This window comes from Mizuhopecten yessoensis, unplaced genomic scaffold (genome assembly GCF_002113885.1).
Source record: "Mizuhopecten yessoensis strain PY_sf001 unplaced genomic scaffold, ASM211388v2 scaffold401, whole genome shotgun sequence".
Taxonomy (NCBI): Eukaryota; Metazoa; Mollusca; class Bivalvia; order Pectinida; family Pectinidae; genus Mizuhopecten; species Mizuhopecten yessoensis.
Window position 1 is genome coordinate 623,939 of NW_018403528.1, and position 121,223 is coordinate 745,161.

Here is a 121,223-nt window from a genome sequence, read left to right on the forward strand (position 1 = left end):
CCCCCCCCCCCCCCCCCCAATACAGACTGTTTGGACTTAACAACCAAAGAACTGTTTGTTCCTTTTTTTATTAGTTCATATTTACAAAGCACCGTGAACAAAACAGATTATATGTGGAGGTGGTTGCCAGGAACAAGAAACAATATTTCCAGCCCCCTCGCCCCGGACTGTCTAGTCCTGACCTGCTATTGCAAGACATAACAAATAAAATATGAAATTAGCATTTAGGTTTAAAGTTATAGAACACCGAACATAAGACTAGCCCCTGTCTCTAGAATATTTAATTCACAGAGAAATATGTGAAAATAACACCAGGATACAGCTGTACAGTTTCTTTACAAAGACGTATAGGCTGGTAGTCAGTCCAGCGTTACAGCTGTAACTTTGAATAGAGTTAAGAGTGCATGCTACCTAACATTTATATCTATTATTTGAGTTTGATGGGCGAAGAAAAAATAACGACAGTGCAGACAAAGAAATGTGTCACATTGTTCAGGGCAGTCCGCCCCTTTATTTGCACATGTTACGAACCCGCAATCTACCCAAACCCCTTTCTAAATTGCACCAGGAATTAAACCCCCATACAGACTGTGTTTGGACTTAGCAATCGGAGAACTGTTTGTAAAGGGCGGGTCGCCCTGAAAATTTGACAAAGTTCTTAGTCTGGACTAGTTTGCCCATATATCAATTTAACATGTGTTTGTGCGGACCCAGTGCCAATTTTGGATCGTACTGTCGGTATTACTTAGTGAGACCTATATATCAACTGAGCTTGAGTTATGATTATATACTACCTAAAGCTGACATTTTCTTTTTTAGATTGAGTTAAGGTTATGCGCTACTTAGCACGTGCATCTTTTGTTTGAGTTAAGGTTATATACTACCTTAGACTAACATCTGTTATAAATACGAGTTTGAGTTAAGGTTATATACTACCTTATACTAACATCTGTTATATAAGTTTGAGTTAAGGTTGTATGCAACCTAATACTAACATCTGTTATATAAGTTTGAGTTAAGGTTATATACTACCTTATACTAACATCTGTTATATGAGTTTGAGTTAAGGTTATATACTACCTTAGCCTCACATCTGTTATATGAGTTTGAGTTAAGGTTATATACTACCTTAGACTCACATCTGTTATATGAGTTTGAGTTAAGGTTATATACGACCTTATACTAACATCTGTTATACGAGTTTGAGTTAAGGTTATATACTACCTTATACTAACATCTGTTATATAAGTTTGAGTTAAGGTTATATACTACCTTAGACAAACATCTGTTATATGAGTTTGAGTTAAGGTTGTATGCTACCTAATATTTGCAGTTTGACAATTGAGTTATCGCCCTTGTAGAGAGAAAACATTATCAATTGTTGACCGTTAATTGTTTCCCGGAATTAAGTCATCATTATGCAGATGTCGAACATTTTGAGAATAAGTGACACGTGAAGTCGTTAGTTTGTGCTACTTATTAAAACGTACATAACTGCGTTTAGTTGTCAAAAGTCTAATCAGATTTACTAGTCGCGAATTGTAGTCAAAATGGCTTTTCAAAAATATATCAAAATTTTCCAATGACCAAAATGTGGAATGATATCTAATACACTGTATACGGGTTCATACAGCACAGCCAGTGAAGTGTTAAAATGTGTGAGGTTTTGTTGTCTGGAACGTTATGTGCTCTGTCACCTTTATCAGACAAATCTGATTTAAGTCTTAGTTTGATACTGATGCATGTTACAATATAGAAGGGTGTTTTAAGGAGGATATCCGCTACCACAAATTGCCTTCCATCTCCATTACAGAAGAGTTACACATATTCACAGATTTGGGATAAAGTAATATTAACCCGGATTTGTTTTTTTGAAATAACATTTGATGTTGTCACTAAAGCCAAAAAACACAGATAGAAAATATGTAGGGTGAAAATAAAATGAATATGGCAATGGGTGCAGCAGGAGATCACTTCTCAAAGTCGAGGAAGCATACACAAATCCCCTTTTCTGCAGGGAGATCCCACATAGTAGTCTGTTACAACATACGGTGGATAACAGCATACAGTACAATATATTATTCTATCAATCCCCGACCTGCAGGCGTGCAAAGCATAGACATAGTGACTATGAAATTGGTGAGGTAGTATACAAACTTGTGTTGGTGATGTGTGTCTAAACGTCATTTTCATAGACCCGATGATATTGGTGGTAAATCAGTATCAATTTGCGTTAACATTAATTCAATTCAAACCACTTTATATTGACGTCATTATTCCATTTTAAATAAATAAACTTGACTTTTAAGGAACCCGGATTTCCTGCTGTGTACGCCCCTCCCTCGTATAGCCGTGTATAGTCCTTGATGCCTACAATGGAGTGCCTGGGAGTGGAGTCATTGTGACGGAGTGTTGGTATATGGGGATCGTAATGGCTGAAAGTTAGTATCGGGCTGAGGGAAGATATGATCTAGGATTGGTATGGGTGAGGGTTGGTATATATGACTGATGGTTTGGCGAAGGTTAGTATTGGGTTGGGAAAGATATTGCTTGGTGTTGGTATGTGTGAGGGTTAGTATGGGTGAGGGTTGGGTATGGGTGAGGGTTGGTATAAGTTAGGGTTAGTATGGATAAGGGTTAATGTTGGGTATGGGATAGCAACGATTATTGCTGTCATGTATGACTGAGAGTCTGCCTCAAAATGGTTTGCCGAATTAAGGTTAGTTAGCATCGGGTGCTGAAAGTTGCCGCATAGGGTTGTTATAGGTGAGGTTGCTATGACGTTGGGTTTGACGAAGGTTAGTATTGGGTTGGGAAAGATATGGCTTGGAGTTGGTATGTGTGAGGGTTGACTATTGGTGAGGGTTGGGTATGGGTAAGGGTTGGTATGCGTTAGGGTTGGGTATGGGTGAGGGTTGGGTATGGGTAAGGGTAAGGGTACGTAGGGTATAGGTGATTGTTGGTGTATGCGAGAGTTGGGTATAGGTGAGGTTTGGGTATAAGTGAGGATTGGTTATGCGTGAGGGTTGGGTATAGGTTAGGGTTCGGTATGCGTGAGGGCTGGGTATAGGTGAGGGTTAGGTATGCGTGAGGGTTGGGTATAGGTGAGGGTTAGTATGCATGGGATAACGTTTGCTAAGGGGTTGGGATGATTATTACACAAAGCTGGTATGACTGAGGAGTATTGGGTCGGGTTGGTACATGTATAACTGAGCTTGGTGTGGGTCGGGTCGACATGGCTAAGATTAAGGATTAGAACAAGTATAGATAGGAGCAAGCTATACTAAAGGTTACTGAAGATAAATATTTGAGACATAAACATCAAACAGTTTACAAATCATTGGTGGTCGTTATTGAGATCAGAGAAAATGAATTTGTTTTATTTCTTTATTTGCTGAAGTTTAAATGTTTATTAGAAGGGAGTGTTAGGTCTACATTTCAGTGACGGTTGATCGCCTTGCGCAATTCGAAACGATGTCGCTCATCTACTAAACATGCATAATTTACGTGCCTTCGTCGGACTACAGCCGACACAGCGTTTGATGCTTGTGTAGTTAGGGTTCAATATTTTATCTCTATGACCAGTATCTATGTTACGAAATACCAAACTCTGGTAACGACACGATGACGAGGACATTTCAATCACGTGACATCACTACACGTTAAGTGTAATGCACACTGTCAGTGGAAATGTGACATATTGCTTACAAATATTTCATGAGCAATTGTATCGGATATCTGTACAGGATTGTGAAGCGACATATCACACTTTTGTAACCCGTTCCACCTGTAAAGGCATGGCTTAAAACATTTTTTCCGCATGCGCAGTGAGGGAAATTATAACTCCCATTATATGAATAATAAATCATTAACCAGATATTCCGATAACATACACACTTTACTAGATGTTATCCGAGAGATCAGTTATCTAGTGGGTGGGTTGTGGGTTATCATGCAGTATTTGTTCAACCTTCGCTTTGAAACATTTGAAACCTGTCAGACAACATGGTACAAAATTATATATACACGAGTATATACGTACGTCTTCCAGGTAAATTATCTAGATTACAAGTCATGTTTTAACACACAGTGAGTGCAGTATGCAGATCGTCGGGCTCCGTGGGACTTGCTCCGTGTGTGATCGGTACACATATCGACATTGAATGCACTTTGCAGGGTTGCACTACCAGTTTTACCCACTGCGAGAGAGTACTTAACAGTAATAAGCACCAAGGCCATTCATTCTTACGGGTCTGATCGTTTCCTGGGTGTCCGCCAGGCGTATCTTACACACTAACCTGCAGGGGGACAGTGATCTCTGTGGCGGGACATGACACATTTGGATAGACGATATCTGACGTAGACGATATAACGATATCTGAATTTAGATCGACAATATATTTCTGAAAGAAAAGTTATTGTCTTAAATGCATTTCCTTCCCGAAGGAAGTAAACGGTCTCTCTCCCTTGGGGCAGTTTCTTTGGTAAAGTCTACCGATAGCGCCCCAATGTTCGTTAGTAATTTTTTTTTGTAAAACAACCGGCTTGTTTAAAAAAACGTAATAGAACCTTAATACATACAAATATCAAAGAATCATTTTGCATCCCTTTTCTGTCAAATCATCCGTAAGAGGGCGTCTGTTCGTATGTCTGCCTTACAACGAGAGATAGAGATTTCCCTACATTGAGAGTAATAAAAAAATCAAACATCATTCGCCTTAATTAATTAAGGGGTTTGTTATACCGTCTTTGCGTTTTGCAGAGTTATCTTCTCTTGGGAGCAGGTATTGATTGTTACGTCATTGATTTGTGTGAGAAAATTACGTCGTTTTCTCGACAATTGATGACGTTACTCTCACAAACAATTGACGTACCAATCAATACCTCCTCCCAAGAGAAGATAACTCTGCAATATGCAAAGACGGAATAACAAACCCCTTAATTAATTAAGGGGAATGATGTTTGATTTTTTGAATACAGTTATTTGGTATCTGAGTAATTTTAGTTTAATGCGATGTCCCTAACCCCTCCTGCATTCACTACTCACCATATATGAGACTTGGGGTGAGGGGGGTTACGAAGTTTTAGGACCAGATGTAAAAGAAAACTGATAATATACCTTAACACTCTAACGGTATTCCTGCACATAGTTCTAACTCATTGATATTATATTACTAGTAAGGATATTAATTTCTTCTCAAGTCAATCCAAAATGCTATCATCAATCTTCAAACATACCAGAGAACGCTGTTATTTTACTGACTAACGAAGAAAAACAATGTTATGATATATTACATAAAGATTGAATCATTAAATAGCAGTTCTATGGCTACTTTTAACTTTGCTAATGATCATTCGAAATTTTATATCAGAAAAAAAGGAAAGGGCTCTATCTAGCATTTCAATCGGTTCTTTTATTCTAAAACTAACTTGATAATTATGAGTTACAACAGATATGGTATGTGAAATCAGAGACATATATATCTGCAATTAAAAAATTGACACAGGGAATTAAAACTAGCATTTTTAAAGAATTTTAAACTAACTTTTTCAGGAAACTACAAGCGATGACAGATACAAATATATTATTCTTGTATAAAGATATTAAAAAAAATATACACACAAGAAAAATACCTATCTATCACTTATAAAAACATAAGAATGTTGTATACAAAATTCAGATTGTGTGAGCGTAACCTTAAACTGGCAATAGGAAGATCAAGAAAAAAACCTAGAGAGCAAAGAGTATGTAAAAATATCTTGTTCTAGAAGATGAAGAATACTTCTTCTTCAGGTGTGGCTATAATACACGGCTGAGACAGGAATATTTTTAAGTATAAATATTCAAAACTATGCTATACTTGACACAAATACTTTAACACATATTCTATCTTCTGACAATATGCAACTCACCGGCCACTTAAACTGAGGAGTGTGGGCCTGGCTTCTGTGTAAGTTTGTATATTGTTCACCCTTGCAGTTATAAATGGGCAATAACATTATTTAATTGAATATACGTCTCTGGTGATATGATACATGCAGAACAAATCAACTCTGACGTGCAAACACAATCGTGACCGATTTGAATTTGAAATTTATTCAGGTTAAGATTTCAACGAATTTAGTTCTGGTTAGCTTGAAATTCATTTCGATTTCTACATTTCGGAATAATAAATATTTTTAGCGAAAGATAGAGTATAATAAATGTATTATTTTAACAACTCAATACAAATTCCGATTTATTCATTTCGGAATAGTAGATATTTATAGCGAAGGACGACAAAGTTTAATAACATACGTTTTTACAACTTTAAAACACAAATAATGAGAACAAACAGTCAAAGTAACGACGTATCATGATCTATCTGTATTTGTGGGCTAACAGTGCTCTATCAATTTAGACCAGAATTAATCAGCAATCGACAAAAAAAAAAATCGAAATGAGAAGTTACTTCTCTAATATCACAGAATATATGTTCAAGATAAATTAATTAAAAAAGAGCTGTCAGCAGCTGTACTGCCTGTAGCCAGTGTAGGCCTATAATGGGATATACCACGGAATTAGTTATCCGAGTCCGTGGCTAACACTATTAGAAAAATAACAGAAAATCTAGCCGGCGGGACAGCATTTAGTGATTACGTTTGTTACGACTGACATAGAACTAGATACGTATCGTATTTTGTTTACTGAATTGAAGTTTCCAGTATAACCGTGAGTATGACGGTGTTATCATGAACCCAGCTAGCTATCTACGCTGTGTTAGCCTAAATAACGTGTGACCACGTACATTTAAACAGCCCTTTGTTCCACAATGAAAGCGATGTTCATTTAACTACTGAATGATTCCTATGAAAACAATGCTAGTTTCACATAATTGATGTCGTCTAGTCTAAATTTGATCCTCAAAGAATGTGAAATTATGAATTTCCCCGTGCGACATGTGAGTATGCTGCCTCTCCGGAACTCTCCTCACAAAATAAACATCCATCTGCCGCAGTGCGCGTTGTCGCATTGCAGGTGTAACCGAACCAATGAGCGTTACCGTTACAAACGTTTCCGTGGTAATTTAGGGCGAGATACGAGCCATTTCCGCGATGTTGATGGAAGCTGAACTGAAAATAGTCCATTCTTAATTCAACGATTCCTAGTTTACACGTACATTTTCTGCTGTGGAATTATACGATATTTGTGAATACAGATAGTTTGTATAAGAACCAAGGAAGCCATTTGGATTTATCTACAAATACAACACAGCGGACTAATATAACCGACAGGACTACCGGTGTAAACTAAACACGGGGAATATAGAGCATCTGAACACGGCAGACAGCTTAGTTTAAAATCCACAATGGTAAGTGAATTTTTGTGAAACATCAAATCAAAAACTCATATTTTGTTTGAAGACAACATTACTTTTATTCTTGTTGTATATGTATTTTTTATTTTGAAGCGTTATTATCGACTTTAACCGAGCTGTCAACCGTGACATCAAAGGTTCTCCAGAGTTAAATATTATTTTGAAGTGACAGTTTCTTGGCGCGGCATTTTCATTCGCTGTAGGCCTAATGTGAACGATTTAAGAAAAAAGACAATAGTCGTTAACATTTGTTTGAGATTCGTTATTATCATTAATCGTTAATTGATAATATCGCAAATTTGTTGGCATAGGGTTTTATTACTTTTGGTTTTTAAATAATTTAACCGGGTGAGATTCAAATATAGAAAGGGAAAGCATAGGACATTTATTTATTTTTACGCGTTCTGGAACCGCGATTGGCATATTTTGTTGCAAGTGAAAAATGAAATGTATAAAATTTGTCAAGTTATACTAACTTTAATAAACAAACTTAATGACGTTAAACAAAATTAAACCAAACCAAACTAAATTTCAAAATTAAAAAGGTTCCGTTCNCCCCCCCCCCCCCCAACGTTGCCTAGCAGCCTACTATTCAATTTGAATGCTAATGTACTTATGTATGCATGTTGTTGTGTAGACCAGTTGCTATGAAGTAGGCCCCTAAGTACATGTTTTCAGTTTAAAAGAGGGATAAAACATATTCATAAACCAGGATAAACTGGAACGGAAGTAGTATATTAACTGTTGTTTAAAATTAGTACGTAAATTTGCGTTGTTTTGATGATCAACTAAAAAATATATACTTCCCTACCATTTAAAATAACCTGTTATTGATTAAAGGCATGTCCAGTGATATTTCTGCATCTTTTCAACAGGGGTATATGTGTATCGTATTGTCACTCTGAAAAAATGCCCTCACAGAAGCATGACTTTTAGGATAAAAATGATTTTGTAACGCTTGAAATGACCCCAAATTCACCCTTAACAATCAATGACATCTGACATAATGTTTAGTCATTATCAAAGTTCTCTCAATTGATAGCCTGGTTACAAAGGAAGGTAATTTATATAAACCTACTGTAGCTATGATATTTCCTTCAATTTTAACTATTTTTTTGGCATAAGTTCTCTCAAAAGTGAGTGAAAACAATCTTGTCATCAGTGATTATACATTGACTAACAAATAATCATTGTTTTGGGCAATAATAAGTAATTTAAAAAACATTTTAAACATGATTTCAAATAACTTGTTGTCCAAAATCGTAACGCCTGCGACAAAAAATACAACACATGGCCGAAAATAACAACACAAGTTATATAGCTTGCTTCAGCAAAAAGTTAAAAATGAAGAGTGATGTCCTTTTAATTTGAGGTATGAACGATACATGTGACACCTGTACAAATATAGATCAACTTTAACTCGATCACCCCTGAAGACACATTTGAACTCGTCCAATTCAAAGGTTAGAATAGTTCATTGAGTTCAGGGGTGAATGAGTTAACAGAAAAGGTGGCCGAAAATATCAACACCTTCCCCTAATCGACGCAAACAACTTTTGATAACTAATATATTATAGCACCTTGGTATTTTTCGATTATGTATTTCAGTGTAATAAACTAGTGTAAACGATACACTGGTTGTCTCGATATAATCTGACAGGCCAATTTCAAGAAAAAAAATATTCGTACAAATGAAACCAAATTTTCCCCAGTACACCTTGGCAACAATTTGGGAACTTTAAATGTTACAAGAAAATAAACTATTGCAAGTTGTCTCCCTTCATACACAACACTTGTAATAATTCAAATGTAGGCGTACCAGCTTGACGAAGTTGAATTGATTTTAAAATATTGTTTAGGTTATGTATGTCTGTTTCTTGATGTCGCTTGTGTAGTAAATACATGCAAAACAATGTTATCTGATTGATAATCGGATGGCATAATCGGTCCACGCTTGTTCCAATTTGCACAAATATATGCTCGTAGACTTATAATTTTTCACTCTTTGTACATTTCAGGCAGATCAACTAACAGAAGAACAAATAGCAGGTATGTGCAGATTTGAACATTTTGCTTGTATAAATTAATGGTATTTTTGCAGGAAAAAATGTACATGTCCTCTGTCTTCAATATGGCTAGGGTGTACAATTTCAATATCCCGGCGTAAGACATGCACATTTTTGTCTGCCCAAAGTGAAAGTTTTCAATATTTACTATGATTTTATAGGTCGAGTTAATAGCATTCTGTCTGCAGGCTAGTTAGTAGCAGGCTACTATAAATATGAAATAGTTTCTTAAATCAGGAATTATTTTATCATAGCGACGGGTTGTCAAATAACAGTGATCCCATTTAAACTCTGTAAAATGATGCATGATTCATGCTTATGTAAAAGGTCCCATTTTAAGATTCATAGCTGGCCAGCACAACACGGTCATCATTTATTTTAGAATCGTTGCTCAGTTCAGCTACAACAATGAAATATGTTATTTTTGTCTTTTATTCAGAATTCAAGGAAGCTTTCAGTCTGTTTGACAAGGATGGAGATGGTACCATCACAACAAAAGAGTTGGGAACAGTGATGAGGTCACTAGGACAGAACCCAACAGAAGCTGAGTTACAGGACATGATCAACGAGGTTGATGCTGATGGTAATACTTGGGAACAAATAATGAATTTTAAATGGACCAAGGGGAGACAATTTCAAATAAATAGGAAATATTTTGAAGAGATTTTAATTTAAGCACATATTCAGTATAAATCTATACATTACTCCCTGAATGGGAGTTTTGATACAACTCATTCACCCCTGAAGACACATTTGAACTCTTCCAATTCAAAGGTTGAAATTTCAGGGGTGAATGAGTTAAACTTAGTGTTCCACCGATATATGATGTTTAGTATCAAAAGATAGAGTATTTGAATTGGTGTCCTAGGGGAGAACAAAATAAGAATTCAGACAATTTTCAAATATCGTCCCAGAATATTGATCAGGAAACAGCATGACATTGTCCATTTTTGAGGGTACCATCAGGCCACCAACTCAATTTTTTTGAAGCAACAGTCCTTTTTCCATTGGATTAGTAGGGGAAAGCTCAAAATATTCAATTTGCTTGAAATTTGTCAAAAGTGTTGTTTTGAATCATGTATATATATTTTTGCCCATTTTCTGGTAAACCATTTCAATATAGAAGTATTTACGGAAACATCTTTCCGATGTTTATCAAATCATTGAATTGCCTACAGACTGCAAAAAAAATGCGTAGTGTATGCTTTCGCTATTATTTTGTTGCATTGAATATAGTGACTGCCAGATAATGGATGCATTCCTTTGAAATATTTATCAACAATTTGAGATTACAGGGTTTTTGCCAGCTGTTTATAGGGTCTGGTGCAAGGACCCATTCCCAATTGAAAAATTGCTTAAATTACCCTGCATTTTCCCAATTGCATTCTTTAGGTTTCAGGTTTCAGTTTTTCCAACCCTACCTGTACATGTGGGAACACTATGTTTCCCAATTTTTGCCAAATGCTGATGATATTTTCCCAATTCCTGCTCAGCGGCCCTTTCCCAAAATGGCTGGCAAAACCCCTGGATTAGATCATTTTGGGTCAAATTTGCATGGGGGGGTGAGGTCGATGAAATAAACTTTAAAATAACTAGTTGGAATGTGGTAATCAATCGACAAAATTAATGCTGCATTAACTTTTTGGTTTGTGTAGTCTTAAAAACTGGGTTAAGTAATGACATTCATATTCATGTAGACACAACAAATTTCGGGGAATTCCAAAGATTTGAAGAAGTATTTAGCTGCATTGCTATTCATGTTTCATTATTGCCTTCTGGGAATCGTACTATTAATTTTCAAGCTTTCGCTGGATGTTGTATGACTGAATTGATAAATTAAGCTATACATGTACAAACAAAACTTAGGGAATGGCCTAGCAGCATTTCATGCCTCAAAGTTTTCTGTCTTGGTTTAAAAGGGTCGAGAAAACCATTGACAGCTGACATGATTTACAATAGTTGAAGTACTTCATAATTAACGGCAACTCATTTCTCCCCCAGGAAACGGCACAATTGACTTCCCAGAATTCCTCACAATGATGGCACGGAAAATGAAGGATACTGACAGTGAAGAAGAAATCCGTGAAGCATTCCGTGTATTTGATAAAGACGGTAATGGCTTTATCAGTGCAGCCGAGTTACGACACGTAATGACAAATTTAGGAGAAAAACTAACAGATGAGGAAGTTGATGAAATGATCCGAGAGGCTGACATTGATGGTGATGGACAAGTCAATTATGAAGGTGCGTGTCTATTCCTGAATGGTCATGAAGATTTGCTTCATACCACAACAAAGGAATTTATGTTAGATGACTACGTATGGTTTTGCATTAAAATAATTGCTTGGAATTTTTGAAAATCTGAACCACTCCCATCATTGTTATATCGGGTCTGATAATACGCCAAGGTTAAAAACAACTTTTAAGTAAGATCAGCTCGGAGCCTTTCAATATTTAAACCTGAGGCCTTGTCAAGTCTTTTTTAATGTCAAATTGGACGTAATTTTGTGATAGATTCATCTTTCCGTTCTAAAATTTCTAATTTGCATGCTCTACCACTACCTGCTGTGAATTGGGATGGGGGAGAAAAGAGCCAGAATGTGTTGCATTTTAGAAATAGTTTTGGATGTACTAAATTGGGGAGGGGGGGGTGCAACTCTCCTAAGATGCATTCAACATAATTCCTAAATGATCAACTCCCTTATTACTTGGAGTTTCTTTATAGGAAAGATTTGACAGATGTGTTGTGGAGTAGTGTGCAGCAATCTTTTTCTGCAAAAAAAATCTGCCCAAATCTCTCCTAGGGAGCGAGATATTTTTGCCTCCTAAGTAAGCAGGAAACCAACTTGCATACTTTGAGGAATGGGCTCGATAGATTTTAATAGGAAATGCATTCACTGAACAGCCTGAATGCAATGATGCATTTAGAAAAAAATGAGAATGATTAAAGGTAAAAAAATGATTATTCCAAGACTACAATCAAAATTACAAGTCGGTTGCATGATATTGCATTTAAAAGTTTGGCCCCATATAAAAATTGCAATGGAAATTATTTAAAGTGTTGAATACTAGAGAAGTTGGTTTGGTTCTGTGTTCAATTTATGTGTAATTAATTTGAAATGCATAAAAAGGAGAAATGGTATATAATATGAATAGGCTGTAAAAAAATTACTTGCTTGTTAATGCCTTGCTTTATATCAATCCTTACAGTGATGTGGAGTGTTCTGCTTTATTTATAATAATTGGTATAATTCTGCAAATGCTCGATCAAATTTTCTTTTTAAATTCAAATGCAATGTTGACAAGGTAAACTAAACCACTGCTTTTCCCTACCCTTCACACATGTACATAAGGGGTGTCGCAATACGCCAAGAGTGTATCGCCATATATTGCAATACAGAATGAATATATTGCGTTACGTATCCCGATATATTGTCATAGGAAGGATGTGCTCAATTTTATAATAAATTGTTGTCGGAATGTTATCGAACTTAATCATATATAATATGGATAACATCGATTTAAGATTTTTGTTAAACCAACCATCGATTACAAAATTTGAACAATTAAAAGCCTGCTTTATTCTTATTGGCATATGTTAGAATTTGTAGTAATTTGCAAAGTTAAAATACCAAGCAGATACCTAGAAATATGCTTTTGAAAAATATTGCGATACAGCAATATTTCATCTCTGTATTGTGGTACGATACGATATACCCGTGTATTGCTATATACCGTTTTGCGATATATTGTGACAGCCCTTATATACATGGTCTCTGAATTTGAAGAAAAAACTGCCAAACAATTTTCTTCAAACATGCATGTACATGAATCCTGAAATCCTGAATGAAATTCAGATGTAGGATGCTTGAATTATGAAGTAATTCTCAAAGCTGTGATGTATTTTTCTTTCAGAATTTAAATCAATGATGCTATGAACATACGATGTAGATATTGTGAAATCTACATTTCCTTGTGACTGCATGTGATTATGAGATCCAGCAAACAATCAGTATAAATTGATGAAAACGATTGTAAGGTTTAAAACATTTTGGTAATTGAGTGTACATGTATCTAAAACGGAACTAATATTTTAACTTGTCGGAGCCGAGACGGTCTCAAAAACTAACTGTTTGGCCTTATCTAATCAGATATTTTGGGTTTTAAAATGCTGTCTGATATTATTTGTTTTGTGCAGCTTACTATAACACTAGTGATGGGCTCGCTGATGATGGACTAGAATCACTTAGGCAGTAATTGGACATTGTACCCATTTCATCATAATCTATGATCAGTTAATTTCAACGTGTTTATCTTTTGAATGCCATATTAAATATTTGCAGGTTAAATGGAAATTTTGACGTGTAGGTTTTTAGCCAGGATTTCAAACCTGCCTCTGTCCAATAAGTTTGACTTGACAAACTGCCTCTTTGGAATTTTAATGCAAGGATATGTAGCAAGAAGTTGCTTTTAAGTAAAATTCTTATCAAAAAAGAAGCAGACAGATGTCTGGCTATTGGTGTACATCCAAGTAAAACAAAAGTATAGTAAAAGTTAAATTGGCTATATTTAGTAAATACTTCAGGAACAAACAAAAAAATAGATACACTTGCAATTACCTGATGATTGATAAAGTAGGGTCATCCAATTCCATCCTGTGATCTGTGATGGCCTGGTTGCTTTTTTCAACTGTTCCCATCAACTAGTATCGGTTAAATAATACAAACAAAATTACCCAGGTACCGGTGGAGTTTTAGCAGAAGAGCATACTAAACAATACTCATATATTGTGTGCAGTATATAACATATTTATGGACATTGTAAAGGTTGAGTTTGTATTTTGCTTCGATTTCAACTAACGTATCTGGCATGGAAGTCTTCTTGTTGGTTGCATAAATGCATGTTTTTGATCCATTCATTGTGTTTCAGAGGTTTCCAAATTTAAAGATATTTACAGAACTTTTTTTAAGGAGGCATAACGTTAGTTACACCCCTATGCTGGTGAAGACAATTAATTTTGATGCTGAATGATTCAACCATCAAAGTAACGATAGAATACCACAGACCCTGAAGATTGTAAAATATATAGTTTAACACAAATGCATTTTGTATAACTGTCTTTGATTTATTGATTCTGTTTTTGCATAATGTTTTATTCGCATATTTCTAATGTTTTGTTTTTTTTCATTTTGCAGAGTTTGTGACGATGATGACCTCAAAGTAATTACGGACTATGGACATATTAGATTTTTTCATTAAATTTGTTGTCATTAAAAATCACGTGGAATGTACGTTGTTGGTACACTTTTGTGACCAAACTGGGGGATAAATGCAGTCAATATGTTGCTGATGGAAGCCAGACTGGATGGCCGAAGGTTGTAGGATCCCTTTGACAGCGACACTGTATTTCTAGGCCAAGGGATGATGAACAAGACTCCTGTGGGATACATGTCCCAGTTTTTGTTGTAGAGCTGCTATTTTGCTCTACAGATGCTATGGATTTTCAGGCAGGGAGATTTCTAGTTGTTAGTAAAGTGTAACTAGCTTAGACACTAAAGTATTTGTAAAAAAAAAAAGATGGAAAAAGTTGTATGTTACAGGTGTCTATTGACTGTTGTTGTTGACAGACGTTTCACTCATCGACATTTTTCTCATTACCTGTTAACATTTGTTGTTACATCCTGTGCATTTCTCTTCATTATCCATTCTTCAGGAAAACATTAAGGGTGTACAAATCGGTAAATTCACCTTTCATCGTGAGATTATATGGATAAAAGATAATCATGATTGTCTCAAAATAAATATTATTGTAATTTTTCAGAGTTCTATTTTGTCATCCCTTCTTCGAAGTTGTTGCTAAAATCTTTTCAATCTGGGTTGGGAGCATGTAGCTGCACAGAACTAACCGTACATGTATGTCTGGTGGATAGTATTTAAAGATGTTTATTTATATTTCAAAACTGTTTACTTTCAGGAGATATGTATATATATTATATATATAGTTAATAAAATTGAATATATGTCAAGATTAATTGATTTCCAACAGTTCCTTTCTACATGTGTTTACACATAATTTACTAAACTGTTTCACGGAAGTCTACCTACATTTAATACATGTGGTAGCAGGGTTTTTATTAAGACACCAATCCTTATGGAAACTATTGCTATATTCTGCCAAATTCTTTTCAAAATTCATTCCTATTGGGAGTAAAATATATAAGAAAACAAAAAATATATTCTTCAATAGGTCAATACGGTCACTATTTATCAGAAAAATCTGAAATTAAATTTTCTGAAAACAAATAAATCAGGGGGTTTGATGCTTCGTTTAAAAAAACTTGTTCAAAAAATTTACCATTTGGGCTACTATTTTCCTGAATTCCAAAGTCACTGGCCGCATTTCCAGAGTGGGATAAAAACCCTGGATGCACTCGACTAACAAAAAGAAAAGATAATTGAATCAATACCATAGTGTCGCAAACACCAGACGAAATCAATCTATATAAACATGAATAACGATGCTTCCCTGTAAGTATGGGGATAGATATAATACCATGGGAACGATATTGAATTATTTTTGAAGAGTGGTGCAGCATTTAGAAACCACTGAAAATTTGTATAAAGCAGGATGGATCTACAATTGTGAGGAGTGTCCGCCCGCCAACACTTTGGGTTTACNGATCAGCTCATGGTCCTGACAAAGTTAAGTTAACATTATACTATTTTTTACTCAAATTGGTACATATTTCAACAACAAAAATAAATACTGTAGACTCAGGTGACCGTTAAGGCCCATGGGCCTCTTGTTTACATGTACACACTACATGAAGATCTAGACTGAGGCTACTTCCTGTTCGAACTTGAGCAAAAACTGCATAATTAATTGGCATACTGTGCTCTGATCGGAAATTTTCCTAAACTTCAGTTTCTGCAAGATAACTTGCTTAAGTATCGATCATTTTTTATTAAACTTTTTGCATGCACACAAGTTGAAGAACAAGTCTTATTGGAAGTTGAGCAAAGTTCATGCATGATCAATAAGTATGATATGCTCTTATTGGCTGACTAGTTTCTGCACATAAACTTCTTTAATTATGATGGGAATCTGATGAAACTTTGTCATTAGCTCGCCTGCCTAAAGAGTATGTGAGCTTATGCATGTCATGGCACGGCGTCAACCTTTTTGTTTTAACAACTTCTTCTGAAAGTCCGAAAGTACTACAGTCTAATATTTGGCCAGTTACATTCTATGATGGAGTCCAAAATAGTTTGGGAATGAAAAAGACTCCTACTTTCAAGGTCACAGGGGTCAAATAGGTTTAAACCTTCAAACAACTTCTGAATACCATAAATGCCTGTATCATGATCGTTGGCCAGTAGCATCCTATGATGGAGCCCCATCAAAGTTTGCAAATGAAAATGACCTTGACCTACTTTCAAGGTCACGGGTGTCGAATATCGATAGGTCTAAACCTTCAAACGACTTCTGAAGATCCGAAAGGAATCATGTTAGGCCAGTAGCATCATTTGATGGAGCCCGACAAAGTTTGTGATTGAAAGTGACCTTCACCTTTTAATTGGGTTGGATCAATGTCTGTATAATGTAACCAGTTGTGGTATCATTGCTACCATGCCTGCGGCCTCTCGCTGTGGTGGCACCTTTTTTTTTAATTAAGAGTCCGTCAGTGGTCGCATCATTCTTGGACCCCATCCTTATATGACCTTGGCTGTTGCTAAAACGATAAACAAATAACAACATCCGAAACGTGTCGAGTCCTGCTCCTATTCCCCCACCAGCAGCCTGTGTGTTACAGGGGTCAAATAACTCCACCTTCCACCGCTTCTGAATATTTGGCCAACAACTCCAAAACAAACAGGTGAGCGATGCAGGTCCTTATACAGTGCAAAGGCTCCACTTAAAAATAGAAAATGAGCAATACCTGCACACAATTTACTTCGTTAATGTTTGAACTTCGTCTAATAGTGAAATCCGTCTGTAATTAATAAACAAGATTTATGGTGTAAGAGCAATTTTATCGAAATATACACCAAGGGAGACAATTTCTATGAAAATGGGGAATCCATAAATATTGCTTTAGCTTAGTTGGTCAAGTGCAGTATGCTTTCTCCTCATTCCACAAATAGTTTTTCAACTTTAATGAGTTATACAGTACAAATGTTTCTTGCACATGTCCGTTTCTTATATTGATTTTTGGAAAAGGGAGATAATGACATAGTAGAAAATGCAAAAAAAACTATGTCGGTGTGTTCGTTTTTGTGCTATGATCGGTCAAAGATACCAATTTAACGCAATATGTGATTTTAGGTGAATTTTCGGGTTTTGACCATTTGCAGAACAAATTCATACAATTTCTTCCAAGTGTGTTATCAGATATGTATGAATGTTTGTAGAATTGATAAAAATATTATTTTCTTTGAAACTATGTAAGTAAAATGTCTTAAACTTATTTATTTTACTCAGAAATGCGATTTTAGTTACCCCTACCCCTTATTTTTTAATGAAAAAATGCACATTTTTCACCATTTTTTGCCGATTAAACGCTTGATATAAAAAAATCCTGTAATCAACTTTTTTTAGTATTCAATGAATCAAAAGAAAATGTGTTTCTCTTTCTAAAACAGCCACAAAAATGGGGGGTCGGTGTGCTTCTTTTTTTGTCCCATTATTATTTGTGTTATTTTTCACCTTTTTCGGGGTCAAAAATCAAAAGTGCTTCAGTTACCCTAATATGTAAAAATAATATCAATAATCTATAACTTTCCACTTTTTTGCATATTATTTTAATCATATTGAACATTATAAAGTTGTACAGCAAAATTGAACCTGCTACAATTAAAAATGGTGACACAATGACAATTTAAGTGATCGATCTAGTGTCAAAAAAGGAGAATTTTGGCCCTTTGTGAAGCGCAAGAAATTCACATAAATACACTTTTTTCAAAATGGCCGCCAAATTGGTCATTTTTTAAAAATTCTTGTAAAAAATGTTCTACACGCAACAGACATCTAGTTTTTTTTACATGTTTTTCAGATGTGTGTTTGCTATTATACCTATCATAATTTGTTAAATATTACAAAAACCCATTACACCAGATCAAAACGAGACTTGAACGTGACTGAAACCTCAGAAGAGTACATCCTTAAGGGACTGATATAGTTACCTACCAACCATCAAATTATTTTGAAATGGTTTTAACAACACGAAAATAGATTTAGATTTTAAAAAAGCTCGTTTAAAAATATCCAGAAAATAGGTTGATATAGGTAGGGAAAGCTGAACACCATTTACATGGTCAAAACTCATTAACCCGTTTCAAGTTCTAACAGAAACTATCTGCTTCGATGACCATATAATTCAACTGAGAGCCTCACAAAAAAGCTTCTTGAACTGGGATTTTGTGTTGCTGTGATTTTTTTGAACATAAGTAAGACCGTACAAAAGGTTATTAAGAAACCTGGAAATAACCACAGCATACAAAGGACATTCAAGCTGTTTATTATTAGAGCGCTGCCATAAAAAAAAAAAATTCTCACTTCTTAGCAGAACAGAATTGCACAAACCCATCACTTAGCACTTGCCCTGTTGTAAACATCCAAACGCCCAAACGATCCCTATGATCTAATAGATTGATCTTTGGGTGTCTACAGCCACCAACTGATCCATACATGTAGCTTCTCGTAAACTAGCGTAAAAGCCGATAATATAAATTTGACGGGGGACACCATTAAATTGCAACGAAAATACAGTAAACTTCATAAAAGTGTGGCAATGCCTTGAACAAGTTCGCGTTTTGGGTTTCTATGTTGAATGTCGAGGTCAATATTTACTATTTTGTCGCTCTATCGACTTCATTCCTCAACGGAATTTTATGAAACTTGATACAATTGTTTGCCATGACAATACCTTCAACAGATGCAATCGCTACAGTTACTGTTACATCATTGAATTTTCTATTCATTTCCTCATACATATGGCACACAATGTGTTAGTCCGAATTATTCTGACGTTTTATCGACTTTTTTTATATCGGTCTGTCGTCGATTATAAAAAAGCCGATAAAACATCAGAATAATTCGGACTAAATGTGTGAATGCGAGGGGATTTTTATCACTTGTGATGCCTTGTTTTGATTTTGTGAAATGTGTACGATTTCGGAAATATAACATACCTATGGAACCCAACGATGTTTTAAGTATAGCTCAAAGGAGGTAGATTCCAGATGTGTTACTTTGCCATACTTTAAAAAAAAGTATTGCCAATAAAATTGTACAAGGGACGGGGCACAAGTTATTACAACTTATCACAGCCTTCTCCCGTCATACAGTAACAATTACATGTCAACAATGATAATAGGCATAAACATGAAATAGATATACACAACTTTAAAAGAGCATCGTTCAAAAATCTTGCTGGATTTGATGAAGTGATGCACATGTCTAGAAACGTAAGAGTTAAGGTCCACCGAAAGATCTGAACTGCCAAACAAAATCAGCTCTAAATATAAATCTTTACCTAAAGCATTCAAATTTTGAAACAATACGCCTTTCATTGCTAAAAAGTTGACACTCAAAGAAAAAGTGAAAGGTATTCTCACATGGATGTCCACAGATGCAAAATGGACTTTCGACAAGATTAACTATGTAAAGGTCATACTTAAGGGAACTACAATTGTGCCTCAGTTTAGTATGTATGATATTTAATTTACGTTCTCCAAACCTGAATTAGTTAGGAGGGGATGGTTGTACAAATGTATAGAAGGCATCGATCGTACTGATAGATCTATCGAGCTCCAGCTACGAAGAGTGGAAGGTATAAAGGAAAGATTGGTAAGAGAAAGCCCAAATAGAGGAACTCTATAATCACTGCTATTTCTAAGAGGGTACCTGTTATTTTCTGCAGTAGAAATTGTCAGGAGATCGTTTACATAATCTGGAGTTAAGTTGTTTTGCATTTTATATAAAAGTTGGAGTTTTCTACGTTTTCTACGATTAGAAAGAGTTTCTAAACCTGTTTCAAAATGTAAATCTTCGATACGGGCATATGAAGGAAGGCCGGATATAATTCGAGCAGCTTCTCTTTGGGCTTTCTCTTTCTTTTCTGATTCAAATTAAGTACCACCGTCCCATAATTCACAAGTATATTCTAAAACTGGTAAAATGAAATGATTTATACATTTTTAAAAGACTATTCCTATTTAGCAAATATTTCAATCTTCGTTAAACGTTAATTTTCTTCATGAACTATACATGGCATTAACATGATCCCTCCTCTCACTTAGCGCTTGAATTAAAAACTACTCCCAGATGCTTATGATGGTCTGTAAAATTCCAACAAATTTCAAATCCAAATCTTCATCTATGTCAATAGAATTAGAAATAAATATTACCTCAGTTTTGTCTGGATTGAATGTTACCAACCAAGTTTTAGACCATACGTTTAAATACTCAAGATCCCTATTCAATACTGTTTGGATTTCATGACAAGATGAAGAAGACTGTAATAAAGAAGTATCATCTGCACATCGGCAATATCATTAATGCATATTAAAAACAAAAGCGGTCCAAGAATTGAACCTTAAGGAACCCCTGCTTCGTTCAAACCTAAATGGGATTAAGAATTATTTAAGAAAAGTTTCTGTTGCCTATTAAATAAATAATTTTCTAACCAGGTACTCACCAACAATTCCGTAAGATTTTAACTTAACCATCAAACCCTGATACCAAACCCGACCAAAAGCCTTGGAAATATCACAAAATACCATACATTCGTATTGTCCTTGAAGAAGGAAAAATATGTATGTTGTGATAAATTTCAATAAAACAATGAGTTTTCTAAGAAAAAAAATATGTAGGTGTTTGAAGATAACTCGTTCCAAAACTGTTCCGATAGTAGATAAAAGTGAAATTGGCCTATATATATATAGTTAGAAGGAGAATGACTGTCACCTTTCCCCCCACATTAGTCGCCTCTTACAATACATGCAGTGGGTAACAGCAGATTTGCTTTTCTCGATTCCCGACCTGAAGGGATAACTTGGGAGGAATCCACAGAAGACTTTTTCATTGACAATACAAAAGTAATGTCTCTTTATAACGCCAGCAATAACCGCAAAGTGAAAATAGCATACACATATTGACCTGAAGTCGGGGGTAAAATTAGAAGTATATTCGGGGTCATGACTATGATAAGCAATGCTGAAACCTCATATACATGTGAAATTGGCGGTGCGCTACAATGTTCTTACTCCAATGACACAATTGTTGACTATGGTAATTTTTTATACAAGAAATAATAGCTCGTATTTAATTTACTATCATTATGTTGTATGATAGGTGTAGGTATCTGGACTCTGCAGGAGAAGGTCAACATTTATGCATTTCTTTTCTAATGTTCGGTGTTTTTCTGAAAGTATTTTATTGATATTGTACATATAGATATACTATTATCAATATAGTGGAACAAAATGTGTTTTTAAAGGCAGATAAATCAAGGTTATAAGTTAAAAGTTTGTGTGATCTCAAAGGAAATCGGATAATTCATTTCTCGTATAAAGGGACGTAAATCGTACTCTTTCTGAACGAAGAAAAATATATAGAGAAAGAGGGGGAAAAAGACACTAATTCTTAATCCAAAGTCATTATTATGAAACATAAAATAAATGCATTTTAGATGTTTAAGTCAGATCCTGGGGTAGAAAAAAATTGTTTCTACGTCTTAAATACTAGAACGCCAACGTTTTGTGTATCTCACCAAATGATCCCGTCTTCCTTGATTTCACTGCAATTAAAGGGGCATCACGTGAAGTAACTTTATTTTTTGTCTTTTTTTCAAATACTACATGAACATATCAAGTGAGACTTCTTATGGAAAATAACGATCGGATTTGGCTGAAATAGATTCATAAAAATGATTAAATCTAAGAAAATCATCGGTTGTTCAGGGATTTCCGGATAGCCGGTTCAGCTGAAATGGAATCGACAGAAATGCTAGCGCTGTTTATGCAATGAATAAATATCTAAAACTATTAAGCTCGCTAGTATCTTTGTCTGAGTTTGAACACAGATGAACTTAGTTTAATATGTTAATGGGCATGTATTGGAGAGAGTAAGGAAGGGATAAGTGACTGGTTAGTTTGATTTTTCCATGAGGCCCTCCAAGGGATAACTGTTGTGATGGCCCACGGCGTATTTTCTGGGTCACCAAGATACGTGTTATCGAAGTCCGTGGATTTACATAATTTATAATATTACCGGGTTCAATAAAATGGTATGATTTAATTACATTGCTGAATTAAACGATTATTTTTGTTTTTACATGCAAGATTTAAATTAGTACTAATATGAATACCCGGCCTCCTCTGCCCCGGCACATATAAAAAAAACCCCAGAAAGGTTTGTCCCTTGGTGTAGGGAAGGTGTTTAGCCACGTACCATCTGTACCGGACACATTCTGGTACTATATTCAATATATATTTAAATATATCTACTTTATGTTTATGCCTATTATGATTGTTGACATTTAATTGTAAATGTATGACGGGAGAAGGCTGTGATAAATTGTAAAAACTTGTGCCCCATCCCTTGTTTAATTTTATTGGCAACACATNCATATGATTGCATTTGACAACGCTGAAATAGCGTGTGTATTCAGTTAGTGATGGTCGCCATCTTGGATTGTGTAAAGTACAAACCGGAAAGGGGAATGAAATTCCGGATTTGTCGTTTTTAATGAAGAAGAGCTCAAATAAAAATGCTGTTTTAATCTTTGATCACATTTACTGACAGCAGTATTTAATATAGTTTTAGAGGAAATAAAAACACTGTACATTTTATTAAAACATTTTCTCTTACAATAATAAGAACTATGATATAAACTTGTTCATGTAAGTGTTTCCCCCTATAGCTTTTAAATATTTCTTCTTTAAATTATTTTAAATGGGGATTAAGTAAGGGATACATATGTAAAGATAAGAGACAAATGTCACAAATGTCATACATTGTATCTATTATTCAATGTACAAAACTCATCCACCTTTCTATAAATTGTATTTTTTTTCAGAATATATTGCTGAAAATTCAGACATAAGAAACACTTATTTATTTCCTTGGTTTTAATGTTCACCAAAAGAAGTTTGGTAAATAAAAGTAACTTTTTAAACATTATATTACACCCCCCACCCCCCTTAGGTTTGATAAGGTATTATAAGGTATTATATTAGCGTGTCCGTCGTGAATGTTCGTTGCAAATGAAACATATCAGCTTAAAAAAAATCTGGGGAGAACCCTGAAATCATATAACTTGGTTTCATAGTGCGGTAAGAACCGTTAGTTGCCTGACGGCCCCTCTCTGGGGGCCCCTTTGGAAACCGTTTCATCTCGCTCGCACTGTATCGGCTCTATTTTTAGCAGGGCTTTCCCGAACAATTCAAGTGGTCAAACTGGACATTTGGAACGGACTATGAATATGGGGATAGCGTGGTAACGTAAGTGGAAGTGCATACAATACATACATTCATTAAAAAAAAAACGCCTTTTCACGTGATGTCCCTTTAAGGTCTGTCACATCAATGATCAAATTTGCGTAATGCTTTACCTGTTTTGAAATCAATTTTCAGTCTTTTGTTCAGTTGGGTATACTTTTAAAGGCACATTTGCAGAATTTTAATTTTCGCGGTATCATTTTCCACGAAAAATTGTCCTGTGTCCTATAGATCTGTCTGAAAACCGCGGAAAATAGATCCTGCGAAATTGACCATTGTAGAAAAGCAGCGAAAATCAAGGATTGCCAAAACCCCCCACAAAAGTGGGGTTAAATTTGACCGTTATCTTGTGTGCTGTAAATATCGCATGCTGCATAGGATATTTATTTTCGATAAGACAAGTTTGCTAAATATATCGCGAAACAAGGGGCCGCGGTGGCAGAGTGGTTAAGGTGTCTGGCCGTCTATAATCACTAGCCCTTCACAATTGCGTCGCGGGCTCTAGACTTACGTGGGGCAGTCGTCATGCAGGTACTATCCACAGGTCGGTAGTTTTTCTCCGGGTACTCCGGTTTTCCTCCACAATCAAATGACCAGAGCTTGTACTAGGACGTAAAACACAGACCGAAAACCTAAAATACTTTAAAACAAAGAACAGAACTGTCGCGAAAATACATATTCCCGACAATTAAGCTATTCGCAGTAAATGCATAATCTTTGCTTTCACTTAAAAGAATAATGTTTGACGTCCACAATCGATGTAATTAATTATGTTGAGCTATGCATTTTATTGGTCAATGTAAGTGATATTGTTGATCCTTGTAATATATTTTTTTGATCCATATTTTTTTGATCCATGTAATATATTTTCTTGATCCATGTAATAGATTTTCTTGATCTATGTAGATTAATTCAAAATGAGAAAACCTGTTTTGTCTTTCATTTTTTTCCACCAAACTCATGAAATACAAAAAGAAAACAATGCAGAAATTTCGATTTTTATTGATTACAAAAAATCATCTAAAAAATCTGCTTGGAAAGCTTCGTTGTTGAGGTGGGTAAAATAAAGATATTGTTCATAAAGATACATCATTATTATAAACATGAACATGGATTTCAGTCGCCATTTCGGGAAGACCTTGGGTACACCAAGAATTGAAATCACATGACAGCTCCACCGTTGGATCATGAGAACAGGGTGTGTATTGCACAGTTATCAAAGCGGAAATGTTTGACAAACTTTTGGTTGAGTTAAACATGCATTGTACCTTTTACGATTACCATTCCTCACAAAACACGTCGTTTGGTGTAAGGAAGAAACCTGCTACATATGTATACAGCTATTACGCTTGATGTAATGAAAAGATTTGAGACTTGATAAGATTTGATGATTCGGGAATGAAAATAGATGTAGCATACGAACATTTCTAACATGAAATTTCACACGAGAAATTTATTGAACAAAATCCCTTAATTGGGACGAATAACAGGCAGAATATTTCGTTAATATAAATATCACGTAACGAAGGTGCTACCCATCTACGGGGATCACATCAGTTTTCAAGGTTTATTGGGGCGTAATTATAAACTAGAACTGATCATGATATCAGTTCAGGTTTTGTTGTTTGTATTGGTTGATAATTTGTTTTCGTCCGTTGAGCTTCAAATAGACGCAGTATCGCTTTTCACGCTTCCCTTCGAGTCTGTTCTTTTGAACATTTTTGTCTCAGGTTTTATATTTCCCTTTGAATTTCTTCTTGTTTGGGGTTTCCCATCACTTTTTATGCTTCCATCAGAGTCTGTTCTTTTGAACATTTTTTTCTCCGGTTTTATGTCCCCCTTTGAATTTCTTCTTGTTTGGGTTTTCCCATCACTTTTTATGCTTCCATCAGAGCCTGTTCTTTTGAATATTTTTTTCTCAGGTTTTGTGTTCCCGTCATCACTTTTTATGCTTCCTTTTGAATCGCGTCGTGTGTACGATTTAACGTCCCTTCCCTTTGAGTCGCTTCGTGTGTGCGATTTAGCGTCACTTCCCTTTGAGTCGCTTCGTGTGTGCGATTTAGCGTCGCTTCCCTTTGAGTCGCTTCGTGTGTGCGATTTAGCGTCACTTCCCTTTGAGTCGCTTCGTGTGTGCGATTTAGCGTCACTTCCCTTTGAGTCGCTTCGTGTGTGCGATTTCATGTCACTTTTCATGTTTCCCTTGGAGTCTGCTTTTATTTGCAACTTCAGGTCGCCTTTTGATTTTCCAGCAACCGATTTTGTGTTGTGTTTCGAGTCAACTTTCGGACTGGACTTCCCGTCCGATTTTGTATCACTTCCGGTGTCACTTTTTGCGCTCAACCTACTCTCTTTTTCCTTGGCATTCTTCCCGTCTGATTTTCCTTGAAGTTTAATGACCGCTTTTATGTCTCCTTGCGCGTCAGATTTTGTCTCACTCTTTGCGTCATCTTGATTTAAACTACTGTCGGACTTAGAATCACTTTTTGTACTGTTAGATTTAGAATCACTTTTTATACTGGACCCGGCTTCTGATTTCGAGTCGCTCTTAACGTCCCTTTTCGCACCAGATTTACCAGTTTGTTTTGCTTCGCCTTTCACGTTAGACTTGTCGTCCGTTTTGACGTCACCTTTCACGTCACTTTTTGCGGCATGTTTAGCGTCATTTTTCGAATTTGTTTTACCGTCAGATTTCGTTCCAAATTTGCCTCCAGTTTTATTACTTCCCTTTGTTTTGCTCTTCCCTTCTGATTTGCTATTACTACCCTTCGTTCCGGATTTTCCTTCGGGCTTTGCTTCACTCTTTTCTTGTGTCTTCTCGTCAGGTTTCTCGTCAACGTTATTGTCCGTTGGCGCGTCGGCATTAGCCTCCGCCTTCGATTCGTCTTGTTCCTCCCTCCCCTCCTCATCAGCATCATTGCCCCCTTCCATCATCTTTGCGAACTCTGGATTAAAAACCAAAACAATGCATTACATGATCGAGTGCTCAGTTGTGATAAAAAAACAAAAACAAACTTTTCACTTTTTTAAAACTATTTTTTTTTCAGCCGCTCTACCTACTTTAGAATATAAGGTGTTACACATGGCAATCAAATAGTAAATAACACATTTCTGTCAATCATAAACAGAAGGTTGTGTTTTTGCTATAGTGCTTTGTTACTAATTTCTCGGGTTATATGTATATAAATGAAATTTTGAAGTTGGGACACCAGTCATGTTAGAGTCTGTAATGAATACGATTTACAATTTCTCTTCAATCTAGACCGACTTGGAAAAGAAAATATTCAACCGAACAATATTCTAAGTTAAGAGATTAGAAATCATTGTGATATTTTAGCAACGATCGACAGGTGGTGTCACTATTTCAGCCTGGTGCACTGGGACGAGTTTGAAATCAGCAATGGTAGGTTGTACATATAAAAGCATTTAGAAAGCATATTTTTATGTCAACCGAAGATGCTGTGTTTGTCTTGCAATGGTTAATTAATAGAACTTTAAAGAAGAAAAAGAAGCTATATTGTTGTTTCATAGATTATAAGAAAGCTTTCGTTTTTATTAACAGACAGGATGTATGGTTTAAACTAACTAAGGAAGGAGAAGAAGGAAAATTGTTTGATTCAATACGTTCTTTTAATAACGTATATAATGTTGTGTTTAATTCAACAACTCAATGTATACTTTCTTCGAATGCAGGAACGGTTTGTTCCAAGCCGAAATATTATCACCGATTTTATTTTCTCTTTATGTGAATGATTGTGACATGCATGTTTTAACTGATAAGTGTCCTTCTACAGAACTCCAAACAATTAACTTATTTCTTCTAATGTACAGTACGCAGATCATATAGTTTTGTTAGCTGAATCGGTAGAGGGATTGCAGGTATTGTTGGACACATTGTTACAATACACTAAAAAATGGAATTTAACTGTTAATGTTGAAAAAAACTAAAGTCATGATTTTTAGAAATGGTGGTAAGTTGAAGGAGGTAGACGAATGGTTTTATGATGGTAATGTTTAAGAAAATGTTGACAGTTTTAGCTACCAAGGTAGGAAAGCACTATATGCTGTATTCAATGTTTGTAAAAAGAAATATTTTGATATTGAAACACAATTTAGCGTTTTTGATACTTTTTGTGTGCAGTGTCCTAAACGAAGGAGCTGACGTTCACAAAGCTCCAGATATTGAAAAAGTGCAGTTGAATTTTTGTAAACGAATTTTGGATGACGAGAAAAACACACCTAATGTTATGATTGATCAAGAGTTAGGGAGACTTCCTTTACATATACAATTAGAAAATTCAGATTTTTTAAATATTGGCTTAAACTTAGAATTTCGGATAATTGCATTTTAAAGGCTTGTTACGATGAGATGATTGAAAAGGGCAGCGACTGGACAAATAACATAAGAAATGAATTGTATAGGTTAGGTTTGGGACCTTTATGGCTAACAGAAGGTAATGAAGGTCAAATTCTGAATATTATTAAATGTAGAATGCATTACATTTTTCAACAGGAGTGTCTAGATTTAATTAATTCATCTGCTAAGTGTTCTCTTTATAAATGGATCTGTGGTATTTTTTGTCTTAAACAGTATTTAATTGAACCTATTGGATTACAAAATATATAAAAAATTGCTAAAAGTTCGGTTGTCATCGCATACGTTGAATATTGAAACGGGTAGATTTCATGGTTTAGAGAGAAAAGCTAGAATTTGTATATATTGTAACACTGGCGATATTGAAGACGAATATCATTTTATTATTAGATGTAGTCATTATACTGATTTAAGTAACCGTTTCATTAAAAAATATTATCATGTAAAAACTAAAATATGAAAACATGAAAAGAATAAAGAACTGTCTATGTTCGCAAAATATCTGAGCCAAAGTCGAAAAATGAGATGCAATACTGTTTAAGGTGAAAGGAATCACTCCCTACACTGTCGCTGTAGTTCTATCATGTAGGCATGGTCGGAGTGTTGTATACTTTGTTTGTAATAAAGGTAATAAAGAATGAATGAATGAATGAAAAAAAGCTACGCTTTATACACCAATCTCAATAGAACCTTCAGTTCAGCACTGGGACTGTACTATTGCTTTGCGCATGTCAACATGATTGACGTCATCAAAACTACTAGAAATACTGAACGGGTATCCAGCTGTGTGGAAAATTGTCTCAAAATGGGACAGAAAACGATATCAGGATTTATTTTTGTAAACAATATGAATTAATATGTAATCAAATTGGAAATCACGTAAGGTGAAAGACTAATGAAACATTGCGCGCTAACAAGAGTGATTAATAAACATTATAATTTGAAAAAAAAACCTTGTTCCATAAATAAAGTTATATTTAGGTACGATGAAAGACTGGCTTGACATGACGTCATACGTACCTTCATATTGTATGACGTTGTCGTGGTTTTTGTCGAACTGTTCCATTATATCTTCTACGCTTGATATGCCAAGTTTTTCACCCATAGCGGTTACGACCTCCGCGAGCTCGTCTCGTGTCAGAAATCCGTCCCTGTTTTTGTCAAACTTCCTGAACACTTTTTGAATCTCTGATTCATCGTCTGATAACTTCTTTCTCTTTACTGTAATCACCACCATCTCCTCAAACGTCACCTTGCCGTCACCTGTGGACGAAACATCAACGTTACCACGTGTTCGTAAGGGCGTCACGAAGGACGAACCGTGCAATTTTAAAATGGCAGTTTTAAAAATGACCATTTATAGAATGTTAACTTCATACTATACTGTAAAAATGGAAATTTCCGCAGTGTGGAAATGTTTGCACTTTTCGCGATGAGTAACTCCGCGCGAAAACATTCACACGCGAATATATATTTATAGGTGACATGACTTATAGACATATAAATGAAGTAAATAGAGATTTCTGAATCATTATCAACGCAAAATGTCCACACCGCAATCTGTTTAGACAGACGTAACACGAACATTTTTTCCACACCTTGTTTTAACTCCTCCTCTGCCCTTACCGTTGACGTCGTGAAGTTTAAGCAGAGCCTCGGCCTCGCCCTCCGCCGGGGACTGGCTGATACATTGTAGAGCCCTAGCGAAGTCCTCCACTATCAGGTAGCCTCTGTTGGTCTTGTCGAAAAACTTGAATACGTCACGGTACACTGCAATGAAATCATGTTAATCGTAACTACAAAAATAAATCACATAAAATAAAATATTCACAATTGCAATCGCTTAAAAGTCACAACATATCCCAAACCCCGTATAACCACCTAACTATGTCGTATCCTAGATACTACAGGGGGTTAGACCGTAACCATCCCCGATATCCAGGGGTAACGTTCACTTTCCCTTTGCATGTGCAGAGAGCGAAAGTGAGCGTAACCCCTGGATATCGAGGATGACCATAGCCGAAAAGACAGATATAAGCGAGGTAACTCTGGCAAAAACACATATGTCTCCACTGAACGCATGAGAGAACTTCACTGTAGTTTTCAGTCACACAATAATAATAATACTCTCTTTATTTCGATCTGGATATAAATTTAGCGGGTAAGGACACCGAATCCCGGTTTGACCAAATGCATTTTAACCAAAAACCCTCTTTCTTTTTGTCTTATAAGGAAAATACTTTTTTTTTTTTTTTTTTTAAATTCCGCAATATGTTGGTTTCTTTAAAAAACATATTTTTTTTCTCTCAAATTCATGGTTACAGAGAAACAAATCGGCTCATTAAAATCTCAATAGAATCACACCAGCCAGTCCTAAACACATTCACTACCAAATAAACGTATTTTACTAAAACGTTTCGGTACACACTGGAAACTAACTAATCCGACATCGAAGAGAAAATACGGGTTTCTGAATGCTTAATCAATACATAAACTGGAAAAAAATCAATGACGCTTTGTCCTTTTTTTTAAACCCGTGCTTTTTTTTAAATTCCGGGAACCTTTTTTTTGGAGTGTCTTGATTAAAGACATTCTTCTACATGAATATGTAAGTACACTGTACTTGTTTGTGCTGAAGGTAATAATTCTTTAATATGTATGTGTAAAGGTATTTAACTGTGTAATTGACTGGTAGGGGTAGGTAGGACATTTTAAGGTAGAGAGTCCAAGTGTTCTGTCCGGTGTATCTTCTACGAAGAAAAGTTCTAATTTGTTCGACTTTTTTTGCTTGAAGTTGTTGCTTGACGATTTATGAGCCAGTAGACCCCTCCTAACCCAGAGATGACGAATGTGTCACCCTGACAATCTTTTATTACATTTTTTCCTGCAAAATTATAATTCGCTAAGTAAGTTTGAGTTGTACTTGATTGCTACCACAATAGCCCCTTAGACCTACCGGACATCTTTTGAATAGTTTTCGGCAGTATTTCGGACAAAACACAACCCTCTTTACAGTTAGCAGCCCCCTCATTGCCTGTTTCGTTGACTTTGCTGTCGTTTTAGATTGCTTGTAAGCTATTTCGTCCAGTGAATTGTGTCGGACGCCATCTTTGCTGTTATGAAGAGAGATTCTTGTTTGAGTTGTCTCCCATCGCACGTGCTTCTATAGACCCCGGCAGAGCGGGGTTTATAGAAATATAGACCCCGGCAAGATGTCCAATCAGAAAGAGTGTTTAAAATTAGAAGGGTGACACATATATATATTGATATTTAGCCATCTTATGATGTATATGTTTTATTAAATTGTAAGGAAAGGGTGATTATAATGTTTATGTAACTTGTGCCATATCCTCTTGCTTACAATATGTTTAAACCACCTACTTCATGTTCTTCCTGGTGGTGTTTTCAACTATAATTTATCTCCATATGAACTGGAGGACTTTAGAATAAAATCCATTGTTATTATTACTAAAATTCCTCAACACAGTGGTATTATGTAATTTATCCTTAATTAATTGAATGTTGTATATACTGAGAGATATGTATGTGACTACCATTTTACAGTGTGTGTACCTCACGCTTCAGCAAGATTAATACATGAAATACATATATTTCTGTATTCATATTAGTAGGCAAGCATTTCCTGCGTCTTTCCTGTTATACCATTGCACAATTAGGCTGCATGATTATTGCAACTTATTACCATTCATAAAATCGTTTGCATTGTATGAATTAATCTTGTGATATGTTTTACTACAACTGAAATCATTGCTTAGTTGCTCTGTTTGTTTAAGTTAATTATTATATTGTATGTTGTGTATTTCACACCACTGTATGACTTCGTGCAACGGGTTCTACTCAATGTATGATTGTATTGTAAGACTTATGTAACAGTAATACTGTCTATAATAATGCTGTATAATTTATTATGTGATGCTTGTAATACTGTTTATTACAATGTTGTATGATTGCTTAGTACGAGAAGTGAATTACTGTCTATACTATTATATGATAATGTAGTTTGAGGAGTGTAAATATGTCTATTATATCAATGTGTGATTTAATGTGTGATGAGTGTTTTACTGTTATCACCGTATAATGACTGTAATAGTACCTTATAGTATCATTGTGTTGTGTTTATAGTACTTTATGGTATGATGCGTGTACTATTAGTATTCTCTTATGTGTGTGTGTGTGTATGTCGTGTCACTATGTAAGGGTGTGACCATGAGTGTGAATGCATTTTTTTCTCTTTCAATAGTGTTGAATTGTACGTGTATTGTTCGTTATTTCTGTAACTCTTCATGTTTGGAGGAAATAAAGGAAATAATGATATAAAGCAAAGAGTTAAACAATAATGAAATTCAACGTACAGGTAAGTCTTATTTCATTCTTGAATTGCAATTCACTTTTCACAAAAAAAACTTTACCGGGGATTCAAACAAGGAGCTTACTCACTACCCTACTGAACATGGTATTTGTTATGTTAGTACTTTACGCAACATTACTGATAACGGTTTCGAAATGTTAAAAAAATTCCTGAAAAGACCCGTCAACTACATAGTTTAGTTGTTTCTGTATATAACATAAATTGAACAGGAAAATAACTTGTTAATGGCTCTTTACGGTAAAAGTGACGGGACTCTCGTACTTATAAGTTAACGTTCTGTCAGTATAATGTGACCGGATTGAATACCCGGTACTAGGGTAATATGCTGGGTGCTTTCGGCTTGTATTTCGGGTGAGATAGCACTCTAATGTAGGCATCAGATCTTGGCTATCACAAGCAGGCAAACATACCAACATATCGCCTCCTGGACACATACATCACACAAATAAAGGCACGCCAGCTTTTAATAGCACGTTAAGAAATTAAACGTAACAAAACCAAACCATAATACACACCAGAAGAAGAAGAGGAAGCAGAAGAAATTCACTTACTGTCTATTTCCGCCTTCTGTAGAGATGAAAACACTTTCTTGTAGCGTACATACTTGTTGGATGCCTGCCAAAAGGAAGAAATCATATTCGTGAAATCAAAACCTGGTGTTGATTACAAAATAACGTTCGCCTTTCTCAGTCGCGACTAGATTATGAGTATTCCTCGAAGACTGTCGGGGGGTTGTCACATGTCCTGTTTTGTTTGTGTAAGCACGGAATCTTAGTCCGTAGTCCGTGTTGTTATCTAAGTAAAGGTTATCGTCTAAGTAAAGCTAAGTCGTGTAAGCTGCTTGGCGTCTATAGGACGGTTCAAATCACACTTTCAGCTCGTGTTTTGTTGTGGGCAATTAACACTTTTGTTGCTAATTTCATTTGATCAGGAGTGTCACAGAATTAGATTAGTAGACAACTCAGAATATGTCATTTAAATCGTGGAAGGTGAGAGCTCCACCTTGGTGGATGTGGAGTCCGGAGTCCCCCAGAAGTCCATGGTAGTATATAGTCAATAAATACAAAAATGGAAGTCTCTTATAAAAAAATAACACTTTGTTAGGATGTATGATTAATCTTTGACATGAATACGTAGATTGATGTTACTTTCGACGATACGGGGGAATTAAATATTTAGCTCCATTTTGGCACTAAACAGGTAAAAAGTGTTCACTTGTCGTTCGGGCTGTCATTCCATAAGTCATTAGATAATCTAGACCGTGTTAATTTCAGTATGCGACTCATCTTTGCATTGCTAAATCTATCATTTAAATAACAAGTGACGGATTTTGGGAAACTCATGATGACTGTTTATTTTTTTCATGATCAGACAATAAAACAGCATTTGCATATTAATGAACCTAAATGCAATATGAGAAATAGTGAAAAAAATCCTAGTAGAATCATATTAAGATAATTGAAAAACATATACAAAGAAAAATATATAACAAATAAACGATAGCAGAATATATTGCTGCCAGTCAAAAATTTTAAAGCGACCAACGATCTACGTTAATCAACAGCTGCAAATCTGAATGATAAGACTGAGAAAATTCAATTGATCGAGGGAGATAATTCTGGCACAGTTCACAAAACATTGTGTAGAAATACAGCATATACCCTTAACCCTATTATAAATCACCAGGATACTTTATAAGGTAGCGTGTAACGTTCACTCCAACACAAATCAAGTGTTTAATATGAAAGGTAGCATACACCCTTAACCCTAATACAAATAGCATACATAGTGTAATTGCAGGCTGTGATAATCTCCCCCTATCATACCACGCATAATACTGATACCTCTATATGAGCCCGAGGGACGGCTGGCCCGAAGGCTTATATCGGTCGCTGGAGCATCCCAACGAGGTGGCCCGAAGGCTTATATGGGTCGCTGGAGCATCCCGACGAGGCGACTAACGTGCAGCGCTAAAGGATTTGACGAGGTCATGCATCAGGTTTTCATCTTCGAAGTGAAATAATATTTCGGTATGATACTGTCACATGTGGACATCGTCAGTCATGTGACACGGCCATTATTTTCTCTTTTCAAGTATTGTGTTGACCACGCCCGGTAGACAGTTACGTATATACTTACGTTAATCTGTAGAGGACTGAAATGTAATGAGGATTTCTAATATTATACAATGTAGTGTAACGGGTTTAGCCGTGACGTAATTTTAAGGCGATACTATAAGGAGAGAGCTGACAACAAGTCTGTTACGAATGGTTGACATGACCCTTTCAACGAATAGGATAAACAATTATGAAACAAGTCATTTGCCCCGATGGTAGCACGCAGACAGATTAAGGTCTATGTAGACGTTTTGTTAGAAAATAAATGTATTGACCTTTCATGCACTTACATTGAATATCTTCATTTGGGCAATTTATCTAATGAATCTGACATTTTTTTTCAATCCCGGAGCTCTTTTGTGAAAAAAAACCCATCAATAACATCAATGACGCATACATACTATTATTTACTGTGGTCGCTTTGAATCAACAAGTTGGGAAATTAATTTCACGAAGTGGTGTTGATATCGGCTTCTAAAATCCGTAAAACGAAAGTCGTACAACTGTTGTCATAGCGTCGAGAGAACGTGCCTTTTCTGTTTAAATCCATCGAGAAAAATATAAATATTGATTCAATGGGTTAAATTTGTTTGAAAACAATATAATTTCATTTGGTTTGAAAGGAAAACGATAACATGATTGTGCAATGAAATTCCACCTGGACAACAGAAATAACCGACGCAAAGTTTACATAACAATGTAATATATGGACAATCAATTTAATGTGTAGTAAACAGTGGAAAGTTAGGTACACAACGTATAATTACCTCCCTTTACATAGCTCTTCGGAAAGCCACTCGGCAAACACAGAACGTGCCACGTGTTTCCCCCCCCTTCATGCTAATGCACGTAGTAGACTACAGGCAAGGGAAGTTTGACTTAACAGGCAACATTAAACATTAAGGATTGAAATAAAAATAATGAGAGAGACTGGACAAAGAATTGATTGCAAGAACTTGTAAGTAAATAGGTACATATATATCTAAATCGGGCCCTGTAATCACATCTATCTTCTTTTTACATGTTCAACATAGCGATTATTTTATCAGATTTTTACTCGATTTTTTTTCAAAGCAGACGTAGTTACTTTTATACGATAATTAGTTACATGGTAAATATAATCTAATTAAAATAGACTTGTAATTTCGCTCTACCACCAAGTGCACATTGTAGGTAGAAGAGAGAAATTGGAAGTCTCGTTTTAATTAAATAGGATAAATAGGATATATGTATCATAAAGAATTTTATGATAAAAGTGCTAAATTTGAACTTAAATTTAATATATCATTATATTCGTTATTTGGCGTATTTTAAATTACCAACTTTTCAACTTTCATTTAATTTAATTAATATCCTGGAACTGTTTTGTGTAAATTGTTTCTCCTTATCTAATTGTGTCAATTTAAATAAGTTCTATTCACGAAGCTTTTTCTTTGAAGTCGACATGCATAATTCGTTTGAACCATTGTTGTCAAATTAACTTTTTACTTAATTTTATTACGTAACGGGATTAACTGGGACAGCCACCAGATCGGACACTGCATTCAGTCTCAGACAAAGGACAGCTAAATTGACTTACCTGGTCGGTTACGGCCCGTGTCTGAAAGTAAAGGTTATTGCATGGTTTTTCGAGTAACAAGGGATTTATTACACCCGAGCGAAGTGAGAGTGTAATAAGTCCCGGGTGACGAGAAATCATGCAACAACTGACTTACTGCATGCTTCCAAACTCGAACACAAAAAAAAACATTGAGTAAAAGATTTTCACCTGGACAATCTTTTTACCTACCATACACTGCAAACCTTATAATTAGCCAACAAATATGCATATCTATATAATTGGTCTCTTTAAATGTGGTGGCTCTTATATATTTTAATGTATAGTATTGCCTTTTTGGAGTCTCTAAAGTCAAATTTACTTTGACACCAATGTGTAAAAGTGTTATAATATATTTTACTATGACACCAATGTGTAACAGTGTTATAATATCTTATGATAACCTACAGCAAGCTGACAAAAATATTGGTCTTTTTAAATTTGGTGATATTTATATAATATATATTATCGCCTTTTGGAGTTGCAGATCTAGAAGTCTAAATGAACTTGGACATCAATGTGCTAGAATGACTTATGGAAAGTTGTTATAAGTATTGTTCTCTCAAAATGCGATGACACTTGTTCTCTGGTATTTTGTCGCATTTTGGAGTATCCTAAGTCATAAATTCACGAAATGTTATACTTCCGTGAAAATCCCGAAATATAATCTCTCACGAATATTACCCATTTAAAGATCCCTGTCCCTTTGTAGGCAAAACACTAAAGAATTCCACCGGACATTGTAAAAACAATAATCTCCCCTTAATTTCATTTTGGATACAATTGTAGACACAAATGTAGACGCGGCTTGGCCAGGTTTTTTTCGTTGACCAGGTCGCTCAGTCGGGAAGAGCGACGGCATTCACATCTCGTTAACATTCAGCAAAGCTTGGCTGCTATAGCCTTTCAATGAAAATGTTTCCAAATTCACAATTACAGTTTTTGGTGCGTGTATCCTTAACGGTATGCTCATTATATATAGAGTTTTAGAGGTAGATTACTTCAGGTTTGAAGGTAAAACAGTTTCCTAGTTAAGCGTCCGCTATTTCTCGTATATATTTCTAAAGAAGTGTATGAATTACTGCAATTACCGGACTTAAGGTACATGTAAGTATCGTTTCCTTTTGGAATCTATTAAGGGTATACACTACGTACATATCATACACCTGTTGTGTGTTAGAGTTAACTCCCTTTAAACAGAACAACCTTACAATCCAGAATTTGTTTCCTTTTGGAATCTGTTAAGGATATACAATACGTTCACATCATACACCTGTTATGTGTTAGAGTTATCTCCCTTTCACAACGTTATAATCCAGAATAGCATGAGTGTCATCGGTACCCGCAGTCGTACATGTCGTTTAAATGGGAGTATAAACTAATCAAGATGACCAATTACATGTACTTGATTTTTAGAGTGGAAATATTTTGTATGGGAGGTACAGGCCATAGTTAATTAGCATACATTCTTAAACTTATCACTTTTCTTTAACTTTACTTTGAAGCTATACACATCGTCCATGCTGGTTCAGGTGTGTACTGCTATAGGTATCATACCAGTGTTTATTTCACATAGACCTCTATGTTTTGTCAAACCGTTATATTTTTTATATATAGCAATGGGCTACCTACTATATAAAATTTACAAGTTTTCTCTCGATAATCTTTAACTATATACACGGCAAACAGTCGAGTGACAGCAAAATAATAAAATAAAACACCAAAAATTTGAATAAACATGACCATATAAAAATTGCAGAGAAGAAAATATGAATGTTTTCCAGTACTTCAAACAATAGTTATAATTATGGTTCTTATAATGGTATTGTTTCTTCGAGTTACTTCTTAAACCCGGTCTTAACTTTTTAAATGTATTTATCTCCCCTTTACTTTCAGTCAAATACATAGCCCTGCTTCTGGTTTGAAGGCGGCAGTACGGAGATGATAGCGCCCTCGAAGCAAATGGCTCTGACAGTTCGTGATGGATCGCTTGTTTGTCATGTCTAAACACTCGCGCGGTACTAGTTCCGGAATTTTAAAAATTGATGTCAATATCAGAAACTCGAGCGAATACACTATTATTGTTGATTCCTGAATCACAAAGCTTTATTGACTAAAACAAAAGCGGATATTAGTATTTTAAACATAAATTTGATAATGGGCGTTATACTTTAGGCTTCTAAATTTGATTTACACTTTTAGTTGGATGTGAATCGATAAGAGTTTGTACACTATACAGGAGAGCTTTTTACAAATACGACAAAATGGCGGCCGGGATGCGTCCGAAACGGAGCTGGCATTACAGACTTTGTGGTATTATTTTTTATTAATAATTTATGGCACCTTCGATCGAATGTTATCCTCGTTTTTTTACAGATAGACTCGGAACAGTACAATAAATTGATCGATATTTATATTCACACACATAGACACAAATATTATTGGTGGGATGGGCTATTATATGACCATAGCGATGCCTAATTCATTTGACTTATATATACTTTAACATTGTCAGTGTGTGTAACTATGACGTGAACTGTTTCCCTTGGGGCTCTTAGAATCCTGGGCAATTTAGACCAATAAAATAACATGGCCACCGTATGAAGTTATATAACACAGTTACTGGGGCCTTTTATCATACTTTTTGTGTTGTACTTGAAACCCTACCGTTGTCGGCTCTGATCGATTGAGTACGTTTCAGTACTATAGACTCTCCGTGTTATAGAAACGCCACTGTAAATCGGCTGTATTGTATGTTTAACGATGGGTTGTTTTGTTGTCGTTCCGTTTATCAAAAAACTTTTCAAAGATGATAGCTGAATTTTACAAATCAAAAACGGTTTCTGAATTGTACTGTCCAAACAGTTTAAAGACGTTTTCCATACAATTATAAACATAAACGTTTTCCTAATTGTACAAATCAAAGACGATAGCTGAATTGTATACTTATTATCGAAGACGATATCTGAATTGTATACTTATTATCAAAGACGATATCGGAATTGTATACTTATTATCAAAGACGATATCGGAATTGTATACTTATTATCAAAGACGATATCGGAATTGTATACTTATTATCAAAGACGATATCGGAATTGTATACTTATTATCAAAGACGATAGCTCAATTGTATACTTATTATCAAAGACGATAGCTCAATTGTATACTTATTATCAAAGACGATAGCTCAATTGTATACTTATTATCAAAGACGATAGCTCAATTGTATACTTATTATCAAAGACGATAGCTCAATTGTATACTTATTATCAAAGACGATAGTTGAATTGTATACTTATTATCGAAGACGATATCTGAATTGTATACTTATTATTAAAGACGATAGCTGAATTGTATGCTTATTATCTAAGACGATAGCTGAATTGTATGCTTATTATCAATGACGATAGGTGAATTGTATACTTATTATCTAAGACGATATCTTAATTGTATACTTATTATCTAAGACGATAGCTTAATTGTATACTTATTATCAAAGACGATAGCTGAGTTGTATACTTATTATCTAAGACGATATCTTAATTGTATACTTATTATCTAAGACGATATTTGAATTGTATACTTATTATCACAGACGATAGCTGAATTGTATACTTATTATCAATGACGATAGCTGAATTGTATCCTTATTATCAAAGACGATAGCTGAATTGTATTCTTATTATCTAAGACGATAGCTGAATTGTACACTTATTATCAAAGACGATAGCTGAATTGTATTCTTATTATCTAAGAAGATAGCTGAATTGTATACTTATTATCTAATACGATATCTTAATTGTATACTTATTATCAAAGACGATAGCTGAGTTGTATACTTATTATCTAAGACGATATCTTAATTGTATACTTATTATCTAAGACGATATCTTAATTGTATACTTATTATCTAAGACGATAGCTAAATTGTATACTTATTATCAAAGACGATAGCCGAATTGTATACTTATTATCTAAGACGATAGCTAAATTGTATACTTATTATCAAAGACGATAGCTCAATTGTATACTTATTATCAAAGACGATAGCTGGATTGTATACTTATTATCAATGACGATAGCTGAATTGTATCCTTATTATCTAAGACGATATCTGAATTGTATACTTATTATCAAAGACGGTATCTGAAGTGTATACTTATTATCTAAGACGATATCTGAGTTGTATACTTATTATCTAAGACGATATCTTAATTGTATACTTATTATCTAAGACGATAGCTGAATTGTATTCTTATTATCAAAGACGATAGCTGAATTGTATTCTTATTATCTAAGACGATAGCTGAATTGTATAATTATTATCAAAGACGATAGCTGAATTGTATTCTTATTATCTAAGACGATAGCTGAATTGTATGCTTATTATCAATGACGATAGGTGAATTGTATACTTATTATCAAAGACAATAGCTGAATTGTATACTTATTATCTAAGGCGATAGCTGAATTGTATACTTAATATCAAAGGCGATAGCTGAATTGTATACTTATTATCTATGACGATAGCTGAATTGTATACTTATTATCAAAGACGATATCTGAATTGTGGTTATCAAAGACGTTTTCCTAATTGTACAAATCAAAGACGGTATCTGAATTGTACTTATCAGGACAGTTTCCAAACAATTTAAAGACGTTTTCCATACAGTTCTGATCAAAGACGTTTTCCATACAGTTCTGATCAAAGACGTTTTCCATACAGTTCTGATCAAAGACGTTTTCCATACAGTTCTGATCAAAGACGTTTTCCATACAGTTCTGATCAAAGACGTTTTCCATACAGTTCTGATCAAAGACGTTTTCCATACAGTTCTGATCAAAGACGTTTTCCATACAGTTCTGATCAAAGACGTTTTCCATACAGTTCTGATCAAAGACGTTTTCCATACAGTTCTGATCAAAGACGTTTTCCATACAGTTCTGATCAAAGACGTTTTCCAAATTGTACTTATCAAAGACGATAATTAAATTGTACTTATGAAGGACGTTTTCAATACAGTTCTGATTAAAGACGTTTTCCAAATTGTACAAATCAAAGCAGGGACGTCCATGATTCGTACTTATCAAAGCAAATTTATCTTGTTTTTGTACGTGGTAAAATAGGGGTAACCAACCTGTATATGTCGAGTCATATTGTCAAAGTACCCAAAACGGGACAGTGTTTAGATGAATATCAATGTATTTTATACCAGGTCGTCAATTTCTAAAAATGATTTTTTCATAAATAGATAGCATCAACTGCACTGTGCTATTACAAGCTGATATCTGAGCACATGTCCTATGAATAGAATGCATTTGAGCAGGTGTAACTGTCCCCTGAAAGGGACACTTTTGTATTTTGGCTAATATTGGGGGATAAACGATCAATATCAGCAGAAAATTATACAAAGCTCATGATGTTAAGAGTCAGAGGATTAGTTGATTTTTCTTCTCCAAGCTAGCATTAATTATTTAAAAAATATAGACTTTTGAAAATGATGTTCAAATAAATAGCGTCGCACGACTCGTAAATTAAGAAAGGTTTGTTTTCATAATTATTGTTACCTATAAATTGTCCATGTAACCATAACCGGAAGTTAATAAAGCTTATAGCAATTGACATGGAAGTATCATCAAGTGAACACTTCTCCCATCAGAACACGTCTTTGTACTGTATGACAGTTTCTTGGGCTGTTTCTCCACACGTATACCGTGGTTGGTATCTTCGCATTTTGGGTAAAATGGCGATAGGTGTAAAAATTGCCACTTGTCAAAACAGGGATATCAATAATGTACTTTCAAATTGTGTAAATTGTGCTTGTCAAAGCATTATATCATGTAATCTTAGTTAGATATCCAAATCAATGATACTTGGATTGGTCTACTCATCAAATACTGAAATACTGGGTGTTTGGCAAAGTGAACCTCACTTATAAATATATCGCCATCACAATAACCCGAGGATATCCGAGTTGTACAAGTCCAAGGACTTCCGAATGGAACACTCTTTATATTATTGGTACGCATGTATGTAAGTCTGTGTGATTTTACTCTTCTCGGTATAATTGTCGACATATTCTGATGATCATTTGCGATTTGAATGTTCATAAGATGAAAAACAAATAGATGCTATTATTATTCAGTCCTAATTAGGGAAATATTCCGCGAGCTACACGTGTTCATCCTGAGCATGTGTTGACCACAGTAGGCTACACAATACCGGGGTTGATTACCAATAATCAAAGTCTAAGGGTCCACCCACCCTCTGATGGCTCGTCTTTGTCACCGTTTAGTTGGACTGTTTGTTTTCTATATAGGTATCAATGGTGTCTGTGTTTGTTTTCACATTGATTATAATATTCTGCGTCATTTTGTACATTCCGAAAGTCCTTTGATTAACAATAACAAAGAAGTAGAAGATAAAATCCAACATGTCTCCACCTTAGAATCAATTGTAGTATCGTACTAGAACGATCCTTATAGTTTCTGCCGACATGTTGCAGAGTGGCATTCCCAAGTATCGCCAAGTTTCAAGAAAAGTTTCGATTTCATTTTCGATAAACAACATATTATAAGCTAAATCTGTTTTTTCTATAACTAGTAAAACATGTCTTACCATTTAATGACGCCGATGGAAACTTCTGTTGCCTTGGTTACGAGATGGTTCCCTTCCTGTCAGTCCTGTCTGTTATATTTCGGTGTCCTCGCTGCAGTGCCCACTCCGTGACCGATGTCCTAGTACGGTCACTATGGCTTTACATTAAACGAACACCCGACAAATTATTATTTGATTTTCCAAATTGTGTGTTGATCTAATAGTGATGTGGTTTTCAATGTTTACCTTGCTGTTTCAGCTTGTCAGTTAAATAACTCATCCCATGTTCCGGTCCGCCATCTCGGATACCGTCTCTACCCCGGGATCTCTCTGTCGTCGTCGTCGTCGTCCTACACGGAGTACATAATGGTTGTCAGGCTGCTGTTACCATACGACACATAGTCGAATATTAAGTAGACATGAATTATTCACAGATAACTGTTTTGGTTCCAAGCGTGTCGCCCTGGTCCATTGGTCACCATTGAACTGTCTGCAATGTAGATGTATCATGGCGCTTGACGTAGTCGCTTGTCTTGTTTAACGCTTGTCAAAGGCTTAGACGCGACTCTCTGAGAACGAGAAGCGTTTGCTAAATTATACATGAACCAAAAACCTTTAGAACTGAGCTGGATTCTCACTGTTACCGTTTTTTTAAATAGCTGGTGTTTTCATTTTTGTTTTTTAAATTCTTGTAAAATAATTACCGCAATCAAAAGAAAAAGGCACTCAATAAAACTAGATTGGTTTCGGTGTATGACACTCAATATGACATTGTTGGCAATAAAATGGCTTTGTAGTCGATTTACAATGAAATGTGTGTATTTTAATTAAATCATACATCGATATTAATAGCTATGAAACTATCGGCTGCAGTGTGAGAGTACGGGTTAGCGGTGAACGGCATGGTCGACGTGCTCCAGTAAAAAGCCGAGATGTGTAGCTCTCAACATCCCCGACATTATAGGGAACTACTCGCCGGAATCAATCATGGGTTCTGTCGATCTGATATGGCAATCAAATTATGAATCGATAAATATATGTCATTTAGCCTTACCGTAAAATTAGTTTCCTTTTAACATACGTCGATGTAGTGTATTTATACTGTACAACTTTCAAGTATATTTAAACACAAATATTTTTTAGACGATTTTGTACATTTCGTGATGATTTAAATAAGAAATTACATCTTACATATATATGGAACGCAATGCTTGACAACCGACGTATATAGATAGCAGTTAATATGCTATCTATGTAGTCTCAGTCATAGCGACACATTTCCTCTTTTATGTCGATCAAATGAGTTTTGGAACTGTAACTACACGTGTGTGATCAGCAACCAGACGGTCCGTTTGAAGTTTTCTGTATGAATTATATCAGTTCATTTAAAAAGACATGTCTTATCGCTCCATCAGAACACAGGACTATGAAAGAAAATACATTTAATCTATTTAGTTGCAAAATGATTTAAACGTATGATTTTTTTGTTAACGTTTTTTTTTTGAGACATCAATGTACCGACCGACATTAACGCATAGTATTATTAATGTAAATAAACATTACATGTTAATTTCAGTATAAATCATCTATCTCAAAAACAAGCATTTCATACTTTTTAACGACCCGCTCGACTGTGACGGTTCGTGTCCGTGATCACGACAGGCAATTTCTCGGGTCTGTCAAGCGTAGAGCAGATGATCAGATATAACGATCGTAGAAACGGTTTTATTTTTTACTGATATTTTTTTTCTTCTGTCAGATGAATAATCGTCAACGTCTTAAGATACATTCTTAATTTTGTTTTTGTGGATTGAAAATTATCGAACAAAGAGTTACACTAGAAATACATTTTATAGAAAGATTTCCAACGCGAACATTTTCATTGCGAAGATAGCTGTTCGTGAGTGTTGATCAAAGACTATCACAAGAACCCCCAATTGAACATGTCCCCCACACTTGTCGCCTCTTACGATACAAATACACTTAGTTACAGCAGACTTATTACATTTTGTATTTCCTCGAACATCTAGAGGCAAAAACAGTCGACAAATGAATGTTTTGACCCGTTTATCTGCCACTACACTGGTTGCAACGTTTTTCAATGATAAAAACAACATTTTGATTTGCACCATATAGAGTAAAGACTCGTGTCATATCAAATTTTCGAACGCGTTTAATAAATTCAATACGACATGGACACGAATGTAAGATTCTAATTTTCACATAACATTCATAATATAAAAAAAACCTCAAACGCAATAATGTGTAACCAACTGACTCTATTTTGGTAAAAACCAAAGTTCTGCGATCCTAAAAATGTCGTTCCGCAAAATGCAAAATAGTTCCAGATATTTGTTTTAATCATGAACAGTTTAAAATGTAATGAAAATAGCAAAAACTAAATAAACGTTTCAAATTTTATTTAAAATAACAGTAAACGTTTGATGTTGTATAGTAAATTAAAGTAGTACCTGTAGTCGCGGAGGAATATGCTCCAACGATTTTGACCAATCGCAGCACGTTTAGGTTTTATTTCACGTGAATAATACCATATTTGTGATGTTTGACCGCTTACTGTTTTAGCCATCACTGACCGTAACAAACTACTGCCTACCGGACGACTTGTAAAGGAGTGAACATTTTCGTAGAAACAGACATGTGTCTGTTATTTTCACCATATTTGTCGTTTGAGATAGCTCTACCAACTGTCTTACTGCACAGTAATACTATTTGATATTTTTGAGAAATGCTTTAAACATGTATACTTTTTGTTAATTTAATATCCTCGAGACTGTATCAAATATGACGGACACAGTGCTTATTCTGACACCTATCCAACGTTAAGGTTTCGACAAGTAGCATATTACACAAATACAAAAGCAGGAACAGAGATACAAAATACCAGAGGTAAACAAAATACTCCAAAAGGAAAGTATTACATGTTTCGGTATTACACGTGACAACCGCCAGGAGATCTGGTGTAACATCAAGGGAAAGATCAAAATCTGCTGAATGATCAAAGACATCTGGCACATATTTATCATAACATTTTCTCAAAACATACATATGTTTATAATAAATAAGTTTGATGCAAAATTTTAATATACAATTTTTAAAATAAACTGCCACATACTAACATCAGTGTTACATTGGCGCTTTCATTTGTACGCCTTACTCCTTTTTATTTAGATATTGAAATATTGTTGTAAAATGAACTATAATTCTGGATCAAATTAAAATTTTACTAATTAATTGTCACATTGTATACTGCAATCTATACAATATAGAATGCACTCTATCAACATATTTCTTTTCACACTAGACTTAAACTTTAATTGTTTAGATCAGTACTTAACTTTTTAACTTTACTATGAGAGACGCTATACCATGGCTATTTTAGATGGTTTTAAATGGGTTTTCATGTAAACAGATGTTTTTTGTTACGATTGGGTGATTAACAAATAGGCGTGCAAAAAGATCTCCAAGTTTCTTATGGATATCTCTAATTTAAGCTTTCTACGAAAACAATCGCTTAATAAAGGCATACAATCATCCTCGATATCCAGATGTTACGCTTACTTACGCTCTCTGCACCCCTGGAATATGTCATAGCAAAATTGACGGCACAAAGATAGCTGTTTAATTGGTCTCAGGTAAAAAAAAAAAGCCCTGACCAATCGCTAAGCTGATACCTGTCATTTGAAGATTACAAAGGGGCGACACCCGACTTCAAGTCAATCAATTTTTACCGTTACGTGACCGCGAGATTCTCTGATGTACATCGAAGGATAGAACTAGTCTTCTTGTCTCATCAGCAAGGTGGTGCAAACTGAGCCTTCGATTTTGCTATGACATATTCCAGGGGTGCAGAGAGGGTAAGTGAGCGTTACCCCTGGATATTGAGGATGGCAGTATCAAAGCTACGGTGGGCCTGTGATATTTGCGTCAATAACGAGAGATCCTTTGATGCTCCTAACCAGCGACAGTTGTGCAATTACCATTTAACTAAACTGACGATAGCAACTATTTCAAAAGAAAGACTACTTTCATTGACGCTTTAAAAAGTTGAGAAGCAAGAAAACAAAAAGGAATACAGTGAATATACGCTACTAGAAATGTACTTTACACATTGACAGATATATAAATATGCAGACTACATCTTCGTTCTTTATATGTCGTCAAATCAATTTGAACGGGAAAAACAAATCTAACATCATGAGTTAAGGATAATGCTATTGGTACTTGTTACATCCTCGATACTCCAGGGGTTACACTTACGTCGTCTGCGCCCCTGGATGTGCGCTACCTTGTGGATGAGACTAGAAGGCTAGTTTAATACGTTGCTGTACACCAAAATAATATCAAGGTCACATAACGGTGAAATTGATGTCGCTCCTCTGTAATCTTCAGAGTACAGGTATCGGCTCAGCGAATGGTCATGCTTATTTACCTGAACCCAATCAAATTTCTATCTTCGTGCCTTCATGCTACGACATATATCAGGGGTGCAGAGTATATACGAGAGCGTAACTGCTGGAATATTGATAATGGTTAATGGAAAGGAAAGCGTAAGCTATACAAAGGTTACAGATTAAAATATTGTTATAAATACAACATCAACTAACAACTACAAACTGTATTGGTTTAAATAAAAACAACAACTGAATAACTGGGGATATAGCAGGAGACGCTTACCTGGTCTTATTCCCTAGCTTCATCTATTTTGCGTACTTACACTTCAATATTGTCTTCTGTTCTTTTCCATTATACAAATTGCCAGTACTTACTGAATTAGTGCATCGCAGTGTGTCATTACAGGAGTTCTGCATACACATCGGTTTCAGTGTGTCCGCAACGTAATCCTTTGTAAACGGGCTCGGATAAACGCAGGGTCCCTCCACCTGTTACACAAAATGATGTCGTATATCTGCGATGTTAATGTAAGGTCAGTTGATAAAAATAAGTTGTTCAGATTTATCTTGATATAAGTAACACGTACATCAGTGACGCAATACTTTGTACTGAAAGTGTTATGTTTACTAATTTAAGAAAAGAAAGCTGAAACAAATCATGGCTACGTTGAAAGTTAGTTAGATAATGTTTTATTGAGTTACTTCAATTGTATATATTACATTATGGATTAATTAATTATGACGATGCATGTATTAGTTAAATAAAACGGTATGCACATACTGGAATAGCAATATCGTCCGTTCCAACAGCATGCTCCATTATATTTTCAACCATAATTCACAAGGTTGAGAATGTTAAATCGTGATATCATTAAAATAAAAAGACGGAATTTACTTATCTAAGAAAACGCATGCAATGTAGTTATAAGTAATAAAATAGAACTAATGAAGATTACCTTCTCGGTGGCTTTGCGTATGGAATACCCAGAAAGACATTGACCGCATCCACTTCTTCCCCGATGATTTTACCCAACATTGAATCAACGGGAACGGGTATAGAACGATTGTACCCGGCAGCGACACCAAACAGTAGCAGATATCTCAAATATATGGTTACCAGCTCAGACATGCTGAATGATCATTATCTTCTTAGTCAGTGGAAGACTTGTCTGTTGCCGTTGGAGACTTGTCAGCAAATCTTCGGTTCCCTGGTCAGAGATCAGGATTTGAAGATGCACCGTAGCACGTGAAGCTCCCTCTTTATATCAGGTCCTAAGTGTTTTAAAAAACGTCCAATTCCAGCTGAAAATAACGACATTTAAAGAGATCATGATGCGAATGCACATTCTATTAACATTTATTAACACGTCGTCATCATCATCAATTTGCATCTGACATCTTTGAATTCAGCAGTAATTTCGTTCTTTGATTGATGAGGTTTCTGTTACATACACATGTTTCGGCCAAAACACGCCAATATTTCATTAACATGCCACATTTAGATAAATTGAAGTAATGCAATTAGGAAAACTGTAATTGAAGTCATAGTTGAAAGACGAATAGGCAAATCGATTTCTTTTGATTTTTTTTTTATCAAACCACAAGCTACAGGTTCCAGACTGGACTTTGCTGTATCCAAGCACATGCTATTATATTATTACGTTTGGACAAAGTTTGACTTTTCATATTTCGTTAGTACTCATGTATCGGTGTTACTCTTTATTATGTCTAATTACCGAACATCTGCAATATTGTTTCATTTTAAAAATGTATGTTGTCTTTTTGAAGATTTGAGAAACAGATTTTCTAGATGTTGACTTTTAATACCGCTGATAAGGCCTAAATGTAAATATGATGACTCTGTATAGTTTTCTGTATCAGATTGCTAAAAATGAAAAGACATATTTCCTTTCTTAGAATTTCTTGTGATAATTTTTAGGGTAAAAGGCAGAAGATACGGAAGAAGTCCACTCATTCCGCAATGGGTGGGGAAGGTGGTGGCGGCATATAAGTCGCCGTATTCATTAACACGCAATTGGCAAAAAGAGATATATTTTTTCTGTAGGACTGCAGGGGAACTAAAATGTTTGTAACCTGCATGAAATACAACTGTATTCAATAAGTTAGTTTAAAACTTATCATACGACCAGTTTGTAAAATAAATATAAATCGTTTATCCGGAATATACCGGCTCGAGATGTGTAACGTTTTCCTTAACGTGACCTTACACCTGATGCGTAGATTCGTTTAAAAACGGAGACAGGTACCATTAGTACGGATAATATCGACAGATATATTAGGGGTTCATTCTCATTTCTGCTCTTTTGCTATTTTCAGCCTCAGGTTTTACTACAAGAAGTTGTTATATGTCACATAACACGACCAGCCATCTGAGTTAATGATTTCAGCACTAATTCATTTACACTTGCTGTACTCCTGTACCCATCAGGTACATGTATATTAACATATACAAGAACTAGCTATTAAAGTTTGTTAAATATAAACCTTTGTAAAAACCAATGAACATTATGTTTTGTTTTCCTATAAAACTGCGTAAAGCTATCAAAAAAGAAATGCATTTAAAATTGACGAAATAGCAAGTGAAATTGCATGCCATTTCATAAACGTACCACGACGGAGACATTTGAATAGAAGAAAATGGCAAATGTTTTCCTCATAAAGTTATTAAAGATGTGTGTTAGAATCGAAGGAAATAACAATGGGTAGTATTTCTCCCATAGTTCTATCACTGTTTGGGCCCCTAGCATCCCTGATGAGTCCTAGAAGGACGAAACATCTGTATCTTGCAATATAATTCATTTCTTGGCATGCTGTATTTATTTCCGAATTTGTATATGTCCAACGTCTGTTCTATCTATGGCATTACATAAATATGTCAAGATAGAGACTCGTTAGAGTTGAGGAAAATGTCAATGGATTTATCAAGTTCACGTAAAATTACGCAAGGTATCATTAGAAATACATTATAATTAGGGAAATGACAATAAACATTAGTTATTGCACGTAAAATTACGTAATGTACCATGAGAAATACATTTAATTCAGAGAATGACTATGGACATTCCGGTTTCCCTTAAAAGCTTGTAGAGAAACTCATACAGGGGGTAATGATTATACAAACATAAGGCTATGACAATTGGACTTTTGGGTCTAATTTCTCATAGACATTGCTAAGACAAGGAATGTACTGTTTCCACGATAATCGTATTTGTTACAAATAAAGAAATGTGTCATTATGATAATAGAAATTATTTCTTAATTGTTTTGCTCGACAACAATACACTAAAACTGAGGTAATGACAATTATGCATTCTTTAATTTAGTTATCTAAGTATCGAAATTATCGCGTTTTAGATCGAACGCTTATTATACTCTAGCGCTAAATATCATCACAGCTAAATTTGTAGATTTACAGTATATGTTGTATGTGCTGAGGCGTAGAGGTATTTAACTCTGATTAATATTTCCTATTGACTGTTTCTAATTTGCGTTTGATGTAAAACACGAAATAATAATCACATCGAAGAACAATCACACATAGGAGAATGATATAAGTCACATTACTCAGTCAACAGGCCAAGCGACAGTATATCAGGACACTATCGAAATAAGATAATCGAGAACAATACAATCATGTTTTACGAACAAAGAGTTTTTGAGTTATGCCTCAACAAAAACTGAGCAAGCAACATCTACATCAGAGGTCATTCCCACGGTAAAACAGTTCTATATACGTACGTTGGGACTAGTTAAATAACCATAAAGACATATCAAAAGCCTTCCGTTTAGCTGATGTACATGTATGATAAGTCCTTACAGCATCCAAATACCCATTTAGTACTCACAACAGCTATCTCTCCTTCCTCAAGTTCATCAATCTGATCAAATATTCATATGTTACATGGATTCGTTAACTTCGTACTACGCCTGAACATCTGAGTGTACCGCGGTCAGAGTCACGTTCAGGTGACCTTAATATTTATAAATACTCATTAAATTTTGACCAATCAGAGACACTCTTTCAAAAGGGCTCTCGAGTTGTAACAAATATGGCGGACATTGATTAGAATGATGCGAAAGTTCTGAAGTTATTTGAGATTGATCGTCTGAAACCCGAACAGAAAAATATATTCGAAGCTTTATTAGAGAAGAAAGACTGTATGGCGGTGTTGCCTACGCAATTATTACCCAATGGGTACGTTTTCCTTGGCGTCGTAGAAACGTCAACCATGATATTCCGATTCGCTGGCAAAATTTTGCCAGCGCGCCTCTGATTGGTTCATCTAAAGGTCACTTGAACGTGACCCTGCCCGCGGCACATTCAGATGATTTTAATCAGATTGCAGGTTCATACGTCGACATGAACATACAGAATGGGAATTTTGGTCACCCAACCTTTCCTTACTTTCCGACAAACTTGTCAGTACGCCAATTCTGTCTGAAAATATTATGATAGAGTTGGCCTATTAATAATTTATTTCTCATTAAACCTGGGTCCATGTTCATGAAACAGTTCTCATGCTGAAGCATGTATTTTGTGCTAAAACCAACTTTCTTGTAACAAGCTGAAATTATTTCAAACAATCACAAAGTCAAATGTAAACATTGAAAACGGTATTCTGTTTAAGTATCTTCAATTTTTCTCTCTCCAAATCATGGACAAAATAAGATTTGTTTATTAATTTACAATTTAATTTACAGAAATTAGTCTTCAGCACAAATTTCAAGCTTGAGCATAATAATCAGTTTCATGAATATAGGCCCAGGGTTTTCTACCGGACATGTTTACATCTACGCTGCATACGTTTACTACTGTCGTCTTAACAAGATCTCATTCTATAGAACAGTACTGCCGTGATTCATCTTTTTTTATCATTGATCTACATACGTTCCTGGAATAGAAAGGTGATGTCTTTATTCACAGGTGTTCGGTTGTTGACTGCTGACACATTGTTGGTTTGTTTTGGGGGCTCCGTGTTTACTGTTGTCTTCATATCGAATTCCATTTCCGATTTTTCCGGGTGTGTTGATTTATGGTTAATTTTCCAGCTTTACTTACTAAGATAATACTGTTTCAGGGAAGACATGGCAAAACGTAATTGCATGGACAATTTTGCCTCCAAACAAAAAACCCCATTAATATTAATTAGCTTATGTTGCGTAACAACGCACATAATATTGCGTTTGCAATATATTTCATGTTTTTCTATTTATCACATGTTCTTTCCAAGCTACCGTAAGATCACATACGTTCTGTAATTACATTTCTATTGACATCTACCATCAGGGAAATTACTGACGCGATTAACTTTATTTTTTGTTACTTATATATACACGTATAAGTTGCTTTATTAAAATGGGATTAAGAATCAATAATACCGGAATGTCTTCGGAACAGGTGTATCTATCAGCAGGTAATAGTTTTTTTTATGACTATTGACCAATGAAAACCGGAATTACAAGACACGTGATAACAATACTATTCTAAGGTGTGTTGACGGATTAAAAAGTCGCCAAGTGTTAGAAAAACTAGTTCATCGAGTCGGGATAGCAATAATTTTGCAATGATACGTGCATGGCAACACCAGCAGTCGTGACACCTTTGTTATGTAAATCGTAACCAACATAAAAATGATGTCTGTTCGAATTAACATGATTCAATATGCTATACAAGCAATGACATAGTAATTATCCAGCTAGTCACAACGAAATCAGACACATGATGAAGTACAGCCGCCATTATATACCTTTTACACTACAGGGAACCGAGCTGTCTCCAAAATGCATTTACATTTATCTAGCATGTTGATGTGGTTAAATAAAAAATGAAGGAAACACAATTAGCTTTATTTAGCTGGAATTATGGTTTCCATTTACAAATACGTGTTCCCATTTAGACCAGATGTTTCAATGCGTTATATAAACGTCACATACCTGAAATGAACATCTGGCGTTGTTGTTACTGTTTTCTAATTATACATATATACTCTGGGATGCCAGCAATTAATTACAATGACGTGTTAATCTTTATTTTAACAAGATATAGTTAATATAGGGTTATTTTCAAATAAATAAAATATAAACTTTATTTATTTTACAACAATTATGAAACAAGTTATTTCAACTTATATCAATCACTCTTGTTGGCCCGGGTGTTAGCGTGTGGAGGGTCTTAGTGAGGGAGAAAACCCACGTGGTCGGGCAGGTGACCCCAACCTTTTCACCTCCGATCGAACCCCGGCTGTCTTGGTGAAAGTCAAGTGCGCTATCCACTGCACCACCCGACCACCCACATATATTTTCAAATATCATAAAGTCATCTCGAATTAAACTTCTTGTAAAACTTCTAAGAACCTTAAAAAGACAGGAGCCATACCAGAGATGAGACAAACGATCATCCTGTTGACGACAAGGTGGGGCAAGCAACCAATTGAATAGAGAAAGGTACATTTGTCGAATCTCGTTCGTCTACTGGCCGAGTCAGAGATGGTCAGTATGTATTTGGGATGTCTAGTGTGGTTTGGTTAAGCTTCGATATTCGATTTCTCTACACCCGTTAATCTTACTCCAGCAGTGGGTACGGTCATCAGGGAAGATAAGTATAGCGTCAATGTCTTTCAATGAATTCGCAGCAGCAACACATCATCGGAGCGGTAAGGTATATTGGTCTGTGAAGCTTTTGAACTACGAACACTACCGTTAGCTGAATGTGTCGTTCAATATATCTAACTAATCATTCAATTTAGGTTTAATTTGTTAGTAATTATTATAGAAATAACTCGTTTTTATTATATTTATTAAAAGAGATTGTACAGTAAGATAATAATATTTTACTGTTACAGTGTAACCCGTCATAGCCGTCGTGTATCTGTAATCACCAACAAAATATCAAAGAAAACATGTTTATTCGGAACCCTCTTTCTAAAACAATTTGTTTGATGCTACATAGTGTCGGACACATTTCTGTTCTTGAAACTGATTACAGTTTGGAAGGTTTAAATGCAATATGCTCTTTTCCTTGTTTATGTGTATTGTGGTATTTCAAATCGTAGATATCTCTTGCTTGTAACAGGAGCCGTCATAAAGTGTGCGCATGTGTGGCAGAAACCGTTTCCGGTACAGATCCAAACACCATTACTTTGTTCTGTCGGTCATAATCTGTTTGATCCAGCAATGTCACATTTCTGTGTTTTACTCTGATTCTCAAATTAATTGATGTTGGTGGTCAAAGCGGGGACGGAAGAAAAATAATTCCTCTGAAATCATTTCTCGTCACAAACTGACGATGTGGTATATTTTACCCATGTGTGTTTATGTTGTTGAGTAGTTGTCTTTGTGTGTTGACGCTGTGGTAAACCTTGCCCTGGTGTGTTGACGCTGTGGTAAACATTGTCCTAGTGTGTTGACGCTGTGGTATTTTTTGTCGAAATATGACTGTGGTAAATTTTGACATTGAGTGTTGACAGTGTTGTATATTTTGTCCAAATGTCATGATGTTGAAATTTATATTCCGTCTTTTTCAGTTGACGTTGTGGTATAGTTTGTCCTTATGTATAGACGCTGACATAGTTTGCATGTGTTGGTTGATGCTTTGGTATATTTTAAACGTGTATATTTTTTTCCAGTTGTTGACGATTAGATATGTTTTTCCAAGTGTTGACGATTAGGTATGTGTTTTCCTGGTTGTGACGATTATATAATATTATGTTGTTTCTTGGTTTTGACGATTAGGTATGTGTTTTCCTGGTGATGGTGTTGACGATTAGGTATGTGTTTTCCTGGTTGTGACGACTAGGTATGTTGTTTCCTGGTGCTGACGATTAGGTATGTTTTTTTTTCTGATGATGACGATTAGATATATTTTTTCTTGGTGTTGACAATTAGGTATATTTTATTCCTGGTGTTGATGATTAGGTATGTTTTTCCTTGTGTTGACAAATAGGTATGTGTTTTCCTGGTGTTGACGATAAGGTATGTGTTTTCCTGGTGTTGATGATTAGGTATGTGTTTTCCTGGTTGTGACGACTAGGTATGTTGTTTCCTGGTGCTGACGATTGGGAATTTTTTTCCTGGTGCTGACGATTAGGTATGTGTTTTCCTGGTGCTGACGACTAGGTATGTTGTTTCCTGGTTTTTGACGACTAGGTATGTTGTTTCCTGGTTGTGACGATTATATATGTTGTTTCCTGGTTGTGACGACTAGGTATGTTGTTTACTGGTTGTGACGACTAGGTATGTTGTTTCCTGGTGCTGACGATTGGGAATTTTTTTCCTGTGGCTGACGATTAGGTATGTGTTTTCCTGGTGCTGACGATTAGGTATGTTGTTTACTGGTTGTGACGACTAGGTATGTTGTTTCCTGGTGCTGACGGTTGGGAATTTTTTTCCTGGTGCTGACGATTAGGTATGTGTTTTGCTGGTGCTGACGATTAGGTATGTTGTTTCCTGGTTGTGACGACTAGGTTTGTTGTTTCCTGATTGTGACGACTAGGTATGTGTTTTCCTGATTGTGACGATTATATATGTTGTTTCCTGGTTGTGACGATTCGGTATGTTGTTTCCTGGTTGTGACGATTCGGTATGTTTTTTCCTGGTGTGTAAGTTCTGTGATGATCAGGTTAAATCTAACATCATAGAAATGACTTCACATTCGCATCAAAATTATCAGGAGTTCATTCCATGCAATACAAAAATTCAAAACAAAAACAACATTTTAAGAGTAACTGGAATGCCATTTTATTGGTAAATCGTCTACGGAAGTGTAAAGGAGCCATGACGAAATCACGGTCCCTCTCCTCCATTCGGCTTTACAAATCAACAAAAGTCAAAAGTCAATTACATTGTATCTTTCTGTAAATAAAAACTTGCCTATGAAATATTTTTTGTTATATTTTAAAACAATTTTCTCATAATATTTCCCAAATATAATTCGAACAAACATTTGTTTAAGTTACCTCCCTTAGCAAGAGAAATAAGAAAATTAATTAGACTGACGGAGAGTCTTGTTTTCAAATTGTGCGCTACCTTCCTTAGTTCAAATAAATTGTTTTTGGAATAATTTATAAGAAAACGATTCACAGTCTGACAAAAAAAAAAAAAAAGTACTAAGGTATTGCAAATCACTTCTCGAGGTTTGATTCAGTTTTTCGTTGACAGCATAATACCATACTTTATAGGATGGTGACAATTATAACTTAAACTAAATAATAAACATTATGCTTGTCGCCTTGTTCCTTCGAATCGGGCACAGCACGGGGAAGACAGACATATCATTAATACAGGATCTTGCTCATATAAAGCGCATTCCTTTGGCTCAGCACTCAATCGCCAGTCAGCTGAACACACAATTTGCGCCCGGAATTACACAAACAAAATTGACAATATCCAATAAGACTCGAACCTTTTTCCTTATTTTTCCCATTTTTTTGATGGGGACATCTACCGGAATGAGATATACCAATGGTCTGTAACTCAGCATGTCAAAACCGGAAGTTATTGAAGAATTGGTGTTTTTAGTAATGATTTAACATGTGCAAATATTTTGAAAATTCAACAACATTCCGATAATAAAAGGGTTCCATCGGAATGCTCAATTTTCACATAATTTCAAAATTCAAATTTCAATGTTTAATTAATGTAGTGAAACATCTAAAATTTAGGTCCTTGCTTTTTTAGCAACTGTACAGACAATTGTGGACAAATCCAAAATGAAGAATGGTTTGTTCTTGAACTAAAGGTCCAAGATGAAAATCGCTTTAGAATGGATGTTTACGCTTCCACAGGCTTGAGATGATGAGAGTTATTTCCCTTGGAATGACACTCTTCTGTCTCTAATAGTAAAACTATATAATTATAAAGGTGAAAAAGTCCTCGTTTTCCCAAAATTTGTCTATTGCATAGTATCCAAAAGGATGAGATAATTGCGTTTAAATAAGATTAAAACATTAAATCATATCCGAAGAAACGTCTAAACGGTCCGTGCGATTGTAAAGATATAAGAAGATCAATTGAATAGAGAGAAAGAACGATGGATAAAGAACACTATGATGATAAGTCTTTGAAAACCCTAGACCAGGTAACGGAAGGTCACGTGATGTTATCCTGCAGCATTAGCATTTTGATGTGTTGTGTTACCGGTTTTTCATCATTTGGATAAACTCTGAAAGTAAAATTAACATAGATTATATTCATTCATGCGGATACAAAGACTTACTGTAATTCACGCGTTTCGAGTACTTTTCGAGATTACAGTCTACCATTGAGAATGAGACCACGAATAACTACGTACATTTTATAGCTTCTTTCTTTATTCAATTTTACACTCACAGACCGACCAAAAAAGTGTGTAAAACCCCTGAAGAATCTTCCGAATGAGAGTACGATGTTAATCGATGTTATTATTCGTGGTATCTTTCAGCAATTTTGTATAAATCGGGGATGCACCTCCAATATCAATTCATGACTTGGTATAACATGTGACATGCAATATATTACTTTCAAAACTTTGTCGAATACATCATTGCCTCAAGAGAATGACGTCACCATGGAAATATAAGCCAATCTTAATTACGGTAAGTTTATATCAAATCAGTGATGTAAATATCAGATATATACACGTATAACGAGGACAAATCGTTACAGTTGAAACAACAAAAAGTATCAAACTTTCGAGGGCAGTCATCCCTTCATCGAGACACAAACATTTATCAATATCATTTTACACAAAACACAACAGGCAAAAAAATGTGTATTTCTTGAAAACCGGCTGAGCATTTAGAATAACACCTAACACAAACGTTGCTAGAAATGTAAATGATTTGACAAGATTTGTGATGAATGTTTCCTTTATATATGTATAGTTCTATTAATTATTGATATCTTTCGAGAACGTTTGACTGTATACGTATGTTTAACACTATCTGAAATGATATCTTACATATGTCGATACTCGACTAGACGTACAAATGGAACAGACATAGCAGGCGAGATAAGCCAGTTAAAATGACAACTGTTGGGATTTGTGACTCAGACATCTACACACATCTAACATCATATTGTCTTACTTGTCATGCTGACGTCGTTACTAATCATAGATACCGCGGAACCGTAAATACGGAATTTAAGAATCCGGAAGATATCCACATATTTTGCTTGTAAAAAATTACAGATGGGTTAACGTCCTTTTTTGTTAATATTTCACTCTTTCAATGTATATAAAGGTTATTTTTGAATTTCTGAATGTTCAATAAATAACAACACAGGAAAGTCGTTGAAGACTAATTAAATAAATTCATTTTTTGTGAGATATATAAAGACTGTAATTGTTGCAAAAATAACCTGCGATGCTACCTACACGATTAAACACAACGCTAACCCACCTTTACCACTAAACCCCGTTCGTTAGAGTGCCACGAATTCCAGAGAAACGTTGGCGTTATGAAGGGGGTTTGGGTATGGTGAAATTTAAAAGAAGTAAAAAAAAAAATGAATTTTCGAATACGTTGTCTATAGGCGTGATGGCAAATAAATTAGGCCCGAGGTGTTTCGGATGAATTTTAAGTGATTTTTAGTGTAGATGGTCACGTGACACTTACCGACATAGTTGATTTTTCCGTCTCCGTCCATGTCGGCCGCTTTCATCATATCGCCGATGTCCTTATCGTTGATGTTTTCGCCCATGGATTTGAGTACTTGACGGAGTTCGGAAGCACTTATCACTCCGTCTCCGTTCTGGTCCATAGCCTTAAAGGCATCCACGTATTCCTGTTTCTCCAGGTCGGATGACAGCCGTTTAGACATCATCACTAAAAATTCGTTGAACTCAATCGTCCCGTTTCCTGAAAAGAAAATATTTTCAAGATCTATAGAATAAAAAGAAATAATAAAGAAATAATTAAACTAAAGTTTGTACCATAACACGTGCTATTAAATGAAATTCGAATTTTTCAAACAGGAAAAAGAAAAAAATCATTTTCACAAAACACACATTTATTTATAGATTGCCAGGTGACCACTAAAAGAAACCGACCAAAGACTTGTAAAATCTAAATGAGTCAATCTTTGGTAGATATAACAAACCACATGTTCCAAAGAATGATTAAAGTTAAAATCAATTTTATTCCACCAAAAGACAAATGGATTGGACAAAAAGTTATTGCAACTTACTTACGTCCTTTCCGTTACAAATAAATATTTTTTATACAAAATCATTGTGTCACGCAATAGCCTTACCACGTTGTTTACATATATATATAAGAATTCTTTGAAGAAAACAAGAGACCAAAGAATGGTCGATTAGATAAGCAATTTAAAAAATCAAATCAGATACTAGATGTATAAACACTAGAAAACTGTTTATATTGGTCGAAGGACGGTATACCTAGCTGATAAGTCTAAGTCGATGTTCAAAGTGATATTTTCTTTTAAAACTAATAAGGTACAATACAGCTATCTTCATTGCCAGCTTTGTATTCTTTCAGTGTTTGTTTTTTATTCAAATCTTCAATTACACATTAGGATAAATTGGAGGACTAAAGTCAATCAGTTTATTTATCTTAGAATATATCGCTTCGCAGTATTTTTTAAAAGGAAAGGTTAATTTCCTTCCAGATTTTTGAATGTCGTAAATACGATATAAAAGTACACTTGGGAGCACTGATGTCACGTTTGTTTATACGAAAAATCCAAAGGTTGTAATGAAATAGAGATTACCTGTATCGATTTCAGTTTATTTTGTGTCAGAGTACGTTTTAAAATACAATTAAGTTGCAGCTATCTATTTAAAAAAAAAGAAATAAATTGTACACAAAAAGGCATTGCATTTTCTCTGTAAAAAACATACTCCAGTGAAAAGTGTAAAGTGGTCCTCTGGCGCCACCTATAATCTTCGGTAAAAAGAAGGGGAATCAACTCTAATCAAGTTACAGTTTTTTTCCCGCCATGACGTCGTCGTTTGTGCTAATTATAACGACGTATATATCTCGAAGGATCTCTCATGTTCAAAATAACACGAGAACACTTTGTGGTAATTTAATTTCGAGTGTCTGTGGTGATACTGGTAAATCCCCTGTGACTGTCTATCATACGTAGTGTCAGCGGCGCCGACCTTGTCGGGAACAGATCGACGTTGCAACCATATTCTTCATATCATGTTTAAAACAAACAAACATTTAAGCGAGGTCTTTTTAGCTAGAAATATATTTTATCGCATTCATTCAAAAGGCGATCATGAATTCAAATATCTCGTGAATGTTCATTCATGCACTTTAAAAAAAATGATGGTTTGATTCATTTATGGGGCATTACGTCCTTTTTCCGGTTATCATTATAAATACAGTTTAAAAGCAATGCTCTCCTTTTTATAGCGGCACCTACCGTCAGCATCTACTTCGTGAATCAGGTCCCGTAACTCTGTGTCGGTTGGTGTGTGACCCATGGATTTAAGCACGACTCCAAGTTCTGAGGCGGTGATTCTGCCATCCCCATCTTTATCAAACATATAGAAGGCCTCACGGAGCTCTGAAACAGAAAATTATAATCATAACAAAGAACTTTCTAAATTCATCTTCCTTTTTCCGGATTTCTAAATATTCAGATTCCGAATGATCTTCCTTCCCTGACGCTGTGTGGTAGCCATTTTGCCTCTGTTTAAAGTTTGAATTATTTCATCCATATTAACTTTCCTTGCATCAAAATCTTTCAGACAAACAAGTGACCACTTTGTACAAAAAAAAATAATATCAAAATAAGACGAACGTATACGCTTTAGTCCATGTTGTTTAGGAAGATTTCACAATATCCATAACAATATCAGAATACGATGTGTTAGAGGTTAGACCGAGAAGCCTGCGGTGTTAATATTATCAAATTTAAACATTTCTTGTCAAACATGATTGTGTCGTTGTGCTGAACACAATGTGTTTTGAAGGATATTTTTGAAGGACATTATTTTTATTAGTCTTCCTAAAACGAACATGCGAAAGCTGAGAATGAAAAACAAACACATGAAACGAACAGTCTTTTCGACACAGAGTGACAATAATTCACTTTGGTTGTCATGTTATATTACAATCAAACAAGAAAGTCATTTTAAATTAGATAATTTCGACTGAAGCTTTTATGGATATATGGGCGGACTGACAACGGCATTCACGCAACAGTCATCAGCAGACACATGCAATTTGATACAAACACGATAAAATAGTCCACTACATATGAAAACCGCTTTAGTCGAGACTTGCTTGATGGGATATAATGTTGGTTATACACGATATTGGTTCTAATACTTATCCATGATGGACCTTTGTTGAGGTGTATACATGTATGTAGTTATATGAACCTGGAAAAATAGATGTAAAAACCGAGACGAAGACGAATCTGATATCTCTTTTCAGGTTCATGTAACCACATATTCACAGAATTAAAGTCCTTAATTATTAAAATTAGAAAAGAAATTATCATTAAACACGGTGCAACTTAAGAAAATCGCAAGAAGAAAAGTATCGAATTGGGCTAAGAGCATTATGACGCTGCGATTGAAGTGACGTCATTATACAATTCTTGTTTTGTTTTAAGGTTAACATGATTATTTGTTAACCCCGGAAAGATGATATTCCTATTGACCGATGGTTGTGTTCTCTCTCCTGTAATCATCTTTATTAACACAATACAATGGATATACCTATACGGGACGGCCATATTGCCGGTACAAGTATGGTAACACAATTCAAAACGGTTTCAATTCTAAACCTTTTTAATTACTGACAAATTTTATAAACGGTAGATAGTATCTACCTGTGATTTCCAGAAGCATTTCCTTGGAAGCGGGTTACAACAAGTGTAGTGCCGATACTTTTCAGCAGGTAATAAATAGATCAAACTGAAACCAAATTACTACGCGGCGCCCCGTGAATAGCTACATTGTACCTTGGGTTATATCTCCCATTATGGTAATACCAACAAGCTAGTGACCCTAAGACTGCCGTGGAACCATTTGAGCTCAAGTGGTTACCGAATTTAGACTTGATTGGTTAATGTTTCAGATGAAGATCGTGCTGGAATTTGAGCCTTGTGACATTTCCCACTGTAAGTGGAAGCTAAAAAAAAAAAAGGTTTCAGTCTAAAGAAAATAGTCCATAAAAGACTTGGACCAATTCTCCCCGATGAGAAGGTTACATTAGAAATAAACATTCGTTTTGAAACATACGGGTTTTGAGAACCTGTATACGGGTGCTGTATACCATGGAGATGATTCAACTTTTAGGGGAATTATTATGTAATGTGTTAAAGAAATGTTGTTCAATGAAACGTTAAGAGATTAATAGAATTCCAAGCTCGTTTTCCAATTCCTTCCATTTTATATTTTGTATTGTGACCGGGTTTATTTGGCGTGGGTTCTTTACTTCTCCACACAGCGCCAGTAAGAGACAAAAACCACAAACACACTTTTGCTGACACACGGCTTTATTGGGGGCCCAACCGGAAAACGATGAAACAGACTAAAATGATATGATCTAGAACCCGGTATCGGGCAGTAGATCCGGAAACATACTCAGTAGTGGCGCAGGTTAAAACACCTACACTCTGTGTGTGGCACAGAGCCGTTTCAACCATACACAATCGGTCACCGCTACTCCGTCATTCCATATGTAAGTGATAAATCTACAAATTCTCTGTCCGTCTTTCAGGACTTTGTTCCAAAATGTCTGATCAAAATTGGTCTGTTGTGTTTTGCATGCTATAGAGTACTAACTTTCCTTACAAGGAGATTCCAGCCAAACTGGCCAAAGGGTATTATAATAGTTGAATCAAAAACAGCTGGACAGCTATCACATGCAAGTCATGTGATATACAATCTAAAAATAGAACTGCAGGTAAGTAATTAAAGGATCACTCCCCGTAACCTATAACACACATAAATCTCTTTCACACACACTTAACGATGTGGACACAGACAAATAGACATGTATACATACAAATGATGTAGAACATGAAATATTACATGTAATCACCCTATTACATCATGGTATTATTATTCTGGCCTATTGTATGACTTATTGCTTCAATAACAAATCTTTGGCAATATATTTTCAATATGCCAGCGTCATGTCACATATTGCATTGCGTACAATGAAATTTTAGAAACGGAAAATATGACCGCATAATTATGTAACATGTATGATAAAATAAGGACAAGAGCGACACCGGGCATATGGCTACAGACGTGACAACAAAACCTCATTTGAAAACCCAAAACATTTGAAATTATATGAAATTGTATTTAAATATTTAAATTTGCAAGTAAAATGTCTATTTAGCTATAAGGAATTAGGCAGAAAATATGGAAATCTTCGAATTTGAGAAATCTAAAAGTTGAAACACTGTGTGTTAAGGACACCGGATACTGCTACCAGGTAGGCAGTGATCACACGAGGTGGACTGCAGTTAAAGGTGAGTTTTTTTTTCTATATTTTCCTTACTACAGAGGCTGTCGTGTGCTTGAGTCTTTTTGGGCCAATACCTCACATTTTCAGCGTTTACTTAAACCATAGAAAATTTACGATCGATAACTATCACGTGTCTGAATTAACATTTGTAGTACACTCCACACATTTTACTGCCTACAACTAGATAAAGATCTATCTACATTACACACATTCATTGTGTCAGTGAAAGCATTGTATTAAATGAAATATCGTCAAAATTATTTCGTCGAACTGTACAGCAACTTGAAAGTTTGTTTTTAGATTACTCTATGACATCACGCAAATTACAAGTCGCCGTACCATGCTATGAACTTATGTCAGCATATTTCACATAATTTAAAACGAGTTCGAAAATACGATAAATGTATGTAATGCACATACATATTAATAAGTTATAGATTGTGAAATTTGTTTAAAAAAACCCACTACAAATATTAATTCAGACACGCGATAAGTATCACTTTTGCCGATACCAGGCGGCGTGCGCGCAAGTATAGAAGAAATATTGACCCACATAGGAATGTTCTTTCTGGTTTAAGCCATTGCTGAAAATGTGAGGAATTGATCCAAAGAGTCCCAAGAACATACAAGCTTCTGAAATAAGGAAAATATAAAAAAAAACTCACCATCACCGCCAGCCTGGTAGAAATATCCGGTGTCGTTAACACACAGTGGAAAATGTAATTGTCAAGTATTAACAGGTTGTTATATTACATTTGAATAAACGGAAATAAAAGACAAGTGTTGATGATCTGCTAAATTTTATTGACGCAACGTTATCCAAAACAGTTTTAGCATTCCAACAACAAAATGTTTCCGACGATGAGTTCATTGTCACCAAAAAGCTCCATAACCAACACATTTTAAACAAGGATTTGAAATAGCAGTATCGGAAAAATCATGAAATCAATCAAATAACTAGTAAGAATTCAATACGCTAGATATCCGTTCCAGTTATACGCTGTTTCATGAAGCAGACAGATATTAACGGTCGGATTCACTTCACAATTCAAATTGTAATCGAAAAGTGTATTTTGAAAAGAATGAAATTTACAATTAATTTAATTTTGAGTTTAAGAAAATTACAATATAGTCTCGAAACGTTCTTTGCATCCAGTCTGTAACATTTCAGTGACCCGGACACTAAAACAACGGAAGCGTCTTTATAAATTTATTCAAACGTTAAAAGGAACATGACCCTAGCATTGCAATGTGACACGTTCTTTAGTCTGGTTTCCTGGTCCCGTCATTTCCGGTAACACTTCGATATTGTTTTGTTGGACAACCGGAAATGACGAAGTTAGGGAAGCATATCAGTACGTGCTACGGTAATTTGATATGGTATTTCCGGGTTAACGCCAGTTCAATTCATCGCTCAGGTGGGGATAAAAAGCTGCGCATGTTTTTAATTATGGGACACATTTTTTAGCCAATCAGTGCATATAAAAATCTATAACACCCTGACAACAGGATTACCGTATAGTTGACAGCAATCCCGAACAACGATACCTGACTCTGCCTTTGACCCCCCTCCCTACTCCCCCACAACACATTCTGTCCTGTCCCGTGAAGGAAGGAACATCCATGATCCAAGTCAAATACTCATGCAGCTTTCATTAACTATTATTGTATCGGGTCATGCTGAAGTCGCATGCATTCCCGATTGCCTCCGTGAATCAATTAAACGTAAATTGCCCGATAGACGAGTAGCGTCTCGCTAGTAATTTCACACCATGTTTTCTCAATGGTAGCGCAACCCGCCTCCCCCATATCGGTAGACAGTGACCGAGTTTAGCTCACATTAAACAACGACTATGAAATACAAATGGATTCCATGTAGAAAGAAATGGTTGCATTAAGGCGCGTATACAGCCTGTCATTTCCTCCGGAACGGGGGCAGCACGAGCCTTAGGGGACCAGAGTCGATATCGAAATGAGACCAAAAGGGTCAATCGAGGTAAGCACGGTACCAGGAGGGTTTTAGTTAAATGACTTGCCGATGGCCGAAGCAACGTTGATTATGAAAAGTGTTTGTCCTTTTGCTAGCTGTCGAACCGTTTTCCTGGTATATATCAGTGAACGAAATCCGTACATTGACTAGCAAGAACCGTCAAGTACTTAGAACGACTACAAATATTGTCACCTAAAGAGGCCGGGGCTGACCTAAATAAGATTAAAGATTTTGAGATAACAACAGGGAAGCGACAAACAGTATTGTATGTTTAGAGATCCTGTTGTACAACAGGGTTGGACGTACTTTAATATAAGTTAGTAATACCTTCTTCCTAAATGCATTGATAACATTCAACTAAACTTAACGTGATGGTCCAACACATGGTGTATATAAAGGCAGACATTGACCATCTAAATGGTATAAACTATGATTGTTCGAAAACGCAAGATGAGTATTACGGGTGACAATTAGAAGTAATTTTATGTAAGGGAAAAAGTAAAACATTGAAATGAAAGAAAGGTTAAGGGGTTGGAGATAGGTCAAATTTTACCGTAAAAGTCTATTTTTCATGATCTCTAGATTTTGCGGAATAAAGTCTGTTTTTCACGGTCTCTAGGTTTTGCGGAAATAAGGTCTATTTTTCATGGTCCCAACGTTTTGCTGAATAAAATCGATTTTTTATGGTTCCTATGTTTTACGGAATAGCCAGAATATTCATTGGAGAACAGCTCCTTAGTATTTAAAGGAGCTTGTCATCCTGTATCAGCCGTGACGATCACTGCAATAGGAGACCGACTCCTTGTTGTGTTCCCCGAAATCTCGTACAGTGACCTAGGACAACAGGTGCTTTGGGAGGGTTCGGCCACCTTATGGAATGGCTTACTATCTGCTACCAGGAAATCAAATACTCTGACTATTTCAAGAAGGATATCAAGACCTACCTTTTTACGTCTGAATGTTTGGCCCTTTTAGGCAGGCAGGCAGGCAGGCATGATGTACACACCACCCTGGAACGTTAACGCTAGTATAAAATTGACACATGTTCTCGATGCGGTCATGTTCAGAAAGGTATAAGGGTATAGTGTTATATCGTGGTATCCTGAAGTTCCCAAACAGTACAACACTGGGTTTCATTTATCCAAATTAAGCATTTTTTTATGTTTTTTTTTTTAACTCAAATGACTTACTAATTGATATAGTTTACTTATATAGAACACATATGTATGAACAAATATGACATATTCAAACCTATTATACTATCAAAACGTTCTTATTAGTTTTAAAAACCCATACATATCTGACGCCTAATACTATCTAGTTTTTTGTTTAAACTTTAAAAGAATGGATTTTTGCCAAAAAAACAACCGCTTCACACTGAAACGTCCATATATAAACGAAACACAAGTTGTCTGATAGACATCACGTTAGAGCATGTGTTTGACGTCGTCAGGACCCGTGTCATATCCGCGCTTGTACGTAACAAAACACATGTACGGAAGACGCATCTCTCGATGTCCCGGGCGTCCTCAGGCGGAGACGAACGGCAGTGCCAGATCGCTGTTTGGCGCAGTACCACCATACTGGCGTGCTCCCTCGAGGCCGCGCAGAACCAGTTGCGTAGCTATGTCTGTCCTACGAGAGCATTCAATGGGTTGTGTTTGATCTCAACCAGATACTTCCCGATCACACGAAAGTGTACTCAGAAGTAAAATAAATGTACAGGCGTGTTGTTTGGAACTTTTAACGGTTTCAAATACTTGTTAATAACAGGAACATACAATGTAAATTTATCCAATTTGAAACGATTTAACATTGCACAGAATCACTGACTTCACACGACAAGGTCTACATTCCTATTCACTATTTCACAGCTAAGTTTATAGGAAATCTCCAGAAGTTAGTTTCCTATATTCAAAATAGAATCAGAAAATGTGCAATTTAGGTAGATGACATCAAGTTACCTCTCATGGATCATGGATTGCCCCCCATTCCGAAGTCTTCTTGCTTCTTGACATGATTGCGAAAGGCTTCGAGATTTCCCATTCCTGTATTTGGAGCTATCTTTTGTTAGCGGAAGCCCTACGAGAAGACGTAAATAGTGCTATGGTGATCAATTTGTCTTCATGAGCAACACATCCCTGACACCTGCGCGCGCGGCGTCTCCTAATGACCTCAGACAGCGCTCATAAAAGCCTCGCCCTTTGCACGCGAAGTCATCGGTGACCTTCACATAACTTTCACAACATTGCCAATCAGTTTATGCGGAATTTTTAATACAACACCTAATAGTCATTGTAACTGTTTGGCCTCCATTTTGTGACAACAGTCGGTCACGTGGTTTTTGCTGATGAAGATTTATTTTTGGAACCGAGAGATTTTCATCGTAAAAGCTTTTGTTTTGGTTTCACGTTTTTTGTCACTAATTCTGTAACAGTGAGTCGGTCTTAATTGCTTGGAAAAATGGTCTATTTGTCGTAGTTAGCATTGCTGCATACGACAACACCACTAATAACAAACTGATCTGCGGGCGATACCACTCTCTTAAATGTAGATATTTCAAATATTAGGATATGTTGGAAGATGTAATTGGCACTGTTTTCTGAAGAAGTTTTTGCTGCTGGGAATTTACAAACGTGATCGGCAAATTGTATAGAATTTGAAAAAAAGTGTTCAAACATTATATACACAGACACTTCAAGATTAGTATTTTCAGTAGACAACGTTTGGCATGGTTTTCAAACAATTGATCTACAGTTTAAACGTTCCAGATAGTAACGCTCGGCAACTAAAAGGGTTTATCATTCAAATGCAGTTCATGTTTGGCAAACAATTTTCAATCATTGATGATCTGACAAATTTTGGATTTTCGCATACAACTTTTTATACGCATTGATACTAGAATTTGGTCACTCTTTGTTTTTGAGCGATATTTCGCTGATAATGTATCACGAAAAACGACATCTTACTCTAAGAAGTTTTTGTTTGTTCAGAATGAATTTTGACGTAGTTCTGGAGTATGTTTAACGCATGCTACTGCAATACCTTACCGGAAAATCAAGGACGTCAAAATTGCAAGTTGACAAGGAGTTGGCAGAATTTGACTGCATTGTTTATGATTATTCGGGAATTTTCGGGACGAGAGGTCGGAACTTCCAGGAAGCTTTCCGTGGTAATGGAGATTTATCAGATAGCGAGTGTGTACCGATAAACAAAACAGTATGCGATGAAGAGACATACCCTGAATAATTAATGGCACGCGGAACCTGCCACACAAAGGCTCCGTCACATTGGATGTTCGGTAGGTACGCAACACGGCAGGTCGAGTCTGTACTCAATTAAACTGGGACCGATACGACGATGTCCATGATTTCCTGCAGAGTGGTTCTAAATCAACCAAATATCATCATTTTTTAAAAATGAAATATGTTTATTGTCCGCTTTTCTTCACGTTTCTGTTGTACTGAACGTATTTCCCTTAACTATAGCTTCTGTAAAATACTGAGATTTTTCCGTATCAATATTTTCAATTTAAAAAGGTAGGAAAGAGATTCACGAATTCCAGCTATCATACAAATGTTTATACTAATTCATTTGTTTCTACACAAAATCAAATCGCTTCTGAATTGGTTGTTCTCAACACGAATAGAGTAAGCGTTTTGCTGCAAAATGTTAGTTATTTCAATGTTGGCATGAAGAACTATTTGTAAACGTTGAACAGATCGGGTCTGTGTACAAGGTGTAGTATACCTCTAAATAGTAATATATAATTATACCGATATCAATCAAAGGCGCTTCACGAGATAAAATACACGCATAAACATTATATTTCGCCTTTGCGTATTGCAGAGTTATCTTCTCTTGGGAGCGGGTATTGATTGTTACGTCATTGGTTTGTGTGAGAAAATTACGTCGTTTTTCTCAAAAATTGATGACGTTACTCTCACAAACAAGTGACGTAACAATCAGTACCTGCTCCCAAGAGAAGATAACTCTGCAATACGCAAAGACGGAATAGCAGTTTGTTGGCTCACTACCAGGTGTTTAATGACCGAATCAGTATCAGAATTCAAGATTTGGTCGTATACTTAAAATTGTATATCTGTAATATACAGCTTGTCCATTAGGGATCTTAAAACGAATTTTCGTTTGGAGTATCTGTTTAACAAATTACAAAATTGCATAATCCTATATAAATACCTATCCATGTTTTTAATGATCCGTTTTTGTATCAATAAAACAAATAAATGTTCATTTAAACGTCATTTGACCATACCTGCTCAACATTTCGATATCGTTTAAATAATTTCTGAGACTTTCAGTATACAATCAAACGTGTTAGGGAGCATATATTTGACGTGTAAATTTGAGGAAAAACGATTGGCGTTTGATTGCATTCATGGTCTAGTAATTACAGCCCGTTGAGAGGCAAGATCTTTCCTGCATTTTATCGAGATAATGCTTTATATGAAAAAATAAAAAATTACCAAACTACTAGAATAGCCACCAAACGCCATTTCCTAACACAACTTCCTCCCCCGACACACCCTTCCTAAAAAACGCCCTCCCAAAACTAAGCCATTGTGTTTGGTCGCGGTCCTTTACATTTAAACCAAAAATGGCTAATGGATACATGCTTTGATAGTTTGGTCGTTTGAGTATACGTGTATTAGGAAATTGACAAGCGCGCACTGGAATAAGTTTCAAATAGCGATATCACGCATGAAACGGCGCCTGTACAATTACATTGATGCAATATATGTGTCGACTGATAAACATCTACTGGGCCGTTTGATATGTACAAATGTTATTAGACAAACAGACACAGCTGCAAAACTACATAACTAATATGTATTTCAAACATTCGTGTATTCTATTCAATTTTACAGCATCGATGTTTTTTTTTAAAATTTTGGGATTCTGCGACTGAACATTATCATAATGTTATCATAAAAATATCAATGGTGCTGCATGCTGTCACTCAAAGGGTTTGCAAAAGTTCGTTTGGTTGAAGTAATTGCATTTTCAGTGGTTGTAATGCAGTTTTCACTGCAATGGAAAATCGTAAGATATAGCATAATATATCGTTAATACTACTTGCTCCGTATCCGTATCTATTTCTATTTTGTAATTAACATTTATGATAAAAATTACATTAAGAAACTAAGAAAACGAATACTTCTTATTCTTTTAAACCTGAGACACAGGACGATAGTATCAGAGAAAGCATCAAGCGTTTATTTAACCCTTCTGTAGAGTTAATGTGGCTCCTGATTCATAAATTTGAAGCCTTTATCTTACCTCAATCATCAATTTTACTCAAAGTTATGCCTCCCGTGGAACCTCTGGTAACTCCATTGACAGAATAATGAGACCGGTTTGTGTCTGGTTTCCGACCCAAAATTTCGATATTCAGTGGCGTGGTGCTTTAAAATGGCCGTCGAATGGCCGCCAAACCATCAGTGAACGACCTTCTCCTTTGGAAAGCAGTAAAAAGCCAAGCATTCAAACAACCGAGACGTAACACTATCGACAGCACAGGACATGTTCCTCTCATCTGTAAACCACCATAGCGAACACGTTCCGTCAACAGACACTTTTAAATTCCCGCATCGACCCGGTTTCCATGGTAACTCAGTACAAAAGTATCATCCTTTAAAATTTAAAAGGCATGACAGCGGATGAGGCCAAGTCATTGTAATATCAGCATTGTTAGTACACGGAAGCTGATATTTCGTTTTCAATCTTAACTGTTTGTTTCAAGTACCATTGCAAAAGTAACTCTTGCAAGAATTCGATTGACATTAAAGTTATCTTTTTCTTTTTTAAAGAAAACTCTTATTTCATCTAAAAGAAATTGGTCTTTTATATTTCTTCAAGTTGCCACAGTGTTGTGGATCCAGACCGTGAACTATTGATTTTTTTTTATCCAAAACCTGTAAAAGCATCACTTTGGTTTTCAGAGAGGAGATCCGACCGAAAACGATGGTAATTGTGATAGCTTTGTAGATAGTAGGAACAGATTATGGGGTCCTCTGACAAATAATAGACGGTGCCGTTCATACAGCTTAAGTAGAAGCGCAGTAAACACCCAGATAGATTCAACGAGTGCTAAATAACTGAAGGTCCAATCACCTGTGTGTGTTACAATGTACGTTTATTTTTAAAACAAAAGTTGAAATTTCAAATTTGTGACTTAAACAATTCTTCATCTTCCAAAACGACACAATTTGGAATAGAATTAAAAAAGTTAAATAGTAACATTATTTATCATTAAAAGCGAATTTCACTGCAGCATACAGCAGGTCCGTCCTTATAAAACAAATCGTTTATGATAGACGCCAAACAGGTGCAAGTCAAATTTGGTCGAAACTACCGTTGATATAGCAGAGTGGGTGATAAAACCCCCTTTATTATATGAATTTAAAATATTAAACGAGTAAAACTTACTTTAAAAAACTAGTCGACGCGTAGTAAATAAGAAAACAATCTCTACATCTATACCAACATCAGAAAGCAAACTGGAGCATATTTTATTAATGTTTTAAGATAAAGGTACATTTTATTCAATAGATATTGCAATTCTTAATTATGAGGTTAGTCAAAACAAGATCATTAGTCGACATCTAACTTTGCAATTAAAACATCTTTCTTAACCTTCACAAAAGCTGTTAATATCAAAGACGCCAATTTCGAAACCATTTTCATCGTTTGAATATTTTTGGAACTTTTCCCAAAGTTCTGTGGGTTGTGGAACGCCTGTTCAATATGAGCCTGTTGAGGCATCACCCATGGGACTAGTCAAATAGTTTTAACGTCGGTTTTACATGGACATACATAGTTCTTTTATTCACACATTGGCAAGGTCATGCTTTACAATGTACAACCTTCAAACAACCAATCCTCTTGTAACCTGAAGGATGTGAAAGCGAACACTCCAGTATCCATGGCAACTGTTCAAAGAAATATACACACTGAATATATCACACTTTTACAGAAAGTTATGTACCCCACCCCGAATCACGGATCACGCTATCCACTTACATGTTGCGTCCATGAGGAATGCAGTCATTGCGCCCTACATGACACCCTGCCTCTCCTTCGACCATTTCCGATGTAATCATATACACATGAGAATGTCCTATGGTAGACCTAGAAAGATACTTTTGTACGAAGTCAATCGATACGTGACTCTAGGTCGATGTTAAACCAAGACGATGCTCCAATTTTGTACCTCAACATGTTCACATTTCGAGATAAATCATCAATGGAAGCCAGGTCATTTTTTTTTTATCTCCTTCTAGAAACTGTAACACGGCATCTTTTGAAAGAATGGCGTACAATAAGATCTACGAGAGATATCTTTTAATTTTATGGGTTCTGCTATTTTGGCCTGTGTCCCAGTTTCTAGCAATTACATTGCATTAAGGACCAAAATTGGGCTTGTCTTCCCAGGCTGGCAATGAAACAGCCACACAGCACTGAAAGTTTTTATCGGCCTCTTCTTCTACTACCAGTATAATTCCCTACATCAGTCAATCTCACTCAATTTGGTTTCTCGATTTTGGAAAAATGGAACGAAAGATCCCAACCTATTGTAACAAGTTGTACATATATTATATTTTCTCGCCGAAGAAAAAGCTAGTTTAAACGTCATCGCCTTGTACATTATTGTTGATGATGTCGCGCATCGATTTCTAACAGTCAAACTTATAATCTTTAATGCGTGTTTCAATGTGTGTGCATGTGTATGCTTGGAATTCATAATCTCAAAAACTGAGAATGGGATTACGATTTGTAAGGGAAATACATGTTCGTTGAGTTTATTTAATGCTTTAAGGGTGACGTCCTGAAGAACAACGTTTATCCAATTTTGCTATCGGTATTTGTATTATACTAATATAATTATAATATCATATTTAGGTCAATAAATATATATAACGTGCTAGTGCAGATGCAACGTAGCATCATATCATAATGTGTGTACAATAAAACCGATGTTATATATATTTGATATTATTAAAGTTTTCCAATGTTATCTTTTTCAGTTGAGTTTAATAATTCAATGTAAATATGTAAACTACAAATATGTCAGACAGGTGGATCGAATCGCTACCTCTCTAGAACACATCGACCGATAAGCAAGTTACCAGTCTGCTGCAATCTAATAGAGGACGTCGCCTATAATAATTCATTATTCATAACGGAATCAGTTTGATGCGTTTTTTTGCAATATGGACCAAAGAATCTAACTTTATTTACATCTGTTGAAATCAATATCAATACTAAAAAGATAGATGTTACTATTGATGTAGACTGAAAGAAGAATCGTTTCTCCGGCATCTGAACCAAACCAGACCACAACAATAACTGTTTCTTTGTGGGAATCGTTAAAATGACTAGTCCATTATGCTGTAACATTTTCCATGGAATATACTTTTTGGATACGAAAACAAATGCCTGATAGAATTTGAGTTTACATAACACATGTCTATTTACGACGGCCAGGCTCTCTTTATAAACCAAATTTGGTTTATAACTGCAGCCATGATGATAGGCCGTTATTCTAATCACACGATCAGTTTTGGCGTTTTTTCAAAACCGGTAGGACACTCACTCTTTTTGAAATTTGCATAGTGTATCATCATTTACATTTTGTTGAATCGAACACTTTTCCTGATATATCAAAGTCCTGTTTCGGTTTATTAAATATTCTGTATGTCCTCCCGTTACGTTATTTGTTAATAAAATGCGTCGGAAATTGTCAGCATGTTGTCGCGACTGGGCTGCCAATTACCGTTATTGGGTTACTAGCCATACTATCGTCCTGAAAGTCAACCTAAGTAGGTTAAAAGGTTTACTGTGAACATACAACTTTCAGATTACCATACCACTCACTCTCCGACTTCACATTCTTCGCCGAACACACGTGTCGATTACCAAGAGGAAGTATACTATGAAGATTAACAGGCAACACCTCGTGTCATCGACAACAGATGTACACGACATGTCGGAGGGAAACGCTAATAAACCCGCTAAGACACTTCCTGACAATGATCAAATTGTACTAAAAAAAATAGAATTGCACACTAAATACGTATAATATGTTCATGAGATTGATCCATGATTTTATCGTAAAAACCAAGAACAATATCAACTGAAGATGAGGTCGATATTGACAGAAACATTGACAGACGATGAAACCCACCGTTCAGGTACTCCAATATGACATACATCATTTAATGCTCATAGGAATCCCCACACAACTACTAAAATGATTAAAAACTGTAAATATCCAACGTTTTTATCGGCATGATAATAGCTTCAATGAATAATTTCTGATAAGAAACCAATCACTTTTGAAAAAATAATACAAATGAAATAAAAAAAACCCCAACAAAAACAGCGTTTCTTAAAGTAAAAAACGGTCAGATTCGGATTCCAACCCTGGAAAACTGATTGCTATGTGATCGCTCCAACCAATTGTTCTAAACCTGATCAGCTATAGATCCGTCGTCCCGTCCGGCTATAGTTATATGCATAACGAAACTAGAGGGAGGTTGCCGTAAACATGACATCACTATAGTGGGATGTTATAGCGTGTAGTGGGACAGGGATCCTTAATAAAAGGTCTTTCCACAACCTGAACAATGGACATCTGTTTCTGTCATGTAAATGTTTTATATTGATGCAACCTAATCTTTAAGTCACACAAAGAAAATCCCATAAACTAATTGGTCATTGGGGAGGCATTTACCGCTTAATTCTTTGGTTACGTCATCTGCTTCATTAAGACACGACCGATCTTGCCCTATCTAATTGATTGCCGGAGGTCACTATAAATAATAAATAGTTTTAGCTGTTCTTGGAATTTCCCTGGACGATGGCCTCCATCGCGAACGTAGTGCTATACCATCAATAAAGCGTGCGACCATTCGCAGTATTGGCATCGTATATGACGTAATATATTAAAAGAATCCAGTGACGTCATGAAAATGCACCAATTAACCTGGCCTTGCAATGTGGCATTAATTCATTATAACGTGGTTGGTGTGCAGAACATGTGCACGCGCTATCTGGCAACTAAGATACAGTCTAATACTGTCTTCGTTCCTCGCGTGGTAGAAATGTGATTCCAGAATCATGTTCGTCACAAAATCAATGGAGTACCATCCTTTTAATCATAGTTAAACTTCTATTAGTTCAAGTTAAATGTGTCAGAGCCCTGTGCAACGAACGGATTAGTCACCCGACATGACAATTTAATGACTGAAACAAGGCCAGTCATTAAGAAACGCTCAGCTATAAACATCTGTTTGCGGCGAAGCTCCAACTCCCGATGAATTTGAATGTCCTTATCTACATATAGAAATTGCCTTTTTGTGTGACATTGTTTTCGGCGTGATCCCTGTAAGTATAGGATGGGTGTCTTTGATTGTGGATTTCTGATGTCATATCATTGTTACGTGATACGTCACAATGTGTGTTATTGCACAAGCTATACATTCAAGTAGTTCAAAGATATACTTCCTGACATTGCAAAATGAAGCTTGAAAATGAATCCTTAAGCGTATTGAGAGGATATTTGATGGTTTCCCGTTAAATACGATATATATTTCACTAGTTTATGGCCGAATGTCAATATTTCGTACTCGTGAAAATATTGCTATGATTTGCCATACGGGTGAAACATAATGGTATTTGACGGGAAAACCATTAAATTTTCAATTTTAAAGTAACACGACGCAAATATCGATGCAATATAACCGCGTGGAAGTTTGTAGCTTGTTTTAAATTTGACACCAGGTTCTAATGACGTCACGCTTGACAACAATGCAGAGCGTCATTGTTAACTAAAACAAAGTCTTTCGTTTGCTGCTGTTATCTGGTAAGATTTCCAAACAAACGTGATATCAATTGTGTATCTATTTAAATACCATACTGTGTGTTGCAAAAGTGTACCAAAGCAACCACTCATTCTGCCGTCGCTTCATCTGAACTTGAAACTGAAAATCGACGCGGTGAATAAAAAGTGCCATTCAGACAGGACAACACTAAAGTTTTATCTTCACATGTGAAGGGATAACTTGTCCTTTATTACTGCAGTGAAGATATCAGTTATTATAAAATCGATAATTAATGTTATAAAATGTCCATTTCTCTCGTCATATGGTCTTCCTTTCATTTAAACTAAATGTTTTCTCTACGATTTTGAGAGACGAATGTCTTTGGTTTATGTGTAAGGAACAGGGCCTGCAGGTCGTCAGTAACCAATTATCAGTGTTTTATTTATATACAATCGTTAATACAAACACTGTATATCAAATATAAATATATAACTATATCGGAAGTACGATGAATGCCTACTTGTGAATTGCTCATTTACGGTCTAAGATATAACAATAGATATGGAGTTTTACAATTTGAGGAAAGGATATGTCAAACGAATACTTCACTGTACACTAAATAGTATATCAAATAAACATAAACTCGTGTAAGTCTTACCTTCACGCTTTTCTTTTGTTAGTGCGTCTGCCTGCAAAATGAATAAAACGAAAACATTAATTTCATAATGTATAATTGATATTAATATCACGTTTTCAGAAGATTTGTTCAATGATAAAAAAATCGATGAATATTAACTTAACTCTAGATGTCCTGTAAAGAAGAAAGAATTTCTTGGAGCGTTAAAATGTCGTACAAACAATTCATCCCGTGACGGTTTTTAATGGACTAATGTATTCTAAACTAAAATAAGCAACAAAGGTGTAACATATATCAACATGATCTATAGATTTTAGTAGAGTTTCTGAATTATAATATAGAATGTTATCGGCTCAGTGCCGGTCCTTGGTGCAGTCGTTTCTACATTTTCAGATACTCTAGCTATTTTCAGATATGTTCTACTTTTGTCCTGCACTTTTGAAACTACAGCTTTACGACCTCCAGTGTGTATGATGAAGTTGCATTATTATTATGATCAAACATGAATGTATGGCGTACTAATTATTTCTACTTATGATTTTTGTTGAATATTTATTCAGTTTAAGTATTTAAATGTTATTATTGTTAGAAAAACTGCCGGAAATTACTAAAGTGCATTGTGCTATTCGCAGTTTTAATGATTTTTTTTTTTTGAATGATGGAGCTACCCGTTATCGAGTTCAATTTAAAAACGCGTTATTAAAACTACTGGTACCAATACAAGCTAAGTTAATAATAGTCCTGCAACATTCATCTTTATTTTGTACCATGAGCACAAAACCAGAATGTGTCTTAGTGAGATATAAATCATAATTACGCTGGTCTGAAATACCATGTTTGTTATTTATATACCCCCGTGAAGTAGTGCAATCCAATGTATGTGTTTAAGAAGGGTATAGGAACCGAGATAGCAATGGTTAAATGGATAAATGATGCATATTAGGATGTGCTCAGAAGTAGATATCACACGTTCGATTCATCATCCATTGACAGAAACCCAATACCAATGTACCAGGCCAGGATTTGCAATCGAGTACTCCACCGAAATGATATATCATTATTCTGGTAACTAGTGATTTGGAATAACAATTTATCAAGGATTTTAAGCAATCTCCACAAGATGCCATGGCGTTTAAACATTTAACTAAATCGATTCTTCCTAGCGAATTGGAAGTATGGATGAGTAGCGAGATTTTGTAAAATACTTTTGTATACGTGTTACAAAATACTTTCTTAAGAAGCCCCGTACCAAATGTTACAAAATACTTTCTTAAGGATCCCCGTACCACATGTTACAAAATACTTTCTTAAGGATCCCCGTACCACATGTTACAAAATATTTTCTTAAGTAGCCCCGTACCACGTGTTACAAAATACTTTCTTAAGAAGCCCCGTACCACATGTTACAAAATATTTTCTTAAGAAGCCCCGTACCACGTGTTACAAAATACTTTCTTCAGAAGCCCCGTACCACTGCCAGAAACTATAACTATACATTGAAAACTGTTTTTGTTTTTATTTCCGGCATGCGTTAAACATTGTTAAAATATTTCTAAAAAGAAAACCATTTAAATGTTATTTCAGAATTCTATTTAAAACGATGAATAGAATAATTCAGTGTGCATCATAATTCACTTTGGATCTGTTGTCATTGAACCCAGCCTTTCAAGAGTTTTTTTACCATCACAAGTAGGCCCGGCTTGGTTCCTGACAATGAATCAATTAATTGTGTTTAAACGCTGTTCAATAAATAAACTCTGTTTAGTTTTACAAATGGGACCCAGAAGATTTTCCCATAGAAATAAAACGACACTTAGGTACAATAAAACCTACTCTAATGAGTATTTACTTAATCCCCGATCCTAGAACAAATAGGACGGGTTAGGCAACACCAGTGCGTTCCAATAGCTATGCACGGGAGACCAATTTACATCTGCCACAAACCTGCCTAGTAGTGCAAGGATATGTGATGCGTATGAGAATGTAGTCCCTCTTTTCACGCAATTGAGTCCCCTCTTGTATGATTACCAGATAATATTCAGCTAAACAAGCTCTGCGAAGAAGCATTATATCATAGTGGACTCATTATTTCTCTGTTCAAATATCGTGCATTTTAATCAATTCTATATATTCTTATTCTAACACATTTCATGCCTTTAAGAAGAATGAAAATACAAAACTTATTGTTTTGAAAATAGAACCTGTTTGAATGGGACAGATTCTGGATTCGACCGAACTTCACTTGGTGTTGATGATACAGCTATGGCATGGATGGTATTCCCCAAAGCCAAAAACTGATAGGTTTGAATCGGGGCCTCGTTGATATTGTAATAAAACTGTATACTATGCCATACCTTCTAAGAATAAGAATCTTAAAGAATTCACTACAGTGTCAATCTAAAAGAGCGAAACGAAACCTCAAAATCCGTTAAAAACGAAAAAGAAGGATCAAACTACATAAAAACAGGCACTAAGAAAACACCAAGACACCAAGACACCAAGAAGTAAGCGGTTCCTGCACCCCATTATAAATTCCAGTGTTCTTTTACAAAATAGGAAGCTCAATTGCCACATTCATTTCATTAAAAAATATTGTGAACCTTGTTTTTTTTTTAATCGATAAATGTTTATATTCATTTGAACAAATTTCATTAAAATTCGCCAATTATTTTCGTGATGTGTAGGTTAAATATAGGATTTAACGTATCATCAATTGTTCACTAGTTAAATGTACACCAGGTCGATTGTATTTTGTTGATTCATTAAAGAGTCGATTGTAGCTTAATAATCACATGTCCTTGCCAAGATAGCGAAGACGCAACTAAATTGATGCTCCTTTTGTCCATACCAAAACACATTGTAATGGGAAAAGAGGATTCTTAATATATTTCCATTTCGTTAAATGTTGAGCGCAACTACATGTAGCACACGCAAAATTGTTTCTGTCCTTTTTTTCAAAAATCTGCTTTTCCACTCATGCGATATTCTACATTTCTACAAACTTGCCAAAAACATTCCTATTAAATATTTAACACATTTAAAATGTCGGTCATTAACCATGATTAAAATGGCTGACTCATACAATTAATGTACGTAACGCATGACGTCTGATGGAACTTTCATAGTAGAAAAAAGATTTAAAGAAATTGAAATATTCCGAAAAGCATAATGAGAAGATGTTTGTGAAAGTGACAAAAATATGAATCAAACTATTTCTCGATTTTAGTTTCAAATCACGAATTAAGGTTTGCACTTCAGGAACATTCATTGCGATGCCACCATACAGAAGCCAATATTTTTAATATGTTCGTTCAGTGACAAATAATAATAACTACACAATTAAAAAAATAATATCAATTGAATTTTTATAGAAACCACAACATTGTTCGTTTTTGTTCACCGCCGAATATAGTGGCTTAGCAGCTTTGTGAAGGACAAATTGTAATCGGATGGTTTAATTTACTAGTCATTGTTTCTTTTATATCTGATGAAATGTCGTCAAAATAGAAAAAAAAGAAACCGAAAACAGTAAATATACAAACAAACAATCAAACAAACAATTGAAACAACAAATCACACAACTAAAATTAAACAAAAAAACAACTAACAGGAAAATAACAATTTAAAAAAAAGATAATACCGAAAAAAATAATTTAGTAAAGTAGTTACGAGAAGAAAACTCCTACCGCAGCGACACGAATTCAAAAGAAAATATATCATGAATCTCTTCTGACTCTAGAGGGGAAGCATGGCACTACGGAATAATAAGTGTTGCAAGCAGCACATATGGTACCCGTCTTTTGATACGTGTCCAATCCAACATAGTGCTAGGCACAGCGAACAAGTCTGCTTTGAAATCAAGTTGAGGAAACTAGTTTTGGTTTTATAGGTTACCGTCCTATCAACAGCTAAGGTCATTCAAGGACATGCCTCTGTGGTTGACATGTATGCGTGCATGTGTGTATGTGTGTTGCAGATTATATGTTTGTGCAATGATGCCGACTTTATGGTGCTACCTTACAGAAATGCCAAAGACACCCAGAATTTGATTCCACCCAGTCACATTACACTGACAACAGGTTTACAAGTTGTTGCCTTTATCCGAAATCCTAAATAGTAATCCAGGAATAACTACACTCATTTTTTAGGACTTCTGTATAGTCAGAACTCATTGCCTTCCTAACTTTTGCGATCGTTCAACACCGAAGTCAAAATTGCAGTAGTGCCACGGAAGGCACTAGAAAACAAAAAGATTGTAAGGAAGCTAATAGAAACACATGTATGGAGATCCAAATGTTGCAATTGGTGCAGCAGATTTATTTTGTTCACTTTGTGTCACCAAGTAAAAAATACAAAAGCAAGTCCCCAATGATAACTAGTATCAATTAATAATTTACAGAACGTCACGTTATGTTTATAATCAACATGCACAGGCCGCCACCTTCATATTTACTCAGGTCAATGTCAATTTGTGAACTTGACAATTTCTGTCGGCAGTCATCGTGATAATGAAAGTCAATAGTAGTGTGATACCTAAACCGGCCAACAAGACACGTACATGTACATATCAAAGTGAACGAATTGGTTAATTTAAGGAGCCCTTGATTCAGATCGTTAAATTTATTTTTCAATAAATGCTTTAAAACGGTAAAAATTGTTGTGTATGTGTCCTGACTATCATTTTGAATCCTTAAACATGTATTTTAGTGATGAATAATACATTTTTGCGTTATTATGTTGCTTATGATGAGTTATTGAAGGTTAAGATAACCATTGCACCAGTTATAGTTGCGGATTTCCATTTGGAGCTGTTTTTCTCGCCTGGAACACTCTCCTGCATAAAAGGAGATTTTTTTCTGTATTAGTGGCAGGAAAACTCTATTGATAATGATAAGAAATAGTTTTAGGTTAAATTTTTCCCGCGATATATAGTTGCGTAAAGGCAAACCGGTATCACCTTTCATGCTAATTCTGCAGCTTTAACGCAAGCGTAAACAGATTGTGTTGTGGTTGTTTATATTGATTGTACACTTTAAGGCAAGGTTAATAATATGATCTATACCACACAACCAAATAATGTGATGCAGATTAACTTTTATTTCGTTTGAACGGGCAATTGATGCATATAAAAACGCATATTGCATTGCTTAACGATTCAATGATCTCTGTGTCATTGCAGACAAAACACTATAGAGTACCACTCTAGATTTTCATATATACAGAGTAACCTCCGAAGAATATTTCGTTTTGGATATGACTGTAGCGCAACTGTTGTTTTTTTGTTTCATGAATGGTACGGTTTTCTTTTGATAAATAATTTGTTAAAGTTTTAGTCAATTCCACAGAAAGCCTTTCAAAGCTAAGTTATAATATTTGATAGCGGCACGGAAATCCTAAACCAGGCTTTGAATAATTGGCCCGGAATTTGTAATTTAAAATTGATATACGTCTCATTTATTTACTGTGCGTTTTAACAAAATAAATTGAACTGCATGTATAACGATGTAGCTGGTACACTCCATTTGTTGGCGATGGGATCAGTCGAAAGTCAGGTTTCTAACAAAAACATCGCCATAACTGCAGATACTGAAGAAATATAATCCCTCACTTGTGTTGGAATTGAAATGCTGAGCGACTGACAAGAAAGTGAAAATTGTCATACCCTTTCAGACAGGCAGATGTTTGAACGTGCAAAACATAAAGATAAAAAACAGAAACCTGTGGTTTTGATACGCGCTCTTGCAACATATCGTTTTGATGCTGTCCAATCAATAACAGATGCAGAACCAGTACTAAGGAGTTTGCAGTGGAAAACCGCGCAATGGAACAACGCCAATTTTCAGTGGCTTTTGACGTAAAATGATTCCCCCCTGTAAATGTGACAAGAAACACTTTACAACTTACACAAATCTATACGGCTTGTCATGATCGTCGTGGAAATCAGACGCTATGCTGACATGTTTCAACATAGCCGATCCTGAAAGCATTAGATATGTTGAAATGTAGATAACTCAAACATCCCAAACATGACGTTGACATATATGTTATTTAGAAAAAAATATGTTTCCAAATATTTCATAATCGACTGTTGTTCTTAATGATATTTTACATTCTTGATAAATGAATGAAAAGAATGAAGAAGGGAAATCTGTTAATGAAGTGTAGTCTTTTCTGGAGCTGGTTCCGGACTTCCCTGACTAATATATCATCACAACATCTTCTAGTCTAGTGATGTACAAGCTGTGCCGGTAAAGTCGATAAAATATCTACTGTCTTGTGAAATAACCACCAGTTGCTTTACTCTGGATGTTTTTTTACATGATTTTCATTGACACAAAAGAGAATTGTCCCCTTCTACACCATTTTCAAAACTTTTTTTCACATAAAACATAATATGTTACTTATCTTTAAAGGAATTCCCAATGATCACCCTTATATTTCCTTTTCAAATATCAGGAAGTTTACGTATGATCCGCCTAACACAAATTACAACTATAATATGTAAGGTAACATACAGCCTTAACTATAACACAAATCACAGGTATCATGTATAAGGTAGCACAGTATATAAAATAAAGATGAAGCATCCAATTTCTCTTCGATTTCCTCAATTGTGTAGAGTTTCAAACTTTCAACAAGATTTTAGTAGAGTAAATAACTCGTGCAATAAAAGAACATACGCATTATCAACAATCGTATATGGGTCATCGGCAGCCTGCATACTAGACTATTATATTAGTAGCACCAGAGCTACTTTTCAAAGACAATTAAGTTAGAATCGCATCACCGGAAGTAACGATAAATGGGGACAATGGTGGGATTGCTTTATACAGTTTAAAACTGGCAATTTGCAACGTAGGAATTTACGGGAACATTGCAGGTGATTAAAAATGTAAAATGTTTGACAGTATCTTCGCTTTCCTTGACATTTTGCCAATTAACCAGTGATAGTCTCATGCAATCATGATATATTTGCATACAGTGGGATTTTAGAGAGAGCTGTTTAGGCGTTCAGTGGGACTGTTGCCATACCAATATGAACGATTGCCAGGGAGAAATGTTCAGCCTGTCTCGTATATATCACATTAACTATAATTGTGTGTAGCCCCTTATGATCTCCATTGATTGTTTCCATCCATGATGCAGTAACCTTTATACCCCGAAAACCGTATCTCTCTATCGTGTGAAGACCCGTGAAATCTGGAATAGTGGAAGGCAATTCCTTTAAGATAAAAGGACTTTGTACAATGATTATTGCCTGTTAAGTTTGCTGGTGCTTGGTGTGATTGATTGCTACTTTTGATTGTTGAACTGGAAGATGCGACCTTAATTTGTGAGTTTCTAATCTTTGTTATCCGAATATCTATAGAAAAACATTTTACCGTCTAGTGGAATTAGTTTTCTATATTGTGTGACCATTAAAGAGTGTCCGATATAGCCGGAGTGATTTGATTATAATTTCGAAATAAATATTGATAAATGATATGAGCAGACAGCTATTTTGCCTATCACCTGTGTTTACATTCTACATTTATAATTATTAGTGATCTAAGTATCCCTTTACGAACATCGAAGGCATACTACCTAGCTGATCGAAAAGAATAACGACTTAGATTTTTATGATAGTGAACTTTCCTTTTTTGAAAGTAACATCCCTGCTTCCCGAACATACGGTTTTTACGTGTCGCAGTTGCTTCGGTGTTGCCGTTTCTTTGTTCCTATCCGGGTTTGCGCTTAGACTACGTGTCATTGCTTCGATTAGACCAATAATGAGATGACAGTTATCGTCAATGAAGCTAAAGGCGCTTACCCTTCCGGAACACCTGCTCTGACTCTTTTGTTCTTTTACAAGGGAAGCCATGTAAATGCATTGATAATTTGATCGTCTTTAAAAAATGTTATTGCGGAAAAAGTTGTGGGACCCAAAAGCAAACATAATTATGGAATTAACCAAATATGATAAACACAATAAATTATTAGAAAAGAAAAGGAAAATAGAAGTGAAGTTTGCAGAAGTTGACGTCGGTGTATTAGGTGTGCTTACCAATAGTATAGAAAACATCACTAGAGAAAATAACATCGTCGGATTTTGTATTTATCCTATGTTTGTAATACATTCATGCATCAACATCAATTACAGAGGATAAATTGTGTGTAATATGATTTTTCAAAAATATAAAACTACTGCCTAGATTGACTCTCGACTTATATCAGGCCCACAGGTCTTCGGCCCTTATGTCTGATATAGATAGCTCCGGCCTATCTAAGAAATTATATGAAAACGGACAAAAATAGCTGCTGAATTTCTCAACCGCAAAAATGGAATAATTTATCTGCCTCACGGACTGAATGTAAACATTTCTTTTCATGTGTATGGTATGAAAAGACAGATATAGGACCCATTGACTGAATGTCAGGCATTCGTCCTGTGCTAGTAACGGAGATAGAAAATTGAAACCTGACTACATTATGTATGACCGTAGGACTACGCCCGCCGCACCATCGCCGCCGAACCAACAACCCTAGCTTCTATAAAATTAATTATGAAGAATAAAGGCCACGATCTTAAGTAAGCAAGACGCTATAGCTCTGTATTTCCCATTCATTTTTTATCATTTCCAAATCCCTTTTGTCTGAATACTCCTACTATATGGAGAATGTTGGTTGTATCTTCAATGTTTGGTGTGCTTTCCCGGCGTTACTGTACAATTATTTCAATCCTTTGTGTCAAGCACTGCTCAATGGTAGATTTTAACATGGCAGTAACCATTTGATGTCGTGTAGTAAATATGCATGGCGCGGTTTCGAGCTTCTGATTTATGATGCTATGATTTAGGTTATATTTTTCTAAATGATTTGTAATCAAATACTAACGTCACATGGAGTGAATCTGATATTTTTCTGTATGGAATCAGTTTGATAATTCGTTTATTCCTGAGAACAAACGTTTGAAACATAAGTCATAATTTATCAGAGATTCAATCGCAACATTTAAAAACAACCCAATGACCAATCGGAAAGCGTGAGGGTTGAGAAAGAGTGTTTTAATGTTTTTTTTGATTGATTGCTATTCAAATAATATGCGTAATGGATCAGGTTTTGCAGTAAACATCACTAATTTAAATATAACATAGTTATGCGACAGGTTGATGTTAATGTTGACGGCATTAACACTGATATATAAATACAGAAGACTGATTTATATGTATATCGATACATCATGGCCGATATGTATCGGTACATGCTTACCAATATAGGTCGATACTATAATACCGATACATATCGATACATGCTAACCAATATAGGTCGATACTATAATACCGATACTTATCGGTACATGCACTCATAATACCGGTACAATTTGATAATTTATTTTCCGATTATAATATAATATCGGTACTATAATTATCGATATTCAAATCATTTTTATATGTATGCTCACTACTGTTGCAAAAGAGGCATTTTGAGATGTTAATATCCGACCATCTATCCCAAAGTTTAGGTGCTCGATGATGATTGGAGCTATTATGACGGGTACCGCTGGTGGTGGAGGAAACGATTACTCCTCCTGAGAACCAGGCTTGGTTTTATAATGCGTTTCCTTTTATTTTAAAATCTATGCGGTTCCGTCAGTCTTTTCGTTTTTGCGATATGATACAACGTAATTCACTGATGTCTGTTCATTAGCGATGACTATAATTTCCAGAATTGCATATTTATATTGATGAGTTTATGTTTTGGAAGCCTTTAGACAAAGGGCCCTGGAATAGCATTTACTATTTAAGATGCTGACCAAAAATTATCACGCTTTTTTTCAGAAAATAGTTCAGCTCTCGTCAGCTGTATGCAAACATACCGTGGTTATTTGACATAGAGATCCTTTTTTAGTAACAAACGTTCATGCTTACTGCTATTTTCAAAGTTAATATATATAATTTTTTTAACGCTCGCTACATAATTCAGAATGTACTGTCTGTAAGGTATGCGTCTCTATGGAGTGTGCCACCTAAGCTCGTTTCATTTGTATATGTAACACCTTATTCAAAACAAGATGTGATAGAATCAGAATTTATAATTTACCAATTTGTAGTAGCCTGCCTTTGGGAGAAGTGGTAAGTGCTGGATGATATCTTATCACACTTTACTGAGGGGAGAGGGGGACCGGTGGTGAACAGTTTGGCACCGCACTCTATAAACCCCGCAACGGTGATTGGCCAAAGAGCCACTAGATTAAGCGGTCTGCGGCAAAGTAAATTGATTTTTATTTAGGTCGTTCACGTGCACGCTTTAGATAGCTGTATACTGCACTAATACAGAATAGGAGCTGTTATGATAGTTATAAATACATGTTAGCACATTCCGGTTCTGTCCGAGTATATCACACTTACGGGGGAATGGAAATGTTTGTTAGGTTTGTTGACTGGTGAATGAATCCGTTCCCCTGAGTTTTGATGCCTCCATAACAAAGGCAGGCACACGATTCTGCCCGCTTTGATAGATATACTTCAAAGCGTTTGACTGTAATGACTGAGGTCTCAATTAGGTTTGGTTCGGTTATCTCGGTTATTAGGTCAGTGTCAGAGCTGTCCTAATTTGTTATGTAAAGTCTTTAAATATTTATGTCCAAATTATTCATCCTTTTTTATCGACAATACCACTGGATCAGGGAAAGTAGGTCGAAATTTCAAAAGTATATGAAAAAAATAATTCTAAAATTAATAAATAAATAAATAGAATACCAAAGCGTAAACAAAACTGTAATCCGGATGCCAAAATCGTTGAAAAAGGCCAAAACATGAACAAAATAAGATTCACAAAGGGACTCTAAACAAAGTGGAAAAGAAAAAAGACCAGGTGATCCAGAAGTGTAAGCGTTTTCTGCTTTATTGAATTTATCCGCCATGGAAATGTAAATTAAATCCAAGTATTGCCACGTCCTTACAGAGAGAACCGAGTTAAAGACATAGAAACCACAGAGCACTCTCATGAGCATAATTGTATTGACATGCGCTGACAGCATATTTCCAAATGCGATCATTATGGCGCCCATAAAACATGTCCCAAGGTTTTATAAATGCTTATCTCTCCAATTTCTGTGTTGTAAATTTGTCCGCCAGCATTTAACATATGCTGTGGTAATCTTGATATGTGGGGCGAGCCTGTTAATGTCGTATCAACTGCGACATGTAAATACCGTATTATTAGGAAGTAGGGATAGGGCTATCAAGAAGAGAAACATCGAAATGTTGACGCTTATCACACAGTAAGATAGTAAGCAACGCCCCTTTATCGTATTAAAATTCGTCTATGTGAATTAATACATGGTTGACACATATGTTGAAACCTTTATCAATATTTTCATGGATAAAAAAACATTTTGGTTTTGCACTATTAATCAAAGTTATTAAAAAATGAAGATGAAAATCAAGATAATTTTCTCATCCCATGATTTACTACTCAAAGTCATTATCCACTATGCTGTGACTAAAACCGCAACAATAAATTCCTAGGGCCCCACTCCCTGCTAAAACATGTAACATTTGATGGCACCAATATCGGAACTAAATGGTGCAACTGATTTGTGAAGAGAAGCTCGTTTCCATTTTTTCAAGCTTCTCATTAGAATTTGACCAGATTTTGTTATGGAAATAAGCTAATGCTGAATTAGAGTTCCTTTCTCGTGTCGTCTTGGTGTTGGCCGAAAACATTCGATTTCAGTGCAGGTAAGTAAGGGCTCGCTTCGGCGGTATCAAATGGAAAGCACGACGTCAACGTGCGTGATGATTTCCCGCGAGATTGTTTGAGATGTTACCGTAGCATAGAGCGTGCCATACACACAGATCGATCAGGTCCTCAGAACGTTTGTATAGCATTCTCAAATAGTGTATGAATAATGAATGAGAGCAAAGTGAATATCTTCCTGGTCTGTGACTACATCAACCATGAAGGATTGAAGGAACCATGAACACACACAGTAAGAATCAATTAAAACAAATGGTAATATGTCTATGTCAATAAATCGCCTTTTTACGGATTTGTTTCTCTGGTATATCATTGATCCGTAAAATCAATCTTTTCTTCAAAGACAAATCGCATTTCACTAAGTTGACATTTCGCGTTAAATAAATAAATCCATTTGCGTTTTTATTTGGTAAAAAAGTTGCATGAAGGATTAGTTTCGATTTCCAAAATCTACCAGTGTGACAAAAATTGGAAACACATAAATTTGATATTGCTCATGTTGGCACGGCTTAGTAGTAAGCCCGGTACATAACAAGTTATTTAAATTATTGATTAAAACAAGGATGTTGCCATTCGTCATTGATTACCGGAAGAAGATCAATTGCATATTTGCCTAGTAGGTCACACAGTGTATCAGTCAGAATCCGACTCCATTTTATTTGTGAATATCGAATATTTTAACACGTGTTTTCTTATATTAAAAAATTATTTTAATCTGAATATTTTATGACTTTCAATCAATTTGAAAGACAGTTTAAACCAAGTTGGCTATACAACTCTAATCAAACACATGCTGGGGGCTTTTATGCATGATTGAAATGCTTTCATGTAACACTCAGGCTACTATTACAGATCCTGAAGGGATGTCCTTGAAATGATTGGGGAAGCGTAGTGTTTTAATGACAAATAATGTCGCACGATTTAAAATAAGTCTGCTCGGTAAGAAGAAGCAATTATATAAACGCCGAGGTCAATGGTTGGGCGGTCGTTTCCCGTCTGGGGTTCATAGAAAAAACTGCTTAAAGAAATGCAACAAAACTGGATTCGAAATAATCTTGACCGACCTTTTTGAAGAAAAATCTTTCTAAAAAAGGAATTCTTTGACTGCATGTGTAAGCAATCTGCGGTAAAACTCGCCCCGTGTCTGTGTCATATGCCACACGCAACGATGCCATCTAGAATATTACCGAAACTATTCCGACTCCGAGAAAGATTGCCGATATACATAGTTGAGACATATCGAGCGATGACCGGTCCTAGCTATGCGGGTTTTATGTCAAATGTTCAGCTAAGCAACTGACATTTGGACGAGGTTAAAGTACATGGGACGCATACAGTGCTCGCAAGTAGCAATTATGTCAGAGACAACCAAACAACATTATCATGTGCACGTGAAGTTTGTATCAACTCATGTCATGTGCTAAAGCTTACATCATGCGTACTTTGACACGTGCGTGTAAAGGTGACATCGCTCGGGGATGTTCAGACGCGACAAATATCCTGCACCCGTGATAAGTCCACATCTAATTATACTAGATGTGTTTCTACGACAATAGATTTGACAGGAAACGCGGGTATTTAGTACGATGACGGTACACAATATGCTGCGTTGGAATTTAGTACAGCCAGCGTTTCAGTGCACTGGCATTTTGAATATACACATGCCACATGATTATAAGGACTCACACAACTAAATCAGCCAATCAGCAAGTGTTTCATACGTTTGTAGTTCCTATTTGAAATAAGTTCCGGCTAATTACTGGGCCACTGAAGGAGTTTAATAAGGAACTGATGACAGATTTTTAGATAAATGAAATGTTCAAGTATTTAACTTTTGAAAAATATATACTTTGATATATTTCCATGTCTGTGTGCGGATTTGCACAGGGGCAAAATGTCTGGGGGCGTTTCTGTTTTGGGTCACCGGTTTTGCTTGTAAACTTCCGGTTGTCAACTTCTTGGCGCTGTGACACTCCAATATGCCACTAAACCTACCAAAAAAGTCATTTTGTAGCCTTTGCAAGGTATGTATTTATGCATCTAGACAGTTGTCAATAGTTTTGAACTTCAAATATTAAAGTTATTAGCTAAAATATTTGGTATATATATAGTAATGATTTAGTTGTGTGAGTCCTATAAGGCCTTGGTATATATTGCAACAATAGTTGTAACACTCTGACAGTATGGAGTACATTGTGTTGGTACTACGTAAAATCCGAACTTTAGTACAATGACACTTAAGTGTGTACTGTGTCGGTATTTAGTATAACCAGGTTTTTATACTTTATACTGTGTAAGAATTTGTTATAAATAATGCTTTAGTTCATAGGCAGTACAAAGTATATGGTTTTGGTATTAAGTACAGCAAGCACTTAAATACACTGACAGTAGACAGTGTACTGCACCAGCTACTACATATGTAAATGTATACACTATACTGCGATAATATACCTAGCGTTTCAGTATACTTGCAATTAAGCAAACTTCGTTGGTATTTTGTTCAACCATGTGTTAATACACTGACAGTTAATGGTAAACAACGTTGATATTTAAGTATACCAAATGCAAGGCAAAACATGAACAAGGGAACCATTTGTACAGGGAACATTTTAAAGGTAGCAGAAGTAAAACATCAGTGTTCCGGAATAAGACATGTCTTCAGCCTCGTCGATGTCACCTGCTAGGTAAAACGAGCTCAAATCCAAATAGTATCACGTTCTCATGCACATGTGGTGCAAGAAAACGATTAATGAGTGGGAGCAGTTAGTTTGGCTAGGTTTGTTTGGTGGTCTTTCTTCATGCTTTCCAGAACTCTAAGTTTCCTGTTGTAAGGATTCGGATTTAACTTTGATGTGCTGACACTTTTGTTTATTCTTTACACTTCCTGGGGTTTTGCCGAAAAAATCCAAACTGTAACCACGTAACATCAGGCGATGTCATTTCATTATCTTTTCTACTCACAGCGAAATACGTTCATTTTCACGTCGTCTCCTCGAAAAAAGCATCGCTTTTTCGCAGTATATCATTATCAAAGAAGCACCAAATAAGAATATTTACAAGTCTCCCTTTTTCAGCTTAGTAAACTCTGACTGTGTATGTATTAGCGTATACGCAGTGAAAAAAGGCTCGGTGGATTGGTGCTTGTTTCAAATATGACGTTTCAGCGATATAACAGTCCAATGACGTCCATCGCGTCGTTGATACATGGAACATTTAGGGGATCCATTTTGTCTAATTACACAACAAAAAGATGCTGACATCGACCGCGTCACTCCATGAGCAGTGTGGTATTTCTCTTACATGACGATCGTTGTAAAGGAATATAAATGTTCTAGAAAGGGCATCTCACATTACTTAATTAAAAATTTAATTGCCAAGAAAGGAAAAAAAATAGTGTTGTTCACTGTTGATTTTCTAGATTTACTCACATATCGATGTAAATTCACTAGGACTATATTATCTAAGCAACCACGACTACTTGAGTTACCATCGTAGCAACCTGCTTGGATGTAAATATAAGGATTGGCTTTCCTTTTGACGGCGTATACGGTAGTATGGCAACGGACATATTATAAGGTGCATGTTAGCGCTCCATACAGAATATGTTCGTTGCCAACTGCCGTATCTTTTTTCCCAGGTGTTTCCAAAAACCACGAAATATCTGGTTACTGTGTAAGCAACAACGCTTTTAAATTCCATAGCTATCATGATAACATAAAGCAATCTTTGTTAAAGAGACATTAAAACAAAGTCTTTAAGTGGAACAATCTGCTTATATTTGCTTATCTGCTTATGTACAGTTCCTAATGAAGTATGTATATTTACCGTCTTTCTCCTTTCAGGTACTTTCTGTTATCATTCTAGTCAAATAAACACTGGATTCTTGTATATTTGTACCGGCCAATGATCAAAGAGATCAGAGGTTTTTAAAGATACATACTTATGATGCCCACTGTTTTACAACTGCGCATATTGTGTAATGTGATAGCGTAATTTACAATCTCCCTTCAAATATGTGTAAGATGACAACTTGATACGACTTGCAGACTCTAATGTGATTCGATTTGAATTTCGTCCCCGATGACAGAGTATCGGTCTATGATGTCCCATTTATCACTTGATAACTACGCAAAGGATTTACTAGAACTACATGTACCTAACCCTACAGACATTTTGAACGGTCAAGCAATGTATTTCGATTCCCTCATATTATCACCGTTGCAGAGATCGAGGAAGGTGTTGCACTGTAGCAGCATCTGGTATCGCTAACGGCACGGTACATGTAACAATTCCGTCACATTTCAGACATTGTTGATCCAACATTGGCTATACGAGCAAATGAGGAAAGGAAAAGAAGAGTTATTGCTATCATCATATTTTTTAAGACTGTTTTGATAATAGGAATCTTTTATAGCTGTATTTCGAGATAGATTTGATTATGATTATTTCGAGAAAGGTTTGATTATGATTCATTCCACAGTTGTACTTTTAACGTACTGATCAGAAATTCAGCTACGACTAACTTTGACAATGTTTGAAATGTAACAGGTACCTAACCATTAGTAACTGCCACGATACCAGATGCTGCCAATACCTTTCCTGATCTCTGCGATGATGATTATAGCAAAATATTAAGAAGACATTGCTTGACCGTTCCGAATGTCTGTGTGGTTAAATAGTTGTACTGGAGATCTTGTGTAGGGCATTAGGAGTTTATAATCTGTCTTCGGGGACATAAACAATTTAAAATGGACTACATGTGTCTTCTCGTGTTTGTTCTATATTGTCTTCTTACTAATATCTTGAGAGGGATACTTGTTAATTTGTTTTTATTATAAAACACGGACACCAACTGAAAAAACATCGATGTTTTAGACGCAACGTGAAAATGAACGTTCTACTCCGTGGGTAAAAAAGACAAATATCTAAAATATCAGGATGTTATGTGGACACTTCGTGAAGATTTTATGGACAATCCTCAAAAATATGAAAACAATACATTACATCACAAAGACACAAAATCGGAACACTTTTTCTCTCTAAAACACACTATTCTTGCTCTTTTGTTCCTCCAAAGTGAACAGGACAAGGCGTTGAGATTGTTGTATACCCGCCTCCTCGATTTTCCCCCTTACTTTGATGGACACGCCACATCTCGCCCCGTTGAAAGTTCACTAAACAAGGTCGAGCTGTTTCCCTCGACCCTGTCCTTTCCAGCTTTCTGTTTCAACTCCGTCTTCTGCATTATTAATTTGCCCCTGTATTTTATTTTGTGTAGGTCAGATAATTATGATGTGTTCAACGTTTGCATTATCTCTTTTGCAATTTACATTTCCGTGCCTCTCCTCAATATTGAATTGGACAGCTACAGTTTCACATTTTGAATCGATTGACTTCTCCGATGTTGCTTTCCATTTTTCAAAATGCTGCATTCGTCTTTTACATCTCTTTCCCCAATGCTCAGGGTGGCAATAATCCTGCAGAACCACATCGTATTCGGTTCAAGTATCATTAAATATTTCTTGCTAGATTTCCGAAAGCATCCAATACAATGTTGTGTTAGGCATATGACACATCCTTGCGGTTAAATATCGCAATCAGTGAAGACCGTTTAACATACATTGGCTATTGTGTTTCAAGTGCTTTGCAGTTATCAGATTAATGCTCCACGGCGACTGTTCTGACCATAAGTTGTTTTCTGCGCCAGCTTTCAAGCTTGGATGTTGTCCATCCTCTCTTGTCCTCGCTGTGCTTTCAAGGACTCTGCCATTAATCTTTTCTTTATTTGCCTCATAAGGCTAGTTATGGTTGCATTGGTCATGAATGAAAAATCGTGAATACGACTTGTTTCTGTTATTGCTTTCATTTAGGTAGGGACATGGTAACAAAGTTTGCAGCACCAATGCCTTTAACAAACACAACACTCTTATGGATCAAAGAACGATGAATGGTAACATTTCACATATCTGTACCGGGTAAGGGCAATCAGTTTAAGTTTTTGTACTAATACAAATCTGGCACATACTTGTGGTTACTTTGTTCATGCCAAAAACTAACAAAAAAGCAAGGAAAACCGACTGCGGAATCATGATGATGATGACAGTCATCTCCCTTTAAGTATGACATTGACTGTGCTCAACGTTCCGGGCCAAGTGATATATTTACCCATTATAACCATTACAAATCTGTTCACCTAGAGGGTGTTAGGACATCAAGACATCCTACCATCCTTTACCCGTGCAAACAAGAGTGATGGTTACACGTTCGAAAAACTTGCTACACAATTATTATACTTTTTTTTTTTTTTGTAAATCTCATGTCTACCCAGTTTGATTACCAAACAGGTTTAGCAGTACCGTCAGTTATAAAAAGATACATGTTTCTGCATCTCTGGATAAAGAACACTCTCTCCTGGAAACAAACAAGATTTTTTTAAAATTATACCTCCTCGTAATGGATGTACTTGACAAATAGACGATAAAATACACAAAAAGAAGTGAATCATCAATAACACGACACCGCCATGTATTACATCTTCTGGCCTACTTTTACACTTGGTGACTATTGTAATTATTTTTCGTGTGATTTGCTCCAGGAACAATGGGATTTTCGTATATATTTCCATTGTTACAAATGTGATATGATGTAACATCATCGTTAAAGAGAAAGCTTTATGTGGAGGAATTTGTCATCATAAGAAAAAAATACGCGTTATTTCCTTGGATGCTGACACAAAATATTGCTTCACCGCCGTTAAAGAGAAAAACTCCGAAAAACGCTGTTTGTCTTTCTAAAAGAATAAAAGGAATCATTCACCGCATGCTGGCTTTAGATGATGTGTTTGATAGACTTGCCTTATGCCTACGATGCTTATACCGTTTAATATCGCCATTACATTATATTGAACATAGCTCTATGACGTTTTGGATTTGTCAGGTTTGGCAAGGGTGCAATCATAACGTCATACTGGAAATATTTGTATGACGTTTCTCATAAAAACGAATCTACATTTCGATGTTGGTAACGATAGGTTTTGGTGGTGATTGTGCCTAAAATCATTTTCAAATGGAAGCAAAAAAGGCACACATGATTGTATGTTATCATCATAAATAGTCATGTTTCAGAAATAGGTTTGCATCTGGCTCTCTGCAAGCAGTAACTTCCTGGGAATGATATACGTTAACAATATTTTCTCCAGGTTCTTTTTAGGGAATCATAATGTACCCTGAAAATATAAAGTGATAACTTTAATACCATCGGAGGCTTATTTGCTTTAAGATACCATATCCCTCTGTAGGCAAAGCACTAGAGAACTCCACTTCAGCTTTTTGTATACACAGTATCTTCCCTTACTTCCGTTGACCGGGTAGCTCAGTTAATTAGAGCGCCAGTATTATGATACATGTATGAGGTCCTGGGTTCGAATTCATTATGTTTTTACATGAAAAATACTGTTGCTGACTTATTTTTGTTTATTTCATCTTTATCATTTTCTTCACAAAAGTTGCATTTGAATGTCTGAGGAAGAAGATTTCTAAATCTTTAAAGGTTTGATTGATAAAAACGATTTGCAAAGCATATAGAACAAATGGTCGAGCGAATATAGTTTCAGTGATAGGAATGATATTTTAAGACTCATTCATGCTTAGGGGTTTATGATAGGGAAATTCTACGATCTGAAAGGTTTTCAAGTTGCGTGAAACCTGAGCCTTGCCCAATTTGAAAACAGCGATGGCATACAGGAATGATTTCCTCTCATTTCATTTACCAGAATAAGCATAGAAACCATGAAAAAGCATTTTGTTTGGCTACAGTTTGAATATGTTACATTTGATCCCTGAGATTTTGGACAAAACTAAATCAGTCGGCGAGATTAAGCATACCCCTATTCTGAAAACTTTATAAAGAAAAACTGATCCCATCTTTCTTACTTACACTTAAGACAATAGTTCTTAATTTCATCACATCGCCTTTTCACATGACGGTAGCAGACTTTTGCTAAATTTCGCGACGTCACGTCATTCTTGATTCATTGTGACGTCACGCACGTGAAATGGGTTGTAAGATAGATGTTATTTCTTACATTCATTCCTTGCCTTTGACAGTTCCATCATACTGCACAGAAACTGTCTAATTTGGTTTAACACACAAACACTTTTTCTACCTCTTTAAACACTGGTCCTTAATTTATTTAGTCAGTGTATACTTTAGTGTGTTGACGTCAGACGTGTACTGGCATTATCAGCTTCGTGTGTGTCCGAGCGCCCCCTATCAGACATCAAACTGTTACGAAACGACCGACCCACCTAAAGTTAAATTGATGACGATGACCCTAACACGAGACAAGTATTATCACGTGGCCTATACTAAATAACGACTCACCGCACTGCGGGACACACAGACACGACGCAACACAATTAATGGTCAGCACTATCACATTGTCGTCTCGTCCACGCTTGCAATACCGTTTTATATTGATAAATTGTCTATAGATATTTCAGATTACCATATACCTGTACAAACTATGAAGCGTGGAATTAGAATCACTGTGATGCCGTTATATTATGGATTATGTGGTATTTCGGTCGAAAGAGTCACTATTTATCAAGCCTACAAATGATACTCTTTCTACATTTTTTAATCAATCTCGTTAGACATTTTATCGCATGTTTGTTATTGGTGATACGTATCGTTCAACTCTCGTATTTTAAGGGTCTCCAACGCATAGGCTACTTGCAAACAACGATTGTAAACAATAAATCAAATTAGAATGTGTGTCGTGATGTAAGTTGCAAGTGCAGACTTGACATAAACGCCGAAGCATACGTCACCAAATAATGAACGTATGGTAGCAGTGTACAGTAGCGTACGGTGGCCATGGGTGATATTTTCGTACAATGAATTACCCCTGTAATATTACATGTATCAAAAGTAAAAAAAATAAATATCAGCTCTAAAATTGGTATATACATGATGATTAGGACTATGTGGGCTTCACATTTTAAAAAAAGGAGTCGAATTTGGCTTGAGACTACATTCTTGGGCCATTTACTAATCTCAGTCTACACAACAAAAGCTAGCTTTTCATGTAGTCTATTTTTGTACTCAGCACATGTGTAAATATTGTGAAAAATCTAGTTTGACCTAAGCTAAAACGTGAGTATCTGTGACCGAGTAGATGATATATAATTTAAGACAGGTTTTAAGAAAAAAATATACTTGCGTGGGTCAAATTTAGGGTTAAAAATCATGTCTTTTTGCATTATTTGGCGTTTTTGATGTGGTAACCATGGTTTTTACAAGTTCCAAATCTGGAGAAATCACTTTTTGAAAAAAATATTCATTCTTCTAAAAATAACGTATTCAAAATTTAGTTTATACATATATATAAATATGTAGGTGTGTTGTGCAGGATGAATCCGCTATCCATGTTTATCCGAGACATGGTCTTTATTTTTAGGGTCAAGCCATTTCTACTGTACTCTGCTACCTATGTAGAACACATACACGTGACCACAACTAACACTTTGGTAATAGATACAGTATGTCCTATAAGTATATTGCACCATAGAGCTGTTTCGTCTTTCGAGGACTCGACTGTGATTCTATTGGCCGAAAAGATGGATATCCAAACTGGTCTGAAACTACTGTTAGCGGTCACGTTTGCTATCAACGTATGTTAACGTCTTGTTCTGTTATACAATATTATACAATTATGGACTTTTGTGCTGGTGAATATGATGTGATATGAACCTGAAAGAGTGATATTGACTGAGTCGAAGCCGAGGTTAATATCACTCTTTCAGGTTCATTTCACATCATATTTACCAGCACAAAAGCCCATAACTGTTTTATTATATGCTTCAACAATAAAATAAAACGAAACAAAACTAAAGGTTCTGATTTTTGTATGCGAGCCTCCGTGTAAAATTTAGCCAGGTTTGAATACAACGTTTCATCATTGTAGCTTTCGAAGGTATCGTCCAGATTCTTTTTCTTAAGATAAGCACGGAGGGCATGCACTGCGTGTTCAATGGCCTTTTTTTTTTTTTATATTAACAGCATCTTTATCCTCGAATAGTTTTGGTAATTTTCCTAACGGAGGTGAAACGTTCGCCAGCAGCCATCTTCTAATGTCGTCTGACAGATCGCGTTCCGGTCTAACTGCGCATGCGCTACGACAGGTTCCGGGGAATTTCCATGTAGGCTATATTTAGAAATCGATATTCACCGGATAACCAGTCTACATGAGTTTTTGAGGACAGGTCACGTGTATCTGATCCGACCAATGTGATTGCGAGAAATGTTCATGCATATAATAATATACAATTATGGACTTTTGTGCTGGTGAATATGATGTGATATGAACCTGAAAAAGTGATATTGACCAAGGCGAAGCCGAGGTCTATATCACTTTTTCAGGTTCATGTCACATCATATTTACCAGCACAAAAGCCCATAACTGTTTTATTATATGCTCCAACAATGAAATAAATCAAAACAAAACTCAAGGTTCTGATTTTCGAACGCGAGCCTCCGCGTAAAATCTAGCCAGGTTTGAATTCAACAGTTCAGCATTGTAGCTTTCGAAGGCATCGTCTAGGTTCTTTTTCTTAAAATAAGCATGGAGGACATGCACTGCGTGTTCAATGGCCTTTTTATGTTAACAGCATCTTTATCCTCGCATAGTTTTGGTAATTTTCTGATGTAACGGAGAAGAAACGTTCGCCAGCAGCCATCTTCTATTGTCGTCTGACAGATCGCATTCCGGTCTAACTGCGCTTGCGCTACGACAGGTTCCGGGGAATTTCCATATAGGCTATATTTAGAAATCTATATTCACCGGATAACCAGTCTACATGAGTTTTTGAGGACTGGTCACGTGTATCTGATTCGACCAATGTGATTGCGAGAAATGTTCATGTATATAATAAAAACATTGTACGAATAATCACAAAAAACAAGTACCGCAACCCATTCTTATCAAAACTTAAAGCTGTGGTACAGAGTCATGTTAAGTCTACACTCATACGATTTTATTCATATAATTCTTCTTTCTTTGTCATGATATTCTTGGATGAACATTTTGCTTAAAAATGCTTAGAAATAGAGCAGCCATTTTGCAACTGTGTTCATGAAATGCATCGATGTTAGAGCATACATATCAGGTTAATATCAACTTTGGTTAGAGCCCCATATTTTGGTCAAGAAGGCTGCCTCAACATCGTTTTTTGTATTGTTGTCGTCGATCAAGTACGAAAAACAGTTCTTCCGGTGAAAATGTTATGAGGGGCCCTGGGCTTATCGACATAAATGCTCAGCTTACCGTGAAATCAACATGTTATTGGTGTAACCGTATTACACCTCCGGACCTTGTAATATTCACCTTGTTGAGATACAGGACAGGGTCATTGTCCTCCTCACCGGTACTATGTGTGTGTGAGTGTAAGGGAAGGATTCTTACATCGTAAAAAATTAATACTATGGAGACAATATTGCTTTACCGATTTTTTTAAAGTTATTATACCGTTTTGTGCTTTCCCCATCCTATATTAAATAAATAACGAATTTCACCTGACATTATTTCAGCCATCTCACTATTGTACCTTGGACAGTTGTGTACAACCACCAATAGAAAGCTATCCTGGGGAGGGAATGGAGAAAAAAATAACCAATTTCCAAATTATAGTATTCGTAGGAAATTGAGATAGCAATGCCTGTATAGTGAGCTAGTATCGTCGTCAATCGATAAAACACAATTTATATAACATTACCAATTAAAGACAGATATGCCCTCGTGGCTCGTGTTTATCTAAATACAGGGAGACTATCATTTATAACCTTAATGTGTCTTCGGCACCGCAGTTCGTGTAACAGCACTATTACCGTCAGTGGAGCCCAGGCGTGCGCCGGAGGGAAACTAGCTTACTCCAAAAGAAATATTCTACGCTCATCGTGAGAAAGAGACTTACCCAACCAGCGAACGTCTGATATAGGGACATTGGGTTCAAAACACAATATAGATGTCGTGATTGAAGCAATGAAACCCTAGGTAATACTTAATGACAAAAAATGGTCCAGGATTTTTTATGGTATTTAAAATCTATTTTTCCGTGAAAGATAAGCTATTAACAGAAAATCGCAAAAAACTTCAGATTACAAAAAAAAAGAGCTTAAACAAGAACTTCACTTTAATTTACTTCAATAGATGAACATGTAAAGTAATGTAAAATTGAGATACTGAAAAATATTATAATGTACTAGTCAAGCAAGATACAAGTCAGCAGTACAATTCCAAGTGTCGTTATGTGTGTGTCTCTCAATTAAGAACTTGAATAAGAAGAAGAAAAAAAAGTGAAAAAAGGCAAAACCACAACATTTAAACAAACTATATAAAAAAAATTACGTCAAGATCACAAATGGAAATTCAGTTTAAATATTTTGAACAAAATAATAAAACCTCAAATTAAGACAAGCCACAAAAAAAAGCATTGCGGTGATATAAATGTATTACAAAGTCGTTTTGCTTACCATGTTACAGGGTTGGTAGAGAGTGCCGAGTCCTTTACACGCTGGTATATATGGGTTTTCACAAGCGAGCAGCCCAGCACATCGCCGATAACAAACTATGTGTCGCAAACGTAAAAGCCTTCTCCACAAAGCCTCGACACAATTGAATTATTAAAACCTCACCCGGACCTGTGTGCCAAAATTCCGTCACCTGATTGGCTGAGCCGACTGGGAGGTGTGGTATCCTCCTATCATATATGGTAATCACGCGTTCATGTAAGGGAGCGAGGTATCAGGCAGAGCGGTGGACCGATTGCAAACCTTCACGGCACATGTTGATTTGACAACAAATTACAACAGGGAATAGAGGCTTATGAAAAATGTATAACGGTATTGTTCTTCGATGTTGTTAGAGATTAATATAGTATTTCCTTCTATTTTTGGCAAGAACATCGTCTTATAAATGACCTTATTGAACATATTCCTGATACATGTATACTGACCAGTGCCAGCAATGAACTTGTAAGCAGTATCCAAAAGATTGGCTCCAGATATCGTAAAAAGAATTGAATCCTGGTTTAGTGCCTGGCCATTGTCCGGATGTGTTAATGGCAGTTTACTTTAGGGAAATTAAATGGTCTTCCCGGAGTATAATATATGCATAGCATAGCATTAGTCCGGTGGCAGACGAGGAACCGTTGTTTGCACCCATGAGAACGTAATACTAACGGGATGTAAACACACACCCGGGACAGAGTACACATTGGTTTGCGTGCCAATTCCTGTTCCACAGATGGGTGTATTATGGAGCATTTTAAAACAGAACGACATAGCCCGGAGGAAGAAGAACTATCTTTAAAAAAGTAATAAGACTTCGGCCCACTGGCTTTATATAGCGTTCTGTATGTGTGCAGAAACGAAACTCGCTAGCCGAACGCTTAACACGCTTTATTATATTAAGCAAGCTTTTGTCGTACAAATTTAATTATTATCGACCGACAATTAATACCACTCTGTAATACTACAATTACATTTTACGGTGATTCAATAAAGCCAATTAATTTAATTAAACAATTCCATAATAGAATTTCATTTCAATATACCGAGATATTTGTAGGGGCAATTTCATGTAGAGGTTTTAGACAAGAAATACAATTATTATACTCAAATTACAAGTTACCATCATGTATACGGGGAAAATAAATCTCATTTAATCTGTTTGTTGTTGATAGGACGCGCACGTCAATCACGCGAACAGCGTTAATGTCAGTTTTCTACCACAACGTAACAGATACATGTCTGAAGAAAACATATAATCTGACACATGAAATTTTAATAAACCGAGAATACTACATTATAAAAGTTACGCCGATCAAATATAATAGGTTTATAAACACCAAATGTTTCGGAAATTCATTTACGATATACATGTGTATGTCAAAATGTCCTATTTCATATTCGGTATTGCTATATAAGCCTTCATATCGATTTCTTATAACCGTTTGATGGGATAGGTAGCTAGATTTAATTGTTTTAGACTTCACAGCGGGGGAATTACCCCGCATCGAACGAAGTATGACAAAATACGATAAATTATTAAATAAACCTCCTGTGTTCACTATTCTAGCTCTTTCACTCTCTAGAGGAAAGAAGAAAAGGTCAAAGGTCGTCTTTGATCTTGTTCAACAGATGTATCCCATAATATAATTAGTAACTCGATTACCTGTAATAGAATATCAACACACAACAGATATAATTGAAGTCGCATAATATAGTTTAAGATAACATTATTTCATATAAAACGAGAGGATGGAAACCTTGTATTAGCAACAATATTAATAATACAACGGAGTTTTCAAAGACGATTCGTTTGTTGCAAACATTAAACATCTTTGTCGTATTTCGCATTATTGAATCAAATGAAAAATAAAACAAACACAAATTTGGCTAGTTATGGCCATAGTTCTTTTTATGACCAATGGCAGACACCTTTATCGAGCTGTTTTGCAGATAACATGTCAAAAACGATTGAACTTCCGGATGTGTATTTCCTATTCTAGCATTTGTGGCAGACATCAAATAATAATTGCTACAACTCGACAGTTTTTTGGAATTTAGAAGTCGGAAAACATTTCATTCCAAATACAAGATACATGTCCCTGTGCATAATGTGCACTTTTTGTCTGCGCTTTTACAATGGCATTTAATACGTGTTTATAAGTTTAAACAGCATAGTCGCTCAAGATTACAAACACTTACTACTGATAGAGAACATAAACTTAATTATCTACTTCTTCATTTACAGTTTAGGTCCTCGATCATTTCTTACTAACATAAATGAAGAATCTACAGAGCTTTCTTCTCTATCCGGTCTCTACCGACGGTACGTTGCTCTCTTAGTCTTCCTTCTTCCCGTGAACTTAGCAATACTGTGAAAAAAAGCTACAATGATTTGAAGACACCGGCGAATTCGTCCAGAGATAAGCCCAGAACGTTTAATTAAAAGAAAGACAATGTTATAACGTATTCACCATTTCCTTTTCGACCACTTTTCAGTTAATCAGCATACCGCTACTAAAACATCACGGACATCCGGGTATTTCTTCAATGTCGTGTAGCCATCATTGAAACCGTTAGTATGGCTACAGTTGTAGTAATAAAAAAGAAAGATGTACACGTTTAACCTGAATACATTGAATCTGTTATTGTGAAACATCTGACAAAGACGAGTTACAGTATAGACTGAAAATATATTTAAACATTAAGCGAGCGCACACTTCACATTCCGCCAAATGCTGGCATTAATACAACAAGCATGGAATTGGAAAGCGAGATAAGACTAGGTCAACATAGAACCATATCTTATCATTTAAATGAAATATAGCCATTTGTAGTATAAGTATACATCTCTTGTGGTAACAACGGAAAACATGATGCACTATTTACCATTAAGCGTTATAAATCAAGAAAACGAAGAATGCGGTTTGGTTCATGTCAGGAAATGGTGTCGAGAAATAGCGACGGTTTTGGAGGAAAATATCTTGGCTTGGTAACGTTTTGCAAAGGAAAATTTCACGCAAGATATGTTTTACGTCATAATAAACATATGTTTTCTTCTTTACATATGCTGGCGATAGTGTGAAAGGAGATATGAAAATGCAAAGAAAAGACCGGGATTCGAACCCAGGACCCTCCGTACTCAAGACGGACGCTTTACCAACAGAGCTACCTGGTCGCCGACAATCGACCCTGTCCAGTTCCTCTGCATTCCTCCCTCCTTTTTCTAAGTCTTGGCCCCCGTAAACAACACTATTTACGACCCAGATTTGGGCATCCTCTTGCCAAGCATTCACCCAGGACTTAAACAAGGCTTGGACAGATAGCCATTTTTTAACAGGAGAAAGAGAAAGGCAACAACAAAATCCGGCTTCGAACCCGGTACCCTCCGACGAAATCTAGATGAACGATCTACCAATTTAGCTACCTGGTAGCCGACGATCGACCCATCCAAGTTCCACCACAAATTAATGACAAGCGATAGCCATTTGGCTATTACTGTATCAGGTTTCCGGAGATGATGTGCTGCAAAACGTTACAGATCGTGATAGTGCACAGCATAGTGTTAGAGTTAGGTACAAGACTGGGGAAAGTATAGTTTGTTTGACTGTGTTTGCTTTAAAGACGATCTGGAGAGTTGGCCATGATTATTAGACAGCTTAGATGGTAGAACGCTCGTCTGGATGTACCCACTGGAACCAATCAAATGCCATGTCATAATGCCACTACCTTTGGATGTCACACCTGCAACAACAGGCTGACCAGGGGTGCCATAAAGAGACAAAATCGAAATGAAAGAAAGATTATGGGCCAGAAAAGAAACGATAGAGGTCACATATGGGATTTTGTGGTAACAGATCAATTTTGATCTCATTAGCGTCCCCGACCGAGTAGAGAGCCGAGAATCAAAATTCCAGGGAAATTGTTCACAGACGCTTTTGTTCAGAATATCAATGGGATCTTAGCCATGGTTTTGAACTGTGACGTTCACAGTTACTATATTCACTATATTTCGATAATCATATGAAAAAGTATCAATCCCTCCTGTGTGATTGTTTTGTTGGAATCATCTCGATTGAGCTTATAGTTCAGACTCAGTGATCACAAAAAAGTCACAGATTCTACATATCACTTTTCGCAATAAAAAATATTTAAATAAAAAAAATGCACATCAAATTGTACACCGTGTACAGGGCTTATTTACAATACATGTATACACCACCAAGTAGGATTTCCGAAAATTCTCTCGCTAAAATGTTTTCGGACTCGTTTAAAAAATCCAAAATGAAACTGGTGTAAGAATCTATAAATATTTAAATGAATCGGTGCTCAAAATGTAAACGAAATACCAATTTCTCGTTTTCAACATTACTAAATAACACATTTTAAAGAATGTATTGATCTAGTAACAAAAAGTGTTTAATCATCACACGTACATGCATAACAATGTACAAGCTGCAATAGTTTCTTTAAAATAAACCTTCCACTATTCAGCTTTGGTGTAGTCGTAACAATATATGAACAAGGAACACAAGAAACTTGGCAAAATCCATTTTTGAAATTTAGTCAGCCATCTAAATTGTTGAGGACGCCCTGAGCCTTTAACACAGTGGTTAGTTCAAAATTCAAATTGTCGCAACTAAACAATGAAAGGGGAAAAAACAAAATAATCCCAACAAATTGTTACATGTAGCATTGAAATGATACCACTGGGTGGTCGGGTAACGCATTAGATAACGCACTGGCCTGTCACCAAGGCGGTCGGGGTTCGATTTCCCGATCGGATGGGAAAATATATGGAGTCCCAACCACGTGTGTTTTTTCCGGGTACTCCGGCTTCCTCACTAACATCTTGGTCAACAAGAGTGATTAATATAAGTTGCAATAACTTCTTTCATAATTGTGGTACATGTAAAATAAATATATATTTAATGATATCATAGGTTCATAATTTTGTTCATGTTTTAAAATTTCCTTAACAACTGGTTAAGTTTAACCAAGTTAAGTTTAACCAAACTGTCTGTGACCAGTGCCGCCCTACCCTAGGATATTCAGTCCGTAGCCACACTCGTTTCCAGTGTGGACATAACTGGTTTCCTACCGGAGCAGCTTCGATCTACGATGAAGAAATGTCATGGCTGCCGTCATGCCTTAATTTCAATCGATGCAATTAAAGTGTTTACCAATTAAATTAATGAGTTTATGTTGTCTTAGACCGATGCTTGGTGACCGACATATTTGATTTGTTAGGAAATTATCATGGCGGGTGCCAAATGTGGTACCGGAAACGCTAAAATTTCCGGAAATCCTGGTTAAGCCCGTCGTGTTGTTGTGGTGGTTTGTCCCCTTCTTCTGCTGTCTCCTCGGTCCCTCTTGTTGTCTTTTTCGTTTGACTTTGACTACAGATTTTGTCTCTAGTGTTGACGCTTTGGTATACATTTTCTTTATTTTTTATTTTCAAAATATTAACCACCATTACCTCGTCTTGAAGATACACGTAGCTATTGCATCTCAAATAAGAATGTCCAGAAAATCCTGAAATTCTTACCCTATAATTTTCTTTAATGGTTTGGTATCTAATTAAAGACAGTGCCTACCACTTAAAAACTAAAACAAGGGCTACGTCTACATAAGGTCATCTGAAGTTCTGAAAATGGCAAATTTCCACTTGATTAAACGGAAAGAAATTAACCCTTCCAGTAGAAAAGAACTGGAAATAGGCGACCGTGTTTCAATCCTTGATATCAAGAGTTTTAAAGACAGTGACTGCCAACCATTTTGGAATGACGACAACAGCAGAACTGGATACAAATCGACCAAGACAGCGAAGACTCCAATGGCTTATACAACAGCAGTCAAGTATTTGAAGATTTACTTATCAGAAAAAAACAGGATGCGATTTTTTAGGAATTTAATTTAATTCTATTTGGCAAGAATGGGGGCCACCACTTCACTGCTCTAAGTCAATTTTCATTTCAGATAGCAATGCTTAGGCTAGCCGTAAAATTTTGATTACAAAGAGTTTTAAAGAGAGAATGTCAGTTTTGTTTAAATATCTTCGCCTTCCATCCCGTGTTATATAAGCCTTAACCGTAGAGAGGAAGTTAGACCCTGAACACAAGCGAAACGTTGAATTCCGATAACCTGCTTAGAAATGTCCGCAATTTGTCTTGGGAATTCACTTGGGTCTGTATAAGTACATTGCAACTACAACGGACTCTTTCTAGTCTTGAAAATTGTGACAATGTAATTTTCTTTTTCGATGACAAGCGAATGTATGATGTTATTGAGTGAATACAACTACGATAGAACTACAGATACGAGGACTGCGTGTTTTTCATTCACAAATCGATGACATAGAATATAATTGACGAACTTTGGAACAACATTCCCTATATCACCATGTTAGAGCCTAAAGCCTCAACAACACGTTACTTCATGATAACTGAAGGGTACATGCATGTCACACCAACTTCGCTATGTCGATGTCGTTATAACCTGAAATCTTGGAAAATCTGCGAGATAAACAAGGCATTCCAGTTTTCCTCTAAATGCGTTATTTCGTTTTTCTTGAGATTATTTCACTTGTAAAATTGCATAATGATTGTGGATTTTAAATGACCTTGTAATCATGTTTGTCTTATTCATAATGCAACTATTTATTTTTATTTCATTTGTATTCCAGTTTCAGGGAAAATCGTCGAATGTATCCGTTGTTTATGAGTAAACTAATGTGTGTTTTTCTTCTGTATCCCTCATGATAGGTCATTAAATATTCGCACATTACAAATATAATCTCATTATTCCTGCCGTCTAGTTTCAGTGTTGGTCATAGACAAGGAATGGTCACGATGAAAATTCGACAGCGCTTTGTTCATACTCTTGCTAAAATATGTATCACTTTCAGTTAATCGATAAATAGGTAAAATGTATACAATTATTGTATCGCTAGCCCTGACATTTTTTTTTTCCGATTTTTACTTTACGAAACTTGTTTTAAAAAAAGTACAACTTCATGAAGCTACACAATGTACCAGAGAAACCTTTGCCTCCGTTAATGAATATATATAAATAATGGAAACTTTAAACGTCTGCTAATTAACACAGTGTACTATTTAAATTGGAATTCTGATTGCTTTGTACCGTTGATAAAATATACGTCTCTTTTCTTGCTCTTGCTTATAAAAAAATACAGAAATTCCTTGCACGATTAATGATGTACCTAAAAACTCGTATGATTTGAATGAAGAAAACACATTTTAATCTGTTCATCAAAGTTAGTGTTTTTCGAGAATTAATAATTATTCTTAGAATATATTCCATTATGCTTCAAACTATTCTGTTTCAATCGCAATGGTTCGAACAAAGATTGTATACAGACCCAGGGATTTTAATGCGAAGCCGTTTTAATTAGCGCTCGTGCAGTAATTATCGGCCTGGGGGAAACAAGTTTCCTTAAATAGCTACCAGGGGAAAGATCGCTGCACTTTTCGGAATCTTGTATCCTCAGCCCAATTTGATGCAACTCCAATGCATTGTTATGGAAAATCGCCAGAATTTTAGCAGATTTAGAAATAAAAGCGATAAAAAACGCGGTTGAAGGATTCCACAATTTACGTGTGTGGTGCAGTTGATAGCGCAATCGCCTTTCATTAAGATCGCCGGGGTTCGATTCCCCGATCAGACGTGAAAAGCTATTGGTTCACGTGCCCGACCAAGATGGTTTCCCCCTGGTATTCTCCCATCTCAGACAGAGATATCCCACGTCATACCCCATGCTAGATTGTTCTATCTCGTCCGATCTGTCTTGTAACTTTAAGTGACATTTCGCGGAATGTTTACACTACGATGTATTCATCCGCGCGTAAACTGCTTGAAATTGACAATTTGCATTATAAATGTTCTGTTTTGTGGTTATTGTATAGTTTTGATGTTGTTAGATATTTGATGTTGTAGATAAAATATAATCTACACTGTGAAATACGTTGTAATCTATGTAAGGACGGACTACGTTTTTACGCGAAAGCATTCAAATATAGCTTAGTAGTGAAGAAATCATCATCATTTGAGGCCCAATGTGGGATACTTGTAGTTTTTAGCAAAACGGAATAGTTTTTTTCGAAATAAAAGGTGCGAGAAAAAAAATCAATTACATGTAACTGAGCAAGATCGTGTTATCTCAGTCTCGGGCTAAGATTCTGTAACATCACAACCTTGGCTTACGCCTCGGTTGGGATTTTGTTACATAATCAGAAAAGCTGTTCCGATTGAACTTGTACTCATGACTGAAGGGAATCAGACGAGTTGTTCTTAGTGTCTGGGTTTATAATTGTAGTGAATCAGCCGAGAGATGCTCCTAATTTGTTTCGAATGCGTTAATCAGCTGAGATGTTCCGAGTACCTGCCTCTGCTCATGGCGATTGTGAATTAGCAGAACTGATCCTAATTTGTTTCCGAGATGTTCTGATTGTTTTCATGACGATAGCGAATCAATCAGCAGAGATGTTCCAAATGTGTTCCCGAGATGTTCCGAATGTTTAAGTAATAGTAGTGAATTACCCGAGGTGTTCCTAATGTCATCTCCTCGCTACCTCTCCTAGAGCGACAACAAACACGTCCAAACATTCATGTATCCTTAGAGTGAAATAATTCGACACAAACGCACGCGTCAACAAGTGAGGGACGACCTGATCGATTTCACCACCCGGAGATCCCAGCTGATCATTTCTTTATTAGGCACTAGCTAAACGTGGTAATAGTTCGGCCAATTTGTCGCCCTTTCTCGAGCTTAATCATCTCCGCGCAGACGACAGATAATTTGATGACACTTTTCCCATCAGAAGTCTGTGACAGTTAAAACACGGATGTGACGTCACGCAATTACAACAAAAATAACTTCATGGACATTGAAAAGACCCCAAGGCCGATTTTATATATAGAAATATATTTGTATGTTTGTCTTTAATTAAACACTTTAGTTTCGGACCATTTTTCATAGCAAACACATCGACGATCTGAACATTTCTACTGCTGTCCTCTTTCTCCGTATGATTATCAGCGATCGATTCGTACTCGAACATTATTTTTTCACGAACTGCTCAGTTTTTCCTGCAGTTGGCCAATGTAAGTAACGAAATATATAATTGTACTCAGTCCTGAAAGGGAATGATAAGTTTATAGGACTGACCTTTGTCCAATCTCATTTCAATTTCCTTAGAGTATTAAAAAATCTTTAAGATCAAATTATATGTAAAATTGTCGAATTTCACTCACGTGTTGCATGTCGTACAATTTAGCTGGTATAATAATGGGCGGGTTAGGCGAGTGGTTAACACTCTGGACTTCCACGCAGGCGCCCGGGGTTCGATCCCCGAAGTCGTCGTACGCATGGTTATTCAGGATTCGTATAGAAATATTTCTCCTGCACACACAATTCCAACAACCCAGGTGGAGTATAAATTGGTCTAGGGTGGATGTTGCGGTATCTGTGCTGTAGCATTCAAGTGAGGTGGCATTATAAATGATATCGTTGGAATCATGGTCCCACTACAAACAGAACACACTACATCTCCAGCACACGCGCAGGCATACATACATAGAGAGACATTTGCCAGGTGGCATATGACTAGTAGTTCGCGCCTGATAAGGCAGCTTTTGCGATTTCCTCAAAATAGCGCTTTAGAGTGTCTTATGTTAGCTAGATAGGGCGCTATATCAAATGCTGTATATTATTATTATTATTACAACGTATATGTCTTTATAAAACATGTACGTTAGTGATAATTGATTTTTTTCTCTCTCAAATATATCAACATTGTTATGCAAACCTAAATTCAATGAAACCTTTCTAAACTGATATTGAGTATTTCGTCAAACTGTATACATTGTAATCTGAATTCAGGAATCGTATAGAAATGTTTCAATGTACTACCAAAACCACTTCCATGACTGTAAGTACTGTTTGTAATATACCTGCCACGGCCATTGTGTCCTGTAATGGTCATTGTTGACCCTGGTCAATACCCACTGACTACTACATACCTGGTCGTTAAGATGACCTGCTGTACATCACAGCATTTCCCCCTAAAGAACTGTCAGTTTTTGACATATTTACGTAAAAATAACTGAACCGTAGTTTTTTCTTTCCTATTCGCATTCATGTGTTTAAATTTAAATCAATCGTAAGCATTTAAAAGAAAATGTCATATTTCAAAGAAAGAGAAAGAGGAAAACATATCGATCAAAATAACAGAGCCGTGAAGCTGAAGGGGGTTTCCCTTTTATTTTGGAGCCTCGCCTAAATCGGCCACGTTAATTACATACATTTTGTACGAATACTAGACTCGGCGTTAGAGCTCTTTAACCAGAATCAATCTTACGAACAATGGGATCGGGGTCATTATGCAAAGACAACTAGACATGTGATCGTTAAGGAGAGAACAGCACACGAACCTTTTGTCAGGAATGCACGGGATCAATAGGCAAGTCATTAAGGACGTGTATGGCACGTGTTGCCGGGGTCTCATCATTCCCCCACTATCATCCTCCCGGGACCCGACGTTACATGACATACCCATTTGTTTTAATGAGCACTTCACGAAGACATAGACCAAAATCTGCTCCTTAGCGGAAATAAGACCTTGATGAAGTTGTTGGCTCGATAGATAACAAAAAACGAGGGAACTTGATAACGAGGCTAAATTTGTCCTCGCTCACTGACACTGTTTACATGTGTTAACGATTTGATACCGGAAGTCGCTAGAGATCTTCTCATATCGCAACCGGAAACAAACCAGGCGCCAAAACACCCTTTTACTTACATTTAAAATTGTCACGATTGATGAAAATACTCATTTCATCTTAATTAACGCCACAGTGTCACAGAATGACGTTTTAATTGGTGCTTTATTTCCCGATTGTTCCTATTACATTGTAGAACTAGTTAGCAGGAATAAAATTCCGCGTAACATGAATAGGTAAAAATTATAGCGCTCATGAAGGTATTTTGTAGTTGGGTGATCAATTTTAGAAGTGATTTAAATTTGTGAAAATAATGCAAAATATGATATTGAATTGTTTGTTTTATCTTCATTATTCGGTGGTTCGCGAATTTTGCTTTTGTGTCTGTAAATATATCTATTCACCGAGATTGTAATTAACGGCATTACAATTCGCCCGGTGTTTAATTTCGCGCTATCTGTGGTGACCGCGAATATAGCGAACTTAAACAAACAGCGAATATTACCAATTATACAGTATTCAAATCAAGGAAAAATACAAAACTTAACGGTTAACAGGTCATCTGTCTAATCCTCTATAACACACGCAGATAGGTTGACTATTTCCTAATTAACACAAAGTTTTCGTCATTTAAACCAAAGAATTATGTGTCCTTGTAGCTGATGATGAACTGATGACGATGTTTGAGTGTTTTTTTACTGAAATATCATGCTTAAGACACCTACCATGATACTCAACCCGAAAAGCTGAAAAACACTTGTAATCAGTCCTTGTGCAAACCTTTAATGATGAATGTGGAACAAGGAGGAACAGGCACCTACTAGCGAAAAAGGGATTTTTCTATCATTTGTAGTGCTGCATGACTTTCGAAAACATTAGCTATTTTGTGTATAGTTAGCCTATAATAAACAGAATCAAGTAGAAATAGTCGATTTTAGCACATTTCTGTTTCCATGTTTGACCGAGAAATTACATATATACATGTATGAACTTGTTAAGTACTTGTAAGGCATGAATAGGGAGTCTTACTCCCTAAAGAGCAGTTTCTGACAGTAATTAAGCTGCCATCTGTATGTATTGGACGGCCTCCGGGTTCAGACGCCGGAGTCCGTTCCCAACATTAGACGCCGCTACAGTCTCTAAACCTGTCGAAAAGTGAAAACCTCTTACTCTGTTTATCGTACTAGTCTTTTTTTATCGACTCTTGCGAACAGAACTTGTTTTGTTGATTCCGGGTCAGTGACCAATACTTATAAACTGTTGCCAAAGCTTAGGTATGGAAGCCTGTACGGGTCGTCTGCAACCATTATATCTCATCTTAGTAACAAAGGGAAAGGACGAATTTAAAGTTTTGTTTTAACTTGTGTCTATTCCCATTTGCATTTAAATCAAATATGCTTAAATCAAATAAAATCACAGCGTGTCTTAATAGATTGTATCGGTGACATGACAGGATAAAAAAATATCGTGTTAAAGTCACGCGCTCGAGTTTTCCCCGGTCATATTTCTTTTATTCAGGGCCTCTCTAAACAACGTGTAAAACACACCGCAACTGAGTTCCGAGTGGCTGAAGAAGACGACAGCAATAGCCCTCATGAAACATGATTGGTTTCGGAGAAACAACGAATCGTGGTTTTTAGGGGGAAGGACTTTGTTTTTGTATTGTTTCACGGCCCATCGACAATGTGACAATGCATTGCAATCTCGTCATCACGGCAGGGCAATCTCGAAGTAACGGCATCGCCATCTCGTAGTAACGGCATCGCCATCTCGTAGTAACGGCATCACAATCTCGTGGAAACGGCATTGCTATCTTGTAGTAACGTCTACGCAATATCGTAATAACGGAATTGCAATTTCGTAATAACAGCATAGCGCTCTCGTAATCACGAAATCGCGATCTCCTGACTACGGTTTTGCGATTTTCTAATAACGACATCGAAATTTTGTTATTACGGCATCGCAAACTCGTAATAACGGCATGGCAATATCAGCATCGCAATCTCGTAGTAACGGCATCGCAATCTCGGAATAATGGCACGTCATCAAAATTTCGTGATTAATAAAATATATTACCTGTAACTGAGCGAGATCGGGTTATCTCAGTCGAGGGTTAAGATTCTGAAAAAAAAATCCAACCGAGTCGTTAGCCGAGGTTGGGATGTTACAAAATCTTAGCCCGAGACTGAGATAACCCGATCGTGCTCTGTTACAGGTAATTGTTTTTTTTCTCGCACCTTTCATTAAAAAAAAAATAACTCAATTTTGCTAAAACTTACAAGTATCCCGCCTTGGGCCTCCAATGATGATGACCTTTTCACTACTTAAGCTACATGTGAATGCTTCCGCGTAAAAAGTAGTCCGTCCTTACATAGATTACAACGTATTTCACAATGTAGATTATATTTTATCTACAATATCAAATATCTAACAACATCAAAACTATACAATAACGACAAAATAGAACATTTATAAAGCAAATTGTCAATTTCAAGCAGTTAACGAGCGGATGAATACATTGCAGAGTAAAAAAATCCGCGAAATGTCACGAAAAGGTACAAGACAGATCGGACGAGATAGAAAAATCTAGCATGGGGTGTGACGTGGGATATCTCTGTCTGAAGTGCGAGAAATAAGCACCTCGATCTCTTATTGATGATATAGCGATCTCGTTATTACAACACTCCCTTTTTCATCATAATTATTTAGTATCATGTTGCAATAACGACAAAGCTATCTCGTTATAATGACTTTTTATGACATTTTACGTTCTGTCTCGTAATACAATGTACATGCATCGACTAACTATCTCGTAATAATGACTTACTATTTCGTTATAAGTACTTGGAATTTCTCCCGGTGATCCCTATAGACAGCCGTATATGTTTTATGTAAAATCTGGTATAATAGATCCCCCTTCAGCTGTAGTATATGGAACCATGTCTGGTATTTTATCGGCATTGCGTATGATTATTATAATTGATCCGTTCAAATATTGAATAATTCCTACAAAAGGAATGCGTCTCAACGGCCCAACATTCGGTATGGGCCAAAACACAGCTCACTCAAAATGCTCTGCCTTTCTGGTTTTATTCTCGAACAGCAAAACTATGGGGATTCCCAACACGAAACACTCCGTTCTAATAAATATGCCTTAAGTGTATGCCCGCATTGTCGAAATGCATCACGAACGCATTTCGAATCATGACTTTTTATTCGGAATGAGATTCGATTCAAACACCATAGCTACCCCGGTATTATGTCAATAATTTATTTCAACTCAATAAAAACTACCGCGATAGGGCGTATCCTTATTTAAGAGGTGTATTTGTGTTTAAACACGAGAGTATGTTTTGACTATAGAAACATCAGCCGCGGCAATGCGGGACTATTGAATTGGCAAACATGTTTTGTGCGGGTCTTGGTCGGGCGGACTTGAATTGGAGAAATTGTTTGAATTCCTAGGAAAAAGTCCGGGATAATATCATAGTTAAAGAGCGGAGAAAAGGTAACGAAGACGGTAGCTATCCTTTGCACTGCGGACCATCATTTTCTGTACTCAGATCTCCTAGTTGTTTCGCTATAGAAAATGCAGAAACGTTTTCTTTTGGGTCCGATTTCATTATTTTGTCGTAATTGAAAAAAGATTTCTAAAATAACAATCAGTCTCTGTGTGCTACCTCTCTACCCTCACCACTCTATATCATAGACAGTTAGTCAGTCCCTGTGTCCTATCTCTTTACCCTCACCACTCTACATCATAGACAGACAGTCAGTCCCTGTGTCCCATCTCTCTACCCTCACCACTCTATATCATAGACTGACAGTCAGTCTCTGTGTCCTATCTATCTACCCACACCACTCTATATCATACACAGACAGTCAGTCTCTGTGTCCTATCTATCTACCCTCACCACTCTATATCACAGACTGTCAGTCTCTGTGTCCAATCTCTCTACCCTCATCACTCTATATCATACACAGACAGTCAGTCCCTGTGTCCTATCTCTCTACCCTCGCCTCTCTATATCACAAACTGACAGTCAGAAATGGTTTCCTATCTCTCTACCCTCACTACTCGATATCACAGACAGTCAGTCAGTCCCTGTGTCCTATTTCTCTACCCTAACCACTCTATAGCACAGACTGGCTGTCAGTCCCTGTGTCCCATCTCTCTACTCCACCACTCTATATCATAGACAGTTAGTCAGTCCCTGTGTCCTATTTCTCTCCCCTCACCACTCTATAGCACAGACAGTCAGTCAGTCCCTGTGTCCTAACCATTCTATATCATAGACTGACAGTCAGGCCCTGTGTCCTATCTCTCTACCCTCACCACTCTATATCATAGACGAACAGTCAGTCCCTGTGTCCTATTTCTCTACCCTCACCACTCTATATCACAGACTGTCAGTCAGTCCCTGTGTCTTATCTCTCTACCCTCACCACTCTATATCATAGACGAACAGTCAGTCCCTGTGTCCTATCTCTCTACCCTCACCACTCTATATCACAGACTGTCAGTCAGTCCCAGTGTCCTATCTATCTACCTCACCACTCTATATCACAGACTGTCAGTCAGTCCCAGTGTCCTATCTCTCTCCCTCACCACTCTATATCACAGACTGTCAGTCAGTCCCTGTGTCTTATCTCTCTACCCTCACCACTCTATATTATAGTCTGACAGTAAGACACGGTGTCCTATCCTGTGTCCCATCTCTCTACCCTCACCACTCTATATCATAGTCTGACAGTAAGACACGGTGTCCTATCTCTCTAACCTCCCCACTCGATATCACAGACTGTCAGTCAGTCCCTGTGTCTTATCTCTCTACCCTCACCACTCTATATCATAGTCTGACAGTAAGACACGGTGTCCTATCTCTCTAACCTCACCACTCGATATCACAGACTGTCAGTCAGTCCCTGTGTCCTATCTCTCTACCCTCACCACTCGATATCACAGACTGTCAGTCAGTCCCTGTGTCCTATCTCTCTACCCTCACCACTCTATATCATAGACTGACAGTCGGTCCCTGTGTCCTATCTCTCTACCCTCACCACTCTATATCATAGTCTGACAGTCAAACACTGTGTCCTATCTCTCTACCCACACCACTCTATATCATAGACAGACAGTCAGTNTTTAGCATAGACAGACAGTCAGTCCCTGTGTCCTATCTCTCTACTCCACCACTCTATATCATAGAGAGACAGTCAGTCCCTGTGTCCTATATCTCTACCCTCACCACTCGATATCACAGACTGTCAGTCAGTCCCAGTGTCCTTTCTCTCTACTCCAACACTCTATATCATAGTCTGACAGTCAGTCCCTGTTTCCTATCTCTCTACCCTCGCCAATCTTTATCATAGTCTGACAGTCAAACACTGTGTCCTATCTCTCTACCGACACCACTCTATATCATAGACAGACAGTCAGTCCCTGTGTCCTATCTCTCTACCCTCACCACTCGATATCACAGACTGTCAGTCAGTCCCAGTGTCCTTTCTCTCTACTCCAACACTCTATCTCATAGTCTGACAGTCAGTCCCTGTTTCCTATCTCTCTACCCTCGCCACTCTATATCATAGTCTGACAGTCATACACGGTGTCCTATCTCTCTACCCTCACCACTCGATATCACAGACTGTCAGTCAGTCCCTGTGTCCTATCTCTCTACCCTCACCACTCTATATCATAGACTGACAGACTGTCTCTGTGTGCTATCTCTCTACCCTCACCACTCTATATCATAGTCTGACAGTCAGACACTGTGTCCTATCTCTCTACCCTCACCACTCGATATCACAGACTGTCAGTCAGTCCCTGTGTCCTATCTCTCTACCCTCACCACTCGATATCATGGACTAACTGGCTGTTTGTCTTATCTATCATTTCTTAAACCTCTTTATCATTGAAATTTCTTTTTCTTTCGTAGGACCCTCATCATGCGATACATTTATCTGATTTTGGCTTTTTAAGGACGGTTTTATGATGAATGATTGCGGTGCTCTCACGGTTTTGTTGTCGATAATGCTTTTCTGCCGATATGTATTTATTCATAAATGCAGCACAGAAATGATATGTGAGAATGTATGATAGTAGTTTTATGTCTATCATCCCAGTTTTAACGTTAAACGATACAAATATAAAGCTCGTAGTAGTATTTGTACCTTTTCACTTTTAACACTACATCTGTATATTGAAGCTCCGGCGCTAGAACACTGTTACTGTATGTAAATTGGCTGTTTCACTAAGTTACGCCGCCACCTTGCCTCCAAAGCTCCCCAGTGTAGAAATGTGGAGACACTTAACCATTTAAATAGTGGAACAACCTTCTGCATTGCAGATCATTCATCCTTACAACGGATTTATATCACTATTATTTCACCGCGGCATTGAGTATTGTTTTTGGACATGCTCGCAGGAGTCTTCTCCCTTAGAACTATTATTGTGTTCAGTGAGAATTTATCTCCCTAGTTAGATGGCATTGTGTACATGATAAGTTATTTTTTCATTTTTTGATGTAACTGATTATTAATGAATTAAAGTTTTGACAGTTCTTGTTTAATACCTGTTTCGACTTTTCTTTTTCTTAGGAAAATCAATGTAACTTGGGTTTTTAAAACAACGATTATTTTTTTCTTCTAATGTTCCAGGCTATATAAGTGTTCATGGCCACATACTGTGAAATCATTAATTTTCGTAGGATTTCTTTTTAATTTCGTTGATTTCAGGGGCTGTCTTTATCCACGAATACATAGGTCCAAAACTAATTACAAGTTTGATATGTACTCGTAGTCCACGAATTCATGTAACCATTTAATAGTGTTTTGTTGTGAAACCACGAAATTTGGGCCCCACGAAAGATAAACTAAACAAGACATTCAAAGAACAAAATCAGACGAAAAATGATAGACAGACAGGCAGAGAGACAGTCGATGGAATGAAACACCGACAGACAAGTAAAGATACAGACAGGCAGACAGACAGACAGGAGACTCCAACAGACAGACAAGTTGAGATACAGGCAGAAAGACAGACAGACAGACAGACAGACAGACAGACAGATAGACAGACAGATAGACAGACAGACAGACAGACAGACAGGAGACACAAACAGACAGACAAGTAGAGAAAGAGACAGACAGACAGACAGACAGACAGACGAACAGGAGACACCAACAGACAGACAAGTTGAGATACAGGCAGAAAGTTAGACTGACAGACAGGAGACACTAACAGACAGACAAGTAGAGAAAGAGACAGACAGACAGACAGACACCAACAGGCAGACAAGTTGAGATACAGGCAGACAATTAGACAGACAGACGGGAGACACTAACAGACAGACAAGTAGAGAAAGAGACAGACAGACAGACAGAGAGACAGACAGACAGGAGACACCAACAGGCAGACAAGTAGAGAAAGACACAACCAGACAGACAGACAAAACAAAGCTAATTATCTCATGTTACACTGAAATTACTCCATTTTACATCGATTTGCAACATATTCAAACACCTGAAATATTCACATCTTTTGTTTATTGTTTGTGTTATTTAGAAATAAGGAGTTAAAAGCTAAGATGTTTCATGACAAGACGGAAAATATAAATTGTAGTAAAAGTGTTAAACCCTTCAATGTTGTACGTGTTTAATGTACTCCCAAATACCAATCATATCCATAGTATTTACAGGAGAAGTCCTCTACCTTGGGTTGTTTAGGCGCTGTTCACAACAACATCCAGATGTGCGTCAACTAGTGGTGATCAGGCTCCAGCCTGTTACCGTGTCTAGCGTGCTCTACCGTGTTCCTAATCTGGTCTTGCTTGCACCCATCGAACAGTCGCTCATATCTCCTTTAAGTAACAGTTTCACATGGAGTAATGTCATACACACTATCCTGTTTCTGGGAAGCCCACCGATCTCCCCGCTTCCTACTTTCCGCTCCTTTATTTCTCTGAAAATCAGGGTGCAGACTCCGGAAACCCTTCCGTCTGCACTACAATGTCTTTGTAGTTGTTCTTTAGCATATAGTCCACCATACATCTTGTCAGACTTTCCTTTCTACGTTCAACAGTGAGATGTTTCGAAACTGTCCTAGTGTCTTTGAGATCACCTACTTGGGAACGACACAGCCCTTTATATGGTGTCAACTGTGTGTTAGCCCCTTCCGCCTCCATTCCACTCTCAATAGTTTCCTTAATCGCCTCGTGAGTCTCGGGCTGTTCCTATACACCCGACATGGAGTTCCATTTGGTCTCGGCTATGATGCTGTTCTTGCTTACCTAATGACCTCCGTCACTCTTACATCACCGTAGGCTCGTCCGGTGTAAGTAAAATGTCGATAGTCCCAAGGTCTTCTTCCCAAAGCAGATCAGTGTATGTTGCCTTTATAAAGTTCTCCACCTCCTCCCTCTCACTTGATAATCTTCCTGACCCATTGCTGCCTACTATCTGTGATGTGAACAAAACCGAACTTGCTGTAAACCTAGTTTTCTCCGTATTTTCTCTCTTTCCTTCTCCGCCTACTTCTCTTGGCACTTCGAAAAGTCTTCAATTGTTCCCCCGCGACTGCTCCGTAACTAACGAGTTTCGTCATTCTTAGCTTTCCCTTTTTGAACTGCTTCCTGAGAGCGCGGATACCTATCGTCGATTGTTCTTAGCTGGTCCCCGCTTGGTTGCAGATCTTTCGTCCAGGACAAATCTTTCCACATTGATGTTGTATATAATTGGTGTCATTGCTGTTATTCCTCTGTCTAAGCACCTGTCACTGTGATGTTGAGTATGGTACCACACCCTCGTCGTACCGCCTC

General features: G+C 36.2%; 3 protein-coding genes across 6 annotated transcripts; 1 reads left to right on the forward strand and 2 right to left on the reverse strand.

The window, feature by feature from the left end:
- Window positions 1-6,975: 6,975 nt before the first annotated feature.
- Window positions 6,976-15,244, forward strand: LOC110447902 (calmodulin). Its single transcript, XM_021493889.1, has 5 exons — window positions 6,976-7,352; window positions 9,377-9,407; window positions 9,864-10,007; window positions 11,426-11,668; window positions 14,620-15,244. The coding sequence occupies exons 1-5, from the start codon at window positions 7,350-7,352 to the stop codon at window positions 14,646-14,648; spliced, it is 450 nt and encodes a 149-aa protein (XP_021349564.1). The 5' UTR covers window positions 6,976-7,349; the 3' UTR covers window positions 14,649-15,244.
- A 9,668-nt stretch (window positions 15,245-24,912) lies between these two features.
- Window positions 24,913-43,332, reverse strand: LOC110447852 (serine-aspartate repeat-containing protein F-like). 4 transcript variants are annotated; one of them, XM_021493813.1, is made up of 5 exons: window positions 43,025-43,332; window positions 33,240-33,303; window positions 29,925-30,068; window positions 29,319-29,561; window positions 24,913-26,868 (listed from the first exon to the last, which is right to left on the reverse strand). In XM_021493813.1, exons 1-5 carry the CDS (start codon window positions 43,025-43,027, stop codon window positions 25,589-25,591), a joined length of 1,734 nt encoding a protein of 577 aa, XP_021349488.1. In that variant the 5' UTR covers window positions 43,028-43,332; the 3' UTR covers window positions 24,913-25,588. The 4 variants fall into 4 exon arrangements, with proteins under 4 accessions (XP_021349488.1, XP_021349507.1, XP_021349497.1 ...); XM_021493832.1 differs by lacking the exon at window positions 43,025-43,332 and adding an exon at window positions 34,533-34,687; XM_021493822.1 differs by lacking the exon at window positions 43,025-43,332 and having other exon boundaries at window positions 24,913-26,063; window positions 26,103-26,868; window positions 33,240-33,440.
- Window positions 43,333-56,147: 12,815 nt separating this feature from the next.
- Window positions 56,148-101,787, reverse strand: LOC110447918 (calmodulin-like). The gene is made up of 5 exons (XM_021493910.1): window positions 101,629-101,787; window positions 77,377-77,407; window positions 60,811-60,954; window positions 59,031-59,273; window positions 56,148-57,595 (listed from the first exon to the last, which is right to left on the reverse strand). The coding sequence occupies exons 1-5, from the start codon at window positions 101,629-101,631 to the stop codon at window positions 57,567-57,569; spliced, it is 450 nt and encodes a 149-aa protein (XP_021349585.1). The 5' UTR covers window positions 101,632-101,787; the 3' UTR covers window positions 56,148-57,566.
- Window positions 101,788-121,223: the final 19,436 nt, after the last annotated feature.

What these genes read in the sequence shown, in the direction of transcription:
- LOC110447918 (XM_021493910.1), bottom strand. An exon ending in TCACGAAGTAGATGCTGACG is followed by an intron (nt 59,274 to 60,810) that starts GTAGGTGCCGCT and finishes TTTTCTTTTCAG; the next exon opens with GAAACGGGACGATTGAGTTC. An exon ending in CGGAAAAATCAACTATGTCG is followed by an intron (nt 57,596 to 59,030) that starts GTAAGTGTCACG and finishes TTTTACTTTCAG; the next exon opens with AGTTTATCCAAATGATGAAA.
- LOC110447902 (XM_021493889.1), top strand. An exon ending in CAACGAGGTTGATGCTGATG is followed by an intron (nt 10,008 to 11,425) that starts GTAATACTTGGG and finishes TTTCTCCCCCAG; the next exon opens with GAAACGGCACAATTGACTTC. An exon ending in TGGACAAGTCAATTATGAAG is followed by an intron (nt 11,669 to 14,619) that starts GTGCGTGTCTAT and finishes TTCATTTTGCAG; the next exon opens with AGTTTGTGACGATGATGACC.
- LOC110447852 (XM_021493805.1), bottom strand. Translation starts at nt 33,324, where the DNA reads ATGATTTCTTCCTTTTGGCAGGCATCCAACAAGTATGTACGCTACAAG. An exon ending in ACAGAAGGCGGAAATAGACA is followed by an intron (nt 30,069 to 33,239) that starts GTAAGTGAATTT and finishes ATTTCATTGCAG; the next exon opens with TGTACCGTGACGTATTCAAG. An exon ending in CAACGTCATACAATATGAAG is followed by an intron (nt 26,869 to 29,318) that starts GTACGTATGACG and finishes TTTTTAATCCAG; the next exon opens with AGTTCGCAAAGATGATGGAA.